This window comes from Aulonocara sp. 'chitande type north' Nkhata Bay, linkage group LG13 (assembly GCF_057382095.1).
Source record: "Aulonocara sp. 'chitande type north' Nkhata Bay isolate Kocher_YH1m ecotype deep benthic linkage group LG13, A_spYH_male_GT1.1, whole genome shotgun sequence".
Lineage (NCBI taxonomy): Eukaryota > Metazoa > Chordata > Actinopteri > Cichliformes > Cichlidae > Aulonocara > Aulonocara sp. 'chitande type north' Nkhata Bay.
The window spans coordinates 31948962-32091402 of record NC_141356.1 but is presented as its reverse complement, the minus strand read 5'-3'; the positions used below and the strand labels follow the sequence as shown (position 1 = coordinate 32091402).

At 46.8% G+C, this 142441-nt stretch overlaps 5 protein-coding genes and 1 pseudogene across 10 annotated transcripts in view; 4 read left to right on the top strand and 2 right to left on the bottom strand.

Moving 5' to 3' along the window:
- The first annotated feature begins 36626 nt into the window (after positions 1–36626).
- Positions 36627–37603, top strand: LOC147316481 (B-type lectin plumieribetin-like). The gene is made up of 2 exons (XM_086258140.1): positions 36627–36821; positions 37294–37603. Exons 1-2 carry the CDS (start codon positions 36732–36734, stop codon positions 37534–37536), a joined length of 333 nt encoding a protein of 110 aa, XP_086114266.1. The 5' UTR covers positions 36627–36731; the 3' UTR covers positions 37537–37603.
- A 7519-nt stretch (positions 37604–45122) lies between these two features.
- On the top strand, positions 45123–92905 carry psda (pleckstrin and Sec7 domain containing a). 2 transcript variants are annotated; one of them, XM_086259978.1, is made up of 21 exons: positions 45123–46188; positions 46282–46938; positions 53241–55739; positions 56147–56249; positions 58225–58499; positions 58577–58845; positions 59701–59935; positions 60012–60271; positions 68703–68873; positions 76109–76306; positions 77685–77765; positions 78189–78301; positions 78377–78435; positions 79429–79518; positions 85788–85831; positions 86580–86770; positions 86866–86936; positions 87466–87623; positions 87765–87909; positions 87992–88135; positions 88974–92905. In XM_086259978.1, the coding sequence occupies exons 3-21, from the start codon at positions 53409–53411 to the stop codon at positions 89295–89297; spliced, it is 5262 nt and encodes a 1753-aa protein (XP_086116104.1). In that variant the 5' UTR covers positions 45123–46188; positions 46282–46938; positions 53241–53408; the 3' UTR covers positions 89298–92905. The 2 variants fall into 2 exon arrangements, with proteins under 2 accessions (XP_086116104.1, XP_086116103.1); XM_086259977.1 differs by lacking the exon at positions 68703–68873 and having other exon boundaries at positions 45145–46188.
- LOC147316480 (uncharacterized) lies at positions 74379–76091 on the top strand (annotated as a pseudogene).
- Positions 92906–97609: 4704 nt separating the features above from the next.
- nfkb2 (nuclear factor of kappa light polypeptide gene enhancer in B-cells 2 (p49/p100)) lies at positions 97610–117769 on the bottom strand. Of its 4 annotated transcripts, none has more exons than XM_086259973.1 (24): positions 117680–117769; positions 115927–116022; positions 109442–109481; positions 108064–108133; positions 107322–107362; positions 106044–106142; positions 105207–105358; positions 104594–104706; positions 104153–104311; positions 103746–103850; positions 103576–103664; positions 101879–102017; positions 101521–101631; positions 101173–101385; positions 100938–101079; positions 100740–100854; positions 100212–100419; positions 99963–100132; positions 99776–99878; positions 99525–99703; positions 99234–99321; positions 98981–99150; positions 98218–98329; positions 97610–98014 (listed from the first exon to the last, which is right to left on the bottom strand). In XM_086259973.1, the coding sequence occupies exons 2-24, from the start codon at positions 115941–115943 to the stop codon at positions 97944–97946; spliced, it is 2706 nt and encodes a 901-aa protein (XP_086116099.1). In that variant the 5' UTR covers positions 115944–116022; positions 117680–117769; the 3' UTR covers positions 97610–97943. The 4 variants fall into 4 exon arrangements, with proteins under 4 accessions (XP_086116099.1, XP_086116098.1, XP_086116100.1 ...); XM_086259972.1 differs by lacking the exon at positions 117680–117769 and adding an exon at positions 116836–117598; XM_086259974.1 differs by lacking the exon at positions 117680–117769 and adding an exon at positions 112065–112236 and having other exon boundaries at positions 115927–116004.
- Positions 117770–119766: 1997 nt separating this feature from the next.
- Positions 119767–132930, bottom strand: LOC147316477 (glutamate dehydrogenase, mitochondrial-like). Its single transcript, XM_086259969.1, has 13 exons — positions 132078–132930; positions 128667–128747; positions 128514–128569; positions 127100–127163; positions 126815–126909; positions 125287–125466; positions 123833–123970; positions 123552–123689; positions 122783–122863; positions 122551–122674; positions 122379–122470; positions 122235–122297; positions 119767–121449 (listed from the first exon to the last, which is right to left on the bottom strand). Exons 1-13 carry the CDS (start codon positions 132484–132486, stop codon positions 121330–121332), a joined length of 1641 nt encoding a protein of 546 aa, XP_086116095.1. The 5' UTR covers positions 132487–132930; the 3' UTR covers positions 119767–121329.
- Positions 132931–138544: 5614 nt separating this feature from the next.
- The window catches only part of shld2 (shieldin complex subunit 2), a 6493-nt gene continuing 2596 nt past the window's right edge, over positions 138545–142441 (top strand). The window contains exons 1-8 of one of the 2 annotated variants that reach the window (XM_086259970.1): positions 138545–138673; positions 139243–139393; positions 139738–139845; positions 139919–140113; positions 140262–140408; positions 140767–140976; positions 141126–141369; positions 141489–141604. In XM_086259970.1, the coding sequence (XP_086116096.1) occupies positions 139318–139393; positions 139738–139845; positions 139919–140113; positions 140262–140408; positions 140767–140976; positions 141126–141369; positions 141489–141604 (1096 nt within the window). In that variant the 5' untranslated portion in view covers positions 138545–138673; positions 139243–139317. Of the gene's footprint in view, positions 138674–138700; positions 139091–139242; positions 139394–139737; positions 139846–139918; positions 140114–140261; positions 140409–140766; positions 140977–141125; positions 141370–141488; positions 141605–142441 lie in introns of those variants that run through there. The other variant, XM_086259971.1, reaches the window with a different exon arrangement.

The window sequence follows — 142441 nt, the reverse complement described above, 5'->3', positions numbered from 1 at the left end:
CTGGAAAACTGTCCCACGTCGGCACTATGTACAACACGACAAATACGACACATCACAACGCAACACAAACAACACAACTCAGTAACTTAACTTAGTGCTGTACAGGTCCTTCATGGAAGGAAGAGGATGTCCAATGATTTTTTGGGCCATATTGATGACCCTCTGGAGTGCCTTTCTGTGTGCTGTGGTGCAGCTGGAGAACCACACACCGATGGTACTGTCAGCCCAATGACGTACACAAGTTTTTGGGAGTTAGACCCAAAGACGAGGTCTGGTCGCAGAGTAGTTGTTATGATCTCTGTGGTAAAAATGATCCTCTGATCCAAGTCCACTTGCATCTGCCAATCCCTGGTGACCTTGAGCAGGCCCAGGTCCGGGGTTGAAGAGCTTGTCCTCGGCTTGTCTCCCTCCTGAACAAATGCTGATGGTTACTGACGCTCCTCTTGGAGAAACAGGCTTATTTTAGAGTTCACAAAAAAGCTTGTTTACACAGATGAAGTCTATAACATTTAAGTCTTTTCACAGCGTATTAGTATATTTTACTTAAGCTTAATAATCTGAATAATGCTTTGATCTCTTCAACTAATTGGAATCACACCTTTCTACTAAAACTGTTTGTGTTGTTCGCCACCTTTTCCTGAACCAGACCCTGCAGGATTAGCCTGAGTGTCCAGTCCTGGACCGTGTTTTTAACCGGGAGGATCCCAGGCTGGATTGTTGTTGATGCATTATAAATACTCTTGTTTTATAGTTATTGTTATTTACTTTCTTCTCATCAAATAAATATCCATGTAAAATTGTTCGTGTTATGTTCATACATGTTAAAAATGCCTGTAAATAAAAAGAGTTCAGTGACAATTATTGTTTGTTGTAATCAATTTATTAATATAGGGCGATCGTGGCTCAAGAGTTGGGAGTTCGTCTTGTAATCGGAAGGTTGCCGGTTCGAGCCCCAGCTCGGACAGTCTCGGTCGTTGTGTCCTTGGGCGAGACACTTCACCCGTTGCCTACTGGTGGCGGTCAGAGGGCCCGGTGGCGCCAGTGTCCGGCATCCTCGCCTCTGTCAGTGCGCCCCAGGGCGGCTGTGGCTACAATGTAGCTGCCATCACCAGTGTGTGGATGTGTGGATGTGTAAAGCGCTATATAAATACAGGCCATTTACCATATTAGTCTCCATCACCATAGTTTTGCCGTACCTTTGCTTTTTGTAGTTGATATTGGGGGGGGTTAATGGGCTTGGGGTGTGTGGTGTCGCACTGACCTGGATGGGGTCTGGTAGCTCTTGGGTGGTGTTTTTCTGGCAGCCTAATGTAGCAGGGCTTCAGGGGTGGGGGTCTGTGCCAGTGCTCGTTTCTCTTGCGTAGCCTCGTTGCTACAGCCTCCAGTGGCTTCGGCACCATGGCTGCTGGGCTCTCCTTTGCTCTTTTCTGAGTGGGTGCTGTGATTGCCCCTGTGGTGGTCCTCCTGAGGCTGTGGGGGGCTCTAGATGTGTGGGGCCTCCTCTATGCATGCTTCATGTCCTGGGGGGCAGGGCTGTGGCTCCCTGCACCTACCTACTGTAAAAACTCGAATGGAGAAACCTTATAAACACGAGCACTCACACCCACAGGTGTCTACACAGGTGTTTGAAATTGGTGTTAGAAGCTAAATAGTCAGTCACACTGACAACGAGGAAGTTTTAGATTTTTCTGGAGGGCTTCCCCTGATGTTTCCCCTCTTTCAGGAAATCACCAAATATCCTTCAAACTGATACGTTTACCTGCCGGACAGGTGTGACAGGGCAATGCTGAGCAGCCTCATTCTTCAGCTGTGAATCAGACAGAAGTGGTGGCTTTGTCCCAAAAAGTTGATTCTGTTCATCTGGACGTAACGTTTTCAGTGGGAGAAATGAGGGCGGAGTCAAGGAGGCCATTTACGTGAAAAAGGAAAGACCATCTCTGAATCGAGGAGGGGGCCTAAGGGTACATCTGTCACCATCTTACAATGCTGTGAGCTTTGATCAGTGGTTGTTGATCAAAGGTCATGGAAATTTGCATATTCATGATGAGCTGACCTCTCAGCCCGTTGTTCTTTCACTGCGCTGGTTTCAGTCATTGTGCAAATGTCCTGTTTGTAAGGTTGGAAACCTGCAGTCAGCTGAGACTGAAGAACTTGGATGAGTGACAAAATGTTTCTCCCACTGAAAACATCCAGATGAACAGAATCAACTCTTTGGGATTTACTTACCTGGATGATGCATCAAGGTGATGGCTTTGTCCAAACGGTTTCACGCTGACAGCCAGATGCTTAAGATTGTTCCGGGGTTTCATTGGTTCTCCAAACTAACATCAGTTTGACTTTCAAAACTGCAAAGCTCCTTCCAACAACCGAACACAAGTCAAGTTTAGCATCTAAAGTGCAGACAACAGTCAGAACCTGTGCTCAAGTCAAATACCAGGAAAGTGACCCCTTCATTCACTGGAGTAAACCCCAACATACAAGCACTGAACCAGTCGATGCAAGTCTGTTTGAACTCAACCAGGGGTGAATTTCTATCAATAACAAAGAGCCAAGGATCAATCGGTCACACAAACTCTTCCACCAGGATAAGGTGGAGGAGTGATACATCAAGTAAAGTCTGCCTAAAGCTGAGTGCACTGCTGGTCAGTCTGCTAAGCAGCAAACATAGAGCCTGTGTTTCTGCTCCGTTCATCAATGTGTTTACTGTATCCAAGCTTAGTGTACATAAAGTCAATTCTTCTTTTGGTCATCTTTTATGGAAATATTTTGATTTGCTGGCATCTCCTGGTCTCCTGATGTGGAATTGATGACTGTGAAATGCTGGCCTTTCTGTCTACCACGCGAGCTATGACAAAGCATCATTACCGCAGTGCAAATTCTGCCGAGTCCAGATGTAAAGCAGGCGATGAGAGAACTACAGCACTGTCCTCAAATCACAGATGCATTTCACATCTTTGCAAGGAGTTTCAACAAGGCTTACGTCTGTTTGCTCTCAACATGCAACAGCGTGTTATGTGTGCAAACAGAGGGACTCATAAATATCAACAATGAATACACTGCAGCCCCCTTACCTCACACTGGAAGCTCCAACCATCTCACTTTGCTGATGAACACAGTGTACACGCCCAGAGTGAGAAAAGAGCCGCCTGTGGTCGTGGACGTTGTAGTGTGGGCACAGGAGGCTGTTCCAATGCTATGGGCTGCTTGGAGTGCACACCATGGAGCATTTTCAGACAACATCTGGGGACTGTGTGGACATAGAGGAATATACTGAGGGTGTGATGTTCGTTTATCAAATCAGGACTGCTTGGCAGTAAATGTCTTGTATTACAACCGGACAGAGTTCGACTCTGTTCTTTTGGCAGTTTCTGATCATACTAATCAGTCACGCTGAGTATGAGGATGTTTTTGGCAGCCTTGAAAACTTGCCATCTGAAGTTTTGTGCACTGATGTCTCTTTTTCAGTTAATCAGAGATATCCTTCATACTAAGCCAGGCAGTTTACCTGCAGTGCAGGTGTGACAACAACCTCGGGATGAGGAAGAACAATGCAGTTTCCATCCTGGTCACAGACACTGGATCAGTTAATTTTCCAGCCATCTATCCCTTCTCCTCCACTTATCCTTGTCAGGGTTGTGGGGGTGCTGGAGCCTTTCCCAGCTGAACTTTCAGTTTGATTGGATTTAGTTAGTTTGTATATTATTTAGCTGGAGTGTGTTTGTGATCAGATATGTGTGAGGTGTGTTAGAATAACTGAAGTATTTCACCGTATAGGTTTTTTGTAGCTGGGCCGTGTCGGGGGGAAGTCTTTTATTGGTGGTGGTATGACCGGCATCTATTTAAGGAGGTTTTTTTGAGAGGCTGGGTTGTTCGTCTTTAGATGTGTCGCTGTTGAGAGTGTTAAACCTCTGTATTTGTTTAAGACAAACATATTCAGAGCTCTGAAAGGCGTTTGAAGGCTCGTGTGGTTGTTTTCTCCCATCTGGTCCCCTTCACATTACCTTGCGACCGTTACAGCACCATTCTTAGGAGCTGTGACAGACTCTGAAATCACAAAAGCAGACAGGCCTGGAGCTCATGGTGACTGGTGTGTAGCATTGCCAGTGAATGACAATCCAGTTAAGTCCAAGATAGACAGAGAATTTCTCACAATCACTCTCAGACGGAAGAAGTAGTCATTCGGGTGACGTGCGCCATTTTCCCAAAGCCTCCTGGGAAGAAATGTCAATAAGAAAATAGAACATGTCACAAAAGCACCGATAGAAGTTAATGAAACCCCTGCAGCTGTTTGAGGCTAGTTGGTTGCAGCCACTGAGCAACAGCTTGAACCTTCTGCGAATCCATGGGTAAACCATAGAAGAGTGTGGCAGGGGGTGGTCTCTGGCCTGCTGGCAGTGGAGGGGTGGTGCGGTGAGACCAGTGACTCTCTCCTTATATATAGTGTTGGCAGAAACTGTGTGTGTGCAGTGGAGGACGCTGCGAGACGAGCAGACTCCTGGCTCGAGTTGTGCCTAAAAGAGCTGTTGAACAAAATAAAGGAACCCAAACACGCCGATATGCACTGTCGGTCCGATCATTGCCACAAAGAGTTAATGAAGCCGAAGAAGGGGGTGGAGCTTTGATAGCGGGCACATTTCTCCAGCTCACAGACTAGCTGGTGTTCGAACTGTCTGTTAAGCACCACCCTAAGATGAGTAACATGGTCTTCTTGGGACCAGAGTAGATCAAAAAGTAATCCAAATATGCCAACGGCCACCAGCCTAGCATGTCACGAAAGACATTGTTAATCAGATGTTGCAAGACAGCAGGGTATTAAATCCAGTTCTTTGTATTCTTTACGGCAAAGAAAGACACGGCTCAAAGTGGTCATAGCTCAAAAAACGATCTTTAATTTGACATATTCCAGAATATGGAGACTGTTTTCACCCCCTCTACGGGTAACATATATCCGGTCTTAACACTATTCTTGGGCAATTTAAATAACACAGAAATCCTGCAAACTATTCCTAAAGTCCTTCTCATTACTCTTCATTACTTTTATGCTCACATTTAACGTGTGTCCAACGAGCTTTTAGTCTCCTAAGCAACATTTCCTGGAGCTGTGGTTCTCTGTGCTTCTTGTGAGTTCCCCTTTCTGATGGTTGGTTTCTGGATTCTCACCAACCTCTCCGTGGTTTCGCTCTGGTTCTGGAATCTTCTCCTGTAAAGTCAGAAAACAAAACGCCTCCCTCTGCTACGCCTCAATAATCTACTGTGTTCATCTAATGTTCCCTTAATTATTCAAAGTTGGTTCAAAATATCCCGTTCTGGGCTCTATCCTTTATATTAACTTTACTTAATCTCAATGCTCTTTATGTGTGTGAGCAACACTTTTAATTGTATTAAACCCACCCAGGGTCAGATATACACCATCACCATATCAGCATAAATCTCCACTAGAAAGCACACTCCAAAATTTTTGTCTATCAGGGTTTACGCCCCTTTTTGCTTCAAGCAGATACATAACGTGCAAAAGTTACAGCTAATGACAGTTAGACAAGTTTCCGTTATCTGCAACATTTTGTTTCAGCCGTCGCACCCCAACACGTTTCCTGTTGACTTATTCATGGCTTATCTTTAACACCTTCTGCATCACTAGTTGCTAAGCAAAGACAAAGCAAGACGTGTTCCACCTTTACCCTAGAAAATAAATCTATGTGATGTTTGTGTATGTAAGCCTGTTATGCATCCATTCACTACACTCCACGCCATCCCTGCAGCATATCAGTTCAGACGGTCACGCTGAACGAAGCTTTTGACCTTCTTAGGGCTGAGTTACAACTCATATGAGCACGATTGCAATATGTGTGTAAAACATCATTTATATACTCTTCAATGTTTAACCTTTGCCACCCTCATAAGAAATAGGTGTTTCCTGTTTTTGGCTCGCTCCTCTCTTATCCGTTCATGGACTACAGTTCAGCATTCAGCACAATAATTCCCTCAAAGCTTTTCACATGAAGGATCTAGGACTCAGCTCATCACTGTGTCAGTGGATCCTCGACTTCCTCACAGACGGACCCCAATCGGTAAGGGTGGGAGAACAAGTCTCCCCCTCCATCTCACTCAGCACTGGAGCGCCTCAGGGCTGTGTTTTAAGCCCCCTGCTGTACTCACTGTACACTTATGACTGTGTAGCCACATCAGACACCACCTCCATTGTCAAGTTTGCTGACGACACCGTTGTGGTGTGCCTGGTCTCTGACACCACCGAGAAGGCCGACCTGGAGGAGATGAGGATCCTGAAGAACTGGTGCCAGGAGAACAACCTCCTCCTAAACATCAGCAGAGCTGATCGCGGACTTTGCTACAAAACAGGTGAGTCCCTAATCATCAGTGGCGCGCCAGTGGAGAGAGTGGACAGCTTCCAGTACCTGGGTGTCCACATCACTCAGGACCTGTCATGGTCCTGTCACATTAACACCCTGGTTACGAAAACCTGTCAGCGTCTCGGTACATATAGGGGGTCATAGGGGTGAGCGGGGGTAGGTTAGAGTGTATCTCCGAACCTCGGAGAGATCATGGAAGACTTGAGGAATCTTCTCCAGATCAATGGGCTCTGAAGGGGGTAGTTTTGCGGGATCCATTCTGGTCTCAGGGTTGAAACAGCTTTGTAAACAGCGGGGACCCCAGCCCAGGATCTGACACGATGACCAGGAGATATGGGGGTTGTGCCGACAGAACCAGGGATAGCCCAGGATGGGCGTGCGTATGGGCTGCGTTTGGTACTGGAGCGGGTAGGGTTGAAGGGGGGTCGACTGAGGCTAATGGGATATGAAGTTGAGAAGCGAGATTCTGAAGTTTTAAAAGTAGAGATCGTGTCTGTCTCCCGAATCCAAACTGGAAGCTGGTTCCACAGAAGAGGGGCCTGAAAACTGAAGGCTCTGCCTCCCATTCTACTTTAAATACTCTAGGAACAACAAGTAGGCCTGCAGAGCGAGAGCGAAGCGCTCTAATAGGGTGATATGGTACTACAAGGTCATTAAGACAAGATGGGGCCTGATTATTTAAGACCTTGTATGTGAGGAGCAGGATTTTGAATTCTGGATTTAACAGGAAGCCAAAACAGGAGAAATCTGCTCTCTCTTTCTAGTCCCTGTCAGGACTCTTGCTGCAGCATTTTGGATTAGCTGAAGGCTTTTCAGGGAGTTTTTTGGACTTCCTGATAATAATGAATTACAGTCGTCCAGCCTGGAAGTAATAAATGCATGAACTAGTTTTTCAGCGTCACTCTGAGACAGGATATTTCTAACTTTAGAGATGTTGCGCAAATGGAAGAAAGCAGTCTTACATATTTGTTTAATATGTGCGTTGAAGGACATGTCCTGGTCAAACATGACTCCAAGGTTCCTCACAGCGTTACTGGAGGCCAAGGTGATGCCAAATGTATTCTGCAGCAGGACAACGACCCCAAACACACAGCCAAAGTCATTAAGAACTATCTTCAGTGTAAAGAAGAACAAGAAGTACTGGAAGTGATGCTCTGGCCCCCACAGAGCCCTGATCTCAACATCATTGTGTGTGTCTGGGATTACATGAAGGATGTGAGGAAGCCTACATCCACAGAAGATCTGTGCTTAGTTCTCTGAGATGTTTGGATCAACTCACCAGCCGAGTTTCTTCAAAAACTGTGTGCAAATGTACTTAGAAGAAGGCAAAGGGTGGTCACACCAGGTACTGGTTTGATTTAGATTTCTCTTTTGTTCATTTACTGTATTTTGTTGACTGATGAAAATACACGATGAACACTTCCATTATTGAAAGCATGTTTACAGCTTTTCTTTCTCACCTGCCTAAAACTTTTGCCCAGTACTGTAAATTTAGAGTGTGTGAAAGATTTTCAGTGTCCTGTATAAAAGTGTGTGGACGTGTGGGTTTCAGCATGAAGAAATCTGTTGTCAGAGGTAATTCTAGGTAACATATCCTCATATTTTACTTTCTTTTAAAAGAATTTCCAAGGAAGAAGGAATAAAAAAACCTGACTTTCTTGATGTCCCCATCTCCCCTCCCATCACCCTTTGCTGCTATCAAACAGTATAAATGAGGCTCTGCTCTGTCGCTGCAGCACGTTCAGCATCTGATTCTCCCACTGACGTTTCTGCGTTCATAGCCGGTGAGTTACAGCTTTGTACATAAATGCAGCAGCTGTAAGAATTAATCTTGCCTGGGGTTTGTAGCTGCAGGCATTTGATCTTTTGGTAAAATAAACTGAAATATGGTGCAGGCTCATTTACACGCATTAAAATTCACAGTTTCTGATTTGAACTGAAATCTGTAAAATGTCTCTTAAATGAAAATAACTGTAACTTCTGTCCTTTAGAATCATGAGTAAGAACTCCATCAGCACTAACCAGGAGCTGCGTAAAGGCGAGTCCCTCGTCAGTGTAAATGGAGACTTCAAAGCCATCCTACAGGTGGGAAAATGTGACCTTGTCCTCATCAGTTTATGATTACATGGCCCAGAAACACAGCTGGTAACATTAAAAGTTGACAGCTGGTCTTTAACGTGCAGATATAGAAAGAGATCAGTTTTACTGGCCACTTTTTCCTGGCTAGAAAACTTTTCTTTTGATAATGATTTTTTAGTGAAGTTTATGAAAACCCTTCCTGAGAAAATGGCAATAAAACGAATCTATGAATAAAAGAGCCCTAATGATGAGATTTCACCAAAACAAAGAGATCAGGAAGTTAGGAATACAGAAATAAAGAGAAGTGGGAAGTCTCAGACGCTGACAATTACATCTGAATATTCACTTAACACCTGATTTGCTGAAAGCTGCACAGCTATTCTACCTTGTTTTAACGAATCGTATCGTCGTCCATATGATTTGTAGCTCACAGTATAAACGTTCAAACTGATCCGCTCTCTTTGCTTCCACTTTGCAGGAAGATGGCAACTTTGTCGTCTACAAGTGGTCTCCTATCTGGGCCACAGCCACAAACGGCAAAAACCCTGCGCGGCTCCTCCTGCAGTCGGATTCCAACCTGGTCCTGTACACCCAGGACGATAAACCAGTTTGGAGCTCTGGAACCGCCATTAACGCCGACATCAGGACGATGCGCCTGACCCTGACCAACGATGGTCGTCTGGTTGTTACAAGGAATGGAGCACAAATCTGGAGCTCTTAAAGCTCACGATGTCATTCAGAGATCCAGACTAAAGGCGTGATGTCCTGAGAGCCGCGCGCTCTGTTTCACATCCAAATAAAAGCTCTGTGATGTTTCTGCTGTGTGTGTGTTACTGTCTCAGTCAGATGAACTCTCAGCACGTTATCATCGTCTGTTTAAAACAAGCGTCCAGTAAAGCTCACAGAATAGACGTAGTATTAAATCTGTGTTACCTGCTGACTGGAAAACGTCTGTTTCCAGGACAGCAACAAAAATCTAACTGTTCTCTGTGTGGACCCACAGCGGGCAGGTGTGGGCGGGGCCAACCTGCAGGCTCCAGGTGTGCGTGTGTTGACACATACAGGCAACTGAGAAGGAGTTCTGTGGGCTCATTGGAAGCTTTTAAAATCTCAAATCTGACCGTGTGGTGGCGTTCTCACCTGTACTGTAGATAACACAGGTGAGTTTTACAAATTTCTCTTCCATCCAGTCGGGGGAGCCAAACGTCTGCCTGTCAGAGCCCCTGAAACTCAGATGTGTGTCAGTGAATCTGCACGTCTTCTTGCTTTGGTCACATTTAGTTTCCAGTGGTTGTAAACACATGCGTCACTAACAGGTAACTTCCTGCACTGCTGAGATTAGTGTAACAGCAGCACCGCATGTGGTGGATGTTTCTGAGGCCGTGTGCACCATCCCTGCTGGAGGTGACATCATCCTCCTTCTTATAGTTTGTTTCTGTCTTCCTGAAAAGGACACACACGGTATCACACACATGTGATCAGTCATGACAGCTCAGAGCTCAGCGTTCACAAGTGTGATTTGATTGATTTCACACAATAAACTGAACTGGTGGATTCGTGCAGTCACGTAGATCAGACTACAGCAGCACTACAACCTGCCTCTCACAGGTAGTTTTTCACAGACATGAAACTTTTAGTTTCCTGTGTAAATCTGCTGACGGCTCATGAAGTCCTCGGGCCTCAAAGATTCTGCAAAAACAATAAAAACCTCCCAATCAGGACGCAATGGGTCTGTGAGGAAGGTCTGTGACTGACGAGCTTCACAGTCAGAAGGCGAAGCTTTGCACGGCTTCATGAGACACATGAAGGTTACTGCAGATGAAAAACAGCTGAGTGTGGGGGGCAGGTGGGAGTTTTAATGATGTGTTTCGCTCGTCAGCCTGAACACTTTGAGTTCATCAGGTTTCATCAGCACCTGAAATGATTTCACTCTCATTTTGTTCCAAAGTCAAAAATGTTTCTGGGAGGACAAAACCACAGAAGAAGAGTCCAGATGTGCACAGGTGGGTGTCAGACTTACACAGGTAAACGTGCACAGCTAACAAACCAGGAGAGAGTCCATGAAGACCTCATCACACAGCAAATCCAGCATGTCCAAATTAACACTGTCGGATTTGATTTCAACACTATTAAAGTGTCTATATGGGTCCACACCAGAGAGTGTTAATTTAACTCTTTTTGGAGAGTTGGTACGTTAACTCTGATTTAGTGTTAAACACCAAATCTGTCTGGAGTTGATAATTTAACACTTGGTGTTAAGAGTTTATATATTAACTCTCAAATAGTATTTTAGTTTAACTACGTAAGAGTTATCTTCTAATTCATTCTAAAAAGCGGGAATTTTACTGTTCTGAACTTCTAGAAATTTCTTTTGGAAATAAACATTTGCTAAAAAGATGCAATGGTTTTTGAAAAACATTTATTCTGAACTGTGCACCACAATTTCAAAACATTTTCTGAAAGATGTAACAGTATACATGTTCTCACTTTCATTAGAATTGTGTTTATCAAAAGGTCTGACATGGTAAATGCAAATAACAGCATTCTCATCACTTATTTCTTCAATACAATATGCATGTCCTTCATTCATCCCTTTGTGGAACTTCAACGCACTTCTGCTCTCCCCCATATTCCATCTTCACAAGCATATCCTGTGCGGAGATTGAATAAAAATTAGTTGACACTAATTAATGGCACAAATAATCCAGTAAACAATTGCAGCACAGTAAAAAAAAAAGGAATCCTCTTTGAGCCATTACTTGTGTAAAGTATTTTCCCAAAAGACAAGGACACAGACAACAGGTAATACTGAACTAAATGTAAAACCTCAGCCTTTTTCATTTTTACCTAAACCGTGTGCACAAAACTCTGGAGGGATCTATGCTAACGTAGAATCCAGTCAGGACGTCTGCTACTGCTGTTTGCTCGTTGTTTTTTTTATGGGCGATCGTTTTCAGGCTTCAAGTAGCACCATTATACCAACATTTCACATTCTACACATTGTTTTAGGTGTATTTGACCAAAAGTTTGACTGAAAATTCACATGCAAGCTTTTTTCAAGGCTGTGGTATTTGCCCGCAAACAATACCTTTCAGCTAGCTAAAACAGAATATTATGCTATCAGCGAGCAACATGGCTAATGCCTTTCACACAGCTTTGTCTCAACTCCAAAGAGCCACAGAAGTAAAAGCTAATAGAAATAATTGAAACAATCTTTGAAAACATGACTTACCAAGCATGGCAAACAACTCAAATATGTAGAGCAAAATGTTCTGAAACGGCTTCACTTCAGCTTCGATTGGAGCCGTGCTGGGGGCGGAGTCTGTGAATTTACTCTGTTGGTGTCATAGCCCCTGTAGGAGTTCAGAGTTAAGAGGTCAAGAGTTAATGTTTCCATTGTAACACCTCCAGATTTGACAGAGAAACACTCATTTTTAACACTCGATTTTAACTACTATCATTTTACACCTCAGAGTTACATTAAAAGAATGTGACTCTGCTTAGAGTAAAATTAACTCTACTTTTGCAAGGAGACTATTAACACCAAAACATTTAACACTTTTGAATTTGCTGTGCACAAGCTGGTTCTCTGATTGGCTGGCTGTCCATTTAGGTCTTCCACAGCAGACACGCTGCAGTGTTCGCTCTGCCGGCGCTGTGTCCATTAAACCAGCTGAAGTGGCGCTCTAAGGACTGATGATGTCATTCAGAGAAGCATTGCTGTGGATTCCTGCTGTTTCCATCTTTTATCTACAGTCTGTGGAAGTCTCTGTTGATTTCTGGAAGCTTCAGTGTCACTATGGAAACGGTGATGAGCTACAGCATGGTAGAGAGTCAAAGGTTAATAATAAGTATTGATTGCATGCACAGTGGTGAGTGAAGAAGAAACACTGAGTGCATCATGTGTAAGCTGGGTCAGGGTCACCTGTCCCACCTGCATGCTTTATCAAAAGGGAACGTTTTCATCTGAAAAGCAGCCTGATGTGCTGCATGAGCGCAGTCACTGCTGCAGTTTCTTCTTCATCCCAGCAGAGGGCGTCATTTCTCTGCTGGGACAGAGGACAGGGAGAAATCAGCAGAAGCCTTCATCCTGATGGCCGTGACGCTCAGCAGCAGCCGGCTGTGATCAGCCTGTGATCGATTTATTTATTGATCGGTTAAAGCTGGTTGGAGTCACGTGCAGAGAGTAAATGTCGTTTTTCAGAGTTCAACACAAGAAAACCACAGAAAAAAATAATGATGGTTAGAGATGAAAGGTAGGTGTTGTTTTTACATGTGGGACAAATACTTTTAGGCTTCATATTAAACAGCTTAATTCTGATTCAGTAAAAAGGACTAGATGTTACAGTCCCTGATAATTCATCGCTTCAAATGGAGAAAATCTTGAGGGATGGCAGCCAAGAAACTTTACCAGCAGGACACATCGTTGCCTAAACTTCACAGGGTGCTTCGGTCTTTTATCACAAGCTAATGTTGTGCCCTTAAACAGGGGAAATAGTGAGGAGAGGTGAAAGGAAGGCACAGACACGCAGCTCTCACTCTCACTCGTCTGTATTGAGTTTCAGAAGCAATACAACCAAAACAATATTCTTATGGATGCACTCAGTCTCAGGACAACTGTATCCAAACTAAGTGACTATTGTTCGCTGCATTAGCTGATGAGAATACTTTAGATAACATGAACTGTAGCATTAGACAAAAACATATTTTTAACTCGCACATGTTAGCTGACACAGTCACTAACTTTCCACAGCAATGAAATAATACTTTAAGTACTGCATGTCTTTCAGTAGTTAACTTATACAGATAGTAACAGAAAAATCTTCACACAATATGGCGGAGTAATAGCGAAAACTAGCATACGCAGCAACAGAGATTAACTGGAACTTCTCAGCAAAATAGTCTGCAATTCACATCTTTCACTACAATAACCAATGATAACAATGTAATAATCAACAGTAACACACATTTATACAGATTTGTGCATGACAGTTACCTTAAACAGGGGAAATAGTGAGGAGAGGTGAAAGAAAGGCACAGACACGCAGCTCTCACTCTCACTCGTCTGTATTGAGTGAAGGAGGAAGCGCGCGAACCCACCTACTGGAGCCCTGAGGCATTAACAATGGATCGACGCACAATCAACCCAGGCAAAACTTTCACTGCTTATCTCCCTCTATATTCCCACTGCATATTCTATTCGAAAACAGTCAAAGCAACAAATAAAACATTAATAAGGGCATGACATGAAATATAAGGAACAGAGATGTACAACTTCAAAACTAATCAAATTTATGATCCACCACACTAATCTGCCATTTTTTCCTTCCTTGGTTAGGTTTAGGAACTAGAGATCTGATCTAGATTATCATACTCAAATTTGGGACACATCGTCAGTAGTGGACCTTGGATTCATCGGGTGTTTCGGCCATTATCACCAGACACCCTCATCCAAGGAGGCCCTGCCAGGGTTGATCAGGTCCCAGAGTGTGTCACTGGTTTATGTTAAATTGGTTCTCGTCGACTTTCTTCTGTTTAGTTTTCTACTATTTATCTTCTTCTATCAATTCACTGCAACTGAAAAGTAATGCTTACCTCTTTAACATTTTTGGAGCCTCACTTCTTCAAAGGGAAAGAAATGGTGATAGAGAGAAGTAAGACAAAAGGGACAGATAGGAGAGAGCAGAGACGAGAGCCGGAAGGGGGTCGCCCGATCTGGCTTCCCACATCTCACAAACTGGAAAACTGTCCCACGTCGGCACTATGTACAACACGACAAATACGACACATCACAACGCAACACAAACAACACAACTCAGTAACTTAACTTAGTGCTGTACAGGTCCTTCATGGAAGGAAGAGGATGTCCAATGATTTTTTGGGCCATATTGATGACCCTCTGGAGTGCCTTTCTGTGTGCTGTGGTGCAGCTGGAGAACCACACACCGATGGTACTGTCAGCCCAATGACGTACACAAGTTTTTGGGAGTTAGACCCAAAGACGAGGTCTGGTCGCAGAGTAGTTGTTATGATCTCTGTGGTAAAAATGATCCTCTGATCCAAGTCCACTTGCATCTGCCAATCCCTGGTGACCTTGAGCAGGCCCAGGTCCGGGGTTGAAGAGCTTGTCCTCGGCTTGTCTCCCTCCTGAACAAATGCTGATGGTTACTGACGCTCCTCTTGGAGAAACAGGCTTATTTTAGAGTTCACAAAAAAGCTTGTTTACACAGATGAAGTCTATAACATTTAAGTCTTTTCACAGCGTATTAGTATATTTTACTTAAGCTTAATAATCTGAATAATGCTTTGATCTCTTCAACTAATTGGAATCACACCTTTCTACTAAAACTGTTTGTGTTGTTCGCCACCTTTTCCTGAACCAGACCCTGCAGGATTAGCCTGAGTGTCCAGTCCTGGACCGTGTTTTTAACCGGGAGGATCCCAGGCTGGATTGTTGTTGATGCATTATAAATACTCTTGTTTTATAGTTATTGTTATTTACTTTCTTCTCATCAAATAAATATCCATGTAAAATTGTTCGTGTTATGTTCATACATGTTAAAAATGCCTGTAAATAAAAAGAGTTCAGTGACAATTATTGTTTGTTGTAATCAATTTATTAATATGGGACGATCGTGGCTCAAGAGTTGGGAGTTCGTCTTGTAATCGGAAGGTTGCCGGTTCGAGCCCCAGCTCGGACAGTCTCGGTCGTTGTGTCCTTGGGCGAGACACTTCACCCGTTGCCTACTGGTGGCGGTCAGAGGGCCCGGTGGCGCCAGTGTCCGGCATCCTCGCCTCTGTCAGTGCGCCCCAGGGCGGCTGTGGCTACAATGTAGCTGCCATCACCAGTGTGTGGATGTGTGGATGTGTAAAGCGCTATATAAATACAGGCCATTTACCATATTAGTCTCCATCACCATAGTTTTGCCGTACCTTTGCTTTTTGTAGTTGATATTGGGGGGGGTTAATGGGCTTGGGGTGTGTGGTGTCGCACTGACCTGGATGGGGTCTGGTAGCTCTTGGGTGGTGTTTTTCTGGCAGCCTAATGTAGCAGGGCTTCAGGGGTGGGGGTCTGTGCCAGTGCTCGTTTCTCTTGCGTAGCCTCGTTGCTACAGCCTCCAGTGGCTTCGGCACCATGGCTGCTGGGCTCTCCTTTGCTCTTTTCTGAGTGGGTGCTGTGATTGCCCCTGTGGTGGTCCTCCTGAGGCTGTGGGGGGCTCTAGATGTGTGGGGCCTCCTCTATGCATGCTTCATGTCCTGGGGGGCAGGGCTGTGGCTCCCTGCACCTACCTACTGTAAAAACTCGAATGGAGAAACCTTATAAACACGAGCACTCACACCCACAGGTGTCTACACAGGTGTTTGAAATTGGTGTTAGAAGCTAAATAGTCAGTCACACTGACAACGAGGAAGTTTTAGATTTTTCTGGAGGGCTTCCCCTGATGTTTCCCCTCTTTCAGGAAATCACCAAATATCCTTCAAACTGATACGTTTACCTGCCGGACAGGTGTGACAGGGCAATGCTGAGCAGCCTCATTCTTCAGCTGTGAATCAGACAGAAGTGGTGGCTTTGTCCCAAAAAGTTGATTCTGTTCATCTGGACGTAACGTTTTCAGTGGGAGAAATGAGGGCGGAGTCAAGGAGGCCATTTACGTGAAAAAGGAAAGACCATCTCTGAATCGAGGAGGGGGCCTAAGGGTACATCTGTCACCATCTTACAATGCTGTGAGCTTTGATCAGTGGTTGTTGATCAAAGGTCATGGAAATTTGCATATTCATGATGAGCTGACCTCTCAGCCCGTTGTTCTTTCACTGCGCTGGTTTCAGTCATTGTGCAAATGTCCTGTTTGTAAGGTTGGAAACCTGCAGTCAGCTGAGACTGAAGAACTTGGATGAGTGACAAAATGTTTCTCCCACTGAAAACATCCAGATGAACAGAATCAACTCTTTGGGATTTACTTACCTGGATGATGCATCAAGGTGATGGCTTTGTCCAAACGGTTTCACGCTGACAGCCAGATGCTTAAGATTGTTCCGGGGTTTCATTGGTTCTCCAAACTAACATCAGTTTGACTTTCAAAACTGCAAAGCTCCTTCCAACAACCGAACACAAGTCAAGTTTAGCATCTAAAGTGCAGACAACAGTCAGAACCTGTGCTCAAGTCAAATACCAGGAAAGTGACCCCTTCATTCACTGGAGTAAACCCCAACATACAAGCACTGAACCAGTCGATGCAAGTCTGTTTGAACTCAACCAGGGGTGAATTTCTATCAATAACAAAGAGCCAAGGATCAATCGGTCACACAAACTCTTCCACCAGGATAAGGTGGAGGAGTGATACATCAAGTAAAGTCTGCCTAAAGCTGAGTGCACTGCTGGTCAGTCTGCTAAGCAGCAAACATAGAGCCTGTGTTTCTGCTCCGTTCATCAATGTGTTTACTGTATCCAAGCTTAGTGTACATAAAGTCAATTCTTCTTTTGGTCATCTTTTATGGAAATATTTTGATTTGCTGGCATCTCCTGGTCTCCTGATGTGGAATTGATGACTGTGAAATGCTGGCCTTTCTGTCTACCACGCGAGCTATGACAAAGCATCATTACCGCAGTGCAAATTCTGCCGAGTCCAGATGTAAAGCAGGCGATGAGAGAACTACAGCACTGTCCTCAAATCACAGATGCATTTCACATCTTTGCAAGGAGTTTCAACAAGGCTTACGTCTGTTTGCTCTCAACATGCAACAGCGTGTTATGTGTGCAAACAGAGGGACTCATAAATATCAACAATGAATACACTGCAGCCCCCTTACCTCACACTGGAAGCTCCAACCATCTCACTTTGCTGATGAACACAGTGTACACGCCCAGAGTGAGAAAAGAGCCGCCTGTGGTCGTGGACGTTGTAGTGTGGGCACAGGAGGCTGTTCCAATGCTATGGGCTGCTTGGAGTGCACACCATGGAGCATTTTCAGACAACATCTGGGGACTGTGTGGACATAGAGGAATATACTGAGGGTGTGATGTTCGTTTATCAAATCAGGACTGCTTGGCAGTAAATGTCTTGTATTACAACCGGACAGAGTTCGACTCTGTTCTTTTGGCAGTTTCTGATCATACTAATCAGTCACGCTGAGTATGAGGATGTTTTTGGCAGCCTTGAAAACTTGCCATCTGAAGTTTTGTGCACTGATGTCTCTTTTTCAGTTAATCAGAGATATCCTTCATACTAAGCCAGGCAGTTTACCTGCAGTGCAGGTGTGACAACAACCTCGGGATGAGGAAGAACAATGCAGTTTCCATCCTGGTCACAGACACTGGATCAGTTAATTTTCCAGCCATCTATCCCTTCTCCTCCACTTATCCTTGTCAGGGTTGTGGGGGTGCTGGAGCCTTTCCCAGCTGAACTTTCAGTTTGATTGGATTTAGTTAGTTTGTATATTATTTAGCTGGAGTGTGTTTGTGATCAGATATGTGTGAGGTGTGTTAGAATAACTGAAGTATTTCACCGTATAGGTTTTTTGTAGCTGGGCCGTGTCGGGGGGAAGTCTTTTATTGGTGGTGGTATGACCGGCATCTATTTAAGGAGGTTTTTTTGAGAGGCTGGGTTGTTCGTCTTTAGATGTGTCGCTGTTGAGAGTGTTAAACCTCTGTATTTGTTTAAGACAAACATATTCAGAGCTCTGAAAGGCGTTTGAAGGCTCGTGTGGTTGTTTTCTCCCATCTGGTCCCCTTCACATTACCTTGCGACCGTTACAGCACCATTCTTAGGAGCTGTGACAGACTCTGAAATCACAAAAGCAGACAGGCCTGGAGCTCATGGTGACTGGTGTGTAGCATTGCCAGTGAATGACAATCCAGTTAAGTCCAAGATAGACAGAGAATTTCTCACAATCACTCTCAGACGGAAGAAGTAGTCATTCGGGTGACGTGCGCCATTTTCCCAAAGCCTCCTGGGAAGAAATGTCAATAAGAAAATAGAACATGTCACAAAAGCACCGATAGAAGTTAATGAAACCCCTGCAGCTGTTTGAGGCTAGTTGGTTGCAGCCACTGAGCAACAGCTTGAACCTTCTGCGAATCCATGGGTAAACCATAGGAGAGTGTGGCAGGGGGTGGTCTCTGGCCTGCTGGCAGTGGAGGGGTGGTGCGGTGAGACCAGTGACTCTCTCCTTATATATAGTGTTGGCAGAAACTGTGTGTGTGCAGTGGAGGACGCTGCGAGACGAGCAGACTCCTGGCTCGAGTTGTGCCTAAAAGAGCTGTTGAACAAAATAAAGGAACCCAAACACGCCGATATGCACTGTCGGTCCGATCATTGCCACAAAGAGTTAATGAAGCCGAAGAAGGGGGTGGAGCTTTGATAGCGGGCACATTTCTCCAGCTCACAGACTAGCTGGTGTTCGAACTGTCTGTTAAGCACCACCCTAAGATGAGTAACATGGTCTTCTTGGGACCAGAGTAGATCAAAAAGTAATCCAAATATGCCAACGGCCACCAGCCTAGCATGTCACGAAAGACATTGTTAATCAGATGTTGCAAGACAGCAGGGTATTAAATCCAGTTCTTTGTATTCTTTACGGCAAAGAAAGACACGGCTCAAAGTGGTCATAGCTCAAAAAACGATCTTTAATTTGACATATTCCAGAATATGGAGACTGTTTTCACCCCCTCTACGGGTAACATATATCCGGTCTTAACACTATTCTTGGGCAATTTAAATAACACAGAAATCCTGCAAACTATTCCTAAAGTCCTTCTCATTACTCTTCATTACTTTTATGCTCACATTTAACGTGTGTCCAACGAGCTTTTAGTCTCCTAAGCAACATTTCCTGGAGCTGTGGTTCTCTGTGCTTCTTGTGAGTTCCCCTTTCTGATGGTTGGTTTCTGGATTCTCACCAACCTCTCCGTGGTTTCGCTCTGGTTCTGGAATCTTCTCCTGTAAAGTCAGAAAACAAAACGCCTCCCTCTGCTACGCCTCAATAATCTACTGTGTTCATCTAATGTTCCCTTAATTATTCAAAGTTGGTTCAAAATATCCCGTTCTGGGCTCTATCCTTTATATTAACTTTACTTAATCTCAATGCTCTTTATGTGTGTGAGCAACACTTTTAATTGTATTAAACCCACCCAGGGTCAGATATACACCATCACCATATCAGCATAAATCTCCACTAGAAAGCACACTCCAAAATTTTTGTCTATCAGGGTTTACGCCCCTTTTTGCTTCAAGCAGATACATAACGTGCAAAAGTTACAGCTAATGACAGTTAGACAAGTTTCCGTTATCTGCAACATTTTGTTTCAGCCGTCGCACCCCAACACGTTTCCTGTTGACTTATTCATGGCTTATCTTTAACACCTTCTGCATCACTAGTTGCTAAGCAAAGACAAAGCAAGACGTGTTCCACCTTTACCCTAGAAAATAAATCTATGTGATGTTTGTGTATGTAAGCCTGTTATGCATCCATTCACTACACTCCACGCCATCCCTGCAGCATATCAGTTCAGACGGTCACGCTGAACGAAGCTTTTGACCTTCTTAGGGCTGAGTTACAACTCATATGAGCACGATTGCAATATGTGTGTAAAACATCATTTATATACTCTTCAATGTTTAACCTTTGCCACCCTCATAAGAAATAGGTGTTTCCTGTTTTTGGCTCGCTCCTCTCTTATCCGTTCATGGACTACAGTTCAGCATTCAGCACAATAATTCCCTCAAAGCTTTTCACATGAAGGATCTAGGACTCAGCTCATCACTGTGTCAGTGGATCCTCGACTTCCTCACAGACGGACCCCAATCGGTAAGGGTGGGAGAACAAGTCTCCCCCTCCATCTCACTCAGCACTGGAGCGCCTCAGGGCTGTGTTTTAAGCCCCCTGCTGTACTCACTGTACACTTATGACTGTGTAGCCACATCAGACACCACCTCCATTGTCAAGTTTGCTGACGACACCGTTGTGGTGTGCCTGGTCTCTGACACCACCGAGAAGGCCGACCTGGAGGAGATGAGGATCCTGAAGAACTGGTGCCAGGAGAACAACCTCCTCCTAAACATCAGCAGAGCTGATCGCGGACTTTGCTACAAAACAGGTGAGTCCCTAATCATCAGTGGCGCGCCAGTGGAGAGAGTGGACAGCTTCCAGTACCTGGGTGTCCACATCACTCAGGACCTGTCATGGTCCTGTCACATTAACACCCTGGTTACGAAAACCTGTCAGCGTCTCGGTACATATAGGGGGTCATAGGGGTGAGCGGGGGTAGGTTAGAGTGTATCTCCGAACCTCGGAGAGATCATGGAAGACTTGAGGAATCTTCTCCAGATCAATGGGCTCTGAAGGGGGTAGTTTTGCGGGATCCATTCTGGTCTCAGGGTTGAAACAGCTTTGTAAACAGCGGGGACCCCAGCCCAGGATCTGACACGATGACCAGGAGATATGGGGGTTGTGCCGACAGAACCAGGGATAGCCCAGGATGGGCGTGCGTATGGGCTGCGTTTGGTACTGGAGCGGGTAGGGTTGAAGGGGGGTCGACTGAGGCTAATGGGATATGAAGTTGAGAAGCGAGATTCTGAAGTTTTAAAAGTAGAGATCGTGTCTGTCTCCCGAATCCAAACTGGAAGCTGGTTCCACAGAAGAGGGGCCTGAAAACTGAAGGCTCTGCCTCCCATTCTACTTTAAATACTCTAGGAACAACAAGTAGGCCTGCAGAGCGAGAGCGAAGTGCTCTAATAGGGTGATATGGTACTACAAGGTCATTAAGACAAGATGGGGCCTGATTATTTAAGACCTTGTATGTGAGGAGCAGGATTTTGAATTCTGGATTTAACAGGAAGCCAAAACAGGAGAAATCTGCTCTCTCTTTCTAGTCCCTGTCAGGACTCTTGCTGCAGCATTTTGGATTAGCTGAAGGCTTTTCAGGGAGTTTTTTGGACTTCCTGATAATAATGAATTACAGTCGTCCAGCCTGGAAGTAATAAATGCATGAACTAGTTTTTCAGCGTCACTCTGAGACAGGATATTTCTAACTTTAGAGATGTTGCGCAAATGGAAGAAAGCAGTCTTACATATTTGTTTAATATGTGCGTTGAAGGACATGTCCTGGTCAAACATGACTCCAAGGTTCCTCACAGCGTTACTGGAGGCCAAGGTGATGCCAAATGTATTCTGCAGCAGGACAACGACCCCAAACACACAGCCAAAGTCATTAAGAACTATCTTCAGTGTAAAGAAGAACAAGAAGTACTGGAAGTGATGCTCTGGCCCCCACAGAGCCCTGATCTCAACATCATTGTGTGTGTCTGGGATTACATGAAGGATGTGAGGAAGCCTACATCCACAGAAGATCTGTGCTTAGTTCTCTGAGATGTTTGGATCAACTCACCAGCCGAGTTTCTTCAAAAACTGTGTGCAAATGTACTTAGAAGAAGGCAAAGGGTGGTCACACCAGGTACTGGTTTGATTTAGATTTCTCTTTTGTTCATTTACTGTATTTTGTTGACTGATGAAAATACACGATGAACACTTCCATTATTGAAAGCATGTTTACAGCTTTTCTTTCTCACCTGCCTAAAACTTTTGCCCAGTACTGTAAATTTAGAGTGTGTGAAAGATTTTCAGTGTCCTGTATAAAAGTGTGTGGACGTGTGGGTTTCAGCATGAAGAAATCTGTTGTCAGAGGTAATTCTAGGTAACATATCCTCATATTTTACTTTCTTTTAAAAGAATTTCCAAGGAAGAAGGAATAAAAAAACCTGACTTTCTTGATGTCCCCATCTCCCCTCCCATCACCCTTTGCTGCTATCAAACAGTATAAATGAGGCTCTGCTCTGTCGCTGCAGCACGTTCAGCATCTGATTCTCCCACTGACGTTTCTGCGTTCATAGCCGGTGAGTTACAGCTTTGTACATAAATGCAGCAGCTGTAAGAATTAATCTTGCCTGGGGTTTGTAGCTGCAGGCATTTGATCTTTTGGTAAAATAAACTGAAATATGGTGCAGGCTCATTTACACGCATTAAAATTCACAGTTTCTGATTTGAACTGAAATCTGTAAAATGTCTCTTAAATGAAAATAACTGTAACTTCTGTCCTTTAGAATCATGAGTAAGAACTCCATCAGCACTAACCAGGAGCTGCGTAAAGGCGAGTCCCTCGTCAGTGTAAATGGAGACTTCAAAGCCATCCTACAGGTGGGAAAATGTGACCTTGTCCTCATCAGTTTATGATTACATGGCCCAGAAACACAGCTGGTAACATTAAAAGTTGACAGCTGGTCTTTAACGTGCAGATATAGAAAGAGATCAGTTTTACTGGCCACTTTTTCCTGGCTAGAAAACTTTTCTTTTGATAATGATTTTTTAGTGAAGTTTATGAAAACCCTTCCTGAGAAAATGGCAATAAAACGAATCTATGAATAAAAGAGCCCCAATGATGAGATTTCACCAAAACAAAGAGATCAGGAAGTTAGGAATACAGAAATAAAGAGAAGTGGGAAGTCTCAGACGCTGACAATTACATCTGAATATTCACTTAACACCTGATTTGCTGAAAGCTGCACAGCTATTCTACCTTGTTTTAACGAATCGTATCGTCGTCCATATGATTTGTAGCTCACAGTATAAACGTTCAAACTGATCCGCTCTCTTTGCTTCCACTTTGCAGGAAGATGGCAACTTTGTCGTCTACAAGTGGTCTCCTATCTGGGCCACAGCCACAAACGGCAAAAACCCTGCGCGGCTCCTCCTGCAGTCGGATTCCAACCTGGTCCTGTACACCCAGGACGATAAACCAGTTTGGAGCTCTGGAACCGCCATTAACGCCGACATCAGGACGATGCGCCTGACCCTGACCAACGATGGTCGTCTGGTTGTTACAAGGAATGGAGCACAAATCTGGAGCTCTTAAAGCTCACGATGTCATTCAGAGATCCAGACTAAAGGCGTGATGTCCTGAGAGCCGCGCGCTCTGTTTCACATCCAAATAAAAGCTCTGTGATGTTTCTGCTGTGTGTGTGTTACTGTCTCAGTCAGATGAACTCTCAGCACGTTATCATCGTCTGTTTAAAACAAGCGTCCAGTAAAGCTCACAGAATAGACGTAGTATTAAATCTGTGTTACCTGCTGACTGGAAAACGTCTGTTTCCAGGACAGCAACAAAAATCTAACTGTTCTCTGTGTGGACCCACAGCGGGCAGGTGTGGGCGGGGCCAACCTGCAGGCTCCAGGTGTGCGTGTGTTGACACATACAGGCAACTGAGAAGGAGTTCTGTGGGCTCATTGGAAGCTTTTAAAATCTCAAATCTGACCGTGTGGTGGCGTTCTCACCTGTACTGTAGATAACACAGGTGAGTTTTACAAATTTCTCTTCCATCCAGTCGGGGGAGCCAAACGTCTGCCTGTCAGAGCCCCTGAAACTCAGATGTGTGTCAGTGAATCTGCACGTCTTCTTGCTTTGGTCACATTTAGTTTCCAGTGGTTGTAAACACATGCGTCACTAACAGGTAACTTCCTGCACTGCTGAGATTAGTGTAACAGCAGCACCGCATGTGGTGGATGTTTCTGAGGCCGTGTGCACCATCCCTGCTGGAGGTGACATCATCCTCCTTCTTATAGTTTGTTTCTGTCTTCCTGAAAAGGACACACACGGTATCACACACATGTGATCAGTCATGACAGCTCAGAGCTCAGCGTTCACAAGTGTGATTTGATTGATTTCACACAATAAACTGAACTGGTGGATTCGTGCAGTCACGTAGATCAGACTACAGCAGCACTACAACCTGCCTCTCACAGGTAGTTTTTCACAGACATGAAACTTTTAGTTTCCTGTGTAAATCTGCTGACGGCTCATGAAGTCCTCGGGCCTCAAAGATTCTGCAAAAACAATAAAAACCTCCCAATCAGGACGCAATGGGTCTGTGAGGAAGGTCTGTGACTGACGAGCTTCACAGTCAGAAGGCGAAGCTTTGCACGGCTTCATGAGACACATGAAGGTTACTGCAGATGAAAAACAGCTGAGTGTGGGGGGCAGGTGGGAGTTTTAATGATGTGTTTCGCTCGTCAGCCTGAACACTTTGAGTTCATCAGGTTTCATCAGCACCTGAAATGATTTCACTCTCATTTTGTTCCAAAGTCAAAAATGTTTCTGGGAGGACAAAACCACAGAAGAAGAGTCCAGATGTGCACAGGTGGGTGTCAGACTTACACAGGTAAACGTGCACAGCTAACAAACCAGGAGAGAGTCCATGAAGACCTCATCACACAGCAAATCCAGCATGTCCAAATTAACACTGTCGGATTTGATTTCAACACTATTAAAGTGTCTATATGGGTCCACACCAGAGAGTGTTAATTTAACTCTTTTTGGAGAGTTGGTACGTTAACTCTGATTTAGTGTTAAACACCAAATCTGTCTGGAGTTGATAATTTAACACTTGGTGTTAAGAGTTTATATATTAACTCTCAAAGAGTATTTTAGTTTAACTACGTAAGAGTTATCTTCTAATTCATTCTAAAAAGCGGGAATTTTACTGTTCTGAACTTCTAGAAATTTCTTTTGGAAATAAACATTTGCTAAAAAGATGCAATGGTTTTTGAAAAACATTTATTCTGAACTGTGCACCACAATTTCAAAACATTTTCTGAAAGATGTAACAGTATACATGTTCTCACTTTCATTAGAATTGTGTTTATCAAAAGGTCTGACATGGTAAATGCAAATAACAGCATTCTCATCACTTATTTCTTCAATACAATATGCATGTCCTTCATTCATCCCTTTGTGGAACTTCAACGCACTTCTGCTCTCCCCCATATTCCATCTTCACAAGCATATCCTGTGCGGAGATTGAATAAAAATTAGTTGACACTAATTAATGGCACAAATAATCCAGTAAACAATTGCAGCACAGTAAAAAAAAAAGGAATCCTCTTTGAGCCATTACTTGTGTAAAGTATTTTCCCAAAAGACAAGGACACAGACAACAGGTAATACTGAACTAAATGTAAAACCTCAGCCTTTTTCATTTTTACCTAAACCGTGTGCACAAAACTCTGGAGGGATCTATGCTAACGTAGAATCCAGTCAGGACGTCAGCTACTGCTGTTTGCTCGTTGTTTTTTTTATGGGCGATCGTTTTCAGGCTTCAAGTAGCACCATTATACCAACATTTCACATTCTACACATTGTTTTAGGTGTATTTGACCAAAAGTTTGACTGAAAATTCACATGCAAGCTTTTTTCAAGGCTGTGGTATTTGCCCGCAAACAATACCTTTCAGCTAGCTAAAACAGAATATTATGCTATCAGCGAGCAACATGGCTAATGCCTTTCACACAGCTTTGTCTCAACTCCAAAGAGCCACAGAAGTAAAAGCTAATAGAAATAATTGAAACAATCTTTGAAAACATGACTTACCAAGCATGGCAAACAACTCAAATATGTAGAGCAAAATGTTCTGAAACGGCTTCACTTCAGCTTCGATTGGAGCCGTGCTGGGGGCGGAGTCTGTGAATTTACTCTGTTGGTGTCATAGCCCCTGTAGGAGTTCAGAGTTAAGAGGTCAAGAGTTAATGTTTCCATTGTAACACCTCCAGATTTGACAGAGAAACACTCATTTTTAACACTCGATTTTAACTACTATCATTTTACACCTCAGAGTTACATTAAAAGAATGTGACTCTGCTTAGAGTAAAATTAACTCTACTTTTGCAAGGAGACTATTAACACCAAAACATTTAACACTTTTGAATTTGCTGTGCACAAGCTGGTTCTCTGATTGGCTGGCTGTCCATTTAGGTCTTCCACAGCAGACACGCTGCAGTGTTCGCTCTGCCGGCGCTGTGTCCATTAAACCAGCTGAAGTGGCGCTCTAAGGACTGATGATGTCATTCAGAGAAGCATTGCTGTGGATTCCTGCTGTTTCCATCTTTTATCTACAGTCTGTGGAAGTCTCTGTTGATTTCTGGAAGCTTCAGTGTCACTATGGAAACGGTGATGAGCTACAGCATGGTAGAGAGTCAAAGGTTAATAATAAGTATTGATTGCATGCACAGTGGTGAGTGAAGAAGAAACACTGAGTGCATCATGTGTAAGCTGGGTCAGGGTCACCTGTCCCACCTGCATGCTTTATCAAAAGGGAACGTTTTCATCTGAAAAGCAGCCTGATGTGCTGCATGAGCGCAGTCACTGCTGCAGTTTCTTCTTCATCCCAGCAGAGGGCGTCATTTCTCTGCTGGGACAGAGGACAGGGAGAAATCAGCAGAAGCCTTCATCCTGATGGCCGTGACGCTCAGCAGCAGCCGGCTGTGATCAGCCTGTGATCGATTTATTTATTGATCGGTTAAAGCTGGTTGGAGTCACGTGCAGAGAGTAAATGTCGTTTTTCAGAGTTCAACACAAGAAAACCACAGAAAAAAATAATGATGGTTAGAGATGAAAGGTAGGTGTTGTTTTTACATGTGGGACAAATACTTTTAGGCTTCATATTAAACAGCTTAATTCTGATTCAGTAAAAAGGACTAGATGTTACAGTCCCTGATAATTCATCGCTTCAAATGGAGAAAATCTTGAGGGATGGCAGCCAAGAAACTTTACCAGCAGGACACATCGTTGCCTAAACTTCACAGGGTGCTTCGGTCTTTTATCACAAGCTAATGTTGTGCCCTTAAACAGGGGAAATAGTGAGGAGAGGTGAAAGGAAGGCACAGACACGCAGCTCTCACTCTCACTCGTCTGTATTGAGTTTCAGAAGCAATACAACCAAAACAATATTCTTATGGATGCACTCAGTCTCAGGACAACTGTATCCAAACTAAGTGACTATTGTTCGCTGCATTAGCTGATGAGAATACTTTAGATAACATGAACTGTAGCATTAGACAAAAACATATTTTTAACTCGCACATGTTAGCTGACACAGTCACTAACTTTCCACAGCAATGAAATAATACTTTAAGTACTGCATGTCTTTCAGTAGTTAACTTATACAGATAGTAACAGAAAAATCTTCACACAATATGGCGGAGTAATAGCGAAAACTAGCATACGCAGCAACAGAGATTAACTGGAACTTCTCAGCAAAATAGTCCGCAATTCACATCTTCCGCTACAATGAACAATGATAACAATGTAATAATCAACAGTAACACACATTTATACAGATTTGTGCATGACAGTTACCTTAAACAGGGGAAATAGTGAGGAGAGGTGAAAGAAAGGCACAGACACGCAGCTCTCACTCTCACTCGTCTGTATTGAGTGAAGGAGGAAGCGCGCGAACCCACCTACTGGAGCCCTGAGGCATTAACAATGGATCGACGCACAATCAACCCAGGCAAAACTTTCACTGCTTATCTCCCTCTATATTCCCACTGCATATTCTATTCGAAAACAGTCAAAGCAACAAATAAAACATTAATAAGGGCATGACATGAAATATAAGGAACAGAGATGTACAACTTCAAAACTAATCAAATTTATGATCCACCACACTAATCTGCCATTTTTTCCTTCCTTGGTTAGGTTTAGGAACTAGAGATCTGATCTAGATTATCATACTCAAATTTGGGACACATCGTCAGTAGTGGACCTTGGATTCATCGGGTGTTTCGGCCATTATCACCAGACACCCTCATCCAAGGAGGCCCTGCCAGGGTTGATCAGGTCCCAGAGTGTGTCACTGGTTTATGTTAAATTGGTTCTCGTCGACTTTCTTCTGTTTAGTTTTCTACTATTTATCTTCTTCTATCAATTCACTGCAACTGAAAAGTAATGCTTACCTCTTTAACATTTTTGGAGCCTCACTTCTTCAAAGGGAAAGAAATGGTGATAGAGAGAAGTAAGACAAAAGGGACAGATAGGAGAGAGCAGAGACGAGAGCCGGAAGGGGGTCGCCCGATCTGGCTTCCCACATCTCACAAACTGGAAAACTGTCCCACGTCGGCACTATGTACAACACGACAAATACGACACATCACAACGCAACACAAACAACACAACTCAGTAACTTAACTTAGTGCTGTACAGGTCCTTCATGGAAGGAAGAGGATGTCCAATGATTTTTTGGGCCATATTGATGACCCTCTGGAGTGCCTTTCTGTGTGCTGTGGTGCAGCTGGAGAACCACACACCGATGGTACTGTCAGCCCAATGACGTACACAAGTTTTTGGGAGTTAGACCCAAAGACGAGGTCTGGTCGCAGAGTAGTTGTTATGATCTCTGTGGTAAAAATGATCCTCTGATCCAAGTCCACTTGCATCTGCCAATCCCTGGTGACCTTGAGCAGGCCCAGGTCCGGGGTTGAAGAGCTTGTCCTCGGCTTGTCTCCCTCCTGAACAAATGCTGATGGTTACTGACGCTCCTCTTGGAGAAACAGGCTTATTTTAGAGTTCACAAAAAAGCTTGTTTACACAGATGAAGTCTATAACATTTAAGTCTTTTCACAGCGTATTAGTATATTTTACTTAAGCTTAATAATCTGAATAATGCTTTGATCTCTTCAACTAATTGGAATCACACCTTTCTACTAAAACTGTTTGTGTTGTTCGCCACCTTTTCCTGAACCAGACCCTGCAGGATTAGCCTGAGTGTCCAGTCCTGGACCGTGTTTTTAACCGGGAGGATCCCAGGCTGGATTGTTGTTGATGCATTATAAATACTCTTGTTTTATAGTTATTGTTATTTACTTTCTTCTCATCAAATAAATATCCATGTAAAATTGTTCGTGTTATGTTCATACATGTTAAAAATGCCTGTAAATAAAAAGAGTTCAGTGACAATTATTGTTTGTTGTAATCAATTTATTAATATGGGACGATCGTGGCTCAAGAGTTGGGAGTTCGTCTTGTAATCGGAAGGTTGCCGGTTCGAGCCCCAGCTCGGACAGTCTCGGTCGTTGTGTCCTTGGGCGAGACACTTCACCCGTTGCCTACTGGTGGCGGTCAGAGGGCCCGGTGGCGCCAGTGTCCGGCATCCTCGCCTCTGTCAGTGCGCCCCAGGGCGGCTGTGGCTACAATGTAGCTGCCATCACCAGTGTGTGGATGTGTGGATGTGTAAAGCGCTATATAAATACAGGCCATTTACCATATTAGTCTCCATCACCATAGTTTTGCCGTACCTTTGCTTTTTGTAGTTGATATTGGGGGGGGTTAATGGGCTTGGGGTGTGTGGTGTCGCACTGACCTGGATGGGGTCTGGTAGCTCTTGGGTGGTGTTTTTCTGGCAGCCTAATGTAGCAGGGCTTCAGGGGTGGGGGTCTGTGCCAGTGCTCGTTTCTCTTGCGTAGCCTCGTTGCTACAGCCTCCAGTGGCTTCGGCACCATGGCTGCTGGGCTCTCCTTTGCTCTTTTCTGAGTGGGTGCTGTGATTGCCCCTGTGGTGGTCCTCCTGAGGCTGTGGGGGGCTCTAGATGTGTGGGGCCTCCTCTATGCATGCTTCATGTCCTGGGGGGCAGGGCTGTGGCTCCCTGCACCTACCTACTGTAAAAACTCGAATGGAGAAACCTTATAAACACGAGCACTCACACCCACAGGTGTCTACACAGGTGTTTGAAATTGGTGTTAGAAGCTAAATAGTCAGTCACACTGACAACGAGGAAGTTTTAGATTTTTCTGGAGGGCTTCCCCTGATGTTTCCCCTCTTTCAGGAAATCACCAAATATCCTTCAAACTGATACGTTTACCTGCCGGACAGGTGTGACAGGGCAATGCTGAGCAGCCTCATTCTTCAGCTGTGAATCAGACAGAAGTGGTGGCTTTGTCCCAAAAAGTTGATTCTGTTCATCTGGACGTAACGTTTTCAGTGGGAGAAATGAGGGCGGAGTCAAGGAGGCCATTTACGTGAAAAAGGAAAGACCATCTCTGAATCGAGGAGGGGGCCTAAGGGTACATCTGTCACCATCTTACAATGCTGTGAGCTTTGATCAGTGGTTGTTGATCAAAGGTCATGGAAATTTGCATATTCATGATGAGCTGACCTCTCAGCCCGTTGTTCTTTCACTGCGCTGGTTTCAGTCATTGTGCAAATGTCCTGTTTGTAAGGTTGGAAACCTGCAGTCAGCTGAGACTGAAGAACTTGGATGAGTGACAAAATGTTTCTCCCACTGAAAACATCCAGATGAACAGAATCAACTCTTTGGGATTTACTTACCTGGATGATGCATCAAGGTGATGGCTTTGTCCAAACGGTTTCACGCTGACAGCCAGATGCTTAAGATTGTTCCGGGGTTTCATTGGTTCTCCAAACTAACATCAGTTTGACTTTCAAAACTGCAAAGCTCCTTCCAACAACCGAACACAAGTCAAGTTTAGCATCTAAAGTGCAGACAACAGTCAGAACCTGTGCTCAAGTCAAATACCAGGAAAGTGACCCCTTCATTCACTGGAGTAAACCCCAACATACAAGCACTGAACCAGTCGATGCAAGTCTGTTTGAACTCAACCAGGGGTGAATTTCTATCAATAACAAAGAGCCAAGGATCAATCGGTCACACAAACTCTTCCACCAGGATAAGGTGGAGGAGTGATACATCAAGTAAAGTCTGCCTAAAGCTGAGTGCACTGCTGGTCAGTCTGCTAAGCAGCAAACATAGAGCCTGTGTTTCTGCTCCGTTCATCAATGTGTTTACTGTATCCAAGCTTAGTGTACATAAAGTCAATTCTTCTTTTGGTCATCTTTTATGGAAATATTTTGATTTGCTGGCATCTCCTGGTCTCCTGATGTGGAATTGATGACTGTGAAATGCTGGCCTTTCTGTCTACCACGCGAGCTATGACAAAGCATCATTACCGCAGTGCAAATTCTGCCGAGTCCAGATGTAAAGCAGGCGATGAGAGAACTACAGCACTGTCCTCAAATCACAGATGCATTTCACATCTTTGCAAGGAGTTTCAACAAGGCTTACGTCTGTTTGCTCTCAACATGCAACAGCGTGTTATGTGTGCAAACAGAGGGACTCATAAATATCAACAATGAATACACTGCAGCCCCCTTACCTCACACTGGAAGCTCCAACCATCTCACTTTGCTGATGAACACAGTGTACACGCCCAGAGTGAGAAAAGAGCCGCCTGTGGTCGTGGACGTTGTAGTGTGGGCACAGGAGGCTGTTCCAATGCTATGGGCTGCTTGGAGTGCACACCATGGAGCATTTTCAGACAACATCTGGGGACTGTGTGGACATAGAGGAATATACTGAGGGTGTGATGTTCATTTATCAAATCAGGACTGCTTGGCAGTAAATGTCTTGTATTACAACCGGACAGAGTTCGACTCTGTTCTTTTGGCAGTTTCTGATCATACTAATCAGTCACGCTGAGTATGAGGATGTTTTTGGCAGCCTTGAAAACTTGCCATCTGAAGTTTTGTGCACTGATGTCTCTTTTTCAGTTAATCAGAGATATCCTTCATACTAAGCCAGGCAGTTTACCTGCAGTGCAGGTGTGACAACAACCTCGGGATGAGGAAGAACAATGCAGTTTCCATCCTGGTCACAGACACTGGATCAGTTAATTTTCCAGCCATCTATCCCTTCTCCTCCACTTATCCTTGTCAGGGTTGTGGGGGTGCTGGAGCCTTTCCCAGCTGAACTTTCAGTTTGATTGGATTTAGTTAGTTTGTATATTATTTAGCTGGAGTGTGTTTGTGATCAGATATGTGTGAGGTGTGTTAGAATAACTGAAGTATTTCACCGTATAGGTTTTTTGTAGCTGGGCCGTGTCGGGGGGAAGTCTTTTATTGGTGGTGGTATGACCGGCATCTATTTAAGGAGGTTTTTTTGAGAGGCTGGGTTGTTCGTCTTTAGATGTGTCGCTGTTGAGAGTGTTAAACCTCTGTATTTGTTTAAGACAAACATATTCAGAGCTCTGAAAGGCGTTTGAAGGCTCGTGTGGTTGTTTTCTCCCATCTGGTCCCCTTCACATTACCTTGCGACCGTTACAGCACCATTCTTAGGAGCTGTGACAGACTCTGAAATCACAAAAGCAGACAGGCCTGGAGCTCATGGTGACTGGTGTGTAGCATTGCCAGTGAATGACAATCCAGTTAAGTCCAAGATAGACAGAGAATTTCTCACAATCACTCTCAGACGGAAGAAGTAGTCATTCGGGTGACGTGCGCCATTTTCCCAAAGCCTCCTGGGAAGAAATGTCAATAAGAAAATAGAACATGTCACAAAAGCACCGATAGAAGTTAATGAAACCCCTGCAGCTGTTTGAGGCTAGTTGGTTGCAGCCACTGAGCAACAGCTTGAACCTTCTGCGAATCCATGGGTAAACCATAGAAGAGTGTGGCAGGGGGTGGTCTCTGGCCTGCTGGCAGTGGAGGGGTGGTGCGGTGAGACCAGTGACTCTCTCCTTATATATAGTGTTGGCAGAAACTGTGTGTGTGCAGTGGAGGACGCTGCGAGACGAGCAGACTCCTGGCTCGAGTTGTGCCTAAAAGAGCTGTTGAACAAAATAAAGGAACCCAAACACGCCGATATGCACTGTCGGTCCGATCATTGCCACAAAGAGTTAATGAAGCCGAAGAAGGGGGTGGAGCTTTGATAGCGGGCACATTTCTCCAGCTCACAGACTAGCTGGTGTTCGAACTGTCTGTTAAGCACCACCCTAAGATGAGTAACATGGTCTTCTTGGGACCAGAGTAGATCAAAAAGTAATCCAAATATGCCAACGGCCACCAGCCTAGCATGTCACGAAAGACATTGTTAATCAGATGTTGCAAGACAGCAGGGTATTAAATCCAGTTCTTTGTATTCTTTACGGCAAAGAAAGACACGGCTCAAAGTGGTCATAGCTCAAAAAACGATCTTTAATTTGACATATTCCAGAATATGGAGACTGTTTTCACCCCCTCTACGGGTAACATATATCCGGTCTTAACACTATTCTTGGGCAATTTAAATAACACAGAAATCCTGCAAACTATTCCTAAAGTCCTTCTCATTACTCTTCATTACTTTTATGCTCACATTTAACGTGTGTCCAACGAGCTTTTAGTCTCCTAAGCAACATTTCCTGGAGCTGTGGTTCTCTGTGCTTCTTGTGAGTTCCCCTTTCTGATGGTTGGTTTCTGGATTCTCACCAACCTCTCCGTGGTTTCGCTCTGGTTCTGGAATCTTCTCCTGTAAAGTCAGAAAACAAAACGCCTCCCTCTGCTACGCCTCAATAATCTACTGTGTTCATCTAATGTTCCCTTAATTATTCAAAGTTGGTTCAAAATATCCCGTTCTGGGCTCTATCCTTTATATTAACTTTACTTAATCTCAATGCTCTTTATGTGTGTGAGCAACACTTTTAATTGTATTAAACCCACCCAGGGTCAGATATACACCATCACCATATCAGCATAAATCTCCACTAGAAAGCACACTCCAAAATTTTTGTCTATCAGGGTTTACGCCCCTTTTTGCTTCAAGCAGATACATAACGTGCAAAAGTTACAGCTAATGACAGTTAGACAAGTTTCCGTTATCTGCAACATTTTGTTTCAGCCGTCGCACCCCAACACGTTTCCTGTTGACTTATTCATGGCTTATCTTTAACACCTTCTGCATCACTAGTTGCTAAGCAAAGACAAAGCAAGACGTGTTCCACCTTTACCCTAGAAAATAAATCTATGTGATGTTTGTGTATGTAAGCCTGTTATGCATCCATTCACTACACTCCACGCCATCCCTGCAGCATATCAGTTCAGACGGTCACGCTGAACGAAGCTTTTGACCTTCTTAGGGCTGAGTTACAACTCATATGAGCACGATTGCAATATGTGTGTAAAACATCATTTATATACTCTTCAATGTTTAACCTTTGCCACCCTCATAAGAAATAGGTGTTTCCTGTTTTTGGCTCGCTCCTCTCTTATCCGTTCATGGACTACAGTTCAGCATTCAGCACAATAATTCCCTCAAAGCTTTTCACATGAAGGATCTAGGACTCAGCTCATCACTGTGTCAGTGGATCCTCGACTTCCTCACAGACGGACCCCAATCGGTAAGGGTGGGAGAACAAGTCTCCCCCTCCATCTCACTCAGCACTGGAGCGCCTCAGGGCTGTGTTTTAAGCCCCCTGCTGTACTCACTGTACACTTATGACTGTGTAGCCACATCAGACACCACCTCCATTGTCAAGTTTGCTGACGACACCGTTGTGGTGTGCCTGGTCTCTGACACCACCGAGAAGGCCGACCTGGAGGAGATGAGGATCCTGAAGAACTGGTGCCAGGAGAACAACCTCCTCCTAAACATCAGCAGAGCTGATCGCGGACTTTGCTACAAAACAGGTGAGTCCCTAATCATCAGTGGCGCGCCAGTGGAGAGAGTGGACAGCTTCCAGTACCTGGGTGTCCACATCACTCAGGACCTGTCATGGTCCTGTCACATTAACACCCTGGTTACGAAAACCTGTCAGCGTCTCGGTACATATAGGGGGTCATAGGGGTGAGCGGGGGTAGGTTAGAGTGTATCTCCGAACCTCGGAGAGATCATGGAAGACTTGAGGAATCTTCTCCAGATCAATGGGCTCTGAAGGGGGTAGTTTTGCGGGATCCATTCTGGTCTCAGGGTTGAAACAGCTTTGTAAACAGCGGGGACCCCAGCCCAGGATCTGACACGATGACCAGGAGATATGGGGGTTGTGCCGACAGAACCAGGGATAGCCCAGGATGGGCGTGCGTATGGGCTGCGTTTGGTACTGGAGCGGGTAGGGTTGAAGGGGGGTCGACTGAGGCTAATGGGATATGAAGTTGAGAAGCGAGATTCTGAAGTTTTAAAAGTAGAGATCGTGTCTGTCTCCCGAATCCAAACTGGAAGCTGGTTCCACAGAAGAGGGGCCTGAAAACTGAAGGCTCTGCCTCCCATTCTACTTTAAATACTCTAGGAACAACAAGTAGGCCTGCAGAGCGAGAGCGAAGTGCTCTAATAGGGTGATATGGTACTACAAGGTCATTAAGACAAGATGGGGCCTGATTATTTAAGACCTTGTATGTGAGGAGCAGGATTTTGAATTCTGGATTTAACAGGAAGCCAAAACAGGAGAAATCTGCTCTCTCTTTCTAGTCCCTGTCAGGACTCTTGCTGCAGCATTTTGGATCAGCTGAAGGCTTTTCAGGGAGTTTTTTGGACTTCCTGATAATAATGAATTACAGTCGTCCAGCCTGGAAGTAATAAATGCATGAACTAGTTTTTCAGCGTCACTCTGAGACAGGATATTTCTAACTTTAGAGATGTTGCGCAAATGGAAGAAAGCAGTCTTACATATTTGTTTAATATGTGCGTTGAAGGACATGTCCTGGTCAAACATGACTCCAAGGTTCCTCACAGCGTTACTGGAGGCCAAGGTGATGCCAAATGTATTCTGCAGCAGGACAACGACCCCAAACACACAGCCAAAGTCATTAAGAACTATCTTCAGTGTAAAGAAGAACAAGAAGTACTGGAAGTGATGCTCTGGCCCCCACAGAGCCCTGATCTCAACATCATTGTGTGTGTCTGGGATTACATGAAGGATGTGAGGAAGCCTACATCCACAGAAGATCTGTGCTTAGTTCTCTGAGATGTTTGGATCAACTCACCAGCCGAGTTTCTTCAAAAACTGTGTGCAAATGTACTTAGAAGAAGGCAAAGGGTGGTCACACCAGGTACTGGTTTGATTTAGATTTCTCTTTTGTTCATTTACTGTATTTTGTTGACTGATGAAAATACACGATGAACACTTCCATTATTGAAAGCATGTTTACAGCTTTTCTTTCTCACCTGCCTAAAACTTTTGCCCAGTACTGTAAATTTAGAGTGTGTGAAAGATTTTCAGTGTCCTGTATAAAAGTGTGTGGACGTGTGGGTTTCAGCATGAAGAAATCTGTTGTCAGAGGTAATTCTAGGTAACATATCCTCATATTTTACTTTCTTTTAAAAGAATTTCCAAGGAAGAAGGAATAAAAAAACCTGACTTTCTTGATGTCCCCATCTCCCCTCCCATCACCCTTTGCTGCTATCAAACAGTATAAATGAGGCTCTGCTCTGTCGCTGCAGCACGTTCAGCATCTGATTCTCCCACTGACGTTTCTGCGTTCATAGCCGGTGAGTTACAGCTTTGTACATAAATGCAGCAGCTGTAAGAATTAATCTTGCCTGGGGTTTGTAGCTGCAGGCATTTGATCTTTTGGTAAAATAAACTGAAATATGGTGCAGGCTCATTTACACGCATTAAAATTCACAGTTTCTGATTTGAACTGAAATCTGTAAAATGTCTCTTAAATGAAAATAACTGTAACTTCTGTCCTTTAGAATCATGAGTAAGAACTCCATCAGCACTAACCAGGAGCTGCGTAAAGGCGAGTCCCTCGTCAGTGTAAATGGAGACTTCAAAGCCATCCTACAGGTGGGAAAATGTGACCTTGTCCTCATCAGTTTATGATTACATGGCCCAGAAACACAGCTGGTAACATTAAAAGTTGACAGCTGGTCTTTAACGTGCAGATATAGAAAGAGATCAGTTTTACTGGCCACTTTTTCCTGGCTAGAAAACTTTTCTTTTGATAATGATTTTTTAGTGAAGTTTATGAAAACCCTTCCTGAGAAAATGGCAATAAAACGAATCTATGAATAAAAGAGCCCCAATGATGAGATTTCACCAAAACAAAGAGATCAGGAAGTTAGGAATACAGAAATAAAGAGAAGTGGGAAGTCTCAGACGCTGACAATTACATCTGAATATTCACTTAACACCTGATTTGCTGAAAGCTGCACAGCTATTCTACCTTGTTTTAACGAATCGTATCGTCGTCCATATGATTTGTAGCTCACAGTATAAACGTTCAAACTGATCCGCTCTCTTTGCTTCCACTTTGCAGGAAGATGGCAACTTTGTCGTCTACAAGTGGTCTCCTATCTGGGCCACAGCCACAAACGGCAAAAACCCTGCGCGGCTCCTCCTGCAGTCGGATTCCAACCTGGTCCTGTACACCCAGGACGATAAACCAGTTTGGAGCTCTGGAACCGCCATTAACGCCGACATCAGGACGATGCGCCTGACCCTGACCAACGATGGTCGTCTGGTTGTTACAAGGAATGGAGCACAAATCTGGAGCTCTTAAAGCTCACGATGTCATTCAGAGATCCAGACTAAAGGCGTGATGTCCTGAGAGCCGCGCGCTCTGTTTCACATCCAAATAAAAGCTCTGTGATGTTTCTGCTGTGTGTGTGTTACTGTCTCAGTCAGATGAACTCTCAGCACGTTATCATCGTCTGTTTAAAACAAGCGTCCAGTAAAGCTCACAGAATAGACGTAGTATTAAATCTGTGTTACCTGCTGACTGGAAAACGTCTGTTTCCAGGACAGCAACAAAAATCTAACTGTTCTCTGTGTGGACCCACAGCGGGCAGGTGTGGGCGGGGCCAACCTGCAGGCTCCAGGTGTGCGTGTGTTGACACATACAGGCAACTGAGAAGGAGTTCTGTGGGCTCATTGGAAGCTTTTAAAATCTCAAATCTGACCGTGTGGTGGCGTTCTCACCTGTACTGTAGATAACACAGGTGAGTTTTACAAATTTCTCTTCCATCCAGTCGGGGGAGCCAAACGTCTGCCTGTCAGAGCCCCTGAAACTCAGATGTGTGTCAGTGAATCTGCACGTCTTCTTGCTTTGGTCACATTTAGTTTCCAGTGGTTGTAAACACATGCGTCACTAACAGGTAACTTCCTGCACTGCTGAGATTAGTGTAACAGCAGCACCGCATGTGGTGGATGTTTCTGAGGCCGTGTGCACCATCCCTGCTGGAGGTGACATCATCCTCCTTCTTATAGTTTGTTTCTGTCTTCCTGAAAAGGACACACACGGTATCACACACATGTGATCAGTCATGACAGCTCAGAGCTCAGCGTTCACAAGTGTGATTTGATTGATTTCACACAATAAACTGAACTGGTGGATTCGTGCAGTCACGTAGATCAGACTACAGCAGCACTACAACCTGCCTCTCACAGGTAGTTTTTCACAGACATGAAACTTTTAGTTTCCTGTGTAAATCTGCTGACGGCTCATGAAGTCCTCGGGCCTCAAAGATTCTGCAAAAACAATAAAAACCTCCCAATCAGGACGCAATGGGTCTGTGAGGAAGGTCTGTGACTGACGAGCTTCACAGTCAGAAGGCGAAGCTTTGCACGGCTTCATGAGACACATGAAGGTTACTGCAGATGAAAAACAGCTGAGTGTGGGGGGCAGGTGGGAGTTTTAATGATGTGTTTCGCTCGTCAGCCTGAACACTTTGAGTTCATCAGGTTTCATCAGCACCTGAAATGATTTCACTCTCATTTTGTTCCAAAGTCAAAAATGTTTCTGGGAGGACAAAACCACAGAAGAAGAGTCCAGATGTGCACAGGTGGGTGTCAGACTTACACAGGTAAACGTGCACAGCTAACAAACCAGGAGAGAGTCCATGAAGACCTCATCACACAGCAAATCCAGCATGTCCAAATTAACACTGTCGGATTTGATTTCAACACTATTAAAGTGTCTATATGGGTCCACACCAGAGAGTGTTAATTTAACTCTTTTTGGAGAGTTGGTACGTTAACTCTGATTTAGTGTTAAACACCAAATCTGTCTGGAGTTGATAATTTAACACTTGGTGTTAAGAGTTTATATATTAACTCTCAAAGAGTATTTTAGTTTAACTACGTAAGAGTTATCTTCTAATTCATTCTAAAAAGCGGGAATTTTACTGTTCTGAACTTCTAGAAATTTCTTTTGGAAATAAACATTTGCTAAAAAGATGCAATGGTTTTTGAAAAACATTTATTCTGAACTGTGCACCACAATTTCAAAACATTTTCTGAAAGATGTAACAGTATACATGTTCTCACTTTCATTAGAATTGTGTTTATCAAAAGGTCTGACATGGTAAATGCAAATAACAGCATTCTCATCACTTATTTCTTCAATACAATATGCATGTCCTTCATTCATCCCTTTGTGGAACTTCAACGCACTTCTGCTCTCCCCCATATTCCATCTTCACAAGCATATCCTGTGCGGAGATTGAATAAAAATTAGTTGACACTAATTAATGGCACAAATAATCCAGTAAACAATTGCAGCACAGTAAAAAAAAAAGGAATCCTCTTTGAGCCATTACTTGTGTAAAGTATTTTCCCAAAAGACAAGGACACAGACAACAGGTAATACTGAACTAAATGTAAAACCTCAGCCTTTTTCATTTTTACCTAAACCGTGTGCACAAAACTCTGGAGGGATCTATGCTAACGTAGAATCCAGTCAGGACGTCAGCTACTGCTGTTTGCTCGTTGTTTTTTTTATGGGCGATCGTTTTCAGGCTTCAAGTAGCACCATTATACCAACATTTCACATTCTACACATTGTTTTAGGTGTATTTGACCAAAAGTTTGACTGAAAATTCACATGCAAGCTTTTTTCAAGGCTGTGGTATTTGCCCGCAAACAATACCTTTCAGCTAGCTAAAACAGAATGTTATGCTATCAGCGAGCAACATGGCTAATGCCTTTCACACAGCTTTGTCTCAACTCCAAAGAGCCACAGAAGTAAAAGCTAATAGAAATAATTGAAACAATCTTTGAAAACATGACTTACCAAGCATGGCAAACAACTCAAATATGTAGAGCAAAATGTTCTGAAACGGCTTCACTTCAGCTTCGATTGGAGCCGTGCTGGGGGCGGAGTCTGTGAATTTACTCTGTTGGTGTCATAGCCCCTGTAGGAGTTCAGAGTTAAGAGGTCAAGAGTTAATGTTTCCATTGTAACACCTCCAGATTTGACAGAGAAACACTCATTTTTAACACTCGATTTTAACTACTATCATTTTACACCTCAGAGTTACATTAAAAGAATGTGACTCTGCTTAGAGTAAAATTAACTCTACTTTTGCAAGGAGACTATTAACACCAAAACATTTAACACTTTTGAATTTGCTGTGCACAAGCTGGTTCTCTGATTGGCTGGCTGTCCATTTAGGTCTTCCACAGCAGACACGCTGCAGTGTTCGCTCTGCCGGCGCTGTGTCCATTAAACCAGCTGAAGTGGCGCGCTAAGGACTGATGATGTCATTCAGAGAAGCATTGCTGTGGATTCCTGCTGTTTCCATCTTTTATCTACAGTCTGTGGAAGTCTCTGTTGATTTCTGGAAGCTTCAGTGTCACTATGGAAACGGTGATGAGCCACAGCATGGTAGAGAGTCAAAGGTTAATAATAAGTATTGATTGCATGCACAGTGGTGAGTGAAGAAGAAACACTGAGTGCATCATGTGTAAGCTGGGTCAGGGTCACCTGTCCCACCTGCATGCTTTATCAAAAGGGAACGTTTTCATCTGAAAAGCAGCCTGATGTGCTGCATGAGCGCAGTCACTGCTGCAGTTTCTTCTTCATCCCAGCAGAGGGCGTCATTTCTCTGCTGGGACAGAGGACTGGGAGAAATCAGCAGAAGCCTTCATCCTGATGGCCGTGACGCTCAGCAGCAGCCGGCTGTGATCAGCCTGTGATCGATTTATTTATTGATGGCAAAAACTTTATACATTTTAATGATCGTAAGACGGAAGCGATCCTATTTGTTCAAAATCGTTTTTCTGACGCTCCAGATGTTGATCTTCCCGCTTTGACTTTACATTTAAAGAGTTCGATCACAAATCTCGGAGTAAAAATTGATTCTGCACTTGCCTTTGATGGTCACGTAAACGCGGTGGTGAAATCAGCGTTCTGTCACCTCAGACGTTTAACGAAGGTTAAGCCCTTTCTTTCCAAGCCTGACTTGGAAATTGTTATTCACGCCTTTATTACTTCACGTTTGGATTATTGCAATTCTCTTTTAATAGGGGTTGGGCAGGGCACTTTGTCACGCTTGCAACTAGTGCAAAATGCCGCGGCATGATTTTTAACTGGCAGAAGGAAATTCTACCACATGACTCCGGTTTTGGCCTCTTTACATTGGCTTCCAATTGAATCTAGGATCCGTTTTAGAGTCCTTTAATTGGTTTTTAAATCTCTAAATGGTCCTGCACCTGTTTATTTGTCTGATTTGTTGAATGTTGGGCTAGTTAATAGGTATGTCTTCATTGTCATCTGTTGGAATTTTATTTTGAAATGATGCTTCCTGTAATGCTACGGAGAGAGTTCACATTGGTGTGAATGTTCCGGTAAAAAGCCGATGCTCCACGTGTGAGTATTCCTCCGTCTAAATAATAAGTATCTTCAGCGTTCATGCAGAATCTGCTGGGAGACCCGTCTCTGGAAACATTGAAGCCCCATGTTCGCTCCGGTCAGCTGAGCAGCTGTTGCTTTCTGTCCCAAAGTCACGGCTGACACTTAGACCGAGCGGCTCTGCTGCGGCTCCGATGCTTTAGAATAGCCTTCCTCTCCATATTAAACACGGACCAGTGCCGTTTTTAAGTCCAGGTTAAAAACGTATTTTTCATGTTTTTCCCCCATACATACATATATATATGTGTGTATATATATATATATATATGTATACATATATATATATATATATATATATATATATATATGTATACATATATATATATGTATACATATATACATACACACTGGGTGTATATATATATATATGTATGTATATGTATACATACATATATATATGTGTGTATATATATATATATATATATATATATATATATATGTATATATATATATATATATATATATGTATATATATATATATATGTATATATATATATATATATATATGTATATATATATATATATATATATATATATACATATATACATATATATATATATATATATATATATATATATATATATATATATATATACACACTGGGTGTATATATATATATGTATGTATATGTATACATACATATATATATGTGTGTATATATATATATATATATGTATATATGTATACATATATATATATGTATACATATATATATACACACTGGGTGTATATATATATATGTATGTATATGTATACATACATATATATATGTGTGTATATATATATATATATATATATGTATACATATATATATATATGTATACATATATATATATATATATATATATGTATACATATATATATATATATATACACACTGGGTGTATATATATATATATGTATGTATATGTATACATATATATATATATGTATACATATATATATACACACTGGGTGTATATATATATATATGTATGTATATGTATACATACATATATATATGTATGTATACATATATATATGTATGTATACATACATATATATATATATATATATGTATGTATACATATATATATATATGTATACATATATATATATATGTATACATATACATACATATATATATATATACACCCAGTGTGTATATATATATATATATATATATATATATATGTATATATGTATACATATATATATATGTATACATATATATATATGTATACATATATATATATATATATATACACACTGGGTGTATATATATATATATGTATGTATATGTATACATATATATATATATGTATACATATATATATACACACTGGGTGTATATATATATATATATGTATGTATATGTATACATATATATATATGCTGTACCAGATCATTACGTCATATCTGGAGAAAATAAAAAAAAGTGAAATAGAGGAAATAGAGGCACTGCTGGGACACCTGAGCAGCGCTGTGTGACGTGGAAACAGGTTCAGGAACGTTATCCCAGTGGATCCCAGTGGATCCCAGGACACTAGGTTTCCGTTATGAATATGCTAACATACAAAGGTCTACCTGTCCCAGGTTTTTTTAGGAAACAATTTTATTATTAAAAGAAGTAATTTTAGAGGTGAAAGACAGGTGTATACAAAAACTTGTTTTTACATGAGACCAACGTCTGACAAATAATTTTAGGATTCATATTAAACAGAATAAAGAAGAAAACATCCACAAGTCTAAAAGCAGCAGGATAAACACAGTTTATTCGAACTTTTATTTTGAAAGTTAAGCGTACGCGTAATCGGTTGTAGGCGTGTCTTCCGCTCGGGCCTGTCTGACGTAGCTCAACGACCCGTTACGTCACCAAAGATGCGGAAGTTGGAGTCACCGTGGAGAACGTAAACTAATGTCAAGCAAGCGCCTGAAAAAGCGAGCAAAGAGCGGCGGAAGCGCGAGAACAAGGAGCCGAGCGGACTCTTCACCTCCGGCTGGACTTTCACTGCTTCCGCCATGGAACCTAGTTCACTTAGCTAGCCGTTACAGTTACTACTCCCGCACTTCGCTGTTACAGACAGCGTTACCGTGAAATGGAGCGAGCGGGTGACCCGGAGTCCGCCGCGGTGCCGCCGAGCTGCTGCAGGGGTCTCTGAAAGCTGCAGACCCCGCTGCATCCCATCGTATCCCGGAGGTAAGTGGACTGCGTGCGAATCTCCTTTGAAAAACATGACATTTTGAGATGATTCCCTCATGAATGAAATTTAACAAGCGGGAGAACAAAGCTGGGGGTCTGCCCCCGGGGCAGTAGCACCTGCCCATTATTCCGGGGTACGTTTGACCCCACAAACAGTGTTTCCCTCAGTCACATTTCTACTTTTACAACCCTCCCCGCGCCTCTTCACAAGGATGGTCCACCCTGCCGAGCGGTGCCAACAGCGATGCCAGGCTCTTGGAAAAGTCGACATTTCAGATCATTCAGGGCTGCTGAGTCGATGAAGTGCATGCCGGACATGAAAATGTCTGCCTGTGATGTAAATGAAAGGTTTAGTATGACACGCAGGGATGTGAAGTGTGGATTTTACTGGGGGGAGTGGTAAAAACACACATTTCTGAAAGGAGTTTGGGCTGCTGCCGACAACAGCCGGAACCAGAGCTCTAAAAAAGCAGCAAAAACCGACCCTTTGTTCTTGAAAAGGCTTCTTGCTGTAAAACAAAGTCCCAGCGAGCATGTTTAAGTTGTGTGGATTAGATTTGAGGTCATTTAAAGAGAAACTGCAGCGGGTCCCCGTGTTTATTCGTGTGGATGTGGACAGGCGAACAGTGTTCAGGCTGTCAGTGCTCGCCTTGAAGCTGCTAACAAACCCAAACAGTGTTCGTGAAAGTGGAAGACTCGAACACGATGAGGTCATTTCTGAAGTTGTTGCGTGCTTCAGTCGTTGCTGCGTTTCATCCCTACAAACTGCACGAGTTATTTTCAGTTTCTCTTTGATGCTTCTCATTTCATCTCACAAATAAAAGCAGGAACTCTATCGCACGTTTCACGTCTTCACTTCAACGTGAAATTATTAGCTTAACGCTTTTTAAAGTAATCCAGCACACAGCAGGCCTCATCACGATCACTGATATCAGGATAGAACAGCTCTGTGATTATTATTATTACACGGAGAGTTAGAAAGTCTTTAAGCAGAGGGGAGCAGAGAAAAGACCTCAGCCCGAACATCTCCAGCCTCATCCAGCTTCTTCCCCTTCAACAGATAAACTGAATTAATTTTAGAAGCGATTCTTGTATCCAAACATTTCATTTTACCTGTAAAAACCAGACGTGCATCTTCAGTATGACTTTATTCTGAAAGGTGAAGTTATGTAAAAATCTACCACTTTTAAAATGTTACATTTCTACTGATAGTTTTTTTTAAAGACTTATGAGGAAATAATAATGTTGTAAGTGACTTGTTGTGGCCCACAGGCAGTAATCTTGGGAGCCCACAGTGAGAATCACTGACCTAAGGTTGGATTTTTATTTTCACGAGAGTGAATTTATTGAAACGAGAGAACGTTTGGAGTGCAGGAGGTGTGGGACCTGACAGCTGACGAGGCACTAATGAGTCCACGGGACGATGACGGGGCTTAAAGGTACAGCAGCGCGTCGTCAGCATAGCAGCGAATATCCTGTGTATCCTGGTCAGCAGTAGTCTAAGCACAGATGGCCTCCACGTGGCAGCCTGGTCAGGTGAACCACCTCAGCTGGGTCCTTCAGACGTGGAGGACTGAGCTGCACATCCTGTCTCCGCCCCTCAGAAGAAGCTCATTTCTGACACTTGCACCCGTCCTTCTGTCACCACCCTAAGCCCGTGGTCATAGATCAGGGTAGGAACGTGGTTCGACGAGTAGCCGGACAGCTTCGGCTTCACTCTCAGGTCATGGCTGTACGAGTCTGTCTGCTCAGCTGTTCCCTCACCCACGAGCAGAACCCAGAGATGCTCCCAAATAGGCAGCTGAGGACTCGGAGGTTCTCATTCTCATTACAGCTGCTTCGCATTGAGCTGCAAAACACCGCAGAGCGAGGCAAGACCACCCAGCCAGAAACCATCCTGCACCTTTGTTTTAAGAATGCGGAGCGATAATAAACAAGTTCCTCTGAAAGTGAGCTCTTGGAGGACGCCGTGCTTTACAGGAGAAAACGATTACACTGCTGTCGGTCTAAGCGGAGGCAGAGACGATGCTCAGGTCTACAAGAACGAGCACTCAACACACACCGAACTCGCTGATATCAGACAACAGGATCACTGTAGTGTGTCACGCAAAAGTAACTAATGCTGCAAAAACTCATGTTTAACTTATAATTGAACCTATAATTTCAGCTGTTACAAAAGGCGTCGGCACCTCAAGAAGGTTTCAGGAAATGGGAGATTAAAAATGATGAATGATAACAGGAAAAAACAAGTGTATATTTTTGTGAGTTTGGGATATTCTTCATCCTGAAACTGGATCCAGAGTGGAGCCGACCAGCACTCCCAGCAGCTGCGACACAGGTAAGAGGACCCGTGCAGCTTGGCTCAGAATATTTTGCAGCTGCGTATTGAGTGAATCTGTAACCTTCTGCTTGTTGCTCCTTTGTTTCCCAGCTGTCTCCGCGAGTAACGTCCTCGCCTCGTCTCTGGAGGGGGTCGGCAGGAGAGACTCAAACAGGCCACGAATGTATAAACGTACCAGCTTGATGTGTGTATGTGCTGAGAGCACGGCACGTGGTCACTGGGCTGTCAGAAGAGCGCCCCCTGTGGAGCAGCTGCAGTTTTCCCCTGCAGGTGTACGCTGATGTAACGCAAAGAGTGATGAGGTCACAGGCTGTGGGCCGGTCCCGCTGCAGTGACGTGTGACATCACAGTTTAATCAGCCTGTAATTCTGCACATTATCCTGATACTGGACACCCCCCGCTCCCCGTGCTCCCCCCACCTTTCCTAAGCTGCCATCTGTCACAGCTGCCCGTCATTGGCTGTGAAGGAGCCGGGTCTGCGGACGGCGGAGCGCCCGATTGGCTGGCAGACTGTCTGGAAGGAGGAGGGGTAGGCGGGGCGTCAGCTGATTACAGGAGATGGGAAGTAGAGGTGGAGGAAGACGAGGAAGAGGAGGAGCTGAGCGCAGTCTGTAAATCCACGATGAGCCGGCGCTGCTGCAGACAACAAGTGTTCAGAGAGGAAGAGGAGGCCGAAGGAGGATAAAACCAGCTGTAGCACGCAGAGAGGCGGGTTACCACGGCAACTGCCGCAGCGAGGACACACAGGTAAGGTTACAGCGGCAGGCGTGTGTGTGTACGTGTGGTTTTATGTGGTGGATTGAGCTGTGTGTGGTGGGAGGAGGAGGAGGGAATCCTATTAGCAGAGTCCAGGAAAAGAAGGACTAAGAGTGCTTATCACACACACACACACACACACACACACACACACACACACACACACACACACACACACACACACACACACACACTCTGACAGCATGTCAGGTATCTCACACTCTTTATATCTCAGGTATGAAGTAATCTGACCTTTCACTGCAGTAAAACTTTGTAAAAATACTCTGAAACAAGTAAAAGTACTTCGTGGTTAACTCTGGGAGGAGAGCTCAGGGTGTCTGAACGCTCCACAAACAAAGGCAGTTTGTACCACAGCAGCATGTAAGACACGATTATTGAACGCTCTCATCCATGTAGAGTCCAAAAAATCATTTTAAAGGTCATATTTCAAGGAGCTGCTGCAGTTATCAGGAGACTTTACCTCCCAGCGGACAGAAGCTTCCTCGGTTGGTCGATTAGTTCGTGTAATCGTGAGACTTTGGTTTTAACAGGAAGGAAGAACAGCAGCTCAAAGCCTGGTGGCTTCAGACAGAGTTCACAAAGAATGAACTTCTGTGAACTTTAACATATAATAATGTGCAAGAGATTTATTAAGCTGCAAACAGACATGAACTGCACAGTGCAGACACAAACAAGCTTTAGTGTGAGCAGCTGTCAGCTCTGTGAGGATCCTCAGGAAGACGTCTCCTCAGCTGAGGGCGGCTCTGCGGAGGCCCGTCCGTGACTGATGGTGTCCTGCTGTGTGGTGTCAGATCCAGGTGTGCTTTCACTGCACTGACAGTGTGTTTGCATCGTTGTCATGCTGGAACAGGAAGCTGCTGTCAGTCAGATGTTCCCAGATGTTCCTGCGTGGTGGATCAGACTCTGTGATTCATCAGTTTATCAAAGATCTCCAACAGCTCTGACTGAGCTGCAGCTGAAACCATGACAGAGCCTCCACCCAGCTTCACAGATGGCTGCAGACTCCAGGTTGCCTTCATTAAGAACAGCTTCTCGATCAGCTGAAGGTCCAGATCATCTCTCAGGTCCTGTTCAGCTGCTGTCGAGTTTTTATGGCCTCCCACTTCCTCTTCTGTCCACTTTCCTCAGGGTTTTGAGGACACACTGACACCATGCTGAGATGTGCAGAGTTTCAGCTGACAGCTCTTTGGAATCACCGTGTTGGAGACAAAATCCTGTTTTCATGAGAAGCTGTGATATTGTTGGCATTTTTGACAGATTTGGTAAAGAAACTGGAACAGATGATGAGTTTGTGAGACAGGCTGATGCTAACTAACTGCACCTCTGCTCAGGTGTGCGGGATTCACTGTCATTCCTGTGAGAAAGCTCCCGTACAAGGACTGAACAGGAGAGGAAAAGCAGCCAATGTCCACAGAAGAACTTTAAGGAGCTTCAGGAAGCTCGAGAGCTGCTCAGCAGACCTGAGGGGTGGCTCAAGACTTTTGCACAGCTCTGTGTGGCACATTTGAACAGGCCTGGGAAACAAAGTCGTTTCCAGTCGTCTGGTTTAGAAACTATTGCTTGGCTGCTAAAAGTGTGGTTGGGGCCCCTTTGAGTGGCCGTTAGATAAAAGCGAGGGGGCGATAATAAAATCACCAAAACGGTTTGAAGGCAAAGTGAAACTAGCAGCAGTAATTATTCAAATATATGGAATCAGGAAGTCAAAGTTGGACCACGAACAGGTGAAACAGACAAATCCTTATCAATAATTATTGATCGGTGCACAGCAGCAGTTTAACACACGGCTGCAGTTAGAGAAGCAGAACAAAGTTGACCCCTGACCCTCGTCCTTTCCTCTCGGTTATCTCTGTGAGCGAGGATCGGCAGCGTCAGTGCAAGAGCGGCTGTAAACTGAGGTCAGAGTTCAGGAGCTGCTGCTGCTTTGTGTTTCCTCTGCAGCCAGACTTTTGTCAACGACAGCAGGAAGCAACGCTCGGAGCCTCTTTTACCTCCTCTGACCTTTGACCGGAGAGCTCAGGGTGAGGATCGCAGTCAGTGAGGAAGGACTCGCACGCGCTCGTGCTTCAAGTCGTTCCAGCTGAGAGCCGGCGACGTGTCGGGCGCTCGCAGCAGCTGCAGGAATTAAAGTCACGTTCTGCTTTTAATTGGCTGCAGATATAAAACTTTCCGGCTGCTAAATGCGAGCCAGGCGTCTGGAAAATGACTTCACAGAGACAGCAACAGTTTGCAGAGCTGCAGCTCACAGAGACCTTCTCAGTGACGCCGTCAGCGTGAGCGCCTCCTTCCATGCGTCGTTTGAACTTCGGTGTTTATGTCCTCTGAAGCACATGTGTGTCCAGGTCAGCGAGTCGGAGAACAGTGGGCTCCTCTCACTGTGACCACAAACCTGAAGCTCCGCCTCCTCAGAAAGTCTGTTAGTACATCTGCCTCACAGCAGCCACGTTATTGGCTGGATAAGATAAAAATTAGCTGAGGTGAAGCCGAATAGACGGCTGAGAGCTATGGCCGCCTGTGGTGCCGTCCACCTGTCAGTCAAAGAGGCCACGCCCCTAACAACACAGACTTTAATCCAGGTGAGCTATGAAAACATCCTCCCCTCGTACAGCTGTTATGAAGGAGGAAATGACCCACACACAGTCTGTGGATCAGGCTGTAAACATGTTTATGTCTGCTGTGAAGGTCTGTGGGGACGGACTCACTGCTGCCTCTGCTGGACCTCAGAGGAACTGCAGGTTTGGCACGAGTTGTGTACCTGTGATGATGTTGCTTATTAAAAGGAGCACCGCCCCCCTGGTCACACCTGTCCATGAAGCAGGTTTGGAGGGATGATCCAGTGTTTTTGTTCAGGACAGGAAGCTGATTGTCTTGAAGCTGCTTTGGTGCAGAGACGAGGCTTCAGCTTGATTTCTGCTGAGAAGGAAAGAAAATCGGATTGGCTGCAGTTCTGGAAGAACTGTGATTTCTTCAGGTGGACGTTAGAGGAACTGCAGATTTCACAGCGAAACCCATCTCACCGGATTCGTCCGGTGCTGGAGGTGATGAAAGTGGACGTGACGGTGATGAGGACTGATGCGTGAGCAGCAGAGGAGTCAGATTCAATAAAGGCAGAGAGCTGCTTAGAGAGGTTTGGGGGGCGCTTAAGCAGCTCTCTGATGTTCCTCTGCAGGAAAGACAAAGCGCCCTTTGATCGCGCTCCAAAGCAAAAACCTGACACGGCGTCCTGTAGCAGGTTACATCACTCAGGTGTCAGGATTATTTGGAGCTGATGCTCGTTGTGAAGACGAGAGTAGCAGTTTGTTACCAGAAACGCCGTCGCAAAAAGGACGAACCGCCGATCAGATTGTTATTAATGTGTTGATCGTTACAGCGCCGTCGCTTCTCTGTGGACGTGAACACGTCGGTGCAGAAACACGGGACCTGAGTATGACATAACCCGAGGGCAGCACTTACATCTGATTAAAGCACTGCTGGACCCTGTCAGCCTCAGATGCAGGTTTTACCCTCTGATAGCTGTAAATGCCGCTGATCACGCCACGGAGTCGCTCTCCTCGCTCTCCTCGCCCTAAAGCATCATTCCTGCTCTCCGTTCATCACAGAGCAACGTCTTCCTGCTCTACAGTTTGATGTGGATTTGATGAGTTTGTCCTGTTTTCCTGTTCGTGGTGAACGTGTTTTATAAATCTCTGCTCTCAGACCTCCGGTTAGTGAGGGGCAGCCAGGAGAGGCGAGGAAGCACCGAGTTAAGACAAAGAAGGATTATTTTGAACCATGAATCATGCTAAGCTGCTGCGGTAGGAGCTAGAAACGAGCCGACAGGTCGCCTTGTTGTTTCTGAGAGGAGACGCGCACTGACTCGCATCTCAGCACCAACATCTGCTCCACATCCGCCGTGGCGCACGCTCTAAAGTTCACTCAGCAGAATAACAAAGTTCAGGTTCTTTGTTCTGGATCTACTCGAGATCAGAGCAGCAACACTTTGTGTGTGTGTGTCATTTCCTCTGACAGAAACCAGCAAAACTGGTTTTTAAGCCGTTTCACACCCCCACACGTGCCAGCAAGGCGCACGATTGCAGGACGAACACGCACACGCGTGTGGAAGACGCTTGCAGGTGAACGCCGACGACACTGAAAGGGACCGAAATGACCTTTCGACCCTCTGCTCAGCACGTGTCACGCCTGATCAGCATCTCAAACGTCTCCTGTACGCCACTGTTTCCTGCAGCCTCTTGTGTTTTCATGTGACCTCTCCTCGTGATCTAAACTGCTGACCTACATCAGCGAGCAGCACAGAAGCTCAGATTTACTGTAAAATGTGGAACAGGCGAGCGGCGACGACACAGATAGGAGCTGTAAAAAGCCGAGAATAGAAGCACGAGCGGCCTCAGTGAGGTGGTTAAATGGAGCGTGATGGAAGGAGCGGGCTGTGTAAAACACGCCGGTCTGCGCAGACGTTCCTCCGGACACGCTCAGGAGGAGCGGTCACAGAGGTCACGGTGTGGCTGCCGACTCCTCACCTGAACACCCGTCAAGCTGCTTCTGCTCCTCCCTTTAACAGACGAGCTGAACTCACGTGTCAGTCGCAGCCTGCTCGCCCACGCGCTCCTGCCGCCCCGTTGGAGGACGGCCAAGGGCAAGAGAGCACATGTAGATACCAGAGAACTGAGAAGGGCAGCAGCTTGTCTTTCTCAGCTGATAATGAGCCACACTGCACAGCAAACACCTTCCTCACCCCTTTGATCGAAGGTTTCACCCCAAGATCTCCCTGAGGCCACGCAGAGCCTCCTCACCCCTCAGCTCCTGTTTAGTCACAGTGACGTGCCGCACATCATCCTCACCGACCGACCAAACAAGTACATGTAAACTTTAAGACTTTGAGTTTTTCGCTCCAAACATTCAAACGCTCCTTCCTTCTACGATGAGCTCTGTGCATGAGCAGTAATCCTGTGACTGCTATAAACAGTTTATCACAGCGTTTTTCTTCTTCTAGATCTTTATGACATCGTACAGAGGGGATACCCCCATATGGTAATTTCAGAAGCCCCGCCCATGTGCTGTTGAAACGGGGGGTGGGGGTTAAACGGCCTACTTCAGACAGAGGATTATCTGAGGAGCTGAATTATGGCAACGTATGATATAAAGAACCTCAAATCATGCAAAGCTGTTGTGGTCGAATCCACATTTGGTGCTTCTGTAACCAAATTGTGAGCCAGAACCTAGAACCCCTCCAAGGTTCCCCCAGAACCTCCTGAAGGACTGAAACCATGAGCGTTTGGCGACGGTCTCCCTCGGAGTCGGCCTGGTGCACCCTGGAGGAGAGGAGCTGTTGTTTTGACAGCGTTGCTTTCATTTTTCTGTCCCTGAGGTTCGTGCTAGATAAAACCTCCTGTTGTGTTGCTCTCTGCCGGGTCTCCTCTTTGTGGGCCCGGCGTTCTTTGAAAAATGCATTTTAATCTCAAGGAAATGCTTCTAAAATAAAGTTTAAATATATATTTTTTAAAAAAGAAGTGTGAGCGTTATCAGAGAATTTCCCGCTCTGAGTTTTTTCCTGACATTGTCTGAAATTCACTCGTTCTCATCCAGTTTCCACACATTCACCTTCCTAACCCACACTGTGGGGCTGGACTCTGCTTCTGATGACTAAAACATGAGGTGTTTGGTTTCTAGCAGTGAACCAGTCTGAGGACACTGTGACCTAAATACAGGATTGGGTGAGAACTGATGAAGCGTGAGGTCAAACATGATCATCAGCCTGAAGCTGTGCAGTTAGTGGGGTGGAAAACGTCTTTCTGTCACACTTTACATGCAAATTTCATGTGGTACAGTCGAAACCATATGATTGGTAGCTTCTAGTGACATCTGCAACTGTTATAGTTACATAATAACTACTTCCTGTTGATGATGATCATTCTGCGATGCTCAAAGCATTCACCCAGGAAAAGCCTCAAATTCAGTTTGTTTGTACTTTCTTGGTTTGGAAAAGATCTTTTTTTTCAGTCTCCAAGTTTTAGGAATGCTAGGTGTCTTTAACCTCTTAACATCCACTTTGTCGCTGTGGACCAATCCAGACTTGGAGCTAAGGGTTCGGCTTATGCCTAAACAAAACCCAACCCTGCAGAGGTTGGCCTAGTGGGTGAAGTGGATGATTTGATATCTTGAGGAAATGGAAGGTTTAAAACAGCAAAGCTTAAATGATCAAACCTTTATGGATTCAACCCTTGTAGAGGATAAACTGGAATATTAACTTTGAACTCTGTCTGTGTTTCTTGCTGCAGGTCGAAGAGAAGATGTGCAGCTGCAGGATGGAACTGGTACCCCAGTCCTGCCCCTCACCAAAGACTAGATGAATTCTGTGCTGGACACCAACAAGTCTAAGGACCTTTTGGACTTGTAGCACAGGTCCACAGCAGGGAACTCTGGAGCGTTTTAAAGGAAGGGCAGATATGTCCCAGGCCGGTAAGGTCCTCCACCTGTACGTCGAGGTGAGGTCTGTTGCTGAGGAGGAAGGTAAGGTGCCGGGCCGAGGAGATGATGGTTCCAGTCATCTGATGCTTCAATGTCCAGATGTTCTCCCTCACTCTCAGAGGAGCTCTGCCTACTCCAGCCGGAACCCCAGTCCGGATCTCTCTCCGATACAGCACCACATGGGGGGCGAGAACCACAGCTTGCCTCTCTCAAAGACCTCCTCCAGGCAGTCGGTCAACTTCCGGTCGAACGCCCAGCTTCAAGAAGATGCACTGCATGACAGGTTTGGGCAGTTACTTGAAGTCCTTACACCGGGAATGACCGTTCCACGCCACCACGGCTCACTTGGACACATCTGTTCCTCAGACATGGATCCCCACCAGAGGAGGGTGTTTATCTCACCATCATCAACATCCTCTGGGAGGCTGACTGTGCCCTCCACACCAGTCAGCGGTCGCAGGTACTGCGAGGTCCCAGGGGTGGAGGGCAATGAGGGGAGGAAATCCGTGGTGTCGTTTAGCTACATAGAGAAAGCAAACGTGCACAACACGGCCGCCCGCCGAAATTCTCTGTCTCATAATGAGCCGGACAGTCCTTTCAAGGAAATGGGAAGCAGGAAGGTGCTGCCCGCTCACCTTCGGAAGAGGCTCAGCGATCCAATGTCGTACAATGGTTACTTGTCACAGAGCCACACCTGCCCGGCTCAGAGTCCAGCCCCACGGGGCTCACCTTACCTGCAGAGAGCTAACCTGGACTCAGTGGCCAGAGGTGCCACCTACAGGGCCCTTGAGGAGTTTGGATCTCCAGAGCTTAAGCGCAGATTTGGAGGTCACCGATTTGAGAACAGCAGCCCCTCCCTGCCTCGGCATTATCAGCCTTCTCGCTGCCAGTCCTGGGGGGGCTCACCTGACCTGCCCCGCAGCACCCTCACCCTGCCGTGCAAGACCCAGCTCATGGAACTGGACAGGACCCTCTCCCGTAGTCCAGTGAACGGATTACCCAGAAGTCCTGCCTCCAACCATCTGTGTGCCCACACTAGCTGCTGGTCTTACTCTGCAGATCCAGCTGCTAAACTGCACTCCAATGGCCCGACTCAGAGCAAACCCAGGCCGTGGATGGGAGACGAGAGCCCTAGACACTCAAGTAAATTTCACCCACCGTTACCTGCAGGGAGGCCCACAGACATCCAGCATGAGGTTCAAACTAACGTATTACCTGCCAGCACTTCCTGCACACCTGGGACCTCTCATCACAGCGCCCGTAATGCTAACACTACCAACACCAGCCAAAAAGCCACAGACGGGATAGACAGCAGCTCAAGCAATAAACTGAATTTAACCAGCAGGAGTCCCTACAGGTTGTCACGCTGCAGCAGAGCGAGTGACGCAGCCAGCGATGTCAGCGGCAGGAGGAGTGCCTCCCCATCCTCAAACCTCGATGTGGCTTCTAAGTTAGCTCTGGAGGCCAGCAGACTTTCCAGCATTTTTGCAGAGAGACGAACTCCGACTCCTCCTGAGTCTTTTCGGCCCGAGAGTCCCAAGACTGCACGGAAAGAATCACAACCGTACTCCGCCCTTTATGGACGGAGCTCTCCTGAGCTTTTACAGGTGGATCCCTGGAACCACAGCCGGAAAACTGACAAGGAAGTACCTCACACTAAACCAGGACGAATCTCCCCAGTCTCGTCACAGAAAGGCCTCTCCTCACCAGCATCGCCAGCCATGCCTGCTAGATTGTACCGTGCAGCTGCCTCTCAGTCACCTGAACTGGACCCACGGCAGAAACGGAGCGCATCACCTACTAAGGACATGTCCTCCCTGCACCGCTACCAGCCGCCACAGTACACCGGAGACCACAGGTCACCTGGCGTGGAGCGAAGACAGTACGATCACCTGTCTGAGAGATCACCCAGAGACAGCCCTGAAATCACCAGGAAACCTGTCTCCAGACCGACCGTGGAAGCTTTGCCTGTGAGCTGGACCTCCAGGCAGCAGGAGTGGATGGAGGACAGGAGCGAACTCAAAGAAAACTACCGTCAGGCACCTCCCAGAGTTTACGTTTCACACAAAGACGAGAGTCGTGAAAAGGATGGGGGCGATAAAGGGGTGAAGACATCGGGGCAGGAGCAGCAGAGGCTGGGTGTGGGCGTGACCAAGGATCAGACAGAGGACGTCCAGGACCACAGCGGCGGTGCCGGGCCGTCCTCTCACAGCTCCAGTGGAGTGACGGGGAGCCTGAGGGACAGTCTGTCCCCGGAGACCTCGAGCCAGTCGAGCCACGATACGGCAGACGGTGGCTCCGGGATGCAGGTCGGATGGATGGGAGGGGGAGGAGGGTGTGGTTGTGTAAGAGGAGGTCATCAAGTAGAGTGTGTGTTGAGTCAGTGAGCTCCAGTAAGTCGTCATCTTCACCTCGACTGCAATAAATCGATAATGAAAGCAAAGTAAAACTGCAGCTTTCACTTTGATTCAGCGACTTGTCTTTGTTTCCGTCGCGCACGTTTCCTCCCGCTGTGCTGAAACAGGACCGGCCTAACGTTTACATAATGATGATTTTTGCTTTAGACTGTCACAGCAATTAAAGCACAAAAGCTTCTGCACCAGCTCAAACTCTGCTTCTCTTTAATGTGTCAGCGAACGGCACGTATCCAACGCACCGCTGCTTCCTTCCCGTGTTTATAAACACATGTAAACATGCTACTTCCTGTCCGTTTCAGTCAGACGTCGGATCAGCAACAGCTCTGTCCTCCAGGTCGCAGAAGATCGCCCAGGCCAAGTGGGAGTTCCTGTTCGGAAGCCAGAAGAGCCGCTGCAGTAAAGGTGCGGTAGGCAGTTCCTACATGACCTTTGACCTCAGGTCCTACACCGTGGACCAAATCCGCATAAACTCTATCAGAAAGAAGCCGCTTCTGTCCATGTTGGGTCCAGACTCTGTTTCTCAGTATGGACGTGTTTATGTCAGCAGACACACATTATTATAAACTCTAACATCTGTAAATGTCAGATTAATTTTATTGCGTCCAGTCGTAGGACGACACACGACGCTCCACCAATGCATTCTTAGATTTCAATAATTCACTCAGTCAGCTAATTTCATGTCTCAGTTTCTCAGAGTGTAAACTGGAATATTAAACAGGTGGGAGCATGAGCACTGACACCTGGACGGGTTAAAACAGTAGTGTTGTTGGAGGTCACCTGCTGAGTGACGGTGTTGGTGGGCTTTCTGAAGCAGGCGGGGCGTCTGCAGGTAAATACCAGTGTTGATGGCGGCTCTTTACTAATGACTGTTTATGAAGCGCAGACGTGTGCAGCAGGTGTGTGTTTCTGGCATCACACTGTAAATGTTACAGCATATATAATTTAACAGCAGCCCTTAAGTGAAGCCACACCCACCTCTTCGTAGATACCACAGCAGGTAAATACGACCTTACAGGCTTTGTGTTCTTCCAACCGTCTGACAGCACCGATGCTGGGACTGCTCGTAGTGGTGCAGCAGCAGCAACAGTGTGCTGATGACCCGGAGTCTGTTTGCAGCAGGTTAAAGGGCCGTTCTGTCTTTTCTCTGCTGCTGTGGAGTAAACACGGAGCTCCCGGAGTTCCCAGCGTCTTCTAAGCCAATTAGCCGAAGCTGCAGCTTAACGTAAGCTCAGAGGGGTTTTACAGAGAGTACAACTGTGCTCACAGGTGCTGCTACACATCACCGCTTCCTGTTCTGTACGTTCTCACTTAAAACCGGGCGTCAGCCCTAAACGACACAGAACCGAGTCTTAAAGTTTGCGCTGGCGTGCTCTGAGCTGCAGCTCCGATCGTGTCGGTGTAACTCTGAGCTCCAACAGGTCGTTGTAGACAGTTTGATATTGATAAAGTCAAGTCTCAACATGGAACACAGCTTATCTGGAGTCCTTCTGTGTATAAACTGATCTAATTTGTTTGCACTCGTACGTTTCTGTAGTGAAATATCAGAAACGGGTCCAAATCCAGGGTTTTAGTGCTGGTTCCTCTGTGTTAAACTTTATTCACACCATGATCCATCAAAGTTTCACGAGGATATCTGCTGGACTCAAACAGCTTATCCTTCACCACCGATCGAGGAGCGCAGGAGCAACCCTGGGTTTTTTAACCATTACAGCCATCCAACAGGCGCATCATTAGGAACAGCTACTTTTAACACTACTGATATTTACTCTGGACTCTGAGTTAACTTCAATAATTACTTCCTCCAAACCATCAACGTGTCTTTTAGACCCCATTCCTACAAAGCTGCTCAAAGACGTCCTGCCATTAATTAATGCTTCAGCCTTAAATACCAACCTATCTCTAATAATCAGCTATGTACCACAGGCCTTCAAGCTGGCTGCAGTTACACCTTTACTCAAAAAGCATCTCTAGACCCAGCAGTCTTAGCTAATTACAGGCCAATCTCCAACCAGATCTCTGCCTCTTTTAAACAGCATGTCTGTATCCTGTAACCGGGTTGAGTTGAGCAAAGGACGACCGGATGCAGAACCTCGTTCTGAGGTTACATCCAGTTAAAACGCCGTTTTTCCTTCCCGCTGTCGCTAAGTGTTTGCTCACATGGCGTTGTTGATTGTTGGGGTTTCTCTGTGTTATTGCAGGTCAGTACTTTGCAATATGAACACCTTGAAGTTGCCTCTAAGATTTGGTAATAAACTAGAATTGGATAAAAATAACAGAAAACTGGGGACCAATCAGAGTTTAGCTTCAACACTTCGTAGGACCTGTTTTGTGCTCTTTGACACTTGGCGTTATGAACATCTGCTTTTTCCTCCCGTAGACGCTCCGTCCACGACGCCTCCGACCAGCAGCTCGCCCAGTCCCACCCCACCCTCTTCCCTCCATCTGAAACCAGCCAATCAGAGGAGGGGGCGGGAAACCGAGGGACAAAAGCTGTCTCATCACGAGGTCCAGCAGATCGAGGTGGAACTGGTGACCGCCGACCCTCGAGGCTCCTCCCCCAAGACTGGCATCATCCGGCGAACCCTCAAATACTCGGAGACGGACCTGGACGCCGTGCCTCTGCGCTGCTACCGTGAGACCGACCTGGACGAGGTGCGTGCGCCTCCACCTGTTTGCATCTCACCTGGTTCCTTTTAAAATACGTTATCATCATCTCTCGTATGGTGTAGGTAATGCGGGCGGAGGCAGCCGAGGAGGCGGACTCGGCCTTCGGGAGTAACCGCAGTGTCCTCGGAAACTCCAATTTTAACCCCGCTGACCCCTCCCCAAAATCTCGCCCAGGTGGAAGGAAGGAGGTTGATGGGGAGGAGGAGGAAGACGAGGAAGATGAGGAAGAAGGAGGAGTGGTGAGCTGGGCCAGCGTCAGGATGCAGGGAGACCGACAGAGACAGAAAGCCATGAAGGAGGAGGAGGAGGTGCTCAGCCTGCTGCTGAAGGGGTGAGAGGGCGAGGAAAGGGGCTGCGGGGGAGGGGGGGTGAGCTTTAGTGAAGCAGCTTGTTTCATAGAGTAACTGATTACTCAAAGACTTGGCGATGTAAGCTCAGATTGTTGTTTTCAGGCTTGTTTGCATCGAGCTCATTTACACCACAAACCCTCGAAGCTTTACTGAACTCTGCTTTTCTCTCTTCTGCAGCCGCTGCATCGTTTTTACTCCAGTCTGCTGTCTGTTTGCACACGGCTGCATTTACCTGTACAAATATGCACGTTTTCTGTTTATTGGCTGCGTTATAAACTTTATAAACTACGACTTTCATCAGGGTTTCTGCTCATGTTCAAAGCTCCGCCCTGCCTGCGTGAATAATCACACGAGACGCTGCTACACAGAAATGAAGGATTTATTATCCGACAACCACAAAAGTTGTGTTCAGCTGTAAATCCTGGAAGAAGCTTTTCTCCTGTCAGATTAAACATAACAGTAAAGTCCTGACTTCCTGTATCTTACTTTTCTGGCCTATGACAGGCCACGTTTTAAAATGTCACGCAGTGGGCCGTTTCTGGCCCGCAGGCCGTCTATTTGACCCCCCTGCTTTATATTCAGAGCTGCAGCTGAGGAAGAAGGGCTGCCTGTGTAGGAGGCAGTCGTCTCTCCTGCTTCTTTCATCCTCTTTAACGCACATGCGTGTAAACTGAGAGGCCGTGTGCAGGCTTTTCCTCCTCAGATTCCTCCCGCTCGGCTTTTTAAACTTTTCTTTGATCCCAGTTGGGTCTGATGAGGAGACTCGGCGTGAGCGTCTGAAAGCCAGGATTAAACACGTAGTCAGGCTTTAACACGGTTTAACTCTTCTTCCTCAGGTCGCCCGAGTCCTCCGACAGCCACGGGGGCCTCAAGTCTCCGATCTCCATCGGCAGCCCCCGCCGACCTTCCGACAGCAACCTGGACTCCTTCAGCCGCCACTTCGAGAGCATCATGGAGTCCCACCGGGCCAAGGGCACGTCGTACAGCAGCCTGGACAGCGTGGACCTGCTGACCTCGGGATCCACGTCCGTATTCACCTTCGACCTCCCCACCCTCACGCCAGAGATCCAGGTAGGACGCAGAAAGGAGGCGGGTCGCGGCTTCCTGTGCGCAGCAGGACATAACGCTGTCTCGTCTGTGTGTTCAGAGTCAGATCTGCGAGAGCGCCAAGCAGATTATCGAGCTCAGCTTCGCCCCGCTGGCCCATCCGGACCCGTCCGCCGCCTCTGAAACGTCTCGCTCCGAACTTGCACTCTGCGCCTCGGGGGCGGGGCTCCGAGGAGGCTCCAAGGACGACGGCGGCCCTCCGGTCAGGTCCAAGTCGGAGAGAGAGTCGTGGCGTCGCTCCATCCTCAAAGACGGCTTCAGGAAGGCGAGCTCGACACCAGCGCTCCACAGCAGCATCAGGTGAGTCGGAGCGCTCGCTCGTTCTGCGGCCGACCAGACGAGGAGACGAGCTCCTGGTTAGTGTCAGTGTGTGTGTGTGTGTGTGTGTGTGTGTGAGTGTGTGTGAGTGTGTGTGTGTGTGTGTTGTAGCACTTTCTGGATGCTGTGCAAACGTGATCTGCAGATTAAAGTGATGAGAGCTGAAAACTGCTGCAGGGACTCAGATCAGCCACAAGGTGGCAGCACAGCTGTGTGTGTGTGTGTGTGTGTGTGTGTGTGTGTGTGTGTGTGTGTGTGTGTGTGTGTGTGTCATACAGATGGAGAGTGCAGACATTTGCTCGGCTCTGTTTGGCGCTTTGCTGAGTCGGGACATTTTTCCGTTTCTTTTTTTAACCCTCTGGCTCTGCAGCTGTTTTTAACCTCGTTTTATTTTCCTCCAGTTAATCCTCAGATTAAAAGCCTAAAAAACCAGCAGCAGCTTTCAGCCTCGTTCACCTCACGCACTTCACTTAATGAGGCACGAGGTGAGCTGAACTAAACTATGAATTTAAGTTTGATGGTTGAGAAATAGTCGATTTGTGTTATTGGCGGCTCGTGTTTCTGTGTTGAACCTCGGCTCAGCTTCGTACAAACATCATGAAACCGTCATTTTAAAGTCGTGTAACAGCCATCTGAGCAGCTGGAAACACTTTTCAGGCTTTTTGCATTAAATTTCTTAAGTTTCAGTTTGTTTTATATGAATTTTCACAGTCAGACGTATGAGGTCACAAAATAAGAAATATTGAGACAGAGACAGTAAATATCACCAAACATGAGGGACATCAAATGTTTCATTAAATAAACAAAATCCCCAAACGTCTCACGCACCACCGCCCTGAGATCATGCTAAATCAGCTGAAAAATCATCCTCTCGATAAAGCTCGCTGCAGAGCGAGCTCACAGCTCGATAGCAACAAAGAAACAGGAAGTCAGTGGCTATTTTGTGATATTATTAAAGGATAACGTGTGGCGTGATTGCTCAGGTCACCTGACAGCAGCGGCTCGACTCAGCGCTGCAGCTGCTTTTCCTCTGGTTGCTGCTGCCTGCAGGGGTGATGGTTGAACTTCTGTCCATGCAGCATGCAACACGCACAGCTCGACCCGACTGAGTCGCAGGCTGACTGCAGGCTGCTCCCACAGGACGATGAGCGACACGTTTCCACGGCGCTCTCCTTTGCTCCGTGCTCTGCGTGGAGAACAAAGATGGCGTATTTGATGCTCGCCGAGCGGTTTTGGTTGCACATCCTCTCGTGCTCCACTTCCAGCTTTATACGGTTACTTTCCTTTAAACCAAACCACGGCGGTCACATGACGCGGGTCCCATCAGCTGATGGAGTGTGGTCAGCTGAAGCGTGTCCCGCTGCATCCATTGTGTTGCAGCAGTGCATCCCTCTAAACCAGTTCAGCACTTGATGCATTAAACTCATCCTGACAGCTGATGTTTCATTTGTTTATCAGGATGATTAATAAGGCAAAAACAAACAGATTTGATTAGACCAGCATCACCTGCCTCCACCACCTCCTGTCCCAGCATGCTGCTCTGTTACACCGCCTCTCTGCATGGCCTCCTTCACTGCTCCCTCTTCTCCTCCCTCCTCTGCACATGCTCAGACAGTCTCAGCCTCTGTGGCTCTGAGCGGTCTGAACATCTGAACACCTTCATCTTTAAACCTTCTCGTTCTCTCTTTGTCTCGCTTCCACCGACTTTCCTTCATCTTCTCTCCAGAGCACGCCTCCACCTCTCCAGGCTCTCCTCCGCCCGCTCTCGCTGCAGATCGCAGTGTTGTCTGCAGACTCCTGCCTGACGTCACCTGTCAGTCTGTTCGTCAGCGCTGCAGACAGGAAGGAGCTCAGAGCAGATCCCTGATGTAATCCCACCCCCACCTGTCACTCCTGCTCCACACCTCGGTTCTCGTGTCCTGCACCACCCTCACGTACTTCCTCTCTCTGCAGCCAATCATCTGCTTCCTCCTGACCTTAAACATCACATGTTACCGTCACGTTTGCTTTAATTACAACTTACCAAAATACAACATCTGACTGTTGCCGTGTCCGTACCCGCATCGTTGCAGCTCACTCTAATTTTGCAGATTTCCTGCAGATCTTCACAGTTTCACACGTTCACCTGCTTTGGGCTGCTTGAACCACTCATTTTACTTTTTAACAAATGATAAAACATTTCATTTCCTGCTCAGTTTATTTTGACTAAGCGTCATTTGCAGTTGCTGTTTGTGTTGGCTGCAGCACGGCTGTTAAATTGAACCGTTAGTTCTATTTTTCTCCAGATTAGTTGAGCTAATCTGCCCACGTGCAGCTCGGCTCCTGAAGGATTACGACCTGGAGCGTTTGTATTCCTGCTCGGGCTCCAGCGGAGTGCAGGATAACAGCATTCAGGTGGAAATGAGCAGAATATGGATTTAAATTCTGGGGCGGGATAAAATCGGGTAGCTCGCTCCCGCCCGTTGTTGGCTTCAGCGGAAGAATTCGTACGTTTTCTTGCTTTCGTGTTGTTGAAACGTCGCTCTGCTCACGAACACGTTCAAACATCTGAGGAGTAAAATGGAAACAGCCGGCCTGCTGCTGGGAGCTTTCCCAGCACGAGCTGGAGGAGCTCGCCGTTTTCCTTCTTGGCCTCGCGCCACGGCTTCTGCTGGGTGTGGACGAATTCAGACGCAGTCAAAAACTTTATTGTTCTCAGCAGAAACTCACATCGCGCTGCAGCGAGCGAGGAATTCAGACTTGGACATGAAAACAGGATCACGGCCGAAGCTTCGTATCCTTGTCCCCGCTCATCGAGTCCAGGCGCCTTCACGCTCACATGCGCGAAGGACCTCTGTGCATCGTATCCTAAGAGGACATGATGCATTCCAGCACTACAGCCCCCGCCCCCCTGCCCCCCCGCCATAAATCTAATCCTAATCTGCAGCTTCAAACAGCCTCATGTGGGAGGTCTGTCCTCACAGGGATAGGTGTAAAAACACACACACACACACACACACACACACACACACACACACACACACACACACACCAGCCTATAGATGGAAATTCCAGATGGGTTCAGGAAGGGTGGAAGTAAAGACCTCCCACTCCTGTCTGAAAACTAGAAACAGTCTGAAATGTTTTCAGTAAAGCCTCCTCCTCCTCCTCCTCCTCCTCCTCCTCGATGTCATTCATGTGGATGTTTTCCATCTGTTGTTTGTGTGTTCAGACCTTTGACCTCTGACCTGCTTCCCCTCGGTTCGTGGTGATGCTTCTGCCGTGGAGCTACGTCCCTTGCTGTTACTGTGAGCTGAAACACATTCGTGTGCGGCTGTAAATACTCTGAGTTGTGTGTCTTCAGATGGATTCTGATAACCGTGGTGCAGAGCGGCGGCTGCACGCTCTTTTCAACGACTCTACGATCAACTTTCAGCTGGAAGGTTTAAAGATGTGATGTGGGTCGAGCGCAGCAGCAGGCTGTGCACAGATGTAGCCTCACAGTGTGACCTGCTGTTTAAACACTTCCACCAATCAGAGCCGTCGCTGTTTCGGTTTGTGTGCAGTGTAGTCGTGTTTCTGCGACGTTGTGAATAAAACGCACTTTAGTTGAAGCGAGGCTGACGTGGTGCAGACGAGTGATGGTTACAGGGTCGTGGCTCATATTGAAGATGTGTGAGCAGCGTTTGGACGAGGTGTAGCTTCTGGCCCCGCCCCGCCGAGCTCTGCATGAGTGACACACACACTGTACCCCTGTATGTGTGTGTATATAAATGCTGTACTGAGTTCAGTTTAATGAGTAAATTCTGAATTTATCTTATTCATGTGAACATTAAAGACAAGTTGCTGCTCGCGCTCAGCTGAAATCCTCATGTTCCAAGTTTCTCCTTAAGCTTTCAGTCACGTTCATGCGGCGCCTCGATGAGGCTGAAGTTTATCGAGCCGCTGAAAACTTCCAGGATGGTGAGACGAGACAAAGAGAGGAAGAGGGGAAGGAGAGGACAGAGGGGGGAGGGCGAGGAGCCGAGGAGGAGGAGGGGCGTCCTGGGTCAAACGGGGGAGGAAGCGCATACCTCCTTCCCCTCAGTGCTGGAAAATAAGCCAGCTGATGGACGAGAGAGGCAGCACGAGGAGACGGGCCAGCGGAGAGGAGAAAGAGGGAAAGTTGTGAAGAGGAGCCGCGCCGAGGTTTCAAAAGTGTGGAAGAAAGAAGAGGAGGACTGGAAGCTGCTGCTGGAGGATTTCCTTACCGAGGCGCCGAATGAAGGGGAGAACTGGGAGCAGATGATGTCATAGCTTAATGATGTCATCAGATTAACGTGTGGGTGACGTCGCTCCGTTTCCCTCGACAACAGCTCGGCGTGGTTCGGAGGCGTCGATGTGGATGTTGTTTGATCGACGGCTGCTCTCTCACAGGCTCTGTGTGAGAGTGGGCGGGGCCGTGTCGTAATGGCGAGATACATCCTGTGCTGGGGGGGCGGGGCTCTGGAGGACAGGTACATGTATGCCTCGCCCTACCCGGCTGTGTACAGGTGAGGTTAAAGCTTCCTGTGTCTGAAACATGAGATCAGTGATGTCATTGATCTGTAAATATGTCAGCAGGGAATTTATCCTTTTAAATTTATTATTTATTAATTTGTTATTGACAAAAATGACAAAGTTAAATGTTGTCAGCAGGAAACAACACCACAGCATAAGGTCAAAGAGATGATCTGTTCTGGTGTGTGATTGGTCTCCGGCTGTTTTTGAGTGATGCTGAGGTTTAAAACCAGTGCGTGCAGATGCCAAACAGATGCAGTTCCTCTACCGTCCAGCAGGGGCAGCAGCGAGTCAGTCCCCACGGACTCCCATGTTAAAACTGGTACACGAACTGTTATTGGCTCTGTAGATAACAATGGCTCGCATTATTAGGGGCGTGGCCTCTTTGAGCTGCTAGGTGTCTGCTAGCTTCACCTGAGCTGGAGGTGTTTGCGGAGTGCACAGTGAGATGTGAGGATTTGATTTGGATGTTGCTAATTCGCAGACGTCCGTGTCTGAGCGAAGCTCCCATACAGTCTGTGGCTGCTAGCGTCCGTCTACCAGAAGCTTCATATCGCCCGTCTTTCACATAAACACAGATTTATTCTAGCGTCGCAAACGAAAACACCGGCAGCGCTGCAGAAATGGCCGTATCCCTGAGCCTGCTTCTTCCTGTCAGTTTTTCCTTCCTGCTGTCACCAAATGTGTGCTGATAGTCTGTTATTGCAGGTCTTTACCTCACTGTATAAAGCACCTTGAGGTGACTGCTGTTGTGATTTGAGCTACAGAAAAAAAGTGAACGAGAATCAGCTGAGTCTTGGGTCTTGTTGTGATTGGTGAACTGTTTTCATGAGTGGAAGTTGTTTCAAAGACGTCGTGAGCTGCAGTTTATCTGTAAAACCAACAGCGGCCTGTTAAAAATGTTCACTGAGGGTAAGCTCAGTCTGTCGATGACTTTCTGAACTTGTGCGGTTGTGCAGAGAGGGATCTGGGCTGGCCTGCTGTTAGACGCCCCTCAGTCCTGTCGCCGTCTCCCAGGACTTCAGCCTGTTCGTTTTTTTTGTTCCACTGATGCAACTCTGTGAAACGTCCCCACGCCGTCGCCGCGCGCTCTCCGCAGCAGTGTTTGTCAGTCGTTGCTGTGTGTCAGGGTACACGAGGAGAGGAAGGAGGCTGGGAGGAGACGCGTGCCGTCCGCCCGCCAGTTTTAACCTCTGCTCAGCCGTTACCGTGCAGCACGCCTTCCTCTGTATTTTCACTCGTTCTGATTCAGTTCTTTCATAATGTGGGCTGTTTGTTTGATTCACAGGAGATTTCACATATAAATAAAAAAGAGGCGGTGCGGGACTCGGGCGTCACGTACCGAGTTTACAGTACAGCTGCTGGTACCAGCCAGCCCAGCAGGAGGCGCTCTTAGGAAACCTGCCCGGTAACTGCAGGTCAGGCTGGAGCTTTACATTCAGTTACAAGTAAAACGACTGTTTAGCTACAGTGTTGCGTTGGGATTTGCTTCATGGCGCGCTGTTGTCCGTCAGTTTGGTTCAGCTGACGTGACAGATGAAGCTTTGATCTGAGCTCGAGTCACCTGTGGACGGATTGATTTTGGCCCAGCAGGAGAAGAATCCTTTCATTCCCACATTTATTTTATTGACTGAAACTTTCTGTGTGCCGTCCCGGCTAGAGCTGAACCGACAGTTTACTTTAACCTCGTGAGCAGCGGTCACCACCAAAGATGGCGCCGTGGATGTCCTGATGGTCGGACGCTGTGGTGGGCGGGGTTTTGGGGCACGTCCGGGCTGTGGCACCTCGGTCCTTGTTGCTGAACTGAAGTTTCTGAACTGAACTAAAGAGCGAGTGAGCTGTTGGCGACGGGGACACACGGCTGAGAAGCAAAGGGGTGTGTTTGATATGTGACGCATCATCGTGATGGTTTAAAACCAGTCAGCTGAGTCGCTTTAAGGACTTCAGGACATTTCTAACACGGACTCAGGCTCTCGTGCACCGTACGTTCAGTTTTTATTCTTGTTTCACTAAAATGTGTTTTCACATCTATTTTAACCTGGATGTTAAAACCCTAAAAACACTAAAACTGTGGATTTGACACAGTGTGGTTTTAGAAACTTCACATTATGGAACCAAAACAAACCGGTGTTTGTGTGATGTGCTGCACGCACTGACCATCAGCCAGTCTGATATATGAAAGCTTTGCAAACTGCGGCCCACTCTGCCGTTTGTGTGTGCAGGTTAAAGGCAGACCGTGCTTGGACTTTACAAAGTTTTCCTTCAATCAAAGAAACCTAAATGTTCACATTAAAAGTCACTCGGAGCGCTCAAAGGTTTATTCTAGTAAAGCTCTCATTCCTCAGATGTTGGTTTCAGTCACAAAAGCTAACTTGCAGCTCGTGCAGCCTCTCAGTGTTTTGTGTGAACTATGTAGGACACTGAGGCTTTTCCTGCAACACATCTTTTTAGGAGTCCCTTCCCGATGCTGTGAGTGCCTTTGGTCCAGTCTTCACAGCCTGGGTTTGAATTCGTGAGGGCGTGACCTTCACTCCTTTAACAGCCTGACGTGAGCCTCAGGTTTATCTCTCAGGGTGCTGATGGAGGAGTTCGTCGCATGTTTCTGGGCTTGCTTCGGTTTTCCTGTTAAACTGTGTGATCTGACTCAGCAGGAACTCGGCTCTGCTCTGAGGCTTCGCTCCGCATCGCTTCAAACAGACTCCATAATGAACCTTTCTGCGATTTTTACTGGGTCCAGACGTTTCTGCTGAATAAAAGTCCCTGCAGGCAGAGGATCTCCTCTGGAGTTTGCAGGAAGTTTGCTGTTTTAACTTTCCAGCTGAGCATCCATTATAGATCAAGCGCTGGATTCGTGGTGAGGCCTGAGCGGGACATGTGACGGCTGAGCTGTTTTTACCTCCGTCTGAGGAAAGCCTCACGCTTTCACTGAGGTGTCTCATCGTCCTCGGGTTACAGGACGACATTTGGGTTTGTTTCAGACTGATTGAGGATAAAGTCTGGCACATGTTGCCATGGCAGTGTTTCCAAACCGGATCACTAAATCTGGACGGGTTTGATGACCACGTCTGGACGCGAGGCTAAGCTATTGGCTGCATGTTAGCATCGCTCAGACACAGATATCTGCTAATCAGTAACATCCAAATCAAATTTCACTGTGCAGCCCAACTGAAGCTCCGCCTCCTCACACAGTCTGTACAGTAGCCTCACAGCAGCCATATTATTGGTCACATGATGTCATTAAAAAAGCTCCAACAGTATAAACACAATGCAGAGGTCCAGTTCAGGTGAAGCTAGCACACAGCTAGCAGCTACAGCTGCCTGTCAGTCAAAGAGGCCACGCCCCTGATGGTGCAAACTCGCTGGGCCGTTGTTACTACAGAGACGAGCAGTTTGTGTATCAGCCTGTAAACGTGTTTGTCTGTGGGGACTGACTCACTGCTGCCTCTGCTGGACACCAGAGGGACTGCAGTCTCCTTTTTAACGAGTAATCATATAATGCGCTCAGAAACATTTTGAGGACCGTAAACGTGCGTCATTCTGAACTGTGAACCAGTCGGTCTGTGAGCTGTTTGTAGACACTTTCCATCGGCGCTGCTTTGGGGTCTGCATGTGGGCTTTGTTGACATGAACACAAACACTGATTAACAGCAGGCTAACTCTTTAAACCTGGGCTCCGAGAGCCTCATGTTCGTGTCGGCTGGCTGTCACTCAGCGCCTGTTTGTGGTTTGGTTGTTGTGGTGTGAGTCTGACTGACACGCCCTGGAAAATAACAGCGTTTCTGCCTTTCTCTGCATTCCTGCTTTCCTCCCGTCCGGCCTTTCGTTTTCGAGCTCTCTGTCTTGTTTTTTCGCTCTGCTGCTCGGTGACTCATTGTTCTAAGCCTCTCTGTCTCAGCTGGTGGATCAAACCAGTCTCAGCTCAGATGGGGGGAGCGCCAGGTGTCCAGATTGGGCCTGATGAAAAATGGAAATGGACGTTTTCAACAACAAGGATCTGGGCGTGCATCCTAATGCTGTCATCCATCTCCACCTGGTATGGAAACAGAGAATCTGCACGTCACAGGAGGTCATTTACATTTAAGTTCTCAAAGTTTTCAATATCCCCCTTCCTGCTGTAGTTCTTCTCTCTGATGTTTAGTTCAGTAAATTCATCATTTATTAGAGAACAGGACAACACAGAGAAACAGACCGCTGCTCTGTGCTTTAAGTGAAAGCTTTACAGCATCACAAATTAATAACAATTATTATCAGAGCTGCTGCTTTTCCATTAGAGAGGACTCACGGTTCTGATTTACAGGTCCAGTCTGTCATTTGTGAAACATGTTTAACAGAAACACCGAGTGCTGTGCACCTGATGCTCTAGTTATTAAAGCTAAAGCTTTAATGATGTGTTAATAAAAATAAAGGAGAGTACATTTTGAATCCATAACTATTACAGTATCATGATAATCCTGTAATACTGCTGTGACAGTCACAGGATGGATCAGTCACACTGAGTTTAAGAAGCATCAGCAATAAAATAACATCAACTCTGACATCATCAGTAGGGATGGGAATCGAAACCCGGTTCTTGTTGAGAACTGGTTCCCACTGTTTCAATTCCTTGGAAGTGTTTGCCATTTTTGCAAACGATTCCCTTATCGATTCCAGTCGCCCCGAATGACGTCACCACGTTGTGGAGCGTCATTTACCTGGCAGGAAACACGGCGCCCAAGCAGCTCAAACGCTCAAAAGTTTGGTTATACTTTACGAGAACGGATGACAACAGGGCAACTTGCAATACTTGCAAAGTAGATATTTCATTTAAGGGAGGAAACACTACGAATATGCAAAACCATTTGCTCACAAAACGATGACCTTAAATGAATGTCGTGTTTTTAATTCCAGACTCGTGAATCTCAACCCAGCAGCAGCGGTAACGTTTGCACGTCCTCTCCCGTTAATGCGGCAGGTAAATAATCAGCTAACAGTGCATATTATGTTAGCGCCATCTGCCTTATTACAAACCTGCCATTACTGTGCATTTAGTGACCATGATGAGACAGAGTCTGGCTCAGATGCTGGCAGTTCTCGCTGCAGTCTACCGGTAGCGTCTCCTTTCAGGCAGGATAGACGAATGTCACCGAGCAGTGACTCAGTTTGTGGTCAAAGGCTTGAACCCATTTGCCACAGCAGATGATTTTCAGTAAGTGAATGTGTTTAATTGTAGGCAGGGACAAGAGAGGATATAAAACAAAGTTCTAAGCTAATCGACCTTAGTGTTCTCCTTTTTTAAAAAGAATCGATAAAGAATCGAAAATGGAATCGTGAAAATCTTATCAGTACTCATCCCTACTCATCAGTGTAATCAAACCTTCGGCCATTTTTAATGAAACGCAGGCGTTCAAACGCTTTTCTCTCAAAATGAACGTGAGCTGATGACACATTGCGGTCATCGACGAGTTGAGGCTGCTGGATGCAGGCTGATGTGCGTCAGTAACGATGAGCCGCCGTAGCTGAACGAGGACGTTTGTTACTTCACAGCAGACGTGACGACAAACCCGAGCGTGTTCTTCCTGCTGACTCGAGACTCGGCTTTTGTAAAAGCAGCTGCGCTTTCTGTGAAGCGTGTTGGCGGCGGCAGAGCAGGCCGTCGTCTGCCTGCCGTTGACCTTGAACTCGGTCGGTGGAAGTGGGCGGAGCACTCAGAGATGCACTGAAAGAATTTCCTGGCGTCCTGTTGAGCGAGGTTCCCCGGCCGCTGGTTATTTCTGTCCGGGATGAGTGGGCTGCATCGGCGAGTGTGGGAGGGACTCGCCGACAGAAACATCCGGACTCACATTCCCTCCGTTCACCAGGAAATACTACTGATGCAGCTCTGAGTCTGAGGCGCTCGCAGTCCTGCCATTGGCTGTAACAGCAGCGCCCTGTAATCATGTACTCCTACATGATGTTTGAGTAATCAGAGTAAATGTCAAACAAAACAAACTGAAGCTGTAGGAAAAATAAAACATGTTGCAGTGATCCGGCGCAGCGAGCTGCCGCGGCGCAGCCCTGCGCTCTCCTCGTCGTGTCGGTTGTTTTATTGTATTTTCTGTTTTCTGGCCCGCGTCTGGTTTTGGTTCTGACTCGTGTGCTTCTGGTTATCGTGTTGCAGGGATCAGGCAGTGCTTTCTGTACCCGGCGGTGTTGTGTGGTCACGTTTTCTTATTCTGACCTTTTGTCTTTATTGAATGAGACGTGTTTTACTGTCGTGTTTATTTGGATGTTCAGTATGTTTTTCTGTTTTTAATATTAGAAGCTCTTCCTGTAATGTGTCGTGCTCCAGGAGATTCGATTGCACTTCAAGTGTTTTTCTGTTTTATTTCTGTGGTCGTGTAGCTGTGTAGTTGTGTTTCCTGTGGTTTGTCCCAGCTTTGTATTCGGCTGCATTTGGTGTGTTTTCTTTCTGGAGAGGCTCTCGGCGTCGTTGTGTTTCTCTGTAATCTCTGACAAACATGCCTTTGCTGCTTTCTGATCCATCATACTTACATGGATAACTGAATGAATTATGTTATGAGACAACCTTTAGTTGCCTGCAGGCCTGCTGACCGCCCGGTCCAGTAAAGGGAAGCTCATTAAGGGAAGTAGATGTAGTCCACACGGTGGTTTGACCACTTCCCACTTTCAGACTCTCATTCAAAACTCTGACTTCATTTCCTCTTCGTGCCTGAGGTTTTTTTTATGTTTTAAAAAGTGCGTTTATGTAAAGAGCAACTGCGAGCGAAGAACGGCCGATGGACAACGGACACATTCCCACGACGACGGCGGCAGATAGGTGCGTTAAATTAAAAGTATTCCTGCTCGGCTTGGTGACGTTTGCGCACACGAGGCCGTATCGATCCTTCAGGAGAGGCTGGTCGATGCAGCAGCAAACACTCGGGTTATAAATAGACTGCAGGCTGGAGAAGGAAACACAGCCGCACACGGCGCATTAACGTGTTTGCAGTTAGATGTGCCCCGTCTCTCACGTTCAAATGCTGACGCTGGCTGGGAGCATTTGCACTGAGCACTGGTTGAACTGGATGTTTGTGTGTTGGATGTTACTGAAGGAGGATATCAGGTGTTATCAAAGCGGACGGAGAGCGTCTCCTCAGTTTGAATGAATTCTGTATTTTTATCTCCAGAGTAACAGACAAGTACCTGCTCGAGTTTTCGCTCCACACCCAAAAAGAAGCTGATAAAAACAGAAACCGCTGCTCGCCGCCCGCCGCCACCTGTTTCCATAATTTATCACTTTTTTCAGGAATAACCTCTTCAGTGTCTCCGCCTACGTATGTAAAAGGAAGCTTTTCCCACTCTGTGACCTGCTAAATGTCACACCGCATTAGCTGCTAACAGTTCCTGTTTGCAGGGTAACCATGGCAACAGAAAGCAATCGCTGTATTCATGCTGATGCTCAAAATGTGACACGTGAGCGAGATGTGAGGTCACAAAGACACTGAGGTTCACGGAGTCATCGTCGCGCCTTCGCTCCGCGCTGACGGTTTCATGATCGATCTATAAATCCGTGTCCTGGAACATCCGCTGATCGTTTGTTGCTTCATTTTTATTTTCTGGTGCCTCTGAGAGCGTGATGTCACCCGTGATCGATTCCTCGCTGGCAAGCTGCTGCTCCCGGCTCCCTCGTGCCGGGTTGTGGCGTCCCTGATGTCATTCGGCTGCTCCCGACTCGACTCCTCCACGTTGGGTGCAGCCAGCGGTTCTGGAGCTCCTCCGTGAGCGGAGCCTCGCTCTAACAGAACCTGCGGCAGGTGGAGAGCTGGTTGGTGAGGTACGGCGAGCAGAGACAGCTGCGAGCGCAGCCTCAGCAGACCCAGGCTGACCCAGGCTGACCAGAGTGGGCTAGCCTTGCCTGGTGGGCTCGCACTCAATTCAATTCAATTCAATTCAATTTTATTTATATAGCGCCAAATCACAACAAAAGTCGCCTCAAGGCGCTTCATAGATACAGAGAAAAACCCAACAATCATATGACCCCCTATGAGCAAGCACTTTGGCGACAGTGGGAAGGAAAAACTCCCTTTTAACAGGAAGAAACCTCCGGCAGAACCAGGCTCAGGGAGGGGCGGCCATCTGCTGCAACCGGTTGGGGTGAGAGAAGGAAGACAGGATAAAGACATGCTGTGGAAGAGAGACAGAGGTTAATAACAGATATGATTCAATGCAGAGAGGTCTATTAATACATAGTGAGTGAGAAAGGTGACTGGAAAGGAAAAACTCAATGCATCATGGGAATCCCCCGGCAGCCTACATCTATTGCAGCATAACAAAGGGAGGATTCAGGGTCACCTGGTCCAGCCCTAACTATATGCTTTAGAAAAAAGGAAAGTTTTAAGCCTAATCTTAAAAGTAGAGATAGTGTCTGTCTCCCGAATCCAAACTGGAAGCTGGTTCCACAGAAGAGGGGCCTGAAAACTGAAGGCTCTCCCTCCCATTCTACTTTTAAATACTCTAGGAACAACAAGTAGGCCTGCAGAGCGAGAGCGGAGCGCTCTAATAGGGTGATATGGTACTACAAGGTCATTAAGATAAGATGGGGCCTGATTATTTAAGACCTTGTATGTGAGGAGCAGGATTTTGAATTCAATTCTGGATTTAACAGGAAGCCAATGAAGGGAAGCCAAAACAGGAGAAATATGCTCTCTCTTTCTAGTCCCTGTCAGGACTCTTGCTGCAGCATTTTGGATTAGCTGAAGGCTTTTCAGTGAGTTTTTTGGACATCCTGATAATAATGAATTACAGTAGTCCAGCCTGGAAGTAATAAATGCATGAACTAGTTTTTCAGCGTCACTCTGAGACAGGATATTTCTAATTTTAGAGATGTTGCGCAAATGGAAGAAAGCAGTCTTACATATTTGTAAGCTGTCTCTTCAAACTGGACTTCATAAGGACGTGTATCTCACATATCTAGCATTAGAAAGAAGCTCGTTCTCAGGCTGTATCTGCTCACTACACTCGTACTCTGACATCATACAGTATTGTTAAGCCTTCAGATACCGTTACCACACACACTCTGCTGCACACACACATTTATGGACTTTCTTAGACCAAACCTGTGAATCTTCATTAACAGCTGCCTTCTTCTGCTGATATGGTAATTCCTACTGTCGCCTTCTTATTCCAGTTTTAAACTTCCTATAATAATTCAAAAACCTTCTATTATTAGTAACTCGATCCAATCTTAATGTTGTTAAACTTTCAGTCCGCTCTCTTGGGTCGATGATCACTAATACTGTCCTCTCCTGTCTCATCTCTTGTTCTGTTCTACCCTCTCTTAAAACTGCAACGATAACTCTCCGTCTCCGGACTATAAACTCTCTATTTGTAAATCACGTCTCAGAACTGCAGGCCCTTCATTATTACTTGGGCTTACTCTATTGTTACCTTGTTTAGTTTCATAGTTTTATTTGTTTATATGTTTTTATTTTGCTGTATAATCTAACACTGTCTTATTATTATTGTTATTGTATATGAAGGACACCATAAGTTTGATTTTCATAAAGTTTTGTTTTTAACTGAACATGATGCTGCCAGTTCTGAATAACTACAACTTCCTCTGGGATGTGAAACATCCAAACATCCAACCAAGCATCCATCCAAACAACCGAGCATCCATCCATCCACCGAACCGAGCATCCATCCAACTATCTGTCCAGCCAACCGAACATCCAAACATTCCAACCGAGCATCCATCCATCCATCCACCGAACCGAGCATCCATCCAACTATCTGTCCAGCCAACCGAACATCCAAACATCCAACTGAGCATCCATCCATCCAAACATCCAACCGAGCATCCATCCATCCACCGAACCGAGCATCCATCCAACTATCTGTCCAGCCAACCGAACATCCAAACATCCAACTGAGCATCCATCCATCCAAACATCCAACCGAGCATCCATCCATCCATCCATCCACCGAACCGAGCATCCATCCAACTATCTGTCCAGCCAACCGAACATCCAACCGAGCATCCATCCATCCATCCATCCATCCATCCACCGAACCGAGCATCCATCCAACTATCTGTCCAGCCAACCGAACATCCAAACAACCAAGCATCCATCCATCCACCTAACAGAACGTCCATCCAATTATCCGTCCAGCCAACCGAACATCCAAACAACCAACCGAGCATCCATCCAAACAACCAAGCATCCATCCATCCATCCACCGAACCGAGCATCCATCCAACTATCTGTCCAGCCAACCGAACATCCAAACAACCAAGCATCCATCCATCCATCCATCCACCTAACAGAACGTCCATCCAATTATCCGTCCAGCCAACCGAACATCCAAACATCCAACCGAGCATCCATCCATCCAAACAACCAAGCATCCATCCATCCATCCAAACAACCATCCGTCTGTCCTTCCGTACACCCAACCAACCCCCCTCTAAAGCTCGGGTGTCAGACTCTTGAAAAGGTGTCCCTGTTGCAACACACCTGACTAAAATTAAAAGGTCATTAGACTAATTAACTTGACTGCATGCTGAGGTGGCAGTTCAGCCTTTTGATTCATGTTACAGAAGCTGATGAGTGAACGAACACGGTGCAATAAAAGAACTTTTAGAAGTACATTTTTCCAAACACTTATATTTATTTAAATTTACTTCAGTAGGGTTAGGGGTCGCCACCATGCAGTCTAGTTCATTAGAGTCTTGCTAATGACCTTTTAATTTTAGTCAGGTGTGTTGCAGCAGGGATACGTTTTCACTCCCCGAGGCCTGGGGTTTGACACCCCTGCTCTAAAGTGTTTCTGAGTTTTGGAAGTTGAACTGCGTCTTTTACTTGGAGTTTCTCCATATTGATGTGCGTCTCCGTTAACATCCCTCCGACCTGTACGTTCGGGTATAAGCCTGTCACAGAGATGTGGAATGCAGTAATCTTTAAAAGCTTGTAGTCTGGTCACTGAGCTGAGTCTAAGTTCAGTGACTGTTGGGGAGCAGGCTGATTCCAGGCAAAGGGTTTGAGTTTCCCCCTCCAACTGTCCACAGTTGGGTGTTATTCCTCCTTACCCTGAAGCTGAAACTTTTAAGGGATCTTTTCCTCTCCTGCTCAGCTGAGCCTTAAATCCAACAGATTTCCTCACATTAAACCAGAGTCCTCCTCGTGTTTGTCACATTTAAGATAAACTCCAAGTGTTTTTGTGTCGCGTGTTTGCGTCACAGGAGGAACTCTGAGAACAGGAACCAGAAATCATTTTGTCCTTCAGTGAAAAAGGATCTGAAAGTCCTGAAGCATGAATCTCCTTTTGTGTTTATGTTGTCAGGGAGCGTCCAGTGAATCGACCGCCCGAGCTGCTCTACCCGCAGGCCGATGTGGCGGAGCGCCTGGCACTCGGCGGCAGTGACGACACGCTGGCCAACGGCATGAAGCCCGACCTGGAGGCGGCTAAACGTCTCGCCAAACGCCTCTACAACCTGGAGGGCTTCAGGAAGTCTGACGTCGCTCGCCAGCTCAGCAAGAAGTCAGTGTGTGTGTGTGTGTGTTAAAACTTTGGGCTCGCAGAGTAACGTGAAGAGCAGGGGACTTCATGCAGAACAGTTGATGAATTAAATTTTATTTACACAGCGCCAAATCACAACAACAGTCGCCTCAAGGTCTTTATATTGTAAGGCAGACCCCACAATAACACATACAGAGAAAAACCCAACAATCATGTGACCCCCTATGAGCAGCACTTTGGCGACAGTGGGAAGGAAAAACTCCCTTTTAACAGGAAGAAACCTCCGACAGAACCAGGCTCAGGGAGGGGCGGGGCCATCTGCTGTGATTGGTTGGGGTGAGAGAAGGAAGACAGGATACAGACATGCTGTGGAAGAGAGACAGAGGTTAATAACAGATATGATTCAATGCAGAGAGGTCTGTTAATACATAGTGAGTGAAGAAGAAACACCCAATGCATCATGGGAATCCCCGGCAGCCTACGTCTATTGCAGCATAACTAAGGGAGGATTCAGGGTCACCTGGTCCAGCCCTAACTATATGCTTTAGCAAAAAGGAAAGTTTGAAGCCTAATCTTGAAAGTAGAGATAGTGTCTGTCTCCTGAATCCAAACTGGAAGCTGGTTCCACAGAAGAGGGGCCTGAAAACTGAAGGCTCTGCCTCCCATTCTACTTTTAAATACTCTAGGAACAACAAGTAGGCCTGCAGAGCGAGAGCGAAGTGCTCTAATAGGGTGATATGGTACTACAAGGTCATTAAGATAAGATGGGGCCTGATTATTTAAGACCTTGTATGTGAGGAGCAGGATTTTGAATTCTGGATTTAACAGGAAGCCAAAACAGGAGAAATCTGCTCTCTCTTTCTAGTCCCTGTCAGGACTCTTGCTGCAGCATTTTGGATCAGCTGAAGGCTTTTCAGCGAGTTTTAGTGTGTGGCCTTTACAGCAGTACACCTGCACACAGAGCTGGTTCACAACATTACATTTTTTCACATCCAACAAAAACAGGAATTTCCAGCGTGCAGTGAACATATCACGGCCTCCTGCTGGTCACACTGCAGCGACTCAACCAGCTAACCGATGATGTCACCGCGCAGTTAGCGCGGGCAGATTCAGCAGAGCTAATGTCCTGATTTCACTTCCTTGAGTCTGAGTGACACGTCACGGGACGAGCTAGTCGAGCTTTACTGTTACTTCCTGGTTCCAGGTTTAATATAAACATGCAGATTTTTACTTCCTGTTCACCTTTCAGGTAAAGTTCTGGTTTGCAGGTGGAGGTTTAATGCTCTGTTCTTTTCTGTAATATCCTGTCACAGAAATAAGGCAGCCGGTGTAGTGATACAGTGATAATCCTTAGTAAAACGTGCTCGTGTTACACCAACACGCCTGCTTCTCTCTGCAGTAATGAGTTCAGTCAGATGGTGGCCGAGGAATATCTCACCAACTTTGACTTCACGGGTCTGACCATCGACCAGGCGCTCAGGTGAGTCCCGCTTCCTGTCCGTGTGTATTTCAGAGCGTGCAGACGCGATTGTCTTACATTCGCTCACTGGCAGCACCTCCCGTCGCTCTGCGGTTCTTTAATGTTTGTTCAACTGCGCGATGGCCTCCTGAACATCTGCAGGAGGTCCAGATGTTCATATGAACCAGTCACGGTGTGCCGTGGCGTGCAGTCAGTCACTTCCTGCGTGCTCTGCTGTCACCTTTCTGATGGAGAAGCTCAGAGTTTAAACGCGGAACTTTTTCTGACTTCATCCCAAATTCTGTCAGTTTACAGCAGGACTGGCACTATCACAGGGCTTAATGTGAAAAACCTGTGCAGTGGGTGTGTCTGTGTTCATCTCACCTGTTCAGGTGTTCTGGTGACATCATAATGAGCTTCTTTAACATCTGTTTCTTCGTTCAGGATGTTTCTGAGGCAGTTTGCTCTGATGGGGGAAACTCAGGAGAGAGAGAGAGTCCTCGCTCATTTCTCCAGGAGGTACAGACAGTGCAACTCGGAGAGCCTGACCAGCGAAGGTACCGTCAGTCCTACCTGTCCTCTTTCACCTGTCCTACCCGTCTGACCCCTCTGTCTGTCGCTCTGTCCCACAGACAGCGTCCACACTCTGACCTGTGCCATCATGCTGCTGAACACGGACCTGCACGGAAACGTGAGTGAACCCGAGCCGTCGGCTGATTGGTCGTTACGTTTAATAGGAACTCCTAATCTGGTCGATTGAAAGCACGTCGGCGTCATCTGCCACTCGAGCGTTCCCGCGAGTTTCCTCCTGTTTCATGTCACCTGCTGCTTCCTTGTTGGTGTGACATACAGGAAATATTAAAGTTCAGTGTGAATTTCATCAATAACAAATTAATAAACAGAAAAAATAATAAAATGATAAATATTTGTTTCCAGAATTTCATTATAATGATATCATTTGAAAAATGTTAAAAAAGGAAAGTTTTATAAAAATGTGAATAAATATAAAAATGAGTAAAGAAATATTCGGAGACGTTAATGTGAAAATCCACTTTGTGTTATTATTGAAATATTGATCTAAAAATGTGACAAATATATGAAAATACTAACAAATAACTGACTGACTCGTCATCACTGAGGAGCGCCGCGGGCTCATCGGGCTCATTCTTCATTTCTGCTAATGAACTTTTTTAAGGAAGTGCTGACTTTTACTGCGGCAACATGCCTGCACGTTTCCTCTGACCGTTACAGCAGGAGTGACAGGAAGACGGTCTCCGCTGCCCCCCTCGCGTTAAACCCGACTCTAGCACCGAATAGAAGGGTTTAACTCCACCCGTGCGGCTTTTATATCAGGTGGAACTGTTTCTGTTTCCAGAGCGTTCTCAGCGCTCCCGTCAGCATCAGCGAGGCGTCCTTTGGTTTGTGGGGTCAGATCCGACCCACAGCTGTTTTAACTTTGGGTAATTTGGGGTAAGACTAGCTTTGCTGCTAACACGGGTGACTTACTGTGTGCTGAGCGGGGACGAGTCGTCCAAGCTCAGCGAGCTGATCTGCTAACCAGCCGATGATTTCACATCCCGAGCTAACGTCACAGATCAGCTGACTGTGTGTTCATGTTCAGTCTGTCACAATCACATCTGAGGTGTGTGTGTGTGTGTGTGTGTGTGTGTGCGTGTGCGTGCAGAACGTGGGCAAGAGGATGTCCTGCAGCCAGTTCATCTCCAACCTGGAAGGACTCAACAACGGAAAAGATTTTCCCAAAGATCTGCTCAAGGTACGACACACACACACACACACACACACACGCCTATGACTGATTAAAAGACTGCAGCAAGTCCAGCACGCTTCGAGCGCCGGGATGGATGGCCACCGGCCTGCGATGACATCACTGTTGGTGCTTGCAGCTACCGAGCCCACAGACCAGAACGATGCTTACACAAGTGTGAACCCTTAAATGGGCCGCTCCAGCCCAGTGGAGTGCTCGGATTTCAGACCTGTCCCTGTAATGTGGACGCGTCCTCAGCGTGAGGAGTTCAAAGTGACATCGGACTACACAGAGACACTAAAGCATGAGCGCGCACACATCCTTGTTTCCATTCCCTGTGAGGACATTACATTCTTCCAGCCTTACACTAGTCTTCAGCGTTAAATTGGATGATGGGCAGTGTGAGGACTGGCTTGGTGTCCTGAGGAGGAGGTGAAGTCCCCGCAGCGATTCTTGGTTTGTGGCCGTCAGAGCAGAAAAAGGAGAGAGATGCATTAATTTTACTTCTTGTGGCCGCCAGGCAGAACGAGTGTGCGTGTGCGCGCGTTCGTGGATACGTGTGTGTCAGTCTCCCACTCTTTTGTTTCCGTCTCAGTTTTTCCATCTCAGCCTCGGAGCGATCAACGTGAATCTGCGTCACCTCTTCACCTCCACCATCATCATCATCGTCGTTGCTCTGTGTTAACGTGTGTGCTGAGTGTTTTCTTGCCTTCAGCTTGGCACTGGTTGGATGGCTGCTTGTTGATGAAGCGCTGAGTGTGTGGGCAGCAGCACCGACTGACTGGCTGAGAGCAGAAAACAGTGAATGTCGAATATTTATGAGACAAAAACATGAATTATCTGCAGTCAGAGAGGAAGGAAAGTCCTCGCGCTGTCCACAGCAGAAGCGCTCTGTATTTGGGACAGTTTGTAAGAAAGGAAACGGATGATCAGATTCAAAGCTCAAGCTCAGACAGTAACACAGTTTACTTCAGTAATAGTCCCAACAGGTGAACAAACACCACAGAAACATCTTTAAATATTCACAGAGCCACAGACGTTGTCCTGGATTGTTTTGTGGTCATTTTTCACTCAGAGTGTCGTTCCGCGTCTCTTTGTGGTCGTTATGTTTCTTTTTGGTCGTTCTGCGTCTCTTTGTGGTCGTTCCGCGTCTCTTTGTGGTCGTTCCGCGTCTCTTTGTGGTCGTTCCGCGTCTCTTTGTGGTCGTTCTGCGTCTCGTTGTGGTCGTTCTGCGTCTCGTTGTGGTCGTTCTGCGTCTCTTTGTGGTCGTTCTGTTTCTTTTTGGTCGTTCTGCGTCTCGTTGTGGTCGTTCTGTGTCTCGTTGTGGTCGTTCTGCGTCTCGTTGTGGTCGTTCTGTTTCTTTTTGGTCGTTCTGCGTCTCGTTGTGGTCGTTCTGCGTCTCGTTGTGGTCGTTATGTTTCTTTTTGGTCATTCTGCGTCTCGTTGTGGTCGTTCTGCGTCTCTTTGTGGTCGTTCTGTTTCTTTTTGGTCGTTCTGCGTCTCGTTGTGGTCGTTCTGCGTCTCGTTGTGGTCGTTCTGCGTCTCTTTGTGGTCGTTCTGTTTCTTTTTGGTCGTTCTGCGTCTCGTTGTGGTCGTTCTGCGTCTCGTTGTGGTCGTTATGTTTCTTTTTGGTCATTCTGCGTCTCGTTGTGGTCGTTCTGCGTCTCGTTGTGGTCGTTCTGCGTCTCGTTGTGGTCGTTCTGCGTCTCGTTGTGGTCGTTCTGCGTCTCGTTGTGGTCGTTCTGTTTCTTTTTGGTCATTCTGCGTCTCGTTGTGGTCGTTATGTTTCTTTTTGGTCATTCTGCGTCTCGTTGTGGTCGTTCTGCGTCTCGTTGTGGTCGTTCTGTTTCTTTTTGGTCGTTCTGCGTCTCGTTGTGGTCGTTCTGCGTCTCGTTGGTCTCGTTGTGGTCGTTCTGCGTCTCGTTCTGTCTCTTTGTGGTCGTTCTGCGTCTCGTTCTGTCTCTTTGTGGTCGTTCTGCGTCTCGTTGTGGTCGTTCTGCGTCTCATTGTGGTCGTTCTGCGTCTCGTTGTGGTCGTTCTGCGTCTCGTTGTGGTCGTTATGTTTCTTTTTGGTCATTCTGCGTCTCGTTGTGGTCGTTATGTTTCTTTTTGGTCATTCTGCGTCTCTTTGTGGTCGTTATGTTTCTTTTTGGTCATTCTGCGTCTCTTTGTGGTCGTTATGTTTCTTTTTGGTCATTCTGCGTCTCGTTGTGGTCGTTCTGCGTCTCGTTGTGGTCGTTCTGCGTCTCGTTGTGGTCGTTCTGCGTCTCGTTGTGGTCGTTCTGAGTCTCTTTGTGGTCGTTCTGTTTCTTTTTGGTCGTTCTGCGTCTCGTTGTGGTCGTTCTGCGTCTCGTTGGTCTCGTTGTGGTCGTTCTGCGTCTCGTTCTGTCTCTTTGTGGTCGTTCTGCGTCTCGTTGGTCTCGTTGTGGTCGTTCTGCGTCTCGTTCTGTCTCTTTGTGGTCGTTCTGCGTCTCGTTGTGGTCGTTCTGCGTCTCGTTGTGGTCGTTCTGCGTCTCGTTGTGGTCGTTATGTTTCTTTTTGGTCATTCTGCGTCTCGTTGTGGTCATTCTGCGTCTCGTTGTGGTCGTTCTGCGTCTCTTTGTGGTCGTTATGTTTCTTTTTGGTCGTTCTGCGTCTCGTTGTGGTCGTTCTGCGTCTCGTTGTAGTCGTTCTGCGTCTCTTTGTGGTCGTTATGTTTCTTTTTGGTCGTTCTGCGTCTCGTTGTGGTCGTTCTGCGTCTCGTTGTGGTCTCCTGGTCTCGGCGGCACAGCGAAGGTCAGAGAAGCGCTGATGCTAACGGGCATCAGTGTTAGCATAGTAGGGTCGTTTTAGGCTCGGGTGGAGGAAGCTGCCTCTCTTCATCACGGCGCTGTGAAAACGGTTTCCACAGTTCAACATTCAGGTCCTGAGTGTGCTTTTACTGAAGTTGAGCTAAAACTGATTCTGTATTGATTATTGATTTTATTGGGCGTGAATGTGATTGGTGTCTTCGCTCACACGTCGTCGGCTCGCTGTCATATTTTTCACGTTCAGCTGAATTTGAGTTTTTGTTGCTGATCGTCTCTCAGCTGCATTTACATTCAGCTCTGTGAACCCACCGTGACTGACAGCTCCAAGGAGGACAGAAGGCGGGCTGAAGCTCCCATCCCTGGCCTCCGATTGGCTGCTGCAGCTGAGGGAAAATGCGCATTGCGAGAGCGAGGGAAAAAAGAGAGAGGGAGACAGAGGAGGAGGAGGAGGAGGAGGGAGAGCGAGCAAACAGTCCTCAACAGTTCAGTGTCTCAGTGGGGAGGAGGAAGAGAAGACGAAGAAGAGGAGGACGAGTGAGCTCACCTGACCTGACAGAGGGATTCTCCTGCAGGAGGAAATCAAGTGAATGAGGAGGAGGAGAAGAGTGGGAGTGAAGTTGGAGGACGAAGAGATCAAGAGAGATGTGAGGAGGAGGAAGGAGGGATTCTCTCTCTTCATCAGAGTGCAACAGGAGAACCTCCTTTCTCTGCTTTTTTCCTCCTCATTAGCCTCTCCTGTGCCTCCACCTCCGCCCTCCGTCCGTCCGTCTGTCCGTCCTCCATCAGGGAGCTGGAGGAAGCTGACGTCAGTTTTGGGGGTGCTCTCTCTCTCTCCTTGTCTGCCTGTGTGGGTGTGCTCGCTCGCCCAGCCTCCCTGCTTTTCCTCTTTTCTTTTTTGGATGTGAGAGCGAGCTGATGCCTCTCCTCCGTCACGCAGCTTTATTTGCAGTCCAGGGATTCTCCTCCGCTAACAGCACCTCCACGGCCGCTGCATCAGGAGGCTCAACAGCAGCACAGACCCCCCAAAATCCAGGACGAGCTCGGAGCTGTGGTTCGGATGATTTTCATGTCACTGCCTCTGAATCGCTGATGGATTAGACACACACACACCACACAGACACACAGACACACACACACACACAGACACACACACACACCACACACACACACACACAGACACACACACACGCGCACACACACACACACACACACAGACACAGACACAGACACACACACACACACACACCACACACACGCACACACACGCACACACACTCTCTCAGACAGTCTGGAGTGTGTGTGGTTGGAGGCAGATGTGTCGACGGCTGACAGCAACTTTAAAGTCTCAAATTTTCAGTTTTAATTGATTTTGAATTTGATCAAATGTATAAAAACTGTAAAACCCTTTAAAAAAATATTAATTTGTAGAAAACGTCAAACGTTTGATGTTGATTGTCTGAATCGCTCATTTCTGCAGCTAAAATTTTCTGCTTTAAATGAATTGCAGTCCAAACATATTAAAGCTAATTGTAAACAGTTATTTATGAAATAGTTTATCAGACATCGGCATAAATGTGATTTATTTTCAAAATAAAATGATTTTAGCTTTCCTAAACAGAAATATGAGTTCGTGCACAAAAAGGCTCATTTTAGCCTTAAAGCCAACATTAATGTCATCTTGTTTGATTTAAAATAGGAAGAATGAAACATTTTGAGTGATAGAAAGTCGTCCCTCAGTTTGGAAATCACAGCCCTGGGACTAAACTATCGTACGTTTGACTCGTAACTGCAGATTCCAGTGCGTTCCAGGCACAGAGGAGTCCACAGGTTTGTTTCTTGGCAGCGTCCTCCTGCTTTCGTGCTTTTGGCTCTGAACACCTGAGCGAGGCTCCGGCCGGCAGCCAGCAGGATCATGAGGCTGATGAAGAGCTGCTGTGTTTTTATGCATAATGAATAGAGCCGGATCCATAATGCAGCAGGCCGAGCTCGCAGAGGCACCATCCATCCAGCCGCTCGTCAGTGGCCGTCATTAGCCCGTCTCTATTTTACACACCCTCACCTCCTCGCTTCCTCGGCTTCTTCCTGCACTCATCTACAGTCTGGAAGCTCGTGACGTGGGTTCGAGTCTGAAGCGACACAGACCGGCGGTCATCAACGGGCTGGACTTTGTTAGATCCGCCGCGCTGTTGCGTGGAAGCGGTGAATGCTGGCCCAAGGATCTTCTGTACAGGAAACATAAAAAGTTTGGACTTTTTTTATCTGTTGGATCCCGACTCAAACCGCCCAGATGATCGGCGTCAACAGCATCCACTCCACGGGCCGCATGCGCTCGCGCTCGCTGTGCTCGGTCCGGAGCGGGCGGGACTCGAGGGACAACGACCCGTTCAGGTATCCCAGGACCCCCCGCTCCCGCTCCCTCAAACCGCTGGCCTTCCCCGACCTGCTGGGAAAAACCCAGGATGGGCAGCAGCACCCGCAGAGCCGCAAGAAGAAGGTAGAGCCGGAGACACACCTGTGAACCTTTACCTGAACCTGTACCTAAGTTACCCCGTTTAAAAACCTGTGAAGGTTTGTTTTCGTCCTGAAGACGCTCTCCTGACGTGACACACGTTTACAAACCTCTATGAAAGCAATCCTCTGCGCCGACCGCTTCACATTACACCTGTGTTCATCCCTTTGTGATGACATCAGCTGTTTCTTCATATTTCATTGGCTGGTTTTTGTTATTATTGTCGTTGTTGTTGGTCCGTGTCAGACACACATTTATGTTTAGTTCATTAAAATTTTCTTCACGTCTCTGTAATAATGGACAAAGGCCCCTCAGCAGGCTTCCACAATCCGGCCAATCAGAAGAAAGTGGGTTGTCGGTACGGAGTGGGGCTTAAAGGGGGAGGGGCTATACCAGCTGTTTTCAGGCACAGGGTGAACCGAGACTGGGATCAGATACAGATCGATGCTCGAGGGAAAGCGCCTCCACACAGGAAGTGACCCGCTCCTTCCTAAGTTGCTGCCGGCTGGTCCATACTGCACACGCCAGCCTCTGGTTGCCTGGGCAACTAGCTAATTTAAGTACCAGCGGCTCATATGTCAATCAGCTCTCACTGCTAGCTGCTTCAGTCGCGCACATCTAAATATCCCACTTCCTGTCACCAGCGATTATTTTGCTCGCAGGTGCTCGTATGAGGCTGAGTGTCAGCGGCGGTCTCAGGTGATGGCGTGGTTTCCTGTGTGGACGGCCCTTTAAACAGGTAGCACTGGACCAGGTTTGATCGCCCAAGGAAACTCGTCTCCGTTAAAAATGATGACCAGAGCCATTAAATCCACACAGCCAATCAGCACCTGGCTTTTAGGCCATGTGACCATCTTTAGTCTGAGCACGTGAAAAATGTGGATTAAATACTGAATGTCCTATCAAGTAATCAGATTACTGTGAATCCTGAAATCCATATGAGCTCTTCATGTCGTGTGTGTGTGTGTGTGTTTCTGCAGACGCTGTACAGCTCCATCAAGAACGAGAGGCTGCAGTGGACCATGTGAGTTTCTGCTTCGACACACAGCATGTACAAACATCTCCACTGTGTGTGTGTGTGTGTGTGTGTGTGTGTGTCCCTGCTGCCCTGACTCCCTTATTTAAGCCTCTGTTGCTGTGGTAACCGTTCCCTGCTTCATTCCTGACTGTAATTACAGGTCAGCATCCCAACGCCCATGCCTGACTGTGGACACACACACACACACACACACACACACACACACACACACACACACACACACACACACACTCATAAATACATAGATTTACTGGGTGTCTGTATCCGTTCAGCATCTGTCCGCCCTCGTGTTCAGCCTGTTCTTTCTCCTAAACTGTTTCCTTCCTGTGTGACATTCAGCTTCTTTCTGATAAATAACGTATTTATTCAGGTCACGTTTAACATTCATGCTGTTATGAAGAGAAATCATCTAAAAATCTCTGCCATCAAACAGCTGACGACTTTCAGCAGGTTCGAAAACTTCTGTTAAAATGATAACCTGGCGAAATGGATCCACTGAGAGGATGAAACTGATCGACAGGCTGACACAGGAAATGAGGTCATTTATTCATTTATGAGAATTAAAGAAAATGAAGTGCAAGGTGACGGTAAGCGGAAAACATGAACCCGACGGGATGATGGAAGAGAACGGTGTTACCCGAGCGAGTCGTTAGCAATGAAACGCAAACACGCTCTGCGATGGCGACGAGGACGAGCTGACGCAGGCTCTTTTAAACTGTTTCCTCTCTTGAAGTGATGAAGAGGAGTTGAGGAAGTCCATGTCGGAGTTGGCGGACATTCGAACAGACTCTGCCTCCCACACCATGAAACGCCTCGGGAGTAGCGGAAACCCGCTGGTGGGCGTGGCCCATCAGGCCGATGGCGAGCTGTACAAGAGCGGCTTCCTGGTCCGCAAAGTCCACGCCGACCCCGACGGGAAGAGAAGTACACCGCTCCTCCTCCTTCAGTTTTCAGTTTTGCCACGCCCCCTGTCAGCTGATCCCTCACTTCCTGTTTGTTTGGTGTTTGTGCTGTTGCAGCGCCGCGGGGGAAGAGGGGGTGGAAGTCCTTCTACGCCATGCTGAAGGGCATGGTCCTCTACCTGCAGAAGGTAAGCGTCTGCACTACGTTTCCCAGCAGCCCCTCTCTCTGTTTGTGTCCCCGGGTCAGGCGCAGGACAGGAAACGCAGCGAGCTGATTAGGCGTCAGCCTGTTTTTCTATCTGCACGGATTCCAGAGCGGCAGTTTTTAACGTCTCCGCCCACCGCCGCGTTCATCTTTAACTTTAGAGCTTTGATTAAAATATCTGAACTAGTGAGGCCTGCTTTACACACTGCCGCACAAAAGTAAGTGGACGGGTTAAACTATAAAGCGTGAGTACCCGTCCACATACTTATGGACTCCTCGCAGCTCCACTTTAACATGAAAACACAGATTTTTGTGCCATGAGAACTTTTTCTCTGAAACTTTGTCAGAGCTTTGAAAGAACCGTTTCAGTTTCAAAGATTTCTTTTTAACTCCTTTAATCAGAAACGGCGAGCGTTTATAGCGAGACAGTCGAGCTGGAATGTGGTGAGCATCGCGTTTAAGCGTCTTTCATGTTTGAGTTTCTGGAGAGCTGACGCCAATCTGATCCGCAGGACGAGTACCGAGCTGAGAAGGAGCTGACGGAGGAGGACGTGAAGAACGCCGTGTCCATCCATCACTCTCTGGCCATGCGGGCTGCCGATTACAGCAAGAGGCCCAACGTGTTCTACCTGCGGACCGCCGACTGGAGGGTCTTCCTGTTCCAGGCCCCGTAAGCACCTCAGTCTGTCTGTGTTAAGGGAGAGGGGGGAGGAGGGTTTCCAAGCAGCTTGCAGGCAGTACAAGAAGGACAAACAGCTTAAACTAAACCGGACGAGACAGGAAGTTACGGTGTTTCCTGTGTTTCCTGCAGGAACGCTGAGCAGATGCAGTCGTGGATCACGCGCATCAACGTAGTTGCGGCCATGTTTTCTGCTCCCCCGTTCCCGGCCGCGATCGGGTCCCAGAAGAAGTTCAGCCGTCCTCTACTGCCGGGATCCAACACTAAACTGTCACAGGTAAAAACGCCGTCGCCGTCCTTTTCAGCTCCGCCCACTTTCACCAGACTCACACCTCTTCCCCCACCCTCTGTCCCGACAGGAGGAGCAGGTCAAATCTCACGAGAACCGTTTCAGGGCGGTGTCCTCTGAGCTGTCTGACCTCACCGCCGCTACGCCGGACCGAAAGGTGAAAGGTCGTGAGCTGGAGGAGCAGAAACTCCGACAGGAGTACCTGGAGTTTGAGGTGAGGAGGTTAAAATAACCCGCAGGAAGTATTTCAGTACTTGTATTCAGTACTGAATCTGCACCTTATTATGGAGGACCAAAGCTGCCAAAAATAAATGTTTACAAAATAATTTTTAAATGCATTTCAATGAAATACGATATTCATTAAAAATAGTTAGCAGTTAAATTAAAACAAAGAAGTTAATTAATTAATTAATGATTTCGTAGAAAAAATTATTCCAGGCCAAGTATGGAGGACCAGAGATGCCAAAGTCCAAGTTAATTAGATTCACTACCTTATTCTTGTTTTTGACTTTTGATTTTTTTGATCGAGTCACTTATTTGTGGGTTTTTTGTTTTATTTTTGATTTTTGATTTTTTGTTTGCGGTTTTGGTCCTCCGTACCTTGGAACCAAACCCAGATGTTATTGGAGCAGACGATAACCGGAGTCGTGCTTTGTTTATGGCGGCGTTTCATCTTCGTCTCGTGTTTTTTGTCTCCGGCTGAATGCGAAGCCGTAAAATGTCTTCTGCCTCGCGTCTGCTCGTCTTCGTCACAGACGGTCGCTGCATCAGTCTGTCGGGTGTCGAACAGGCTGCACACACTCCAGCACGCCGTGTTCTTAGAGGAAGGAACACAGCGCCGTTTTCCTGCCCCCTTCACACACAAGGTTTCGCCCTGATGTCACATAACAACAGAGATGCTGGAAAACCGGAGAGAAGCACAGTTATTATTAATAATAATAATAATAATGATGATTTATCAGGTCAGACTCTGAAAAGCCCCCTGATTGGTCCTCGTTAGACCCAGAACGGCACTTTCGTTGTTCACATCTCCTCCTTCTTCTCTCCCACAGAAAACCCGGTACGGTACGTACGCCATGCTGCTTCGGGCCAAGCTGGCGAGCGGCGATGAGGACCTTTCCGCCTTTGAGGCTCGGCTGTTTGATGACGGCGGCCTGCAGAGGGCGCACTCCAGCCCCTCGCTGCCCCAGGACACCACCAACAAGGAAAAGACCCGCAGCTCCAAGACGTCAAAGAGCCTGAAGGTCACGTCCTCCTCGACCTCCAAGGCCGGCGGCAGCAGCAGCAGGGAGGCGAGCAAGAAGAAGAACGGCGGTGGGAGCGGCCAGCGGGCGGAGCTGGAGAAACAGAGCAGCAAACAGGAGGAGGCGCCGTAAAGGGGTGAGGACGGCGTCGTGTAAGTGTCATGTAGCTGGAGACGGACACGGAGCATCATGGGTAGCAGGCTGACATCCTCCTTTAAACCTTTTCTGTTAAACCTCAGTCGCCTGATTGGCCGAGACGTTCGAGGTCCACGGGAGAGGAGACGCCTGTCAGGTCTGAGGGCGACCCGATGGGCGAGTCGTCCAGGAAACACTAACACGGTTCATCGCTCAGCCGTCCCTTTATTTCCCATAGGCCTCAGCAGGAACAGACAGCTGCAGACTTTCAGAATAAAAGCTTTACTTCCTGCTGGAGTGTGAGTAGCCGCTCAGCTTTCAGCTGCAGCGGGAACTTTTTATTTTAGTCCTCGACCTCACCGCCGCCGCTCTGCTTCTCCCATTAACCCACAGGAGAGCGGGTTGCCATGTCGACGTTATGTGACGGACAGAGTGCGTGGGACTGTTGCCATGGCAACCGAGCAAAGGGGACAAGAGAGCGAGAGATAAACAAACAAACAAAGGGAGCGGCCACACAGGAACGCCGAACCTCCTCGTCCTCTGCACTCCACTGAGCGCGTGCGAGTGTGTGTGTGTGAGTGTGCACAGTAATCACAGTAGTGCTGCGTTGATGTGTAAATACAGCCTGAACATGCTGGATGGAGACGGGTTTTTAGTTTTTCTGACTTCTGCTGGAAAAAAACAGGCTGTACGGAAGACCATTAGTGACAAAAATCTGCTGAGGGAACAAAATAAAACTTCAGGAGTTCACACTGCAGGGAGCCAGGTGTCTTATTTATTCAGATTTTGATGTTTTGTTGTTTGTACTACTTGAAAATCTTTAACTTTAAAAACCACAAGTTAAAAATCTCAGTGTGAACTTTTAAATAAAAATATGAGGATAAATTTAAATTTAAGAGAGAAATTTTGGAAAATCGAACATTTTTGGTGAGAGTATGTTTAATTTTTTCTCTTGTTGAAAAAGTCGGATTTGTTTTGCAGCTGGTTTCACTCTGTGGGTTTTGTCACTAATGGGCTTCCATAGTTTCTGTGTGTGCTGGAGTCCGTCCACCTCATCGTCATGAGGACGGTGTTCTTCTTCATGTAAATCTCATTTAACATGTTTGTAAAGTGCTGTGGACCAAACAGGTGACAGGGGGATTCGGTCACATGACCGTAGGAGAGGAGGAGTTGAGAGTTATTATTGTGTAAACCTTTCTCGTCGTTGACATCCAGGAAGAAGCACCTGACAGCTTTCTGTTAAAGAGCCGTTTGTTTCAAATCCTGACCAGCGTGCTGATGTTCAGCAGCAGTTTCCTCTTTCAGCCACCAGGGGTCGCCAGAGTGCTGTAAGCGTCCACCAACATGTTCTTCACTGGCGGAGGTCGTCAGTCAGGGTGTTAATGTGACAGCGTGGTCTCGTCTGAGCTCAACGCTGTGTGGAAATGTTGTTTCCCACTTTGAGAGTTCAGATTACAGCCCAGAGCGTCTCTGACACCATGACTGAAAACGAGATGTGTGCCAAAAACTGAACATTAGTCCTGAATCACAGTGTTGATGGACGTGCGTTCAACCAGAGGGATCTAATCTGCTCTGTTTACATCCAGGTTCTGAGAATATTATAAATAATCTACACAATCCTAACGTCTCCCTCTGATCCGGTGAAGATGACTTCCTGTTCAGTAGGTACTCTTTTAATTCTGAAATAAGTGCTGACCTTTATTTTTTAGACAGTAAAATCTGTGACTTCAGGTGGATTTGAATATTGGCACTCTGTGACTTCTGTACCTCAGCAGGTCTGAAGCTCAGGAACAGGAAGTTTTTTATGTAAAGCTGCAGAGTTTGCACGATGCAGCTCATCAGGCTGACAGTGACAGGGAAGGCCTCCAGGTGGCAGCAGAGGATCAATGTTGAACTCTAACGTCAGGGAAAAACTCTGAAGCTTGTTTCTGTCACTGTTGGCCACGTAATGCTGGAACCGCCGGCGTCGTCTGTGGAGGAAACTCGAGGCTGTGGAAAAAAGAGAAAAAGGGGAAACGGCAGCTTCCACGCTGAAATCAGGAAAAACGTTCTGGACTATTATCTCCAGAACAAGCGTCTCCACGCTGTGTTTCAGCTGCAGGTACAACGCCACAGAGGGAACATTTCAAAGGTACCGAACAGAAATCAGTTCTTTGTGAACATTTTTACCTCATAACATGAAACCCGGGTCACTGGGAGTCTTCATGTGACTGAAAACAAGGAAAAAAACGCTTTTAGGTATTCTGGACACAAGAAGTCCGCTCAGTTTAAGCTGGCGTCTTTGGAAAAACCTGAATCCATCCTGAGTTTTAACCTGCATTCTGTCTAATGTCCAGCAGGGGGCGGCTTGTATAGAAGTGAACTTGTGGTCTCAGTCGCAGCTTTCAGGTCTTTGTTTATAAAACAGACTCATCGTAGTTTTGTCCGTGTTTGAGGTTTGCTCCCCTCGCCTTCTCGCAGTTCCCGACGTGAGGCTGGAAGATTCAGCTGGGGGCGTCTGTGGCATCAGCTAACAGGGCACTGCTGCAGAGCTGTGATTGGTCCATACCAGGAACACAGCCTGTAGTTAAAAGATGGACGGCGCTCTGGGGAACGAGTCATGTTTGGAGCACTTTTGAGGAACTGCGGCTCTGAATTGTTCGGCTCGTTCGCGACGCTCTCGTCTCGTTGGCCCGTCTCTGAGCACAGCTCCGCCGGTACCTTTGAAATGGCTCCGAACTCTCTGCTGATTCCTGAAGAGTCAGCATCCGTTTGAAAATCCATCCTTCAGCTTCTTCTCTTCAACATCAACACGCCTACGGCTGCAGGAATCATTTTTCCATATGTAGATGCAGCGTGATCTTTCAGATTAGGATGAAGGATGAGGAGGAGGTCGGGGTGGATGGAGGGTGAACAAAGCCCTCGGGTCTTCTGAGCTCTGGTTGAGGTTCAGGAAACCATTTTGGTTCAGTGTACATAAATCGTTTGTGGCTTTTTCCTGAGCCTGGACCTGGAGCTGCGCGCAGGTGACCGCCGGGCGGCAGGATTTGGGTCAGCGATGCCGTGGATCTCCGTGCGGAGAAATCGCTGCTTCGCCTGCTAACTTTTCTCGTTTCTGCTCCCGCGGTGTCGACTCCTATTTATCTCCCACATATCCTGTAACACTCCGTGTATTTCTGCACTGTGCAACGTGAAGCAGCGTAGGATGACTTTGTGTGAGCATCGCGGCCGCTTTCAGCTCTTCGTCTGTGTCCTGTAAATAAATGTTCGCATTAACCTCGAGAAGCCATATCGTAGTTGGGCTGGACGCCTAGCTAGCGCTCGCTGCGTTTTAGAGCACTTTGGTTTAGATATTTTAGAGTGACGCAGAGGTTGAGCCTCCTCAGAGAGGCGGCGCCATTAATTTATTCTGCTCGTCTCTCGAAGGACGACAAACTAGTTCCTGTGAAAACTTGCTTTGTTTTTGGGCTTTGCTGCGGCCTGAATGTTCGCCGCCGGCTCGCCGATTAGTATCTGTACATATGCTGTCACTTCCTGTGAGGTTTGGTATTAGTGAAACGCAAACAACTTGTTTGTATCATCCTGAAGGCTTCGAGGCAAAAAATAAAGAGATTTTCAAAAGAAAACATCGACGTTGAGTGTTTTTATTCAAAGGATCGTGAAGAGCTTCGTGCGAGTCACGGCTCCTCTGACTCGGTAGGCGTGGCTGGGATTTGAACCCAGCACCTTCGGTTTACAGGCTCACGTTTTAAGCTGCAGAACCTCGGTGCAACCTCACCTGATGCACCGACTTCAAGGAGCTGTGACAGTCCAGCCCCTTCGATGTGAAAACACTCTTAATGATTGTTATCTGCTTAATGTCTCCTCTTAGTAGTTTTAACATGATTCCTGTCATCTGTATGCAGACGCTGTCATTTCTATTAAAACCCGCCTCTCTTTTACTATTCAGCCATTTTCTGGAAGCCTGCCGAGGGGCAGCACCCGTTGGTTTCAAAGTTTGAAAGGCTTCTGGTGCCTCGCTGGTTATCAAAAGCTCCAGCTGCTAACTCAGAAACAACTGTTGAAAACGACCTTAGAAGAAATGTTTATATTCATGAGCATTTTTACATTAATAGAAGAATGAACAACAGTGAGGAATTATTCATTCAACAGTATTTGTAAGAAACATTGCATATTATATTATATACGAGGGCCAATGCATTTTCATTTAAGAATCAAAGTATACGTTCATTTAAGAGAAAATAAATAGCAGATTTTTGTTTTGCTTTCAAGAATGCTAAGTTTGAACATCTAAACGTCTCTGTGATGACACGGAGCTCCTGTTTGGCTTTTGTTAGCTTTTTAGGATGGAGGTCATCATTTTTGCCACTAAAGTAAAATTCCATCCATCAGGCAGAGATTTCATACCTGCTGATCTCTAATGTGGAACTTGACCTGCAGTGGCAGGACTATAGCTTCACAGCATAAGTTAGCAGGACGATTGTAAGAAGTAAACCACCTCTGTGGCACAGAAAACCAGGATCGACCCTGAGGTTATCGGGATGAGTCAAAGATCCTGTTTCCTAGGCCTCTAATACTATGAAGAAAGACTTTAAGCTTGTCTAAGTAACTTCAGGGTTGACGCTGGGTTTTATTTTACAATCATTGAAATTTTGTATGCATGTATAGAAACATTAATATTACTATATGATTCTTTAATGTCATTTCACTGTACTTGCTGTCAGGGCGCCGATGTCTTTTTAAACTGACCCCAGAGCAGAGACGACGGAGCTGGTTAGCAAAACAAAAGTGAGCCTTTGAACAACTATGAACTGGGAAAACGATGATGACTGCGGTGAGGAACAACAGACCAGGGCTGTGCAGAGAGGTTTAAAGGGGCGGGTGCCCAAAGTTAAAAAGGGGCACATTGAACCAGGCTGAATAACAACAACACACATTCATCAAGAGTCTAATATGGGAAGGGCAGGGCTGTGTTGATCTGAGACTGTAGACATTAAAAAGTCCATAGGAGAGATGGTAGCTGTGTCATGAGATAATAACAAAATGCAAAGATTGGTGACAGCGCTTGGAACCATAAGGCAACGAAAAACTGTGAGAAATAATTTAGGCTCTGCCTGTGAATCACTCTTTGCTTCTCTTCTTCCTTCCATCATTTCATATATCACTCTCCACTTGCTGTCTATCTGAGAACAAGGCACAACTTGCTATTGCAATAAACTATAATCTAATTATCCACACCTAACAACTCCTGCACTTAATCTATAATAAAATGATGACAGAAAAATGTTATAGCCCTGCCTTTAGTAGCCTCACACAGCTTCTACTGTTTCCTCCTCATGTCCTTACCAGGCATGTCTGCACAATGTTATATCATGAGTAATAATTTAAAAAAATCTATATACATAAAACACACACATGCACACACAGTGACATGTTAGACCTTCTTCAGAATACTGTATATACTATGGGCATCATGGTGCTGATCCAGAATCCTTACATTATTATTCAGAGCTACAATAATAAAGCAATGAGGAGGGGGAAGTAATAAATATGAAATAATGTATTTATGATGATTCCATTTGTTTCACTATCCTCTCTGTGCAGGGCAAATCTTATTACATGTTTAAACTGTAGAGATACAATCATTTTACTGCTGTAAAATCCAACTTTTGTCTTATTTAAAATATAAATCTAATATAATCTGCTTCTTAATGTATGTTCTTTAAAATACAGCGTGTGTTTTTTTAAAATATTATAATAAGGCATAATTATGTGGACATGCATATTAGATCATTTTTTAGTGAAATATAATCCCTCCAGAAAGGCAGGAAAAGCCCGGAAACTTACTTTAAAACTAAACATGTTCCCTAAAACGGTGACAGAGCTACAGACCCATGACAGCCTTACACAGGTAGCCAGCAGCTGTGACCAGCACTACCTGTGCAGTTAATAAAAGGACAGGTAATGTTTGTCGCGCTGTTGCACACACAGCACGCTCGTTTGTTTCAGTTCGTCAGTCCAACGTGTACGTAATAAGCTGATACTCCTGGGTGCTACACACTACAGTGTACGCTGTACACCTACTTACTGGTTGTGTCGCATCAGTCTGTGTCTCTGAGTTAACTTGTGTTTCTCCTGCAGCTCCGGACCGGAAAAAATGCGCGTGCTCTTTGTGAGCTCGTTCCCGGCTCGTAACCAGCGCGCTCTGCCGTCAAGGGCGATCATTGGTTAAATGTGGTCATGTGACTGATGCAAGCCAGATCCTTTTATTTAGCAAAACTGTGATTAATAGTTAAATATTATTGTTGAGGAGCACAGACAGGACTCCGCACGCACACACACATAAAAAATAATAATAATTTTTTTTTTAAAAAGTTGCCTCAACAAAAGGGCACTTTGGGCACCCATCAGGAAAGGGGCGGGTGCTCAAGCCCCTCTAGCCCCCCCTCTGCACGTGCCTGCAACAGACGACCGAAACACACAGGCTGTATCCCAATCCAGGGTCTGCAGCCTTAAAGGCCGCATTTTAAGGCCGATTACATGGCCCAACATATCCCAGAATGCATAGCGCGGCGGTGGGTGTGGATAATTTTGCAGAAAAAAAAAACGACATGAGGGGCGGCCGAAGAGTGAACTTTAAGTACTGAATATGATGTCACTTATTTATGTGCAAATGTTTAATAACGAAGAACATTAAACATTACTGTTGGCCACATGTCGGCAAAGTCATGTGACATTAGTGACGTTTGTACTAACTTGGTTTTAAAGCCTTTACTTTAAAATATACGTCGTTCAATAGCTGAGCTTAATCTCACAGAGAATGATCAAAGCTCATGTAGAAACAAACACATGAACAAAAGATTTTCTCCTTCATTTCTGTCAAACACAGCTGTATGACACGTTTCCAGCTGTTAGTATCATGGTTGCTAGGCAACCTGGGCATCGCAACGGAAGTTAGACCGTCCCATTTCACAAGCCTCGCACTTCCGGCCTTAGCGGTCTTTAAGTACGCGGCCCTTGAGGATCGTTGAGGCTGCAGACCCTGAATTGGGATACAGCCACAGACTAGAGGTAATCTGGGGAGTGGAAACACATGAGGAAACAGCTGACACTAACAAACCTAACTAACAAACAAAACTAACAAACTAACAAACGACTCTGTCAAAATAAAACAGGAAACACTGAGAAAACACAATAATCAAAGAATAAAACAGGAAATACACAAAACACTGAGTGGCAGACCCGGTGCTGTGACACAGACAGGACTTTGTACCTACGCTGAGGCTACTACTGGCTAATCTTCCCTCCCTCACATAGTGACAGTTTTTCCAGCAATGACATCATCTAGTAAATGAATTCATGGCATATGCCAAATTTGGCAAGTTCTGGTCATGAGTTATCTAAAAGTAAATCTGTTCGTCACACAAAGAAACAACTTGATCAACAGCCGATAAACTCATGTCATTGAACTTGGTCTCCCACTCGTATCTAAATATGCGTCTGAGGTCTGATCGGGTGAAGCTGGTTCTGCTGTAGGTTACCAGTGTTGCACTGTGCTGTGAACACTGAGGAAGTTTACCCACACACACAGACCAGTTCGTCCTCTTTGACTCCCACCACCCTCGGGAACACAAACTGGGAGTAATCAGGACAACACAGAAAATGTTCCCACAAAGGAACACACATGTGCAAAGGAGGCTCTTAAAACAAGGTTATCATCAAATCAGAGAAGCTGCACAGAAACGAAGGTCAGACACCAACGAGGGAGAATCAGAAGGACAAACAGGAAGTCAGGTTTGTCAGACAGTCTTCTCCCAGCACGATGTCCCAGTGTAGCTCAGACACACAACAACACAGCAGTGCAGGGAGGACCTCTGCACAGGAGACAGATGCAGTGAAAGAATCCATGATGCAGTCTGAGCTCCTCCGTCTCCAGGTGGATCAATCCTGTGCTGATGGTGAGCCGCCACTTTTTGTTCGCCTCTTGGATCAGAGTTAAAATCCTCTTGCTGAGAGATTACGGTGTGTCAAACACCTGAGACCGCGAGCTTAGCTCCTCCTTTAAACTTACCTCAGAAAACGCGGCCACATGGCGGGCAGGTCGCCGTCTTTTCATTCTGGTAAACTTCAATGTTTATTTTTAATTCCTCTCTGAAGTGCGGTCTGATTGGCTCATATTTCACATCAAACTTATACGTTTAGTTTTGGTATCGTCACTTTATTTTTGAGGTGCTGGGATCGTCCATATCAGGGAGCAGGCGTGCTGCGTTTCAGACCGGACAGAAAATGGGAAATTCCAGTTTCCAGAATGGAGAAGAAGCAGCTCAGTGTGAAAGTGAAACAACAGATTTATTGATCATTTCATCCACCCAACTTTTCAAAAAGGTTATTGACACAACACACATACTCTTTAATAAAGTGAAATTATTACAGGAAAATGAAACATAAGTTAAAAAGAGCACGCTCTGAGATCTATGGTACAGTTTCAGCGTCGATTCGTCCATCCTCTGTATTTGTTTTATAAAAAACTTCATCTTGATTCGCTGAGCTGGATTTCAAATGTTCGTCTCGATCCTACAGGAAGCAAACGTTTACAGTCCGATCTCTGAAACCCGCTGCAGGTTTCTGATGGATCGCAGAAGGATGGTGCTCGTGACGCACTCGTCACTGCACGCCCGCGGGCGGCTCCACGTCCTCCATTGGTTGGCTGCCGAAGCCGCTGTCGACAGTGACGTCTGATTGAAGAGAAGAATAAGAACGAGGTGAGTGGGTCTGTTGGACGTAACAAAACGTAAGCAGCACTTCGATGTTAGATGTGAGACTAAAAACAGATTCCAGTCGTCGCTGTTCTGCACATGCTCAGTACCGTCCTGCTCTATCGCTGCAGCGTGTAAAACATCAGATCTGAGCAGAGCTAACTGACGCCTCCGTCAGTTACCTGTGTTGTGTTTGTCGTCTCGGAGCTCGGCGTTCCTCAGCAGTCGGACTCCTTCTGTCAGACCGAGAGACTGCAGAGCTTCAACCAGGCCTTCGACTGCACCTCCACCCAGCTGCAAACACACACAAACGTTTAATCTGACCTGCAGCTGTCACAAAGCACACCTCTGCAGCTTAACGTGTAAGACTGCCACGAGCTCCTGTGAGATACATGAGTCACACTGCTGCAGTACCCACATACTCCACCAGGAGGAGCCCATGACATTCAGTTTGTTTCAGTTCTACAGAAAATCACCGAAGTCCCCTCCAGGTGCTTTACGCGGTACATTAGAGACTCGGCAGTAATAACAGACGCGTTGCTGCTCACAGGTGTCACAGGTGTGTCTGACAACCTGATCGAGATAAACAGGAAACGTCCCTCACAGAGTCTTCCTCTAAATAATAAACTGACAGCGATCATGTGACTGTGTGCACAGGAAGTAGCAGCACAGCTTACGGAAACATCTATGAGCACCAGCGATGCTTCCTGTTTGTGTCGCAGAGCCGGGGCGTGGCTGGCAGGTGAGCTGTTACCTGCAGCTGATTTCAGGGTAAAGACCCTAAAACGGTGGCGAGGACGAACTCCCTGTTAACAGGAAGAGACCTCTAATTGACTCGGGCAGAGGGAGAGGCGGACACGTGGGGTGCCATCACGTGAGGCCGGCTGTCAGACGTGACCCCGCGCAGCCTCAGCGAGGCACGTGTGCAGTGGGCGTGGCTCTTACCTTGTAATGGCGCAGCAGCTGGCGGCAGGGCGTCGGACTGTCCTGGTACAGGTGAGTCAGCGTCATCATGCCCAACTTCTCCGCCAGTTTCTTCCAGGGGACGTCGCCGACGCTCAGCACGTTCACGAGCCGTGACAGCGTGTCCTCGTCGAGCCCCGCGCGCTCCACCTCTGTGGCGGCATCGCAGCTTCACGTTAGCTTGTTTTTAGTAACATCTGAAAGCCGATCAGCTAAAAAGAGAAAACCGACAAACCTTCAGTGCTGCTGGTCGTCGGTCTGATGTTCCCGCTGCCGCGGCGATCCGACTTCGGACTCTTAGATGGCGACAACACTTTCCTGACCTGAAGAGGTGATGTAGCCACACACAACAGCTTCTCTGTTAGCGTCCTCACAAACCGTAACGACGTTCAGAAAATGCCACCTGAGGGTGTACTCTGATTACTCTGAATCGATTACCCCGCTGTTTACGCAGTTGGTCGATCACATGTACATCTGTCGTCTCTACATCTGAAAAATATGCTTTTATTTTGAAAGTACAACTTACCTTTTGGCATTTAGCCAGGTCCAGGGGGGTGTGGCCTCCTGCAGGTCTCTTGCGGGGATTGGATGTCTTTGGGGCGACCTCTCGCTCTTTCTCTTCTTCTCTGATTGGTTCATCTTCATCGTCTGAGGAGGAGGAGCTGAAGAAGAGCGGCTCATCGTTCTCGATGGACTTATCAGCACCTGAGGAACAGCCCACCTTTAATCACCTGTTTGTTAAACGTGGCTCCGCCTCCCCATGTGTGCGTGTCTCACCTGCAGCGATGAGCATGGAGCAGAAGGTCGGCGAGCTGAGGCTTGCGGCTAGGTGGAGCGGCGTGTTTCCTCCAAACGTGCAGGCGTTAACGTCAGCTCGGAGCTGGAAACACAAAGACATTAATGACATCAGATTCACACTGCCGGTTGATGTAAAGAAGCTCCGCCCCCTGCTGTGTCTCGTTACCTCGGTGATGAGCAGGCAGGCCACCTTGAACAGGTTTTCTCTGACGGCCAGGTGGAGGGCGGTGTTCCCGCTCTTCTGCTCAGGCTCGTTTATTTTGGCTCCGCCCTCCACCAGCAGACGCAGGCAGCGCTCGCCGTCCCTCCTCACAGCCAGGTGAAGTGGGTGGAGGCCTGACGGAGAGAAACGTTTCGGTTACTTTCAGCCTTTTATATTTCTGTGTGTGTGTGTGTGTGTGTGGCATCCTCTCACCGTGGAAATCAGGCATGTTGACCAGGTGGGCGTGGCATTCTCCCAGGTGAGCCAGCAGGAAGCGAAGAATGTTGTGGTCCCCGGCCAGCGCCGCCAGGTGGAGGGGGGTACGGCCATCTTTGTCCACCAGGCTGGGGTCAGCCCCCGCCTTCAGCAGCACCTCCACCACCTTCACCTGCCGTGTGATCACCGCCAGGTGCAAGGGAGTCTGCAGAGGAGGAGGAGTTAGCGGTCACGTGATAAGGATGTTTGCAGCTTCCTGCAGCGCCCTAACCTGCCCAACAGGTGTGTGCTCCGTGCTCCGATCAGAGCACAAACACTCCAAACAGGAAAAACTTCCCAGGACTTTACCTGCGCATCTGAAAACACCTGATCTGCCAGTTTCTGCTTACCTGTCCTCAGACTGCAGCTAAAAAGATGAGGCGAGTTCTAGTTTACCTAGTAACCTGTAAACTATGCAGGATGTTATTACCTGTTACAGCTGGGTTTACTCATTATCTACATCAGACAGGAGGGGGAGGAGCTTACCTGCTGGAGGTGGTTGGCTGTGTTGATGATGCCTTGCTGCTGGCTGCTGAGCAGAGTGTGGATCAGCTGCTGGATCACACCTGTCTGATGATGGATGATGGCCAGGTGTAAAGGTCTGGAAGGAGAAACAAACACGTGAAGCCACCAAACAAACCTCAGAGGAGAAACTTGCTGTGATTGGTTCTCAGAAACACTCACGTGTCTCCGTTTCCATCTTGGATGCCACACAGGTGTCTCTGGATGGCGAGGAGGACGCGAGCGTCTCCAGTGCTGCAGTACTGCAGCAGGGCGGTGGCGGTCTGCCGGGCGCTCTGAGAGACTCTGCTGTTGAGGGCAGCAGCTGGAAACGCAGCACAGGTGGAGGTTCAGGTGAGAGAGTGTACAGCGGCACGTCATCGGCGTACGACGAGAGGAGAACAGTTTTGTTTCTTACCGATCTGAAGGAGCTGCTGACGGAGCGGCGAGTCGCTCTGTCCTCCTGTCTGTCTGTCGGTCTGCTGCTGCTGCTGAGCAGCACCTGACTGAGGGGCGGAGCCTGACATCTGAGCCCCTCCCCCATTACCGAAGCCAGAGAAAGAGACATTAAAAAACCCTCCCGTTCCTGCTCCTCCCCCGGCTCCATTCATCTCCTGGTGGAACTGAAATCCTGCAGAAAGAAGATTCAAAACTCAGGACGGCTGAGGAAAGCCCGGCGCCGCGTCCGTTTGAGTCTGAGAGACGCCTTCCTCGTGTTCATGCGAGGAAATCCCCCTTCTCATGCCAATCTTAGAAACATTCCTACCTCCTCCTCCTGATCCACCAAATCCCCCGGCTCCTCCTCCTCCTCTTCCTCCTCTCCAGTGCTCATAGTGAGGCAGCGGCTTCTGCTTCTTCCTCAGCACCTCCTCTTTGTCTGCGAGGGAGAGAAGACGAGACGATGGTGACGGAAAACAAACTAGAAAGTGCGCTTTGTGTCTCTCGCTGCTGTGTAATGAACACCTGAGTGAGTAGGTGAGGACTGAAAGTCTGTGCATGGCAACAGTTTCCACTGTGGGGAAACCCCAGAACTGTGACCTTTAACCCCAAACATCTGCGAGCCTCTGTGGGGATTTACCGGCAGCGCCCGGTTAGAATGTGCTGTGTGCAGCGTGGCGGCTCACCTAGGACTTGCGGGATGTAAGTGAACTGTTTGGGGTCACTGCTGTCGCCCGCCTTCTTCCTCCTCAGCTGCAGGAAGACGGTGACGGGCCGCTCGATCTCTGTGCTGTGATAGGCCGGCGTTTTGAACACGATGGCGTACTGCAGGGAGGAGAACAGTTACTCAGTGTTAAGTGTTTTCTTCTTCGTGGCCTCTATTAGACCAGCTTTGCATGAGTGAAGGCTCGAAATAATCCTTCTTTACATTACACAGCCCCTCAGATCACCCTTGGCCTAAAATAAGCTGTTGTAGCTCCTCCCCCTTTAAGACAATGCCAAAGAGCCTCCAACACCACGGAGAACCGCCCGTGTATGGTCTTCCTGTTCCACAGGGGGCGCTCTTGAGCTGGTAAAAGCGTCTTTAACAGACTGGAGAAAAAAGTTTTGCTGGTTTCTGTGAGTATCAGGAACATCACAACAGCACAAGCCGCTTTACAGCATCCTAAACCCTTAACCGACCAATCAGCACGCAGTAGCAGAACAGCAGTGCCTTATGGGAAACATCAGCTCCACTGCGAGCCAAACTAAGGGGCTGGTTCCATTTCAGTTCAGACATGTGATCCACGATGGATCTCTACTAAATAAACGCCTTATTCCTCTCTGAGCACGCTCACAAATGCAAGACTTTAAAGTGGGTGGGGCTTCTGTGGCTGGGAGCTACCTGCCCTTTGTGACATCATACAGAGCAGGAGTAGAAAAACCTGAGGTGAGTGCAGTGATGAGAGCATTTATAAAAACACTGACAGTCGTCTGTGTTCACTGTGCACAGCTGCAGTGCGTCACATGACTTCCTCTTTAATGACGTTACACATGCTGTGCTGTGCGTGGGGGCTTTCCTGCACATCGAAAAAAGCCACCGACACTTTATTAATATTATTTTCACAATTTTTAACGTCACACACCACAAACCCACAAACTGCAGGTTTATTGTGTTGAAGGCTGCCTCTGTTTGTCTCTCGGCGACTCAGACATTTCCTACGAAGCAGATCTGAGACGGGATTTCTGGCAGAGCTGCTTCCCCCAAACGCAGCCTCAAGCTGAAGCTGAGGCAGGTGAACTCGTCCAGCGGGCAGATGTGTCTGCAGCCCGTTTGGAGGAATTCCCCTCAGAGCGCGCGCACACACACACACACACACACACACACACACACACACGCACACACGCACACACACACGCACGCACACACACACACACACACACGCACACACGCACACACACACGCACGCACACACACACACACACACACGCACACACGCACACACACACGCACGCACACACACACACACACACGCACACACACACACGCACACACACACGCACACACGCACACACACACACACACACGCACACACACACACGCACACACACACACGCACACACACACACACACACACACGCACACACACACACGCACACACACACACACGCACACACACACGCACACGCACACACACGCACACACACACGCACACACGCACACACACACGCGCGCACACATGCACACACACACACACACACACACGCACACACACGCGCACACACACACACACACACACACACACACACACACACATACCCCAAATGTAACCCTGACACTAAAACCACATTTTGAGTCTCCAACTTGTGGGGACGGGATATTGGTTCCCACACACACACTTACCTGTTTGTGGACGTCCGTAGGTGAGAAGTCCCCAAATGCCTCCCAGCATCCGTCCTCGTCCTCCTCGTAAAACCGGATCTCGATGTCATCTGAGGAGCACAGAGGCATGATGGGATATGTCTGCAGCCTGAGCGGCGGTGAAAACAAAGCGCTGGAGGTTTGTTGTTTACCTTTCTGGACTTTGTCGCAGAGCAAGAAGATCTCGTCTCCTCCGAGCACCGAGCCGCACGTCTTATCCATGCGGGAGATCTTCAGGTTGGAGGCGTTGGGAGACTCTGCAGGAGGAACAGATTTTGATCAGAGCTGAGCTTCTGTCAGCGTCTGCAGTGCGGTTCATTTTCTGCTTCTTCATCAGTTACATTGTTTACTTTAATAAACAAACTGGTTACTTCAGCACTAAACACGTCTGCAAATACAGCTCATCGTTACAAAGTTCACTGCGCTCAGATCAGCTGAGCAGGACGCTCAAACCTCTATCCAATCAGAGGCCTGAGGACGCTGCATGGTCAGCATTGATTTCGTCCACCTCTGCAGCACAGCGAGCTCTCGTCTAAGCAAATCTTTACTGAGGACTCACTGCTGTCGTAGATGGGGTTGGAGACGACGGGCTTCAGCGCTCGGGTGAAGGCGCCGGTGCTGTCCTGCAGGTAGGCGGTGAACTTTAACCTGACGATGTTCAGGTCCATCGTCTTCCCTAGCTCCTTGGCCTCCTTCACGATGGCCGACTCCTCGACATCTGCAAACACGCACGAGTTCGACACCTTTTATTCTGCTCGTCCCGCTGAGCTGATCGCTACGTGTACGGTCTGACGTTTGTGTGCGGACATGACAGCACGGCATGTTCTGATGCTTAAAGAAACAGGAAGTTCAAAAACTGAAAGGAGAATTCTGACTTTCTGTTTCTGAACGTCTGAAAGCAAAACGATTACTTATCGTTTCTGAAAACGAACAGCAAACCATTTTAAACGGTGACAAAGCGAAACAAAGACTCAGGACTGAGGTGTTCAGGTGAGTCTACCTGTCAGGTGACAGTGCGGCCCTTTGAGCCGCTTCTTCTCTTCTCTCAGCCTCCGGGTCAGAACTTCAACCACACCCTTCTTGGTCACATGGAGGATCCCCAGGTTGCTGAACCTACAGGAAGTGACATCATCCATTATGCACAGTCTCTTTTCTACATAAAGGTCGTGACTGCAGTGAAACACAGGCAGCGATGTGTTCAGTGTGTTTTTGTTTTTCTCTCTGGGTTTTTTCATTGCAGTAAAGATTCCCAACACTTTGCTGGATTTCATCTGAATCTCAGACAGAAAGCTGCGACTTCCTCTTTGGACTTTTCCCTCACAGCAGCACAAAGAGGCACAAACACACAAACCGTCTGCCTCTCTGTCTTTAAACTGTCTGACACTAAATCCAAACTTTAGAGCAACAAAGAGCACATCGAAAACAACATCCAACTGACAAAGAAAACGAAATAACAATAAAATAAATATTAAATAAAAAAGATTCAAAGTGACCAAAGACTGACTAGAAGCTGACTCTGAGGGGGTCCTTGTGTTTTTTAATAATAATAAGGCCAAGGGGAAGTAAATAAAAAGGGAGGGGGTAATAATGCCGTGATGTGATTGGATACTGACGAGGCGGTGAGGTCGTTGGGGCCAATGTCGATGGTGCAGGTGCCGTTTTCGACGCAGTGGCGTCCAACCAGACTGTGGGCGTGGACGCGAGGAGGGTCGGTGTGCGTCACTAGCTGGACCTCGACCCGGGCCAGACCCACGTAGTTATTGATCTGAGGAACAAAGACAGCATTACGGTCTGCACGCCACAGGCGGGCTTCAGGTTGGACTCCATGAACAGCTTTAATAAAAATGGTGGATGTTCTGGTTAAAGGTGTGTAAAGATGAAGGCTGGAGGTTCTGCAGTGGTGAACTTTGAGCCACGTGTTGCACAATTATTACACAAACATCAGAAAACGTATTGTGGGAGAACGTTTCAAAACCTGCTTTAGGACACGAACGATAACGAGCCCAGCGTGGAGCCCTGTGGGACACCGGCTTTTACGTCATTACCACACACGCGTGGCTCTCTGCGGATAAACATTTATCCCGATAAAAAAGTTCCAAAAAGTCTTTAACTGTAAATGTAGAGAGACAGCACGAACAGGGACGCTCATCGGATTCCCTGGATGCAAACTGTCACCGATCAGTGTGCGTGAAGAACATTTGTTCCTCAAACTGTCGTGAAGATCGGTACAAATGTGGCGCTCGCCCCCACCTGGCTGGAAACTCCACGTCCACATTTCCCGATCAGCACTGATTGATTATTGGATCGTTCATCCAGAAACAAATGTCCGAGGGTTTGTTTTTTAAAACGACCTGACTGAGTTCAGTTTTAGGTCGACGTACAGAAACATTGACCGCCGGAGAGGTGAACGTGGCAAAATGCCGAGGTTGTTATTGACGTGTGTTACCCACCCTCACTGTGGGGTACGTTCTCTTGTTCTTCTCGCTGGAGGCCCCCGGGAGCCCGCCGTGTGATGGACCCTCGCACTCATAACGGAAACGAAATCCCCTCTGTAAACACACACACGTTAAAGATAAGCACAGCAGTCAAGATAAGGGAACATCTGTATTTGTTTCCCTGAGCCGTCACGCTCACAGTTTCACTTTCTCTTCAAAGCAGTGCATGAATTCAACAACATTTAAAACAAGGCGACGGGTCTGAAACTGTTGTTCATTTCATTACAAACAGCTGCTGTGTGCATGACTCGTGATCTTAAACTTTATTAAAACTTTATTCTGAAGAAAAGCTAAAAATGCGACTGCATATCAGAGCCGGTGTGCAGGCTGTGGTGCTGTGAGCGTTTGCGTCACTACTTCAGCACTGGTTGCGTAAACTCGGCACTTCCTTTGTCTTCAGAGCAGAACTGAGCGATTTGCATAGAGACAGTCAGCAGACACGCAACCTTTAGCAGCAGAAACTCCCTGTTTGTGCTCGTCGGCTCTGTCCCGTGTTCTTATATGACTGTTGGGAAAACCCTGGATAAAAGGAAGTGACTGTTGTATTAACGTGTGGATCAGCCCGCCGGGGAAGCACCGCTCTGAGTCTGAACGAAGTCTCTTCTTCCTGTTTGAGCTTCAGCTCAGGTCGGAGCTTTGAGCTCATTCATCACCTCACGCTGTTCAAATCCTTTGTTTGCTTTGCCATGCAGGGCATCGTTCGGCTTCACGTTACACACAACAACAAACACATTTTTGTGTCGTGCTGCTGGTGTTACGTCATCACGCTGCATCCCACCACAGCTGTAGACTTTGTATTGTCAGAGCTTTTCTACTTCAAACTTTAAAACATCAGGATAAGACGTTAATGTTATGATGTCTGTGGTAGGCTCAGGGGAATAAAACTGGACTGGGACAAAGCAGTGAACCTGACTCTGATCCCTGTGGGACACCATCAGCAGCTACAGCACTTAATGGACCGTTCGTCGGTAATGCTGGCGTCTGTTAATCACTCCACCGGTGAATAAAATTCAAATGAGGACTAACAAAGGAACAATCACGTTTAAACCATTGTTGAAGATCTGAACCACCAAGAATCCAGGTTTATCAGGCCGTCTGTGTCTTATTGCTACGCTATATTGTTGACGACTGCTTCGATCTTTATCTTTGTCACCTCCATGTTTCCACTGCAGTCTTTATCCACCCACCGCTGCCTTGTCGTGTTTGTAACAGGAAGTAAGATGTGAGTCTCACCTGTTTGGGCTCTTCGATGATCTGAATGTACGGGCCGTGAGCTACAACACAAACACAGGTGAAGAAAAAACACTCGTCAGTCGCTGTGACTGATCATTTCTCAAAATCATCATCAACTTTCACTATTTCATCAGCGAGAAGCAAAATGTTACCAGACGTGAGTAAATTCTAGAAGGTTCTAGATGACCAGGTGTTATTCGCTGGAGTTTTGTGGAGTTTCTTGTAACATGTTACAGTACTGATGCCCACTAACCGACACACACACACACACTTCTGGGTATGAAACCCAGACTGTACATGTTTCTAAAACTGAGGGAGGGTACTGGGGCGCCCCCAGGGCAGGATCAGAGAGCTGCGTCCATCCTGAGCTGTTTGAGGTTGTAGCAAAACCTAAAGATGGTGAAAGGCTCTGGACTTCACAAGGCTTGGTTTCAAACACACTCGTGTGTTCTCAGGAGCTCCTGACTCCAGCCTGACCGTGTTCTCAGTCAGACCCGTTAATGGTTCACCTTTGACCTTTTTAAACCAGATGTTGTGGTGCAGTGAGATGCTTCAGACAGGAGGTCAGTGTGTTAAAGGCAACAAACTGACTTAAATAACAAACACAAATGAGAGTCTGCAGATTGATGTTGTTTCCTACAATGGCACGCATCTTTTTTCTGATTAAGGAGGCAAAAAATGAGCTGGGAGTTCAACCTGTTCCATAGTTTGACGTGACTGTGACATCGTCCTGAATGCTCACCTGTCTCAGGCATGAAGGGCTCTGTCTTTATGTCCACTGGAATATAGTCGTACGGCATGAACTGCTGCAGCTGAGGACGAACAAGCAGAAACATCTTTAACAGAGCGTCGATCGATCGTCTTTACAGCTCAGACCTTTCAGTACCATCAGACTGTGCTGTCGGTGTAAAAGCACATGTTACAGTTGTGATGTATAAAGGCAGCGGGCCCAATGTCGATCCCTGTGGAACACCTCCATCACACAGGAAGCGGCTCGTTCGTTGTGCCTCACTCTGTGGCTTACGATTGGTCGCTGGCGGACATTCCAGACTCCAGTTGCCTAGGTAACCCTTGTAAAACAGTTTCAGGGGCTTCATAACGTTCCTGTGAATCATCGATTTATCGGCAAAACTGACACATCCCTGGTATCAAAATGATTGATCAGTTAAACGTGAATCATTAGCGCTGTAAACCCCCTCGCAGCCCCTCAGATTTCTGCTTTTTAACGAGTTTCAAACGAATCGGTTATTTCTTACCGTAACTGAAGCACTCTGTTCTTTAACTGCCTCCACTTGTTTTACACCTTTCTGCATGATTGCATTCAGCTGCACAGAATTCACTCATATAGAGAATGAAGAAGATTTTAAATGTCATTTTTGGGATGCTTTACCAAATTTAAGCTTGTAAGTTGCACATTAATCCTGAGCCACGTCTACAGGAGCGACAACTGCGGCCGTCCTAATGAACGCACCGCGCTGAGCTCGTACTCCAGCAGCTAACCTGAAGCAGACACCCAGTGCAAACATCTGGAGCCTGTTTGGCTTGTGGTAGGCCTCCTCAGTTAATGAGAAGCAGGAACAACTTTATTCAAACGCGTTGTTGTTGCATCAAAGCGAAAACGAGCAGCAACCGACTGAAGCTCTGCGACGCTTCGTTGTGTCACCTGCACCTCTCGCCTGGTTAAATACAAAGCTGTGCTTCTTTGAATGAGAAGTGGCTTCCTCTTTAACTGGAAACGGTGTCATTGCTCCCGAGTCAACATCCAACACTGATCCGATCCTCGCGCACCGTATGAAAAGTTTTCTGAACTGGTTTTGTGTCGCTGCTTCCTGCTGAGGTCTCCACAGGTTTACAACAAAGAGCCCACCGCACGCTTTGATTTCAGGCTTTGATGTAAACGCGTCTCTTCTTTTAGACATCAAATAAAACTTCACAGATGTGCAGAAAACCTCTGAATCCACTCAGGATGATGTAATCAGAGGAGACCTGAAATCATTTCCACGTTCTCGTGTCAGAACGAACGGTTAGAGCGAGGCTCAGGCACGCTCGCTGATCAGCTGGATTAAAAACACACTTCCTGTAGTGGAGAGAATAAAGACAAATGTAGAGAAAGTACTTACGTCGTGCTCGTAGCCGCCGATGAACTGGGCTTCAGTCATCCTGCAGCACAAACAGAGACAGTCAGTGAGAAGCGTTGAGAAAGTCAGAGGCGTGTCGGAGGAACCATCGGCCGAGCCGAGTCGCTTTAAGCCCCCTCAGGCTGAAGCTGAAAGTCCCGAGAGGCGGACAAAGACACAAGAGCGCAGCAAAGCGATCCAAAGTTCAGCAGTTTCACTTTCACGCACTCAAACACTGCACGACCTCTCTCCTTCCCTCCTTCTTCTCTGCTGTTTGTCTCTAATCTCCCCCCTCTCTCTCTGCCCCTCCCCTTCCCGTATCTCGCTCTGCTTTCAGTCACTTCCTGGAAGTGGCTGAGCTGAGGAAAACCCCCAGAATCCCAGGCCTGCAGAGAGAGGAGGCGGGGCTACAGCTGCTGATGTCACTCTGCTGCTGCCGGTGAGGCAGACGAGGAAGAAGAGCAACAACAAACAAAAAGAAAAACAGAGATAAACATTCGAGCTGAAAAATAAAGACAGAGTCGACATCCTGAGACAGTTAAAGTCTTTAAATAACACTCATGATGGTGTGAACGACTTCTACAGAAACAGCTTCGAATGGAAGCAGCCGTGTGGAGCTTAAAGAGCAGTAAATAACTACAGCCGCACTCTCACAGCTTATTTCACCTCATCAGAGCGTAAACAGCTGATGAGGTCTGCAGCACAGTCACGAGAGAGCGGACGAGAAACCGGCCCGACAGCGTTCAGCCGTCAGACCCCAGCAGTTTAACACTGAGACAAAGCAGCTGATTAAAGCTGAAGCCCAGCGTGAAGCTAGAACCAGCAGACAGGGACGAACCTGCAGAGGTTACAGCTGTGAACGGCGCTCTGTCACAGCCGGGCGTCCGGCTCCGCTCTGCTTCCTCTTTGCTCTCTTTTCTGTCTTTTTGCTGGTTTCTCGTTCGACTTCCTGTCCCTCGTCTAACGCCTCTGACTCAAAACTGATGCGAAGCTCACTGCTCTCCCAGCTTCAACCCGCTGTGACGGGACAGCCCCTCTCAGCGCATCGACCAATCAGAGCGCTGTGCAGAGACAAACCCACAAAGGTAGAGTACGAGCAAGATGAGAGAAAACCCGAGGGGAAGTCTGCAGGAATCCACAGAGGTTATTTCTTTCATGTTTCCCTGAAACAGCTTCAGTCATTCGCTTGAATTAACCTGATGAAACATTTCTTCACCTGCAGCGTGAGAAGCACCGAACGCGATGCAGACACACAAACAACAGCTGAGGATGCCCATGCGACACACTTCATGTTTGTGACCTCGAGCAGACGTCGCAGGCTGCTTCCAGCTCCTTCAGCTTGTTTCCCGAAGCATCCGGACGCTCTACAGCCGAAGAGCTTCAGTCATTCACCACAGAAGAACAGCTGACAGCAGCTGCAGGAATCTTTAAGACCTGCAGTTTAACTGATGTGTGTTATCTGGCTTCACGGACAGAGAGCTGGGTGTCATCAGCATAGCAGTAGAAATGTTTGCTATGATGATCCAGCCTGAGGGAAGCATGTATGATGTGAACAGAGCCGCGCGCTCAGTTTGTGAAACTTTATCTTCAGATACAGTTTGACTTTTGTGTAATACCGATTTGCACCAGCAGATGGTACAATGAGTCATCGTCACGCACATTATTAACATCTGTATTTAAAAAAACATGCCAGTGCAAATGTGATGTCACATTCTTCGTTTGTGTGTATTTAACCAAACTGTGGATCCTGATTCGTCTCACCAGTAAATAAAAACGCTGCAGGTTTGAATGGATCTGAAAGCTTCTTCCACCTGCTGATCAGAGCTTATTGATTACTGCACATTGTTCCTAGTTTAGTTTATTTGTGTCTTTTCTTTATTTTGTTGGATTTGTTCTTCTCGTGTCTTATTCACGGTTTGTGAGTCAGCTGTGAGCTGCACTGACCTTCATGAAACTTGTGCAGCTTGAATCTGGTTATGTTTGGTTTATGATGGTTATAAATAATCAGCCTGAGACGTTCGAGCTGCAGACTGAGTTTCTGCTATCGGCCTCACTGCCGCTCCTGATTCTGTCGCTGCATTTCTACCCCACACTGAAGCAACGAGCAAAGTGCTGCATAACAAGTAAAAATAAGAATAATCATTTAATAAAGAAAGACAAGAGAAATAAGATAAAAAGTAAAACAATGATAGAAAAACAGAAGCTGAACCCAGTCTGAAGCTGAGAACGATGATGAAGAGAAGGGTTTTCTTCAGTTTGAAGGCTGGTAATGAGGAAGACGATTCTGGAGTTTCACAACGCCCGGTCAGCAGTGCGAACCAATCAGCAGCTAGTAGGCGGACCTCAGTGAATGACATGTGACGTAGACGAACCCCGTAAAGCAGTTAGCGACAATATTTGAAATGTTTGTGTGCACGTCACCGGAAGCCAGTGCAACAATCAGAGGACGGGCCAATAATGGCCACGCCTCCGTGTCAGCAGCATTATGAACCCGCTGCAATCATTATATTAGACCTTTCTACCAGAAACAGACGGTTTAACTTCAGTTAAGTCTAAAGTACGCTGCTTTATCAACGTATTCGATACCTGAGCCAAATGAAAGAATCAAATATGACTCCAACATTACCTGATGTCAGGGCTCAAGATCTGAAGGAGGAGTTATGGAGAGTGCGACCGGCAGCTGATGAACGTCATGTAGGTTCAGAGGGTCATTAATATGGCCCAAAAAATCATTGGACATCCTCTTCCCTCCCTGAAGGACCGGCACATCAGCTGACCTGATTGGCTACCTCCCTGGACTTTTTTGGGGGGGGTAACAACAATAATAATAATAATAACAATAAAAATGTGCAATAAAACGTCCCTTTTATTTCTTCCTTTTATTTAGTTAAGTTACTGTGTTGTCCTGTTTGTGTTGTGTGTCGTATTTCATTGTACTGTTGTTCTAGGTATGACTGTGCAATGACAACAAAGAGTTACCCGTCAGAGCGTCATCAGCATAGAAATGATCCGCAACATGTGGCAGCACATGCAGTGAAAAGACAAGTGGTCCCAGACCCGAACCCTGAGGTATGCCCCAGAGACAGTATCCGACAGTTCAGGAGATCCAGATCATGTGATCCACTGTATCAGAGCAGCATCACCACCGTCAACAACACATGCGATCATTAACAACAGACAAAAGAGCAGCTTCTGTGGAGCCAGGCTGAAAAACCTGCAGCTGCTGGAAAACCACGTCCTCCAATACGTTAGAAGGAAAAGACGAAGAGCAGGATGAGGGTGGAGATCTACAGGTGGAGCGTTTCATGCTTACGTAGACCGTCCCTTAGACTCACAAACATTTCTAAATGTTAAAACAGATGAGACAGTCATTTACAGGCAGGAGGATTCGACCTGTCAGTAACATTAGTTAGTAAGAAACGCTCAAAGTGATGGATCAGAACGTTAGAGCCAATAAGAAACTGAAATAATCTCAAATCAGATCCAGATTATTAACAGAGCTTCTGTCATGAAAACAAACATCTTGTAACCGCCTCGAGTAGAGATTAAAACCTTAAAAGCTGAACTTTAACTTTTCCATTCAGATAAATCAGATTGTTTCCACCAGAGCAGAAATATTTATATCAATATATACATTTGAAAATTTGCGATAACGATATAACTGACGATATAATTGACACGAGACAAAATACTTTACAACTCCTCAACTTTATTAGTGCAAAAAACCCCATCAATGCATTTCCACTGAAACAAGCAGCTGTTTTTTTTATCTGCATTAAAGTTATATAAACATGTAACAGTGCAAATGCAAATTCCTCGCTGACAGTTTAACCAAAAGGCATTTCCAGTGGAAACTGGCCGACACATCCTCAGCATAACCATGTATAATATCCACAAAACTTAAAGAGGTTATACACACACAGTACGGTAATATTATGTTGAAGCACAGTACGTATCACTCCGCGAGGCTCCGCCTACGATAGCCGTAACGCTCCCACAATCCATCAAGCGGTGCGGCTTCGTAGCTCAGCAAAGTCGTAGTGAAACATCTGACAGATTTTCGAGCGCCGTGCACATAAAATCGTTTCGAGGTCAGTAAACACAACCAGAGTTCATACATAAGGCGCACGGGATTATAAGGGGCTCTGTCGACTTTCAGAAAAATCAAAGGATTGATTTTAAGTGCGCCGTATTTTCCAAACAACACGGTAATAACGACGGCCCGCTAGCATTCGCTACCAAAAATAGTGCTTTGTTGTGTATCTGACGGACGAAAGCTAAACCAGTTCCACACCAGTGAAGCTGCAGCATTTTACAAACCAGTTCAGGTTCATGGTTTCACTCAACGATCCGCTTTCGCTCTTCTCATTCTGCGTCACCGCCATTTTCCGGCCATGTGCGTATGTAAACAAAGGCACTGCGCATGCGCGTTTTACCCATATTCTATCGCCATATTTCATTTTCTTATCGTTGCCCAACATCATACCGGTATTACTGTGAACGGTGTGAAATGACCCAGCACTAGTTTCCACACTGATAAACACATTTATGTTCTTTTTACTGCAGTGATACGAGTGTCTGAATCCACTATTGTTCTGTGATGAGAAGTTCAATGGAGGCATGTAAAAACAGGAAATATTTGCCATGAGTCAGAGAATATTCCCCACATATGAACTTCTAAATGTAACAGCAACAACGTCGTCTTTGCTGCCTGTTAGCAGAACAACCGCCAGAAGAACTTTAATAAACTTTAAATAAACCAGGGTGTGTGTGGGCTTCACGGGGACACAAACGCTGCTCTTTTAGTTTCTCATCAAGGAAAAATGAACTAGAACGACTCGAATACACCTGTTATTATTCTCACTACAATATTATTATTTCCTGTTGTTATTATTATTATTGCAAACATACACTGAGCTGATACAGGAGTGATGAAGAAAACCGACAGCGTCTAACGTGTATTTTTACCTGACAGGCGCAGACAGGGCGTCACTTATAATCCAAATCTGAGGATGAGATGGTTTGTCAGTTTTATTTTCTTATTCTGACCCGTATTAAACTGGCCCCTATTGTAAACATCAGGCGCTTCCTGCAGCTTGGCTCTGATTATGAGGAAGAGCAGCAACAAACTGAACGAATAAACCAACGTCAGTCTGCATCAGAGGTTCCCATCGCTTTCAGGTGAGAGCCATATAGAGTCAAACTTTCCGCTGCGCTGGGATGTTTTGTAGCAACCGCTGTTTCAGAAACAACCTCCATGCGCCTTAACGAGGTGTTAGTCATCAGCTGCTGGTTGTCACGGAAACACAAAACAGACTGAGGTCTCAGCTGGTCAGATGATTTATTTAATCTAAAACAGGCTGCTGTCGGCTTGGGACCGAAGCATCAGTCCATCCTCCGTCTCAAACAGGCTCCTGTCTCTTTAAAAACATACTTTTCTCTGATTGGACAACTTGTGGAAGCCTGCAGAGGGGCACTACGTACCTACATGTGAGCTGCGCTGAATGATGATTTATGCAATCCACGAGAGAAAGCATGACACGCTTCAGAGCGGCGGTCTGTTGGCGGTTTAAAAATGATTTCTTTCCTGCAAATCAAGTCAGGGGCGAGGGGGTGGAGCCTACAGCCGGAGGACGCAGACACTACGCAGGTTTGGGTTCATTTCCTCAGGTGATCGAACACACCTGTCTGGCAACCCACGCAGACACGTGGAGGACAAACACACCCGAGTGCACCAAGCGTGACACTGTCACATTTTCACGACCTTTAACCTTTTGATTCATGTTTGTGTTTGCTCTCATTCATCAGCTCACGGTCGGTGTTTCACTGTCAGAGGGTAAAAAACTCGTTTGGAGGACCAATCACATCACTGCTCTTTATGTGTGTGTTTGTGTGTGCTGCATAAAGCGCTGTGAGTGCAGTCAGTGTAACATTGAAGTGAAGTCGTTCTGATTAAAAATGGTGAAAAGAACATGGACCCAAACGTCTTGGGTCGCAGCAGATGGCCCCGCCCCTCCCTGAGCCTGGTTCTGCTGGAGGTTTCTTCCTGTTAAAAGGGAGTTTTTCCTTCCCACTGTCACCAAAGTGCTGCTCATAGGGGGTCACATGATTGTTGGGGTTTTGTCTGTATGTATTATTGTAGGGTCGACCTTACAATATAAAGCACCTTGAGGCGACTGTTATAAATAAAGTTGAATTAATATTACTAATAACAACAACAACAATAATAATAATAGTGCCATGACGATTTAAAACAAAACCCTGGCGCTGCAGCGAGCAGGACAGGAAGTGAGATACACAACCTGCTTTAACTTCAGTGCACAACCTACAAACCAAAACAAAAATCACTTTTTGGAGCTTCAGGGCTTCCGTAGAAACCACAGAAACATTCCTGTGCGTCGCTGAGCTTTGAGCAACAGGATTCCAAAACATCTCATAACAAACAGGAAACGCATCACAGCACATTACAGGGTTAACAGCAGACGTACCGCAGGGCTCCTGCCATGGCTCAGCGCTGACAACGACGATGATGATGATGATGAGGAGGAGGCAGCTGACCTGTTCTTCCTCCTTCAGGGATTTTCCTGTGGATGGTAAGCGAAGGGTTAATGACACAGCTCGGTGCTGATGGAGTCACATCAGTGGGAATTTCCACCCTCCTCCTCCTCTGTGATGTGTGGGGACGATCAGGGAGCTCAGGCCCAACAGACACAGTTAAAGGAGCAGTCCGCCTTCACCACAGCCTCAGTTTCACAGGGTTAGCTTAGCACAAACACTGAGAACCAATGGAAACTGTTAGCCTAAAACCCAACAGGAGGAGGAGGGGGAGCAGCTCTGGAAAGGTCACATTTACATCTGCTTTCATGTGTTTTTGGAAAAATGTTTTTCAAGCTACTCAGAAAAATTCATCTTTCAAAGAAAATGATGAATTTTTTTCAATGATTTGCAAACCAAACGAGGCGTTTAGGTGCCGTCAGAACTTTCTGTCCTACAAACAGACGAGGAAGACTTGCTGAAGCTTCGCTGCTTCCTCCAAACACAGTTTTCTGAACTTTGACTCTCGGACCTCGGCCTTATTTAAACTCTCCTCAGCTTCTTTAATCTGCTTTGATATTTTCACGTCTGTAAGGTAGAAATTCTCCTTTCATTCATTTTTCCAGAGCGGACAGAAAAGTCTCATTTTAATGTAGCACCATCAGCACCATCAGCACCATCAGCACCACATCTGTGCTCTGCGAGCGTCACGTGATTGTTGGCTGCTGTCTGTTGTATATTTGTGAGTCTGTGAGCACCTTGAGGCGACTGCTGTTGTCTTTGGTGCTTTATAAATAAAACAGACAAGATGATTAAATATTGTAACATCTGTGTCTAGAAAATTCTCTTTTGATCATATTTACAGTAATGAAGTCTGTGGATGTCATCAGAGCGCCTTAAAGGAAAACTTCAGGGTCAGAGGTCAGTGTCATAACGATGAATGTTCCCTAACCCTGCAGATGTCTGACGTCAGCACGGCTGTTTCACGGGTTCGTTTCGGGGAAATGTGCGAGCAGAGCCACACGCGTTGGATCCACCATGAACACCTGGATGGAGGTGATGCAGGTGTGGCGGAGCGCCTGGAGCCGCCTCGGGTCACACGGGGTAAAACGGCCGACGGCAGGGCTGGCGTGCAGCACGCTTCCTGTTAGAAAGGCCTTGTTTCCTCTGGAACTTCTTTCAGGTACATCTGAGCCGCAGGTGGGCCACACCGAGACCACCACACGCCACACTGGAAGTCCTCACTCCGCGGCCCCTCGGCAGGATTCCGAAAACTGGCGAATCTGAGGGCTCGGTATGCGGTAAAGGATCATTTTGAACTGTGAAGCAGCTCAAGAACAAACCCCAGGAGCCGAGCACAGTGGCTATTTAACTGGATTCTTTGCGCCTGACAACAAACACGAGCCTGGATTACAGAAGTAGAACGAGCCAGTTTAAACATCACAGCGCAACCTCAACACCTCCACACTTCATCTGCATCAAACACAGCCAGCGCTGAAACGACCCAATAATCGATCATCAATAATCCTCAGTGATCGAGTAACAGCTGCTCACGTCACCCCGAATGTTTGTCACGCGAGAATGAGGCACATTAAAGTTCGGCTGTGGTGGAATCACCTGAGTTACAGGTGCGTGTCCAGCGCTCGGTTAATTATTTTATTTTATTGATCAGCAGTTTGACTTTAAACGAAGTTAAAGAAACGTTACCTGCGCGCAGCTCTCAAGGTTCACTTCAGTCTGGAAACTCCAAACTGGATTCAGCAACAAGACCAAGATCACAACCCCAAGGTCACGTCCTGCTCCCGATTTTCAAAATAAAGCTAAGAACCCTGCACCTCTGATGTGAAGCGAACAGGAGAGAAATCAGTGTGAAAAACATTCAAACGAGAAGAGAAAAAAACAACAAAAAAGGAGGACAATAAAACAATAACAGTCGCAAAAAATATTCAGGAAAATTAAAAAACAGCATTTCAAATGTTTTTTTATTTATATATCAAAAATTCACATTATCTTAATTTTTATTTATTTCCTGTGAACTCATCGACTGTAATACATTCAGTTCAGAGATATCACTATTTCATTTGAATTTTTAGATTTTGTTTATTTAAAATTCTCCAGATAATTTTATACAAATTATTAAAATAATTAATTTAAGGAGAAAAGCGAAAAGATACAAACATTTTTACACAAACAGAAAAATTAGAAATATAAACAAAAAAAGAAGCTTTTAATGCTTTGTATAAAAATTTAAAAAAAATTAAACTAAATTATATTTAACTATTTCACTATCCTTTCAAAATGTGCGGTAAAATGATGCTTTTGTTTTGATAATCAGGAAGTCATGTCCCGCCCTCCGCAACAAACTTGACTTAGGTCAGCTCGGTTGTCATGGTGACCGCAGGCAGGCAGTCAGATTGGAAAGCCCCAGAGCTGAAGGGGAATTCCGGCACCACGTGGCAAACTCTACCTACTGATTGGTGGATGGTAAAGGGGAGCCACGCCCACCCAGGCAGAAAAACAAGAAGAAAAAAACAAAAAAAACTTGTTTTTTAAAAAACGAATCAAGTTAAAAACTTTACAAAAATAGTAAAAACAAATGAATGATCATAAAGAGAAAAATACAAAAACACGAAAAATATTACATATATTCTTTTACTGCTCCTATACAGCTGTGTGTGTGTGTGTGTGTGTGTGTGTGTGTGTGTGTGTGTGTGTGTGTGTGTGTGTGTGATTGCACTCAGGTGTTATTACGTTCACAGCACTGTGGCATGAGCTGAGCCGGCCTGTGCAGGTCACAGTCGGGGAAGTACCCTCTTGTGTATCTATGAAATCACTGATTCGTCAGATGAGTCGTGAGCGTCATCGCTCATCAGCTCAGGCTGAGAACGGTGTGGAGGGAGGTGCACGCTGTTCCCCGCTCTCCACCTGGATCCACCAAACATGAATCCAGGTAAACGTCTCAGGTGCTTCTGCACCTGCAGCGAGTGCTGACGTCATGCTCAGCCGATGACCCATTAAGATTCTGTCTTCAGCTCGTTCATCATACCCGTGTCCATCCTTCAGATAGTTTTTGCTGTACTTCAGCAGGTAAACTTTATTTAGACAACACTGTCAGGGCCATGAACAGCAGCCAGTGATGCAACACTGCCACCTTCAGGTCAAGCTGTGAGACGCCACCTGCACGTCCACAGATGTCAGTCACAGCAGGGAGCAGAGGTCGTGCTGCGACAGCGCCCCCTGCTGGCTCCCCTGCAGCACTCCTTCGCACAGCTTACATTTTACGACTCAACGTCCTCATTTATTGACTTTTGGTGGTCAGAGTGACTCATTCTTCCTCTTCTGCATCATAAAGTTGATTTGATTTTTATTGTTTGTGTTTATCAGCATGTAAACAAACAAACGTCTGTAACGAGCCAACATGTGCACACGAGCTCACTCCAGTGTGTGACGACCAGCTCTACACATCAAACACTTTGATAACATTGTTTTCATATTAACCTGCAGGTTTGCCTTACAGCACAGGGTCCATCCAGCTTTTCAAAATGATTTGGTAACATGCAAAAACAACTGGAAACAAAACAAACTTTAGAGATTTTATTTTGACACCAATACAAATGAAACTTTTTTTTTTTGCATTTTTTAAATGATCATTTTCCAACTCGACCTACGGCCAGATCGGACCCTGCACCTCTTTTGTTCTTAAATATAAATTGTATTTGCACTGAAACAAAACGCTGTTAGCTGGAGACTGAACAATAAAGCTTGATTTTAAAAAAACGAAACACATTCAGGCGTCACTTTGTTTGGATTTTATTTCTCTTTAACATAAAAACTCAGAGTCCACAGAAGGAACAAGTGTTTGACCCCGAGAGGCGAGGCTGCCAGGGGGCGCTGTGACGGCGAGGTCGCAGGGAACCGTCTGTGTTTGCATAGTTTGTAGTTTTCTTACAGCAGGTTTCTGATTTTTCAAACATTTCAAAGAAGAAGAAACAACTTTTGGTTGTGGTCATTATCAGAAAATAAAAACTAAAGCTGGAATGAAACAGACGTCCTGACTGAACGGCACTTTATCGGCGCAGCAGATTTCCCCTCATTTAACAAAAACAAACTTTTGTGAAACTTCAAATTTTTGAATAAATTTTGTTTTTTTTTTAAAGTGAAACAAACTTTCTGCAGCTAAAGATGAAATCTTCTAAATTAATCTACAGATTTCAAACAGTGAAAAATAAATATCGGCTCTTTGGTCGAGTTTTTCCTGACCTGAATGTTTTGGGTCTGGAGCTCCGGCGGCTGGACTGATGATAAGATGATGAAGTTTTCTCTGCTGTAAACGTCTGCATTCAACTGGATGTTTTTTAAAATTTCAGCGATGGCTGTAAACGAGTTATTGCTCTTAATAAAGTGACTGTGGGCAGAAGAACATTAAAGCGACAGTCCTGAGGCACGTGTGCACGGCGTCACAGTAGAAGAAGAAAAGCACGACACGGTCAGAAGTATGTGGACACCCACAACGAACTGATCTGGGATCAGTGTTTGCAGCAGCAGACGTTCCCTCCACGATACGAACCGGGCCCGTTAACGGAGCCTGAAGGAGGCGACCTACAGACCACTGTCACTCGTCCAAACAGAGTTCAGCCTCGTTTCAAGTTTTTAACCTTTCGAAAGATAGAAAAAGATTCATTTAATCCTGAAGTTATAATCTCTCACAGGTCTGATCTGTGTGTGATCTCTGTGACAGCACTGATCCAGCGTTCCCACAGAGCGCCGGCACTTTCCCCACAGTTACAGAAATGAGAAAAAGGAAATCATCTCAAGTGTGCCAACAGAAATGTCCCGCTGCACGTCTTCAGGTTTATTCAGTGATTGCACCTTTTTCTAATCATGCGTGTTAAACCGACACTTCAGCTCAGTTTGTTCATGATTCAACCCGAAAATATTAATAAAACAATAAAAATGAAAAAACAAATATTGTTTTTTCCTGAAGCTCGTTTTATGACTCGTCTACTCGAGGCTTTCGGGACCGCGACACTCCAGAGAACGGAATCGTTTCATCTGAAAGGCTCCGCCCACATCATCTGTGGGGTGTCCACATACTTTTGGCCAGTGAGCTCAGATAATTTGTCATTTCTGTGCAGGAAGCAGCGATTCAGGTGAGCGACCGTGGCGTTAAAGCTGCCGACCGCAAGTTTCTTTGGTTTTTTAAAGTTTAAATTCAAAGAAGGACACAGACACGAGGAGGAGGAGCAGGAGGAGGAGCGACTGCACCAAGACGAAGAATCCCAGAGAAATTCAAACACACGTGGAAACTAAACTCAGGTAGGACAGACAGACGGACGGACAGGTGGATGGAGGCGGGTCTATGTGATGATGAGGCCGGCCTCGCTGTAAACCTTGAACACCTTCTCGATGGCGTTGACGTACGCCGCCGTCCGCAGGTCCAAACCCAGGTCGTACTTGTTGGCGGTTCTCATGATTTGCTGCATCGGAGAAGAGACAGGAAGTGACTCAAACACGTTTGTTTCATGAAATCAAATATTACAGACTTTTATCAGCGAGCACGCGATGCATTGATTTATCATCCATGTGTTCATCAGGGTGAGGGGTAGATTTATTCTAATAACCCTGACACTGCGTTTAAACTGTGCTGTCTCGTGTCATAAACGATCCGTCAGGAGTTCCTGGCGATGTGCTCACTTCCTTTTCCCCCCTCGGTGGGAGGAAGCGTGTAGCCGCTAACGCTGTCACGTTCAGATTTCTTCAGAAGGAAGCACGGGAGGAATATCTGTCGTTCCAAAGATTTCATTTGCTTTGACAGTTGAAATGACAAAAGTTACAGCTTCTGTTTAACTTTTGTGTCACCGTAGAAACGAACCAACAAAATCAGGTCAGGGTCACGCCCTTCGGGGAGGTGTGGTCTCTGAGGGCGCCAACTATAATAAATAAAAATACACGTACATCTGCATTTATTCTGACGTACTCTTCATAACAGTCGGGTTATGATCCAGGTGTTTGCAGATGTGAGATGTGAAAGTTTAATGTAACCTTTGGGTCGTCTGATCACCCGCGTTAAACCAAAACTGGGATCAACGGATGAAGTCGCTCATCATCATCATCGTGTATATTTATCTCAGTTCCACATCGACTGTGACAATAACAATTCTCTGTCATCATCTGCGTTATCGCTTATTTTGAGTCATAAACTGGTCGCGGTGACGTTGTATGACTTTCCCTTCGTGCGGCGCTGCAGGTTTGGCGTGCTTACCCGGGCAGAGCGCTCCATGGTGTAGGCCAGACCCGAGTGAACGATGTCCTTCTCAGACGCTCCCTGAAACCACAGAGTGGAGCTTACACACCTGAGGAAGAGGAGGAGACAGTACTCGAGTACTACGAGTATGCGTGTACTCACGGCGATCCGAGCCTGGAACTCAGAGGTGGGGACGACGGGGACGGAGCCGCCGTGTTTGCCGAACTTCCTCTCCAGACTCTCCTGGACCGACACTGCAGGGAGACGAGAGCGTTACTGACAACAAAGATCAGAGCGTTGGTGGGAGGCTTCCTGAGTGGATGCTCAGACTCACTCAGCAGGTGATAGTTGGAGTCTCGCTCGTATTTGAAGGTGAGTCGCCCGTAACTGACGTGGTTCAGGTTCTTCAACCACTCGAAGTAGGAAACCGTCACACCGCCAGCGTTCAGGTACATGTCCTGACCCACGAGAGGAGAAGAGAGAGGGGATAACACAGACGTCTCGTTTACTTCAGTCTGAGACTAATTAACCTTTGACAAAGGTCACGAGCGTTTGCGTCCACTGACCGGGATCACCAGGATGTTTCTCTCCAGGAAGATCTGGTCAGCTTCAGGTGTAGTCGGCCCGTTGGCTCCCTCTGCGATGATCTGAAGGTACCACAGACTCCAGGTCAGTTTACTGATGGAAACCCACAAACGGTTTCCCAGGACGGACATTTTTAGCGCTATTTATTTAGATTACTTGAATTTATCTGAAATGTTTACGGCTTCCAGCCTCTGGACCGGCACGGTTCCTCATGTGTGCATGAGACACAGCGGTATACAGGGGTGCATGTGGAGTTCCTCCATCATTGGCCCACTGGATTTTAATATAACGTTCATCTCCAGCTTTAAGGATGTTTCCCAGCAGCTGTTCCCAAACAGTCAGAAAATCCAACAACGACTATTTTTAAATCAAAAGTCTTGTTTCCTCAACTTCTGTTTGTTTCTCTTTATAATTTTCTGCTTTTTGTACTTTTTAAAGGTTTTTATTTACTTTTATTTGTAGGTTTTATTTATGTAAAGCACTTTTTTCTCTTCACATCTGAGAACATTCACTCCTTTAAATTCATACATACGCAGTATATTTATAATCTACTAAACCTTGTTTTCTGTATAAGTTTGTGGGTTTCTTCCTTCTATGAATTCTGCTTCTTGCATGAAGGATTTTGTTTTCCTGCCAGTGCCGTTATTCCCGAGAGTCGGAATAATTTGTGACTAAAGACTGAATTAAATATTGCGTGCATGAGTTATCGTCGCACGTATACGTGATAAGCTGATCTGGTAACCGTGGCACCTTGGCCTTGATCTTGTGGGCGTTGCTTTTGGTCAGCTGTTTCTCACTGGCGGCGGGGATCAGGATGTCGCAGTCGGCCTCGAGGATGCTTCCTTCGTATGGCGTCGAGTCCGGGAAACCCACGATGGTCCCGTTGGCCTGGAAACGACAAACCGTTCAAACTGATGAAAACAGCAGCTGCTTCACACGAATCATAAAACAAACCAGCTGGACTGTTAGTACACTGCAGTGACACAGTACTGCCAGCAGGTGGCACACTGCTCCTGTTTCTGTGTACCCACCAGTTTGTAGTCCTCCAGCTCTTTGGGGTTGATGCCTTCGGGGTTCCAGATGCTTCCGTCCAATTCTCCGACTCCGACGCACCTCGCTCCAAAGCGGTGAAGGTAGCGCATGCTGTGAAGCCCCACGTTACCGAAGCCCTGCAGGCAGAGCAGAGGGCGCATTAACCCATGTGTCTGCTTCACTGTCAGAAATCACACAGTGTTCTCCTGAATAGGAAACTGCACACTTTTATGTAGAGTTATTAGAAGCCGGGTCAGCCATTTGGTGGACAGACACAGCACTGGTTTTAGACTGGGCACCAGCACGGTATGGGTAGAAAAAATAAGTAACTCAGATTCTGTGACAGTCTAAAGTGGCTGCATTACTGTGGCGAGGATCCAGACACTCATCCATCTCTATCCAAGTCATTCAGGCCCTTTGAGAGAAAATGTTCCAGTGTGTTCAACCAAAGTCAGTGCCAGAAGATAAAAACAGGAAACGCGCTCACAAAACTTCAGGGAAAAGCTGATAGCTTCAGTTTGCCCTCTGACCTCACTTGGTCCTGAGGCGGTGACGTAGAGGAGCACCACCTTCAGGGGTAAACCTGGAGGTGCGTCTGTAATCTCGACTGAAGTCCTCGGCGGTTGTTCTGTGACTTTAGTGGTTGAGTTTTCGCAGCAGCAGATGTTGTGGGCACGACGTCGCTGTATCTGCTCAGGTCTGTTTTCAGTCAGCGTCGTCTCCTCGTGGTCCTTCTGCGTCTTAGTCGCTGGATGATTTGCCTTTTGAAAAAACCCAAACATCATCAGCACAGAGGACGGGCGGAGCCTCCTCCCTGCTCTCCAGCAACACTTGTGCTGAACGTCATGAAGGGCATCCTGAGGTCTCTTTGTTGCGGTCGCCTGTTGATTAAATGAAAACATGCAGCTGGACATGAGTCACCTGAGGAGGGAAGGATGGAAGAAGTGACGAGGAGGAAGAAAAGTTTTTCTCATTTGTTCTTCATAAATGGATCCAGACCGAGCCGTCTGCTCTCACACTGTAAATAAAAGATGGACAGGGACAGCTGGAGATCCTGTTACTCCTCCTCGATGTCCCCGTCTGAGGTGCAGTTGCTGCAGTGTGATGTAAATTATCCACAGCCGAGTCAGTGTGGTCAGAGCAGGCAGCTACATGCACATCTGCACGTTGCCTCATGCTCGCCGTCTGATGATGAGAGTTACATCACTCGGACCCGAACGGATGAGGAAACGTCACTTAGGCTTAATCTGCTCATCATTTATAACATGAGCAACCCTTCTTCACATCGGCCCACTCCCGCTGACGTCCCTCAGCTCTTCTGTGAGAACTTTACACGGAGGTTTCGGGCTCGTGGTCATCGTGCTGCGTTCACTGTTCATCCTGCTTTTAAACGAAGTGTGAGAAACTCGTCAGAACGTTGCAGACGTTCTGTTGTGACGATGGCGGAGCATACCTGGATGACGAAGGTCTTGTCCTGGAACCCGGGGTACATCCCGAGCTGGCTCATGTATGACGCCTCGTTGATGAAGTTCTCGATGCCGTGGAAGACTCCCCGGCCGGTGGCGGAGATGCGGCCGTGAATTCCTCCCTGACTGATGGGCTTCCCGGTGACGCAGGCGTGGGCGTTGATGTCCTGAACATGGACGACACGCCGAGGTCAAAAACAAAAACAACAGCCTAATTCTGAAATAACACATGAAATGCTCTCGTGACCGTTTTTACAAATACATGTAGGAGTGGGTCGTATAAACGGTATACGGTAGAAACGATATAAATCTGGCCACCGGTAGAGATTTTGACTATACCGCTCTACCACGATAGCGCATGTTGATGGTGTCATCAAGCTGCGCCTGTTTCTGCTTGAAAGCATGGCAGCGGCTGCAGCAATAACATCTGCAAATTATGGCGGCGACAGTAAAAGCAAAGAGACGAAGCACTTTTGAAATATGGGGAAAGCCAAAAACTGCGCTTCCTTCACTTCCCTATCATTGATTCACTAATGCTGAATTCTCTCGCAGCTGCTCTGTTCCCATGCAGCAGTATATGAATGACCAACCTCGTACTGTGGATGGATTATCTCAGTTGTTCTCCTGACTGAAGTTTGGTCCGTTTACAGCATCCTGCCATGCGATTGCATTTGTCTCTAACCATCAGGAACCGTCACGTTAACTTTTATCGAATGGAAAAAAAGTTAGCTTCATCCTCCAGCTTCTCTGTGTTTATGCTAACATAGCTGTGTTGCTAGCGGTCACGTAGCACATCATTATATAGCAGCTAGCCCAACTTCAGTAACCCTGCAAACGTCACTGCTGTTTAGTTTCCTGTCTTCATTTATGTTGCAAGTGATAGCAGAGCTGTACGTTTGAATTTTTCAGAAATCTCTCAGTCAGAACATGCTATATCATGCTTAGGTAACTAGCGAGCTAACTCCCTGCTAACTTCTAACTCCGTTAAATGTAATAACTTTTGTTTTCATGGATGCCTGGAAGTTAAACTTTATAGTTACACCTGGTAAAGCAGCAACGCTGATCGTTTTATTAAAGATGAAAGAATTTAGACAGTTTTTAACTCTCAGTGTTCGTTTGACTTTGGGACCTGAATCTGACAGAGTTTAGGACCCAGATTACTCCGCGAGGCTCCTGACTACGGCAGCCGGCTTCGTAGCTTATCAAAGTCGGACTAAAACATTTTTGACAGTTTGCTGAGCGCCGTGTAGCACAGAAAATCTGTTCGAGGTCAGTAAGCACAACCAGAATTCATACATGAGGCACACTGTCGACTTTTGAGAAAATTAAAGGATTTTAAGTCCTTATAGTGTGGGAAATACGTTATAAAGAAGAACAGACTATATCGTGATATATATCGTTACCGCACATGATTCAAATTATACCGCGATATGGATTTTAGGCCATATCGCCCAGCCCTAATGTGTAATCATACGCATTTGGACGTCACGTCTTTTTTGCTGGGTCAGTACTCACATTGTGTCCCATGACGGTGGCGAAGGTGTCGGCGATCCAGGACATCTCGCGCTCCCCGGTGCTCATATCCGGAGCAGGAACGTCGATGCCGGGCCCTGCAAGAGCGCATCGGTTCAGGGAGGACGCGAAGTGAAAATTAGCCCACGTCAGCTGACTCTGTCTGAACTTCCTGTCAGTAAGATTTAAGCCACTTGCAAGCCACTCTGCAGCCCACCTCCTGCTCTAAGAGCCGCACCACCTTCAGTGGAGCTGACAGGTGTGACATCGCTGTGTGACATCACTCACCGATGAAGCCCTTCTTGGCGAGCTCGATGGTAAACCTTCGGGTTATCTTCTCCAGCTCGTTGTCCTGAAAACACAATTAAAAAAAATACACATATTTTTATTTTGATGCATTTCACCTTTCAGCGGTGCTGGCTGGAGTACACACCCCAGTCTGACCCCCATTAAACACAGCAGGCACTTTTATAGGACAGCACGAGTGCACGCCCACATTTGTCTGGTCTGTGTCTGACGAGGGAAACCAAAGAGCAGCAACTGGGAACATGAAGGAAAGTCCCCACTACCACAAGCTACGTGTTGCAGTGTGATCAAAGGGAAATGCTTGGCGTGATTCTTGTGATCCTCCACTTTATTTTTCCATTGCGGCATTTTGTAGGCGGTCCCTGAGCGCTGTGGTCACGACAGGTTTGAGTGAAAATGAGCTCTCTGCGTTAATGACCCGAGGAAGCTTCTGCTGATGTTCTGATATGGTTCCTCACGGGTTTGTCATAATTGGTCGTCACCGCGAGTGGCAGTTTTAAACCAGACACAGGATCCGTGTCTCCAGGGGGGGTTAACCAGCAACCTTCAGGCGAACAACAGCATAAACCACGACATTAAGAGGCCCTCAGGCATCTCTGGAGTTTATTTCTTATGTAACCATGAAAGTGAAGCGATGCAAACATCCGTATGTTACAGTAAATATGGCGTCCTGTAACTGCGCTTTCATTTTTATTTAAACGATCATTCTGTCTTTACACAAAGGAGAAAACACGATAATCAAGCAAAACGAACTCGTGTGATTTTTCTTGTGGTATAAATCAAACGCAATCAAAGTCTGACCTAGCGCTCGGCAGGACAAGAACAGCTCTACTTTTAACATTTCATCATGTCTGTCCGTCCATTTCCTGTATTTCTCTCATATCAAGAGGTCAGAGGTCAGCAGTCCTCCCAGTTATGCTCGTGTCAGCTGATCGAAGTTTTCCAGCGGAGAAAGCAGCAAAGAGCGAAGGTCGAGCAAACATTTAGAGAGGGAGGGGGTGGCAGAGGGCCCTGACATCAATGTGGGGAGAAAGTCACGAGTCATCACGTTTCAGAGTGAATCCTGGCGTCTCTCTGCCAGCTGATGGCTCAGCGTTTCCGCTCAGGTCGGAACGTTTACTGTAAAACAGCAAGCAGCTGCTCCGGGTTCTCCATCTACAGCCGTGGAACCATTACAAACAACAAGCTGATGAGCGGGGCCGACTGCAGCATCGTGGGAAAGAACACTTGCACACTCGCGCTTCGTTCACTTACCCACAAGGCATTAGGTTTCCATGGCAACACAATCGCCCCAATAATCCTATTTCCAGTTTAGTTCGAGGCCGAGCGCTGATCAAGAAATAAAACCACAAGGATCACCGAGGAGGGCCGGCCGGCGTGGAAGCGTCGCACTTACCGAGTACTTCTTCGGGTTGATCTTCACGCCGGCTTTGGCTCCACCAAAAGGCACATCTGGAAACAAAGTCACTTTAGTTCACAAGACAACAAGCAGCAGATTCACTCAAACACAGCAGAGGGCGACGGGGTGCTGGGTTCAGTGTGTCCTCACCTACGACGGCACATTTGTAGGTCATCAGCGAGGCCAGAGCTTTCACCTCGTCCACAGACACCTCTGTGCTGTAACGGATACCTGCAACAGACACACGCCGTTATTTCACGAGACTTTCAATGGTTAAAGTTCACCATCTGTGCCAGCCCACCTGCACTACCTGCTTTGGCCACCAGGAGGCCTCTGCCCATATTTGGGTAACGTTCCGTCCATAATGGAAGTGTGTTTGAGCTTTAAGGTGGACGTGCAGCTATGTGAACATTTATAAAGGTGGCCTGAGCCGCTGAGGCGAGCGCTCAGAAAGTGGAGGGAGGTCAGCGTGGAAGTGGGCCAGCAGCTCTCACGCATCACTGCAAACACAGGCTGCAGGGACAAAATGGCTGCGCTCGGAGGCGAGTGGGAAGGAAAACAAAAACACATGGAGGCAGGTTGAAATGTGAAAGCAGCGGCGGGAGGAAGTGACAACATGATGGATGAGGAGACAAAAGCAGAGAAGGAAGACGGAGAAATGCAGAAGTGAGAAGGACGGCGTGGAGGAGGAAGCAGAGAAACTCGGTGTGACTCAGGGCGGGTGTGGCCACCTCGCCTCAGACACATGCTGCTTTATAGGAAAACCACCACACCCTCCACCTGCTCCACCACGTCTCTTTATTCGCACACAACACTGGATGTGATGAGTAAAAGCTGTAAGCTGGACTCGCTGAAGGACCTGCAGACACACAGCTGACGACACAGCAGCAGACAAGAGTCACGGGAAAGACCGCTGTGACCAAACCATCAGCACACCACAACTCCCAGTCTACTGAGTAAAACACGTCTGTGGCTCGTACAGCGCCTCTTCTTACCGTCAGCAAAGCTCTTTGGGACAAACAAATGCCAATAAATAGAAATAAAACCAACCCTCTGTCATCCCAGCAATCAACTCCAACTGCAGACTGTATATCAAAGATGGACAATGCCATCATAAAGGCCACTGTGGAGTGGAGTCACCAGCGAATGACGGGTGAACAGGAATAAAAAGCCTTTTGTGGCCTCTTAATGGAGCCCTGTATTCCCCCTCAATCACTGATGAGCAGGAGTCAATTACATATAACATTAATAACCCAAAGCTCATATACAATGGGGCGATCGTGGCTCAAGAGTTGGCAGCTCGTCTTGTAATCGGAAGGTTGCCGGTTCGAGCCCCGGCTCGGACAGTCTTGCTCGTTGTGTCCTTGGGCAAGACACTTCACCTAACGCCTACTGGTGATGGTCAGAGGGGCCGATGGCGTGATATGGCAGCCTCGCTTCTGTCAGTCTGCCCCAGGGCAGCTGTGGCTACAACTGTAGCTGCCTCCACCAGTGTGTGGATGTGAGAGTGACTGAATAGAGGCATTGTGAAGCACTTTGAGGGCCTCGAAAAGCGCTATATAAATGCAATCCATCATTATTATTATTACAAATATCATTAATGCAATAATACTAATGACATCAGGTTAAACAGTCTGTGAGGAGCGTTTGCAGCATCTTGTTGAATCGAGAAGACTTGAATATTAGCAAGATGTGCATAATAAAGTGTCCGGAGACTGTATGTTCATCACGTCCATCATGTGAGTGAATTTGAAACATTATAAGTTTAACTGATTAAATTGTGTGCCGAAGCAGCAGACGTGAATAAATCCTGAGTAATTAATCTGACCGGCTCTGTGATTTCAGAGCGAAGCAGCATCATGTGATCGTTCAGGTTCCTGCGAGTCTTCGGGGAGCTGCGGGAACTCTGAGGACAGTTAAAGGTGGAGGGGTCCATGACGACAGCTGAGGCGGGTGTGAAAAAGCTCTGAGCTGATTGGACAGCTCAGGTCTCTGTTTGTTTGGTGTTTCAGGTCACATGAACGCATTAAACAGGCTCTCTGTGTTCTCATAAACCGTCTAACTACAATCTACCTGAGGGGAACATTTCCTAATAATCGCTTCCCTCCTTTCTATGAACTTCTGTCCAAGCTCCGCCCCCCTGGAGGCCGCTGACGGCTTGCGGTCGTTTACTCAGCTGGATTTTTTCCAGGAAACCTTCACTGGGCGGCTCGAGGCTCAAACTGGCACCAATTTGTCAGCAGAAACATGAGCCGAGTAAACCTGTAATAGCAGGAAAAGCTCAGGTCTGTGTGTGACCGGAGCCAGCAGGCACGGCCTCACAGTGGAAACCCCAGTAAAACCAGCGTTTCCACTGTGAGGCTGGGGTGTGAGCTCAGAGCAGGACAGTTTCTGTCCAGCACACAGGAGGAAACTGGTCATCAGAGACAGTGTGTGGGTGGATTAAGGTGCAGCTCAGGCAATAACCTGACACCCCGTCAGCGTCATGAGCTGACATGTTAAAGAGTGAGTGCGGCTCAGGCTGAGTTGTGTCACAGCAAGTCTGCGTTCAAAGTCACTCAAAGCAGCTTCGAATCCTCTGCTGCACCATCGTATCTGTTCAAGTCTCCAAACGTGGTCTTTCGTGCTCCGAATAAACCGAGCATTTCGTTCACGACACCTCCACCTGTCGGACCACTGTGACCCCCGTCTCCACATGTACTGCAGAGTCTGAACCTCGGACCAAACAGAGTGATGGCACAGAGCTCAGAACAAAAACACGGCGCCCTGAGCTCGAACCGGACTGACAACATTCCTGCCTCAGGCGGAAACGTCAGCACCAGGAGACAACGCTCCTTTCAGCATGTACATACACGTCACACACACAGATCCTGTCCAGCAGCTTTTGCAGTCAGAACTGTGATCTGCAGCAGGCAGTGGACCCGCTACAGGCCAGAACAGAAGCCTCCAGCAGGGTGCGGGGCCACATCCCACAGGGGTCATGGCTCAGCAAGCCCCAGACACGCACACACATGCAGCATTCACGCCTCACTCTCGCCCACCCCAGCTCTTATACTACAGCTCTTTTACAGTGCAATATTTGCATTATTGTTCATTGCCGTTTGCTTGACGTCGTTATTGGTTTAACCGAGCTATCTTTGAACCTTTACCTCAACCGTCTGATGTTATTAAAGCTGTGTTTCAGGTTCACACAGGAAATCCCTGCTTTGGGGATGAATGCACGTTAATTAGTGAGAGGAGAGTAAAATCCTAAAGTGGCTGTCTCACTGGACGAAAGCTTCCTCGGGCTGGTGTGAATAACATTTCCTGCACATCTGATTTTAGTTTCTTTGCGCATGCACAATGTGGTTTTAGTTGGTTAAAAGACGGGAGTCTAGTTTTAAATCACAGTAAAAGCACAAAAATCTAGTCTGTCTGAATCAGGCTGCTTTCAAACCCTTTACACTCATTTTTCATGTGGGTTCAAATCGTGTCACGCCGGCTCTGCGTGAACGTCGCTTCACGTTGTTCAGTGAAACTTTTTTCAGCGGTGCTAACAGGCGCCGGGCGCGGGAGACTCACCTCCCTTGCAGGGCGTCCGGTGCTGGCTGTGCTGAGCCCGGTAGCCCTCGATCACCTCCCACTCCCCGCTGTCTCTCTTGATGGGGAAGCTGACGCTCAGGACGTGGTTGCACGGCTTGATGATCCGCAGGATCCCGCGGACCCGGCTCCTCTTCTGCTCGGCAGTCTCTCGAGTCTTCAGGTCTTCCACCAGCTTGTCCTCCACGATAGCGGCGCCCTTATCGAAGAAGCCCTCTACCATAGTGAAGAAGTTCGGGTCGTCGGCCGGATCTACGGCCTGGCTGTAGCCGCGGTGCCGCAGCAGGGACGCGGACGCCGGCAGAACAGAGTCAGCAGCGGCGGCGGGGTACCCCGAGGCCAGGACGCCGCCCGCTCCCCGGGTGAGTAGCTCTCCGAAGTACCGGTACATTTTCACGGTTTGTAGAAGTTCGCTGTCCCAGGGAGGTGAGACGAGACCGCGGGGAAGACGAGGAAATGGAGCCGCGTAAACACAGAGCTGTACCGCAGCAGCGGCTCCTCCTTCCCGCCGCCCCTTCCTGTCAAGCTACACCGCCGCGTGCGGCGCCGGGCAAGACGTGCGGCTCAATTTCATACACAAAAACCCGCACGAGACTGTAACGGCAGCACCGGGGAGGCACGTAGCTTAGCTTATCGTTAGCTTTTGGCAACACCCGGAAAAGTCGTTAAAACTGAACAACTTATTAAATAAAGTGCAGAGAAGCACACGGAGAGGACCAAATACCGCTCTAAAACGGAAGCATCCACCCAAAAATGGACATTTTGATGGTATTTAACACGTTTAGAGTTAATGTGTGGCGGTTTAAGCTAGCATCGCCACAGTTTTGCATATCCGGTCGTCTGGACTCAACTTTCCAAATAAAAGCCCAACGTTCACTGCAGATTTTCAGCCATTTTCTCCTGATACAGTGGTCCCTCGTTTATCGCGGGTGTTACGTTCCAAAAATAACCCGCGAAGTAGCCAACTTTATTTTTTAAAATTATTATAGGTGTTTTAAGGCTGTAAAACCCCTCACTACAAGCTTTGTACACTTTTCTCAGATACACGTGAACTTTTTCACACTTTGTCCTCTTGTTTAAGCGTAATTTATGACAGTATGTCTGCACTGAAGCACCGCAGCAATTTCCTAATGTTGTAAACCTGCTCAACATTTGGCAATAAAACCCTTTCTGATTCTGATTCTGACTTTACACTTGAAGGAAACGGTTTCCAAGGCCTAATCCGTGGATCGACTTCCTTCGAGGCGTGGACGTCTATCAGCAGAGAATGTCCCTTAGTCTGTAACACAGTCAAATATATTCTCAAGCAATATTCAAGCATGCCATTCAGCGTGTTAGTACGAGCTCGGGAGCAGCTTGGGAGAACAAGAAAACAGAGACTGCTTTAGATTGTCTTCCCAAAGTGACTCAACTTTATTCACAAGTATAACAGTTTATATAGAGGGTAAAATTCATGAGACAGCAGATTATTAGTTTAAACCAGTACAGACCAAGATAAGGCAGCGTCTTCCTGCCCTTGGGTGAAGAAGCATCCTTTGTGTAGTGTATCAGTTCAGCTACAATTGTGATTATCTCAGCGACATATTTTCAAGGCACAAAACAAAGAGTTCTTTCATTAGTGAAATCTGAAACAAACCATTTGGCCTTCAACAGGCGTCTAAAAGATTAAGAAACTAATGTAGCTGAGGGAGTGATCTCTGTGGTATTTCAACCTTGTACCAGCCTGTGATTCTCACACATCAATTCTTGGGTCAAAGAGAAAAATAACTAAAACAAAGGGGCCTTATTGAATGACAGAGTTTTCCTGCATAATGTCACTATAAAACAATATCCAGTAAATGCTCCCATGGTACTAAAATACCTAACAACACTGTTCTTACTTCTTTAGTGATGCGCTGATGTCAGCATGTCACAGACTTATTCATACAGCTGGGCAATCAGGAAACAGTGGGGTGTAGGGAAGCGGACCTCAAGTAGACGGGCGCTAACACATTTAGAAAGGGCTGAATATCACAAAGACTGTACATAAAAGACGGACTCCTATTTTTAAAGCATTTTACACTCCATTTGTGTCCTGTTGTTGATGTTTTTATTTGTTCTTTTGCTACCATGATATTGTCCATAGCAACACTAACTTCATAGCTGATGTTGTGCTCAGGGGAAGTTTTTTTTTTTTAAATACTCATTGTTTGTTAAATAAAGTTTATATACAACATACGAATGGATGAAGTATACAAAACAACAGAACATGAACACACAAAGCCAGGGGTAAAAGAAAAAAGTAACAATTATAAGAATACATGCAAAAATTCACATACATATCACCATGAAACCCAAGACTGTGTAAACACAACATTTACACGATAAGTAAATATTGTCAGTGCAGATTCCTCAGTTTACAAAAACATTGTCTGAAGATGATTTTACAGTGTTAGGGACAAACCCCAGCACTCAGATGCTATCAGCCAATCAGATACTGGCTCATCATATATTTGTTCCCTCATTTTTCTACTGCTGGTTAGGATGTAATGTATGGCGTTATTTTAGTGCCTCTATTCTGAGCACACACTTCTGAGCACTAGTGCAAACATGTGATGTCTTGATACATCGAGCAGATATTTGAAGTTTGCACAGCACCATTCTCACCTGAAAATATCTTAAAAGTTTGGGTCTCGCAACTGTCTCGTTTGGGTTTTGGACGAATTGCATTCTGGGATATTTGCCTGGGTTTGGCTACAGTAGCTAGCGAGCTGATTGGAGACCAAAACAGCCAATCAGAATTTTTGCATCCAAGTCTGTGTGTCTCGTGTGAGAATGCGAAATGCAACGAACACGATGATGCTTAGACTATGTTGCCCCCTGCTGGACATCAGAGAGAATGCAGGTTTAAACCACTCAGAAGGTCAGAGAGGGAGCACGCTCAGCTTTGCTTTCACTCGCTGAAAGAGCAGGCTTACAGTACCTGAGTGACCTGGAGGGAGGACGGGGAGAACCTCTATGGAGAGATCGAGGTCCGGAGCGAGAAATGGTGGAAGCTTCAGTCAAAGGTGGACATGGAAGACGCTTTGATGGAAATGCTGTTTGAAGAGTTTGCTCCATGACTCATCCATGATTTCTAAAGAAAACGCTGCAGCTGGAGGTCAGACAGAGGAGCGTTAAGAATGACGTCCCAACGTTTTAAAGGTTAGAAGTGGAACCTCACAGGACAAAGTGTCTCAGGCGCTTTACAGTGGGCTGAGCAATGAGGTCAAACAGCTGGAGGAGTTGGACGTTCAAATCCAGGAGCAGCACAGATCTCTGAGCGCAGGAGGAAGGAGAAACATGAGCGAAAAGATGATCGACGAGATCTCCAAGAAGCTCAGTGTCCAGCTGCAGGGTGAAACCCCAGAAGAAGAAACGCTGGAGGACCAAAACAAAGTGCAGGAACATCAGTCACTGAAGGACGAAGAGAACACCGATACCTGCTCCCAGGAAGTCTGGAAATACCGTGTGATGAAGAGGAGATTGTACGAGCTCCGAGTGATGCGATCCTACGGGAGGAGCGTGAGTCTGCAGGTAAACCAGATACAGGAAGAGACGCCAGCAGGCCGCTGCCAGGAAAATGCTGTCGGCCATGTTTGGCTTCAACTGCTAACTGAGCAAATAAAAAAGAACGTCATTAAAAATGGCTTTATTATGAAAGTGCATTTCCTGTCTGTGTTTTCTCCAGTTCCAGGCCAGAGTGAAATTCTAGGATTTGAATTGGATGTTGCTGATTGGCAGGTATCTGCAGTCTGAGCACTTCACCGTTTTCTGTTGTGTGAATCAGAAAATGAACGTGAAGTCGTTACGGTTACTCGGTGTGGAGGAGTGGCTGAGGCGTCAGGTGCTGCAGGTGCTGAGGTGTGCTCACCTTTGACCCCGATGCTAAAACAGAAGCTGTCGGCCTGGATTCAAAGTGATTTTAGTGCTTTTGAAGGCTGCGGGTCTAAAACGTGTCTGCGCCTCTGTAAACCCTCACCGATGGGCGACCCTCCCCCGGCGTCTCGCGCTCTGATTGGTGGAGCTGCTGGAGGGCTGTTTACGGCCCTGTTATCGTTCCCAGCTGTGAAACACATCATCAGTCTTCACTTCTGCGTTTCTGCTCGGTCATTGTTGTGTAACTTGTTATTGAGTTTGGCTGAGAGATGTTTCAGTTCTAACGAAGCTTCGGATTCTCTGACGTCTGAAAAGCGCAGACGTCCTGGCTTCCTGTCAGAGTCCAGACTTTCTGCAGGTCTCAGAAGATAAAAATCTTTGGTCTCACAGTCTGAGACTCACAGATGGGTCATTTAATCAATATTTTGTTGGTAAAACTTATTTATTATTATTTACTTTTTTGTGCTGGGCTTCTGTCTGCATTAAGCTGATTTAGCTCCAGAATAAAGTGCATCATTTTACGTTTTCTTTAGATTAAGAGAATTAAACATTTTTATCATTAAATATCTTCTTTTAGCCCAAATAAATACTGACTTCATGAGAGAGGAACACTGGTGACAGCTAGTTTTCAGAATTGTAAGTATTTAAAGGACTTTTTAAGGAAAAACAGTTAATCCCATTAGTTTGCAGGAACACTGGACCAGGTGACCACAGGACTGTTGTTCATGCTGACGCACGTTTCCTTTTTTCAGCCCTGTTTTGAAGGAAATGCACCAAATTTTCTGACCATCCAAGTATAAGGCAAGGCAAGTTTATTTGTATAGCACAATTCAACAACAAGGTGATTCAAAGTGCTTTACAGAGACATTAGAAACAAGAACAAATAAAAAGCATAATTTAAAATTGATTAAAACAAGCAAATAAACTAACTAACTAATTAACAAACAAACAAACAAACAACAGGATATAAAATCAAAACAGATAAAATCAAAACAGATAAAATCAGTAGTTAAATGTAAGTTTTGAAATTTAAGCTTAAAAGTGTGGATTTGGTGCTTTATTCAAATGCAGCTGAGAACAGGTGAGTCTTCAACCTGGATTTAAATAAACTGAGTGTTTCAGCTGATCTGAGGCTTTCTGGGAGTTTGTTCCAGATATAAGGAGCATAAAAGCTGAATGCAGCTTCTCCGTGTCTGGTTCTGACTCTGGGAACTGATAAAAGACCGGATCCAGATGACCTGAGGGATCTGGATGGTTCATACTGGGTCAGGAGGTCATTGATGTATTTTGGTCCTAAACCATTCAGAGCTTTAACTGAATGCTTTTTATTTTTCACAGTCATTTTACGAGTGGAGCTCTTATTTTGAAAGGCTCTGTGCAGCAGCAGCTGATGATTAATCAGTCACTTGTGAAAAAGCATCCATGCATGGATTTAGAGTGAAGTGGTTAAACTTCCGTACGTGTCCGCCTCTCCAGCAGGGAGCATGTGTGACCAGAGAAAGATCCACGTCTTCCTCGGGGCTCCTCCGCCCGCCTGCAGCCCAGCCTCAGAGCCCGGCGCCGGGTTAGAGGAAGACGATCGTGCTCCTGCTCGCTGGAGACACCTGGAGCTCACCTGGAGGGACGGGCAGCTCAGACCTGCAGGTGAGACGTTCAGGGACCAAACAGGGGGGAGGAGCACTCACTGCTGCTTTGGTCTTTTTATTAACTGAATTACTGAGCTGTAAATGTGCAGGCAGCCACAGGCCATGGCTGTCTGGAAAACGAGTCTCTGTGAGGACGTCTTTGTGTCTCTTTATGGGCTGCAGGTAACTTCAGTTTTAAAACTCACCTGTTAGATTTAGTGATCAGGATCCCTCAGGAGGCAGAATCGTGAACGCTTCTCTGAACGTCAGACTAAGAAAAATAATCCAGGACATTTGTAAATTTTTCAGGTGATCCTGGAAATGAGACAGGAGAGGCGAGTACACACCACGATCCGACAATCGCTGAAGGCGATTGGACAGAAAACAGAGTCGGACAGGAAGGAGAGACAGGGAGTCTGAAGGAGGATCTGCGGCCTGAGAAGAAGTTTCAGGAGTCAGACGCTGGACGGGACGATCAGCCATCAGCTTCGGTTCACGAGTACCTGGACCGCTGTTTCCCTGCCGCTCAACCAGATCATCGAAAACCTGAACAACCGCCAGCTGCCGCACCTCTTTCCTCCCAGACTCATTACCTCACCACCTGGACTCTGAGCCAGGCGTTAATCCTGAGACGCAGTGTCCAATCAGCATCCAGCCTAGAGAAAACCCCGCCCAAACACACCCAAACGCCTCCCTCCGTCTCGTCCAGCACCCCAGAGCTCTTCAGCCCAGCGATGCCATCACCTGCAGCCTCTGCCGAGCTCTTCAGTCACCCCTGTCTGACCCCGAGAGTGGAGGAAGGCGGTGTTGTCCTTGAGGCCACCACCGATGGGGTCCTCTGTTCTCAAGAGTCCACAACTAACGCCGAGTCCCCCGCCGTGTCCCCCAGCAGCAAAAAAGCCAGAATCTCCCCACAGTCACCTGACAGAGGTGCCAACACCAGACTCCACAGTCCCACCACACTCCTGGCCCGATGTGACAGACCAGGGGTGCGGTACTCAGTTCTGGTGGCGGTGGTTCACCCCTGTCACCTGAAGGAAGTCAAGGTGAGTCCAGGTGTGTTTCCAGGTAACACCAGTTTGTTTGGTTAGAAAGAAATGAAATAATAAACACCTGGATAAAGAAATAAATTCTAATCATGAGCATGAGATGTTTTACTTCCTCTGATATGAGCTGTGAGAAAGGCAAAATATTTAACCTTAGTGACCAGTTTAGGACAACCTCTGGAAAGCAGTGATGCTCTGGACTGGCCAGTAACTGGTGACAGCAGTATTTAACAAAAGTGTGGGGGCAGAAAAGGCCCTAAACAAGCCCCATCAGGGTAGGGACCAGAAACATGAAGGAGGATGTCATATAAAGAAAAGAAAGCAAGATCGAGCCCTGCAGAGCCGGGCGGTGACTGTTGGGCTCATCAGTGACGACTGCTGAAAGACGGCCTGGTCGAGCGTAAAGGGCAGTGTCATCAGCATACAGGTGAACAGACGTGAGCTCGAGCCCTGAGCTACACCTTTACTGATAGAGGGGGGCTGAGCTTAGACTAAACTGGAGCTCTAATCACACTCTATCCATCTACTGGTGAAATATTTCAAAAGCTGAATTCACGAATGTTTGTTTAATGTCTACAGGTGAAGTCGGGGCCGTCGGCGGGCGCCTCTGTGCCTTTAGCGTCTATTGTAGTGACAGACCAATCTGGCGTTGAGATGAAGGTGGTGCTATGGCGGCGGGCTGCGTTCTGGGCGTTGACTGTCGGTCCTGGAGACGTTCTGCTCATCACAGGTACACAAACACAGCTGACTGGTTTAGTTTGAACACGATGCTCTGTGTCAGGGATGGATGAAGAAAAGACGTCAAAACAGACCTGGAGGCAGAAAGAGAAACTCTCTCAGTTACTGTTCGCAGCGTCGTATCAGGAGGGATCCATGTTTCTCTGGATCACTGAAGAAAACAGGTCTTCCTCCCACCTCGGCTTCATTTTTGAGGCTTGGCAGCTTTGTCCATCTTTAATTTACAGTCTGCAACTTTTCTTCATAAATGGGCGGGGCTGTCACCTTCAGATGGTCGCCGCCCTGCCATGAGGTGAGTTGTGTCCACGTGCGTAAGCTCTCTGTGTGTTTTGTCAGCGCTGCAGGTGAACGAGGACAGGTGGAGAGGGGAGACTGTGCTGCAGTCAACCTTCAGCAGCAAACTGCTCAACGTGGGACAGATCACTTCCTCCTCTTCACCACCAGGTAAGCCGAGCCTTCGTCCAATCACGTGCCTCCAAAGCTGACCTGCTTCAGTTACCTCTCTCTCTCTCTGTAGTTTCCCAGCAGGTTAATGCTCGCTCTCTCAGGTGTCTGTGCAGCTTTCTCCGAGAGCGGCGCCCCCTCTTGGTGTCTCTGCCACGTCGCCCCCCTCAAGACCTGAACCGCCTCCCCTACGCCACGCTGAGGTCACTGAGGGCAAACGCACTGGTTCACGCCCTGCTGCGAGTCACGCATACACACATCAGCCCAGGTGAGTCCTACCTTTACCTGTGCTGCTCTAATTGAAGGTCTGAGTGTTTCAGCATTTGAAATGCTGTCAGCAGTCGAGTCGAGTCAGTGATGTAGATTATTTAAGTCGGCTGAACTGTTCGCTGCACGCTTCCTTCCCTGTTTTTCAGAGTGGCGTGCTGAGGCGGAGTCTCGCAGCAGGTCGGCGGTTCAGCTGAATGCTGTCCTGACTGTGGAGCAGCCAGAGGACCAGCAGGGGGCGGTGTTACTGTGGGGAGCAGCTGTGGACTGGCTGCCTCGCTTCAGCAGAGACAAAGGTACGCTCTGGAACAAAGGCTGTACGTCAAAGATGGACACAGCTGTCGCCAGACCCCACTGTGGGGTGAAATCTCACTTTCACTCTAGTGTCTGTGGGACGGTACGAGTACTGCAGTACTTCTACTGTAGGGATGAGCCTTTGGACACTTTCACATGCAGCACAGCTGGTGAGTGAGAGGAAGTTCAAATGGATTCCTTAGAAATGGACACAAGGAGAAAAGCTGTGTTGATACAATGCTTAGGAGGATGTCTGACGTCCTGGTACCACCAAACTAAGAAACTGTCACTTTAGATTCTAGCTTTACTTTAAGAGTTTGTTGCTGTGAATCACACCGACAGTAAATCCTGCCTCCTCAGGGGCTGTTTGGGACTTCCGTGTCCTCCTGGTAAGGGAGGGTCTGACCTCTGACCTTCCAGAGCTGCACTCCACCCCCTGGAGCACCGTTCAGGCCGTGGACCCGACTGACCGCCGAGTGCAGGACTTCCACCGGACACGACGGTGCCAGAAAGGAAACAGCAGCACTCCGGAGCTGGACTTGGACACGCTGCTGTCCCAGAAGTACAGCGGTGAGTGAAACTACGAAAACTCGCCTGAAACGTCCACAGCAGCTTTATCGCCACGTTTAAGGAGCAGCGGAGCTCCTCAGGGTTCCATTCATGGTCCTGTTCGTTTTTATTTTTACATTTTTAAAAGGTTCTCTTCTCCGCTCCATCAGGTGATGTGGAGCTCAGAGTCCAGGTCATCACGTTCTGCTTTCAGGATGCACCGGCTTCCCAGAATGCACCTCAGCCCGTCCTGGACTGCTCCACGTCACTGGAAGGCATCATGGTGGCGCTGAGCGGTGACATCACTTACACCGGCTGCGGGCGCTGCTCTGCAGAGCTCGACACAGACGCCAACGACATCTACAGGCCGTGTTACCCCTGCCTGCCCCACACCGCTGTACGCCGCTACTACAGGTACTGATGACATCATCGGATGATTAACGGTTTTCTTTCTTTTAGTTTTAAATATAAAAAATAACAAGTTTCAGAGCCTCACAGATAAAAACACCAGCATGTGTTGGTGTGTTTTTCAGACCAGGTGTGCTGACAGTGAGTGGGCGGGGCTCCATCCAGGTGTGTGTTCAGGTACCTCCTGATCCTCTGCAGAAGATCCTCAAGGCTCCGCCTGATAAACTCCATCGTAGCTCAGGTGAGACTGTCGTTCAAAGAGTGACGCTTTATTCCAAGCAGGCATGTGGCAGCACAGGCGTGACCCACAAGCTGCCGCCACAGCTGGGTCGGTGTCCAGCCACAGCTGGGTCGGTGTCCAGCCACAGAGCCCGACCTCCTCATCGGTTTCTCTGGTCTGCTGCTGTCTGCAGCTCCGATGCAGAGTGATGGAACATCTCCGACTGGCCGAAGGAGCTCAGCTTGCTCAGGAATCTGCTCTGTGCTGCTTTTCCAGCTCAGCCGGAGCTCAGTGTGGATGGCGAGGTTATCACACTCCTCCACCACATCCACCTCACATCCTCCAATTTCACCATCTCTCTGGTCAAAGCAGATGAAGCACAAAAACATCCACTAGTAATCAGCCCTCCTTCTCCTGCCCATCACTAGCACACCCAGAGTGTGTCTGCTGGTGTGTCTCACTGATGTCGCCTTCCTCACTGTTGACCACTTCCTCTGACAGGTGAACTGAGGCCTGTGCTAATACAGTACATGTAAATCTCACTGAGCAGTTGTCTCACCTGGCTCAGCCCTGCAAAGGTGATGTCAGTCCAACCGTCTGAGGGCAGGAGGAGCTGCAGTTACAGAAACTGTCCAGCAGAGGGAGTCGCTGCTTTGCAAACCTGCTGCACAGGAAACCTGCTGGAAAATAATGAATATGCAGGACAGTCAGAGGATGCTGATTCAGCTGAACATCCTGGCTTCTTAGAAGTCATTTAATCATTGTAATGACACAGTGTTGGTGAAAAATATGGATTTACTGTCACCTGCATTCCTGAAACAAGTGCACAGATGTAAATGTGTGAAACAGCCTGAAGTT

Bases quoted from the DNA above. Each gene is read 5' to 3' on its own strand.
- LOC147316481 (XM_086258140.1), top strand. From the start codon at position 36,732: ATGAGTAAGAACTCCATCAGCACTAACCAGGAGCTGCGTAAAGGCGAG. The intron at 36,822-37,293 runs GTGGGAAAATGT...TCCACTTTGCAG, and splicing joins ACTTCAAAGCCATCCTACAG to GAAGATGGCAACTTTGTCGT.
- psda (XM_086259978.1), top strand. From the start codon at position 53,409: ATGTCCCAGGCCGGTAAGGTCCTCCACCTGTACGTCGAGGTGAGGTCT. The intron at 56,250-58,224 runs GTGCGGTAGGCA...TTCCTCCCGTAG, and splicing joins GAAGAGCCGCTGCAGTAAAG to ACGCTCCGTCCACGACGCCT. The intron at 85,832-86,579 runs GTGAGTTTCTGC...CCTCTCTTGAAG, and splicing joins GAGAGGCTGCAGTGGACCAT to TGATGAAGAGGAGTTGAGGA.
- nfkb2 (XM_086259973.1), bottom strand. The intron at 108,134-109,441 runs GTAAGTACTTTC...GTTCGTCCTCAG, and splicing joins TCGGCGGCTACGAGCACGAC to CTGCAGCAGTTCATGCCGTA. The intron at 99,704-99,775 runs GTGAGACACGCA...GCTGTTCCTCAG, and splicing joins CTCCATGCTCATCGCTGCAG to GTGCTGATAAGTCCATCGAG.
- LOC147316477 (XM_086259969.1), bottom strand. From the start codon at position 132,486: ATGTACCGGTACTTCGGAGAGCTACTCACCCGGGGAGCGGGCGGCGTC. The intron at 122,864-123,551 runs GTGCCACGGTTA...TGGTACCTTCAG, and splicing joins CCCACAAGATCAAGGCCAAG to ATCATCGCAGAGGGAGCCAA. The intron at 122,471-122,550 runs GTGAGTCTGAGC...GTCTCCCTGCAG, and splicing joins CTCCAACTATCACCTGCTGA to TGTCGGTCCAGGAGAGTCTG.